The 141,290-nt window shown below is 58.3% G+C and overlaps 1 protein-coding gene across 1 annotated transcript; it reads right to left on the reverse strand.

Moving 5' to 3' along the window:
- Positions 1-43,409: 43,409 nt before the first annotated feature.
- On the reverse strand, positions 43,410-106,953 carry LOC122899050 (transcription elongation regulator 1-like protein). The gene is made up of 8 exons (XM_044236704.1): positions 106,883-106,953; positions 103,508-103,596; positions 90,183-90,337; positions 81,088-81,157; positions 61,509-61,644; positions 52,075-52,164; positions 48,045-48,163; positions 43,410-44,214 (listed from the first exon to the last, which is right to left on the reverse strand). The coding sequence occupies exons 1-8, from the start codon at positions 106,928-106,930 to the stop codon at positions 44,058-44,060; spliced, it is 864 nt and encodes a 287-aa protein (XP_044092639.1). The 5' UTR covers positions 106,931-106,953; the 3' UTR covers positions 43,410-44,057.
- Positions 106,954-141,290: the final 34,337 nt, after the last annotated feature.

Here is a 141,290-nt window from a genome sequence, read left to right on the forward strand (position 1 = left end):
CGGAGGGAAATGGCAAACGCGACGGGAGCTGGCAGGAAAGCACGGAGCAGGCTGCAGCCGGTGTCGAGAAGGCAGGGACATGGAGGACGGGGGGGTCTGGCCGCGCTGAAGGGGGTAGAGGAAGCAGGGTGTGGGCACAGCATGAATTGTGGCCTCAACGTGTGTGGGAGACAGAGGAGTCCTGTCTGGCCAGGGTCCTGCTTCCGTGTTGACCTCCAGTGGGACCCAGTCATTCACCCAACAAGTCCCAGGGGCTCCAAAGAGCGTGACTTGCCCGGCGGAGGAGTTGCTGGAGGAGATTTGGTGCCAAAGACCTGGGCCTAGAAGGAGGGAAGCGGACAGGGAGGTCGAGGCAAGCACGGTCGCCCCGCGTCTCTGCAGGTAGAGCCCCAGGGCCCAGAGCCCCAGGGACAGGAAGGCCATCTGGTCCAGCAGCCTCCCTGCCAGAAGAAGGCACTTACGACCCACCATAACCACGTGGCTGAGTGTAATCCTACGAATGCGCAATTTCTCCAATGAAAATCCGTGTTTACGTGATGAGTTCGTTCCCAAGGTTTCTTCCATTGTAAGTGAGTGACCGCTTCTCCTAAGAAAACAGAGATGGACATCCAGACTTTCTATTTGCCATCTGCTCGGATACGGTCCCCGCCCGCAGGGACCAGCCTGCCCACCCTTCTCAGGACCGTTCACTGCTCTTTTCCTTCCCCGGTGTTCTCAGGGGATGTTTTCCGCTGACTCCAGTTTTAAACAAAGGCCTGGGTGAACCTTGGCAGCCACACCACAGTGACTGTCTTTGTGGGGCCAGAGGCCCTGGGGATGTCCATAGCAGCCACGGGAAATCACCCTCCACGACCTAAAGCATCCATCCAGCTGCGGCCCAGCCCATCTAACAGCACACGTAGCTTCCCTCGCTGTGAGCCTGGACGCAGGCTGTCCTTTCACTGAAGCCCCGCTGTTTCCCACCCGGGAGTCAGCATCTGCTTCCACGGGACTGTGCGTCCCTAACCCTAGGGCGCTGTGGTTGGTGCGAAGAGCCCACGGCCCACGGCTCAGTGGCATGCACATCTCCATGCCCAGATGTTCTTAGGGACAAGTCGGATGTCCTGGATGGAGCTGAGCTCAGACCACTCTGAGCAGCAGGAGGATTCTGAGCCAGAAAAGGGGACGCCCACAGCATCCGCTGCAGACGGGGAGGGTAGGCTTAGACCCCCGGGACGGCCCCAAGGGCAGTCTGCAGGCGGGGTGGGAGGCAGCAATGCTCTCCTGGCAGGAGAGGGTGGGGAGCACCCCACGGCCGGTGAGGGTCTGCTCGTTCTCTCGGCCTCGTCAGGGCTTGGGTCCGTGCTCAGGGGTCCGGTGTCCAGCAGCCCGAGGGAGGTGAGAGGGAGGCACTGATGCTACGGCCCCGTCGGCGACCAGCTTCGCTGCTGGCAGAAACTGCCAAGCAGAGAAAGCGCCTTTCCAACAAGGCGGCTCTCTGTGGAAGGCATTCCAGAACACTGTGGGGGTGTTCTGGGAGAGGGACACCCCTCCTGGACAGTCAGGAAGGGACAGTGTCCCCTGCTTCAGTGACACAGTGCAGAGGAACTTCTCAAATCAGCACCATGAACGTGAGTGCCTTCGAGGCGTGTAGGGCTCACAGACACACCAGGTTCTGGACTCCCTCTCGAGCCGGTGTCCCCTTCCTGCAGGAGGTGGCATGGTGGGCAGACGCCAGCTTAGCCCCAGGACCTGCCTTCTGGTGCCTCCTCCTCGGTGATCCCTGCCCGGGGGTGTGGGCAGGGCCGGTCACCTGCTCCTAACCACGGAGTGCGTGTGGTATCATTGAGGTCCCCGGTCCCCTCCCCACAGCCTCCTTCCACTGTTCCCTTCCCAGGGGCACCCAGGGTCCTGGGTGCTTTCAGACAGGTGTCCTACCGGGTGTGGACGAGGGGGCCACCAGGGCTGAGCAGATGCCACACGGAGCCTGTGCCCAGGAGCCCTGCACGTCCCTTGGGGCCGGTGCCACCTGGGCAGCCGCCCCCTGTGCACAGCTGGCCGCTGAGGAGCCCTGCTCTGTTATCCGTGAGCGGGGCTTCCCTGGGAGCCGCGAGAGTCACACACAAATCCAGAAGCAACGTCCACATCCTGGAATTGCAGGCAGATACCACCCAGCACCTCGCAGCTCACTTTGTCCTGGAGACTCAGCCGGCTGACGCCTGCGGCTCGCCCATCGGAGCTGCTGGGGGCTGGGGCTGCCCGCGGACCCACTGTGGCTTATCGACGCTCTTTCTCACTCCAGGAAATTCAGTTATTCTGTTTTTCACATCACAACACATGTCCTGATCGGAGTCCCCATGTGCACATGGAAGGGTCTCTCTAACAGGTTTTTATTTACTCAGAAATACAATTTTGGGGCATCTTCAACTTTCCTAGTTTTTGCTAGGTTGCTCCAAGACGAGGCTGCGCGGTCACCTCCCCCTTTAGCGTGTGACAGCTCCTGTCACAGTGCTTTGCCGTTAAACGTTACTTGGGAGCAGCCCAGTCTGGAGGCTTGTTAACTGAGCGCGCCTCTCCCCGGACCCCGGGGGCTCAGGGACTCCGGCTCCTTGCCTGTGAGTACGTTTGTCCATCAGGCTTTGCCCTTCTTCCACACTGACTGTTGAGCCGTGTTTGCCTGGGGCTTCCACTGCCGCTGCCACGGCCTCGCTCCGGCTCCCCGCACGTGGTTGCTGACGGAACCGTCTGTGGTTGCGAACACTGCCGTGCCGCGGCCACCGTCCTGCCCGTCTCTGATTTTTGTCCCACACGTCGGACGTGAGAACCCGCCCCCACCCAGGGTCCAGGATGCTCCTTTGTTCTTTTCATGCCCTTATACATCCGTCTTCTCCGTTCTGTGTCCGTTCCATCTCCGACGCACAGAAGCGTCACTACCATCGTCTCTGAGCCTCCCTGCGCTTCTCCGGCGCCCCTTTTCCAGGATGTACTGACCAGTTAGTCCTGTGCCAGGATCACTGACGTGCGCTGGAGGTGGCGGAGGGCGGGAGCCCTCCAGCCCCTTCCCGCTCGGACGTCCGACGGAGCCCCCCGAGACCGCACAGGAGGTGGGGATAGGGGACCCCCAACTTCAGACGGGGAACTTAAGCTACAGGTAATGCTTCCCTGACCTCTCTTCTCAGTCTGAAGGTCAGCGGGAGCCCTGGGCAGCTGCCAAGTGGCCCCTTTCCTCCGCGTGTGGCAATGCAGTGCTGTGACCTTGCTCTCGCTGAGAAACCAGCCTCGGTCAGGACGTAGGAGCCACAGTGCCAACTTCTGCGCCCATTCTCGGCAGCCCCCCATATTTGAAGTGAAGCTCCTGGCCCCGAAGGCTGGCTGAAGGCCCGAAGCGGACGGCTTGTGCTCCCCAAGCCTCTCATGCCACTTCTGCCACGTGAGCCTCTCTGGGTTGAGCCCCGCCTCTCAAGGTCACCCGCAGCACAAGCTCCAAGTCCCGATCACATCGGGCAGACACACCACCTGTCTGTGCACGGAGCCACAAACATCACACCGGCCACGGCCCTGGGTCTCATGCGTGTCCCCAGGAGCGGCCCGCCTTCACCGTGAGCATCAGGCACAGCCATGCGGTGGGCACGGGGTCCTCCTGGGCAAGCATTGAGCCCAGTGCACTGCGGTTTCTCTGAACTCCTCTCCTCAAAGTGGACCGGCGGGATTTCCTGCTGGCAAGCCCTGACGCCATCACCCCGGAGCTCAGGAAGACGGGAAGGGGGCGGGACGGCTGAGGAAGACAGGGAGGGGGCGGGGCGGCTGGCCTCGCTCGGAGCTCACCGTGCCCCGTCTTCAAAGGCAATGGCAGATGAAGCCACGGTCCGGGCTGGGAACATTTCCGGGTCGCCCCACCCAGGGCCGGTCCATGTCCCTGCCTCCCACGTCAGTGCTGAGCGGACTGGGGGCTTCTGGTGGGGGGGGTGCTGCTTGGGTCGGATCCACTTCCCTTCCATCAGAGACCCCCCGCCCCCGTGATGTCCCCTCACATGTCCCTGCCCGGTGACGCCCCCACTCCCTCCCTCCTAAACGTCAGTCTCACGTCACGCTCACCCCCACCTTCCTGCTGTGGGCCCCTTGACAGCGGGCCGGTCCAGGTCAAGCCGTCATTTATCTTGTTGGTGGCCCCTGGCCGCACTAGCAGGTGGAGGTTGTAAGGTTTTATAGGCGAGATAAACACGACACCAGGCGAGGTGGGCGCAAGGCAAGATTTATTAAAGGCATCTCCGGCGAAGTTTCCGGGCCCAGGAGACGGGGAGCCAGGACAGTCACGCCGGAAGGAGGGGGGCACCCTCGGGCGAGGTTCTGCGACGCCGGAAAGGGGAGTCCGGGAAGTCGCGCTGGGAGGGAGTCGGCGGGGTCTTTTATCGGGCCAAGGCAGGGCAGGGCTCACATCCATACGTGGGAGGGTATTTGGTGATGGGAGGGTATGGGGGGTCCTGATGCTCCTGTTTTCTGCATAGGTATTGGGTTACCTATGGAGACGTGACCTGGGCATACATCCTTTTGGCGGGAGAGTCAAGGGTTAAGGAAGGGGGGGGCTGGAAGGTGGCGGCCCCCACGGTCATTTCTACTGATCCTCCTGCACTCCCGGAGCCGCCGACCCAACGGACGTCATGGAGTCATGCCCCTTGCTCACCACACAGTCGTCAGCACAAAGCTCGGGCTGCCGGTGGAGTCGACGCTCAGTCAATACTGAGTGACGTCAAGTGTACGGGTGGGTCCTCACAGGCCCAGCACGTGACTTCAGTCTGTCTGTGGACGCAAACCAGGCCCTTTGGAGCTCGTGCTGGGGAGGCCAGGGATGCCCCCTCTGCCCTGTGGGCCACAGTCCATAAGGATGCAGACTTGGGCTGCTGGCAACCTTCTGTCCCTCCCCACGGAGAAAGCCCGTTCATGGCAGAAATGCCCAGAGGAAGCTTGAGGAGAGAAGCAGAACTGCGGATGGAGAGTCGGGAGGAGGAAGGCAGAGACAGAGAGAGACATTGTGAGAAAGACAGAGACACCGAGAGAGAGAACACAGTTTGAGCCCCTGAATCCAGCCATGCCTGAAGCTGCCCCTAGAATTTGGAATTCTCTGCTTTTCCCTTTGGCTGGGGATTTGGAGGCCTGGCCCTGGACTGGCTCTTGGGAGCCAACAGAGCCCCACCCCAACGCTGGACAAACATGGAGCTGTGCACACGGACTGCATTTGTGCTAAAGGAACAAGGCCATTTCACTCAGCCTGCTGCTGCTCCAGAAGGACGGTTAGACAGGGGGGCTGAGAGCCTGGTCCCAACCTTCCCCTTCGATCCCCAAAGCCCAGTCTCAGGGGTTCTGCAGATAAGCCATGGGAAGCCCCTGGGCGCCTTTTCTTGTCACATGCCCTGATGGGGTTCAGAGAGCCGCTTGCCAGCTTGGAGATCAACGTGGGGTCCGCTCTGGCTGATCCTGTGGTCTGTGTCCCCCAGCCCTGACTTGGGTCTGAGACGGCGTATGACCCAGTTCCTGCAAACGAGACGCAGGCGTCTGTGGAATGCTCTTTTTAAATACCCAGAATCAAATTCTGAGGTGGCTTCAGACTGGCGTGAAGTTGCCACAGTCACACAATGACTCCTGAAACCTTCCCGAGCTCGTCCCAGGGGTGCGTCTTACACGGTCATGGTACCTTTGTCGAAACCGGGCCGTGGGCATCCGTTTAACACAGTTGACTCAAATAGAGCTCGTACGTGGGTTTACCGTTTTTACAGACTCTCCCTTTTTTGAAGTGTTGGGCATATCGTCGCCTGAAGACGTCCCACATACACAGATTCAAGTCCCCATCGGCGCGGCCGGGATCCGAGCTGTTTCCAGCACCCCTGGAAGCCGCCCTGAGCGGCCACGCCGAGCTGGGGCTGCCGCTGTCTGTTCTCCACTCCCGTCCCTCCTTGGTCCCTCCGGAGCATCGTAGAAACGGACCTGTTAGTGAGCAGCCCCTGCAGCGGCCGTGAGCCCCTCCGCGCGGCTGTGCCGTCCGCACAACGTCCTTCAACTCTGTGCCGCCGGCAGACGTCCCACTCGGCGCATCGGCCGCCCTGGTCACCCGCTCAGCTCTCGGAGAGCTCCTGGGTTGTTTCAGATTTGGGGAAGCTACGATAAAACTGCTACGAACATCTGGGAGCAGGTTTTTGCATGAACGTGAGCCTTCATTTTTCCAAGATAAAAGCCCAGGAGTGTGATTGCCGGGTCAGAAAGCAACGTTTGTCTACCTTCACGGGAAACCACCAAACAGTTTCCGTGACGGAGGCACCGTTTTGCTTTCCCACCAGCAGGATCCGGGATTCCAGTTTCCCATCCGGGTCAGCGCATGCTGTGCCCAGTAGTGGTTACCTTGGCCGTCCCAGCCGGCAGAGGAGCGCCTGCGCCCTAGGGGTAATTTGCATACAGCTCATGATTAATCATGTGAAACACCTTTCCCTCTGCCTCTTCCACATCCGGTCTCTGGAGAGGGGAATCCATTCGTCTTTGGTCAAGTGTGTTCTCAAGTCTTTGGCCCAATTTCTAATCGGATGGCTTGGTTTGTTTATGACTGTGTTCTGAGAATTCTTCACGTATTCTAGACACTGTCTTCTCAGACTGGCCACTTGGACGTTTTCTCCCCGTCTGTGGCTCCTGTTTCTCCACTCTTATCGATCTCTCACAGAGCAGCATTTCTGATAAAGCTCCACTTACCAGTTTTTCTATGGACTGTGCCTTCGGGATCATGCCTAGCACCGGGTCACGAAGAGCTTCTCTTGTATTTTCTTCTAAAAGTGTTATGGGTCTCCCTTCTCCATTTAGACCCATGATCCATTTTGAGTGTATTTTTATATAAAGGTGTGAGCTACTGGCGGCTTTTCCCTGATATATTCAAGAGCTAGCACTAGGTGGCTGGTTCCCACTTCCCTTTCTTTACCAGTTTTGGATATTGTGATGAAGATGTGATGGCAGGAGGTGTGGCAGCTATTGGGGGATCATGAGGTGACATGCTTCATGGAGCCGTACCATGGCAGGAATGGTAGAGTAAAAGAACAGGAGAAGCCACCAGGCTCAAGCTGGGACCTGGTACCTCCAGATTTCTTGTTAAATATCTTCATAATAATATCCTCATGATTTAAGACATTAATTGAGTTTTCTTCCACTTACGTTTTAGTGTTTTCGGACAGATGCTTCGTCCTGGCCAGCGAGGTGCTTAGTGTACACAGATTAGTCATCACTTTTCAGTCCTCAAGTTCACATTCTTCAAGCCCAGTAGAAAATGCCTGTCTTGGGGTGCCTGGATCAGTGGGTTAAAGCCTCTGCCTTCGGCTCGGGTCATGGTCCCAGAGTTCTGGGATCGAGCCCCACATTGGGCTCTCTGCTCGGTGGGGAGCCTGCTTCCTCCTCTCTCTCTGCCTGCCTCTCTGCCTACTTGTGATCTCTGTCTGTCAAATAAATAAATAAAATATTTAAAAAAAAAAAAAAAGAAAGAAAATGCCTGTCCTAACAATACCCAGCTGTCCCAGCTGTGTCTGTCCTCTTGAAGGTGAATGAAGGAAGGAAGGGCGCTGAAGGCCACAGCAATCAGTTGTGGACCTGACACAACCCAACGTTTCAGAATAAGAATGACAGATACGTCGATGGGCAGAGGCAGGTGCTGGGGCTGTGCTTCCAGGGGGACACACAGCGTCCCCTCTAAATGGCAAAGCAGATGCCTGGCACCGTCCCCGGGTCAGGGCTCCTTCTGCATTTGGCTGAGTTTGACTCTGCCCCACTGGGGACCGTAATAAAGTTTTGGTTCTGAATTCCTCACCAGCTCTTCTTGGGGCCAGGATCATAACCGGCCCTGGGTCACTTCGGCGTCCTCCCATCCCCTGGGAACAATGCCCGCGAGCTAAGGTGGGTTTTCCAGAGGGGCAGCTGCTGGAATCCCCACCCACATGTTTCAGGTATGCTTGTAATGGTTTGAAGGGGCCCCGTGTGAGCGCCGTCTTTGTAAACCCGGCTGCCGCTCAGAGACGCTGCCCTGAGCTGCTTGTGTGCTTGCTGTGGCCGCCAGGACAGCGGGGACACATGACAGGACACACGCCAGGACACGCGCAAGTGGCAAAGTTGCCCGGGCTGTGTGCCCTGGGGACGTCAGCTCAGCAGGGCCATCTTCCAAAGATGCACACCCTGCTTTCCCAGGAAAATTTAGATTACTTTGCAGCTTGGATGGAAATGCATTTTGAATATTAATGCTAATGGTGCAAAGGTCCATAATCAGGCTCCAGGGTCCTGATTTTAGATCCACGAGTGCATCTGTGTAGAGGAAGCTGGGAGTGTCTCTAGCCATTGGCATGCTGCCGGGCTAATAGCTCAGCTGTTCACCTTCCTGGCCCCGGGAGATGGAGCTGAGGCAGGAGAAGCGCAATCGCTCACGATGTAATCAAAGAAACCCCCTAAGTCCCCAGAGTGTGACATCTGCATCACTGCCGTGGGCCTGGCTCTGGCTCCCGACAGGCACTGGAGACGAGGTCTGGGGCCGACTGCTGAATCGCGCACGTCCCTCTTGAGACATGGGGGTGGGGACGGAGGACGGGGCAGGAGGGAGACTAAGCAAGGCAGGTCTTGGTTGGAGACGAGCTTCATCACCGTGAACCTGGCAGCAGTCAGGGGAGCGTGACCCGTCCGGCCAGGCTCCTGGAATGCGACCTGCGGTCCCTGCCTCGCCCTCCCCTCCTCTCCTGCCTCCCATCCACGCATTCCGAGCACCGGCCGGTCGTGTGTCGGGGAGGCTGATTCAGAAGCCTGAAGCCAGGCTGTCACGGGTCCTCCTCATCGCCCTCCTCCCCCCATCGGGCTCCTCTTCTTCTGGGCTGGCGTTCTTCCTGGGGGTTTGCTTGGTGGGGTCACTGGCGGTTGTCCCTGAGGGGTCTGAGCCCAGGGCTACCAGGCCTTTTTCGGGCCACAGTTGCCAGAGCGCCCATGTGGAACGTAAACGTATAAGACAGATACGATGCTCCAGGGGTCACCTGCGTGCCGGCGTTTCTCTCTGTTCCCATCATAGGCTCTGGGGTGTCCCCAGGACAGACGGGAAGCAGCTGTCTGTGCTGGCTGAAGCCTGCAGGGAGCGTCTCCTTATCTTAGTCGATTTGCTCCAGGTAGAGCCTGGGAGGGAAACAGGCTTCCAGAGTTTTGAGCAGCTGACAGCAGGTAAGAAAGACAAATGATCATGACTCACTTCTTCATGGCAGGATGGAAAGGGGATTTGGAGGAGCCGCACTGTTCAATGTCCTGGGAGAGCGCTGAAACCCTCACCACCCGCGGGCAGCCTCCCACAGCCCCCGTCTCCCTCCGGGCCCTGGAAGCCTCTCGCAGACCAAGAGAGAAATAGAGAAGCCGCGCACCGCGCCAGCCCAAGGTGCTGGGAGATTTGCGGCCCCGCAAGGTGCCTCCGCTCGTGCTCCTGAGGACGCTCCGGGACCGGGGGCTCTGCACGGGCAGACGCAGAGATGGGGAGCGGGCGCACGCGAGGTCAGAGTCGGAGGCCCGAGGGCAGCATGGGCGTCCCGGAGGGCGGCAGGAGTCCGCAGGCGGGGCAGCTGCCGGTGTAGGAAGAAAGCAGCGGCCGTGCGGCCGGTTCTGTGCACACGCACGTGACGGGAGGAGGCGTCCACATCCACGGGGACTTGGCCCTGTAGAGAGCCCGCCGCCCGAGTGAGCAGAGGACTTCCTCCGAGGGGCCGCTCAGTCCAGCCTCCTGGCTCACTCCACTTCTCTTTTCCCGATGGTTCTGTGCAGGGTGGGGGGGGGTGCACAGAGAGAGGAGAGGCTCTGGCGGGTTCTCCAGAATCCCCGCCCCACCTGCCGCGTGGCTACCAGCCATGGGCCGCAGGAGTGCAAGTGGTCCCGCCCGGGCTAAGGGAATCCCACACCGTGTGCTCGAGGGCAGGGACTGTCTCTTCTCCCCGGAGGACGGGCACGTGACGTTGAGAAGGACCGACACCGTGCGAAGCGTTGCTCCTCCTCAGGAGCTGCGGCCGCAAGGGCCAACGGAAGCTTCCTGACCCACTGCAGGTGCCGCCCTGGGAACTGGGGAGCCAGGCCAGTGTCTGCCGGCCGGCCCCCGCGGCTCCCAGCCCGCCGTCGCTGGTGAAGCTGACGCTGGCCTTAAACAGTGCTGCAAAGCTGGCCGTCAGGCCCTCGCAGTGCCCTTTCCCGGGGCTCACGCCCCTGCAGAAAGATGCGCTGGCGAAGGGATCCTGCGTTCCCCGGCACGTGACCTCAGCCTCCCCCTGTTCCTCCCGCACACACTGGCTGTGCGCCGTCCCGGCCTCGCCGCCGTCCCCAGGGAGCCGCTGCTGCAGGTGACAGGGACCCACAAGGCACCACAGGAAGCTCACGTCGTCCCCCCTTTCCTGCCGTCGCCATGGCAACAAGAGCAGATGTTTCCATCTCCCTTCTTCACCTGCCAGAGCCCTGGAGTGGGCGCAGCTGAGCTTCCCCGATCCCGACTCATCGTCGTCCCAGGAAGGCATCGCAGGCAGGAGGATGAAAGCCAACAGCTGTACGCAGCCCAGTGCACCAGGCCCCTGCCGGTGCTCGGAACCCACGATGTCCTCGGATGTGTGACAGGTGACCTGGCTCTAGGAACGGCCTTTTCCGGAGCTCCCAGGCCCAAGATGGGCAGGTCTGCCCTTCTCCTGTGCCCTGGGGGAGCCTGCCTGCGTCCAGAGCAGGCCAGGGCACCCGCATGGAGATGGTAGATGGGTCTCCTGCATCCCAGTGAAGTCCTGTTCCCACCCAGGTCATGCCACTGGCCTAAGGCAACGGCAACTTTGGGACTCTACGGTGTAGGGAAGGGTCACCATGTCCCCCCTTGGGCATCTCTTGGGATGGACATTGAGAGGGAGAGAGAGGGAGGCAGGGTGGGGGAGGGAGGGGAGCGGCAGGAGGAGGAGAGGGAAAAGGAGAGGTTTCTTGCTTGAGGTTGTCGGCTCTCAGCCTCTTGGCCGGGACTCCTGGAGGTACAGCTCATAAGCCAGAGCCGGAAAGATTCTACACAAACCCCCTCTCAGAAAAGGGAAAGCGTCAAGGTTCATACCTCAGAGGTGACTAGAAAACAGAACAGATTTTCCGTTTCTTTGAAACAAGTATGTGTTGGTGCCTCCTCTGTGCCTGGCACGTGGAGACCTTGGAGCTGAAGGGCGACCGGAGAAGACACGGTTCCGCTTCCAGCCTGCGTCTTGTCTACACTCTGGCGAGACGGATGGATTTTAGTTGTACAACACACGTTCAAGTAATTAGTAATCTGATAAGATTATGCAAATGGCCACAGTTTGGTTAGCGCATTTTGTTCTCTTTGCTTGTTCGGTTTTTCTCCCGTTAAACACCAAGATCAGTCCCAGATTAGTTCCAAGTTATTGCAAAGCCCAAGGAAGTCTGTATTTTTTCCTCCTTTGCTTTGAGGCCCATCCCAGTGTGATTACACATCTGAAAGACATAAATTTGACCCCAAACGCCTTCAAGTCTAGCATGAATATTCGTGGAAGGCTTTCTTCTGGGGACACGAGGACAAATTGCTTTGTGTGTCACAGAGTGAGATTTCCGCCACGTCCCTATGTCATGAGGCTCCCCACAGGCCCCTGTATTAGGGGCAGGTGCCCCCAGAGCCGAGCCCCTAGAAACACATCTCTCAATAACATGTCCCCAGACCGCTCCCCTCCCCGTCACCCGGGCCCTCCCGGCCGCAGAATCAGAGTGTGGTCTGTCATTGTCACAATGGTCTGCTCTCTGATTCCTGGGTTCCCTGGGGACACGGCATGTTGGGAGCCCAGTAGGACACGTTCCCGGGCTCCCACGGCCTCCCAGGGCGTCCCCTGGAGAGATGGACGCCTTGTGCGTGGAGCCTCTGCTGGGAAGTCCCGTCACCCTGGCCGGGGCATGTCGGGAAGGTTGGAAATGTACAGAGGTGGAAGCTGGTCTGGGGTCTTTCCCTCAACTGTCATGTGGGTCAAACTCTAGACAAGAATCAGCTCTTACAGGCACCTCGTGAAGAGGGGAGGTGAGCCTTGTCAGGTTATCCTCAGTGACGGAGCATTCACATGGGGCGTGCGTACGCGAGTGTGTCGCAGAGACATGTTCTCTATCGACAGACGGGTGGATGGGGGGGGCGGATGGACGGACGGTTAAGTGGACGGACAGATCGATAGACTACATTCACTCTCTGTACGGATTCGTCTTCATGTAATTGCAATAAAAATCACTATGTACCTAGTGGATAGATACAAACCTATGTGTGAACAGAAAGGTATCTACAGTTACTTTTGACTGAAATAACATGAAATATAATTTATCAAAACTCCTGTCCTATAGGACATGAATTAGTGGGACTACGGTCTACGTGTGTAAATAAAGCCTCATTATCGGCCCAATACATCGTATTCATGCACGCACGTGAAGCCACTGGGAAAATAGTCACATTCTCTGCTTATTTGACACACAACGATCACATCAGAGAAGGAAACACACGTTCCCAGCCACGGGAGTCAGTGACACGGCGGCCAGCAGTGGCCGTGGTACCCGAGATTGGTGAGCGTGGGGCGCGTGAGTGCCGGAGAGCACCACAGTCCGCGTGTAAAGAAGCCTTCGGAGACTCCCAAATTGAACAGCGTCCTACACACGTACGCGGCATCCCCAGAAGTTAGGAAGCTCGAAGTAATGTTTCTAAACTACCTGTTTAAAAAAAAACAAAACAAAGAAACAAAGAAAAACCCAAAACAAGTTTTGTTCCACTACGGTCGAGTAAGGACGGATTCATGTTCCTGTTCGCACGGGAGATGACTCGTAAAGCCCTGTCACATGAGGCCGGGCGAAACGACACACCAGGAACGCAGTAAACGGGAAGGACCATGCGGGTGTCCGGCAGCTGATGCGTCCCTGACGGACGGCGGGGGCAGCGCGGTGCTGCGTGTGTTATTAGTTTTAAATTTGTAGTTTGTTGCGATTTGTCATCGTACATATGCAACGTGTATGCACCTTATGTTTGTGATTTACAGCCTCTCCAAGAGTCCTCTCTCTTTCCTGCCCTCCAGAGGGCCTGGCAGGCTGCGTAGGAGCCAGGAAAGGACACAGCATTCCCGGGGCGGTGAACCGGCCGGACGCGCGGTGGGACGGAGTGGCGCGGTGCCCGTCCCGACTGGGTGGGAAGGACGGGAAGATAAGCAGGAGAAGGACGGGCACTTGCCGGCCCCGTGGCACCCGGAGGTCAGGGTGGGAGCCAGGACAAGAACATGGAGCCTGCTACGACGCAGGTGGCACGGGCTGGGCTCCGGTTCCCGACGTGCCAGTGCCCCAAGATGAAAGTGGGTAGAGGCGGCTCGCGGGTGACGGAGGGGACGAGGGACGCGAGCCCTGGGACGGGCGCTGGGGCTGTGCCCTCACAGGGACGTGGCCCTCCTGGGTAAAGGTCAGAATTATGGCCAAGAAGAACAATTATCGGCCAAATTCTAAGGTTTTCAAGGTGCCTGGGGGGAATGGGGAAGCTTCTCAGGAGAGAACCTGAGGTTCAGGGCGGGGCTGATTTCCGCTGTTGCCTGGAGGGGGAGAGTTGTCAGGAAGGAGGATGACATTCTCTTCCCTCCTCTGAACTTGGAGAAGCAGCGAAGGACTGTGGGAGACGCACCTGCTGGCGACTTAGGGCGTCGATGTCAGCCTTGCAGCGGGGACCAGCGGCGAGGACCAGCTCCCGCCCTGAAGCACCGGGCCACGGTGGCTGCGGCCCTGGGCACCAAGGGGAAACCTCGTCCTTTCCCCCAGGAGGGAAGCCGCCTCTGCTGGGGTCTTCCAACCCACGCAGGGGCCGCAGCCCACATCTCCCCACACCCCGCGGCGCCGGCACAGACCCCGGAGGCGGAGCCCGTGAGCCTCACGGAGGCTGCGGTGCATCTCGGGCCCCCGCCTGCGTTTCCTAAACGGGAAGGACACACGCTTTTCACTTCATGGAAAGGTAGAAACTTTAGATTAAAGCGTAAATTCTCTTCCCGAAGAGTTGGTGTCTTTTTTTTTTTCTTTTTGTGATCATATATTTTTTTAAATTTATTTTCAGCGTAACAGTATTCATTGTTTTTTGCACCACACCCAGTGCTCCATGCAATCCGTGCCCTCTCCAATACCCACCACCTGGTTCCCCCAACGTCCCACTCCCCACCCCTTCAAAACCCTCAGATTGTTTTTCAGGGTCCATAGTCTCTCATGATTCACCTCCCCTTCCAATTTCCCCCAACTCCCTTCTCCTCTCCATCCCCCATGACCTCCGTGCTATTTGTTATGCTCCACAAATAAGTGAAACCATATGATAATTGACTCTCTCTGCTTGACTTATTTCACTCAGCATCATCTCTTCCAGTCCCGTCCATGTTGCCACAAAAGTTGGGTGTTCGTCCTTTCTGATGGAGGCATCATACTCCATAGTGTATATGGACCACATCTTCCTTATCCATTTGTCAGTTGAAGGGCACCTTGGTTCTTTCCACAGTTTGGCGACCGTGGCCATTGCTGCTATAAACATTGGGGTACAGATGGCCCTTCTTTTCACTACATCTGTGTCTTTGGGGTAAATACCCAGTAGTGCAATTTTAGGGTCATAGGGAAGTTCTATTTTTAACTTCTTAAGGAATCTCCACATTGTTCTCCAAAGTGGCTGCACCAACTTGAATTCCCACCAACAGTGAAAGAGGCTTCCCCTTTCTCCACATCCCCTCCAACACATGTTGTTTCCTGACTTACTAATTTTGGCCATTCTAACTGGTGTAAGGTGGTATCTCAATGTGGTTTTAATTTGAATCTCCCTGATGGCTAGTGATGATGAACATTTTTTCATGTGTCTGATAGCCATTTGTGTGTCTTCATTGGAAAAGTGTCTGTTCATATCTTCTGCCCATTTTTTGATATGATTATCTGTTTTTTGCGTGTTGAGTTTGAGGAGTTCTTTATAGATCCTGGATATCAGCCTTTTGTCTGTACTGTCATTTGCAAATATCTTCTCCCATTCCATGAGTTACCTCTTTGTTTTCTTGACTGTTTCCTTTTCTGAGCAGAAGCTTTTGATCTTGGTGTCTTATGCTCTCTTGGAAAAGACTGTTTCTGCTCACATAACTGATGATGAATTTCCCTGCCCACCCCCAAGAGGGCCCTACAGTAATCCCTTTAGCATCACAAACACAATAATGAGGCAAGGCTCCCCCCACCCCTCCCCCACTCTCCCCCACTGCTCCCCCAACCCTGGGCTGGCAGCCCATGGGGTTAATCTTGTCTCCTGTCAGTAGAGGGACAGAGCCTGGCTGGCAGGCACTGGGGAAAGGATGGTGGGAAATAACCGTATTTCTCAATCACTTATCCCTTGTGTTTGGAAGACTCTGAACCAGAGACCCCCTGGGTGATGTCCTGAGCTGTGTGGGTGCCTGGTCTCCCCTTTCAGGACTTTCCTCTGGTTTTTCTCTTAGAGCCTCTCCTGGTCTGATTTTTCACAGGACTTCACAGAATCAAAATTGAACACAACGGAAACACAGCACAACACCTTGTATTTGGGAGGTACTGATATGTGGGGGTCCCGGGCAGGTGGCCCAGGACGGGCCACTTGGGCAGGAGGCCCGCCCGTAGCCTCAGGACCCGCTCTTCACCTCCCCCTCAACTACTGAGAGGAATTCCCACTGAGGACCTGCTCCGGGAGCAGCCGGCCGGCCTGGGTGCCCGCACCGTGACAGGGGCCAGGTCTGTGGACAGGCGGGAGCGGGCAGAGCCTGTAGGATCCCCGTCCTCCGCGTCCCCCTGCGCCCCCGCGGCCGCAGACATTTGTGAACCAAACACTGACTTTCTCACCCTCCTGGGCGTCGCGCTCCTTCCCTCTGACGTCCCAGACCCTAGCCCCTTCTCCTGAGCTCACGGAGACACGGGGACCTCATGGTGCCCGGGGGTCTCTGGAACCTGCACGTGTGTGGACTCCCCGCACGCACACCCTTCCCTTTGATTTCCTGCCCGGAATCAGTCTGTGTCCATGTGACTCGCAGTCCGGCCAGCAGGACCCAGACGGGGACGGGGGTTCCTGCTTTCCAACAGAAGCAAATAGGAAATAGCATGTTTTTAACACTTCAAGCAGTGACTATAGAAAACAAACAAAAAACAAAAACAGGAAAAGAAATAGGGGAAACCACTTTCAATAATATTTTATTTAAACCAGTTTATCTAGAATGTGCTCATTAGAATGTGTAATCAATATAAAAGTCACTGTGAAAAGATTTCCATGGTTTTCATACGGAGCCTTTGGATTCTAACATGCATTCGAGTCCCCGGCTGCGTCTCAGCCTCTCCCTCCCTATCTGGTCCCAGAGTCCTGCAGCCTCGGGTCTAAGGCGTCGCTCACCACAGCCCTATCTTCTGGAAACACTGATGCATCCCACCTCCTCAGGGTTCAGAGTGTGGCCCCTGGGGTCATCACACCCAGGGGGACACATTCCCCACACCTTCTTTGGTGGGTGACCTTGGGAAAGCTCCGAGTCTTGGTTTCCTCATCCATAAAGACCATGTTTCAGTCGCATTTCCTTCATGGGTACAACGGGATGTGGTGTTTGCTTCTTAGAAAGAGTGCTGAGTGCACACTCCCAGAGGTCACGGTTTGTGGACACATCTGGGGGTGGGGGGGCTTTAGGATAGAGTCTCGTTCATCCCCCACACCTCAACCATCAGCCCGACCTGCTGCTTCTCCCCCCAACCCCCATCCACACCACCTTTCCCATCTACTGGTCTCCTTCTCCCTCAACGTGACCTTCTGTCCCAAACCTCCCCTGAGCCACCTGTCTCACATTGAATCCCTACAATTTTCTTCACTACGTCCTTATTAAGGTGCTCATGAGAGCACCAAAAAATCTGCCTCTTTTTTGAATTGCTCTGAAACTTGTTGGTGGGATCCCGCCCCCATACACTGAATTATCGGTGCCACATTCTCTGTGTGTTTTAAACGTGCACATCTATTTCCAGTAAGACTGAAGGGTTTGCTGCCTGTCGCATGTTCCACAGACTCCAGTGGGCTCCGTGTTATCAGTTACTGAGCGTTGGAGGGACGATGTACACGGCTTGTCATTACGGAGCCCACAAACATTCGCCACTTCGGAGAGATCCGGACCCAGCATTCTCGTCATTTCTGAGCAGGTGACCCACGCAGCTGTGTCACTGGAGACAAAGACAGCTGCTGGCGGACCCCGCGCTGCGGTCCTCGTGCTAACGATCCAGGGCTAGTGTGAAGGGCACGGTCCCCGACAAGACTGCCCTTGCTTCAGATGCCCGTTGCGAGCCTGGGGCGCCCCCAGCCCACCAGCCCTTCCAACCAACTGGCTACAGAGCGGAGAGTTTCCTGGCCTTCTCTGTTTCGGGAATTCGCTAGAGCAGCTGACTCAAGGAACTCAAGCAGGCGCCGTGCTTGTGATTCGGGGTTGTTAAACATACGAGTCAAGACCAGCATCTTAAAGAGACACACAGATGAGGTCGGCAAGGCCCCGGTCATGGACCGCACCCCCTGGAATCCGTCCGTGCCAGCTTCCTGTCTGGTCATGAGGTCGCCAGCCAGGAAACGCGCCTGAGCATAGGTATCCAGAGTGTTTATGGGGATTTCGTCACACGGTCACGACTGGTTGAATCACTGGCCCCATGACTGAACCCACCTCCGGAGCCACACGTCGGGGCAGCTGTCACTGGCTAGGAGCCCCAACCCTGTCATCCCATACTCGGGTCCTCCAGTATGGCCAGCCCCACCTTGAGACATCCAGGTCCCACCAGGCGTCACCTGCTTAACCCAAGTTCAGGCACAGTCTCGGCGCCACCAGGAAACCAAAGATGTCCACTCTCGCTCCTTGGGAAGCCCGAAGTGCGTGAAGCCCCGTCCCCAACACAGACGCATCCTTTATCAGGAACAGTCTGTTACTCCAAATGCACTGGGAATTGATTTCTTGTTCACTGTCATTCCTCCTAAATCAAGAATTATTAAGTTCTCCGTTCCCGCTAGAATGATGAAATAAGTTTTCCACGGGCACCCACACTTCCCGCGTATTAATGGAGATCCCCCCAGAATCACTGGGGCCACAGTCCCCACAGGGCAACTGAAGGAGAGAACGTTGCCTCTCAGTGTAGATGAAAATGAGGAGATCCACACGCACGCTTGCGTAGAACAAGCACAACTCACCTGCTCCAGAAAATTCTCTTCGTGGACATATATTGTTCAGCCTGAACAAACCATCAGCCTGTGGGGAAGGAGCATCGCGACCACAGGCAAGGCTGTTCCCGTGAGCTAGCGGGTGAGGTGCTGAGTCCCCGTCTCTGTGCTGTTTTTCTCTGACCGAAGGTTGAAGCAAAAGTCTTCTGTAACCTGGCGGCTTCCGGGCGGGGTGGGGGATTCTGAGCTTTAGGAGCCTTGATGGTGACGATTAACGTGTGAAGCGTCTGAAAGGCTCCACCACCTCCCTCTTGCCGCCCCGGGCGTCTGTTAGACGTTCCCAGCACAAGGCTCTTCTGTGACGCGGCCTCTCTGCTCACTTCTGCTCTGGAGAGAAAGGGAGGAGGCAGCTTCCCGCAGGTCCCGCCTCCGTGAGCTCCTCTCCGAGCAAGTCCGTCTTGGTGTCTGACGTCACTCAAAAGGGGACATGGGGGGCCTGGGGGCGCAGTCGGTGAAGCCTCTGCCTTCGGCTCATGTCATGATCTCAGGGTCCTGGGATCAAGCCCCGCATCGGTGGTGGGGAGGGGGTCCCTGCTCAGCGGGGAGCCTGCTTCCTCCTCTCCCTCTGCCCCTCCCGTGCTCATGCACCCACTTTCTCGCTCTCAAATAAATAAATAAAACCTTAAAAAAAAAAACAAAACAAAAGGAAAGTGGGAGCCGTTCTGAACCCTCACGTCTCTGCACACACTCGAAGCCCGTAGGTAGCCCGGGAAACGCCTCGTCTGCCCCCGTGGGCTGTGTCCCCTTCGTAACACGTAGACTTGAATGAGCGCCTTTCAAAAGACGTTTGTGGCCACATGGAGGGAGGACATAAGATCTTCTCCACGGAAATCCCTGTTTCTTGGGAGACTCCGTGCTTCACAGGACACGCCACGTCAGCGAGAGCGAGGCGCAGGCTCCGGGACCAGCTGACGCGAAGGACGGCCCCGGGGCTCGGCCCCCCGGCTGGCTGGGGCTGGCCTGCAGGCGAGGGAGCCCTGGGACTAGAAGCCCCTCCCTCAGCGTCCCGGTGCCCGGCACCCCTGCGGTCAGTGGACGTCACGTGTGGGGCAGTTACTATGAATTCCTCCCACTCCCAGCCACGGAGGAAGCCCGGCAGGAGCCAGGATCCCACCGGGGACATGGATGGAGCCCAGCGGGAAACGGGTGAGCTGGTTTCTTCTCCGTCTCAGCTGCTGGAGCGACGCCGGGGAAACCAGCCAACACGGAAGATTTAAATAGTATCTTGAATCTCAAACATAATACCCCAGTGGCCAGGCTCCAGGAGAAAATCATTCATCATAGCAGACCCAGGGATCTCTCCAACTGAATAAAAACACAAAATCAATGGACGCTGAGAAACAGTGGGGTGAGCCGAGCGCGACCCGACGCTCTCCATCAGCCACAAACACGCCTCCGTGAGCAATCAGGAACGCACCCAGACAAATGGAGGAAGAGAACATTTCAGCCCAGAAATGGGTGATTTATGGAAGAAACAAAAGGAAATTCTAGGACGGAAAAACACAAGACAGAGTGAAAGCTGCAGCAGCAGCGCAGAGGGGCGGAGGGCCCCTCGGGTTCTGTCGGACCGAGAAGGTTCTGTGCAGCATGAGAGCAAAACAGTGGCGTCGCGTACCGGGGACAATGGAGAGCTTCGGGGCCCAGGGCAAGAGCATAGCTCACGTTCACCCCAGAAACGACCCGGGTCCGCCAAAAGGTGAAACTGGAGGCTTAACCCGAGCACATCTTGAATGGGGAGAAAAACGGAAGGAAACCCACGTGGAGACACGTCTTGGTCCAACTCAGCAAAACTCAAGGCCGTGTTTTGACCTCGGGGAGAGCAGGCAGACGTCTCGCCGTCGGGGAAACGCCGGGGATGAGCGGTTTCTCCCCGGCAAGCGTGGGGGCTCCGTTTCCCAAACCCAACCAGAAAGATCGGTCCACCCTGAGTCCACTACCGGTGAAAACGTCCTCTGGGAATGAAGAGAAATGAGGTCCTGTCCGTCCCGGATGGTGGACGCAGAGAGAACACCCAGTGGAAGGACTCAGGGACGTCCTCTACCAGAGAAGGAACGGCAGGGGAAGAGCGTGGGCCCGGGCGAGGCGTCGGAGCACGGCGGGAGCACATTACCCAGATGGGCCTGTTGGCAGCTTTGTTCTTGTAAAAGGAAAGAAAGAACGGAGTGTGTTGCTCACACGTGACCCAGCGATTTGGCCCAGGGACACTAATCCCAGAGGTCCCCATGGGAGCCTGAGCGCGCACATCCGTGGTTTCCCCGACACGAGCCCAGACCGGGGGCAGCCCAGCTGTCCTGGGGGGGAGACTGCAGACACTCCGTCCCCTCTGCGCCCCGGGCATGGTCACCAGGGAGCAGGGCACACTGGCTCCACACAGAGGCATGAATCCCAGAAAATCCTGCCGAGTGGGAAAAGAACGCTGACCCCAAGGGTGGGTGCTGTGTGATCCGATTCTGCGCTGGGGGCTGGTAGAGGCTAGGGAGGGGCGCGTGTGGTTTGAAGCATCCTGCGGGCTAGGTCTGAGGGGTGCTGGAACCGCCCTGGGTTTCCCCTCCCCCAATATCGGCTTCCATTCTAATTGTGCAGGATGGTGGCTTTGGGAGACACAGGCCCTCTCGCGTGGAGTCTGTGATGTAGAAAGTGTAGCCGGACACAGGAGAGTCTGCGGGATCCTGCGGGGCTTGCGCGAGGAGGGCGGCGGGCTCGCACACCCTCCCTCCGTGCACACTTTGAGACGTGGGTCCCGGGCAGCGTGGGCCAGGGGCCTGTCCTCACCGGCGGCCTCGCCGACCGGCCCCTCCCTAAACTCCAGGAACTCTGGCTCCTTGACAACAGCAGACTCTCCTGGGGAATTAAATTCTGGAAGTTCTGTGTGCTTTGCGAACGCAAGTTTTCCAGAAAAAGCACCGTCCGCATTTACCGCCCTAAGATGAGAGACCACGTCAGCCAGGCGGCCGGGACGACAGGTCACGGTGCCCACCCGCGGCTCCCCCGACCCACGGGAGCCCAGCAGGGTTGGGGGGAGCCTCATCCAGGCCTTCTGCTCAACGTTCACTTTCTTGTGTTATTGGCCTAAGATTCGTGTCGATTATTTTATGTGAATTGGAAAACCATCTCGGCATGAGAAAATGAGAGTGGGAGGGCGTTTCTTACACAATGCGGTCATCCGTCTTTATTATCACGTGTGTTTCCAGGTCCCAGCAAAAGTGAGCGGGGAGCCACGGAGTGCTGGGGCCTGTAGGACGTCTGCTCTCATATTTCCAAAATTTGTCGAGGAATTTTAGACTTGCCCGCGTGGTGTAGTTACGAAGGCAAAGAGGGCACAGGGCCGCTGCCCTCGGAAACAGAACTACACGTTGGGTTTGTGGCAGGTTTGTGCCCAGACACCCCTGCGTCTCCAGCACCCTTGCCGGCCCGCACGTTCCCCCCGAGACGCCCGCATTAGTCTCCACGGAAAGTGACGCAGCTGTAAATCGCTCAGAGCTGGACCAGGGCGTCTGCGCGTGGTTAAGCGTCTGCCTTTAGCTCAGGTCCTGATCCCGGGGTCCTGGGATGGAGCCCCGCGTCCTGCTCGCTGCTCATTGGGGCGTCTGCTTCTCCCTCTCCCTGCCACTCCCCCTGCTTGTGCTCTCTGGCACTCGGTCTCAAATAGATACACGAATAAATGTAAAAAAACTTTCCTAGATTTCCTCAGTGCCCCAGTGCCCTCCTCCCCCAGTCCAGGGCAGGCTTACACCGCGCCGGCCCCAAAGGGCATTCCAGCAGACGAATATCTGTGGGCAGCCTGACTCCGTGGGTTCCGAGCGGCCTTGGAGGAAGAGCCCCCAGCAGCTGGGGTCCGGCCCCTCCGCAGAGGGACGTGGGGTGCTCTACAAAGGAGCAGAATGTGCAGGAAGACACTGTCCACATCGCAGGGGCCAAACAGAGCAGCGCAGCCAGCACAGGCAGTCCTCCTGGGCCGGGGACAGCGCCCGCTGCTCCAGCAGCCGGGGGAGTCCATGCGGGAGAACTACAGCCTCGCACCCACTCCTTGGTTCCAGCGGCACCCACACCTCCCGCCTCTCAGAGCCACGGCGCCAGTCACAGCTGGGGGAGCTCCGGGCCTGCCCCTGGTGACGTGGAGCAGAGGGCCATGGGGCCCTGAGGTGCTGGGACAGGAGGGAATGGGGTGAGCTGACGGCGATACAGCGGAAGGGGTCCAGAAGCAGGGGTGGGCCCCTGGGGGTCAGTTGACCTTTCAGGGAGGTAGCTGGCCCCGTGCCCCACCTTGCTCTCCCGATGCCCCAGCCGCCGGCAGAGGGCCTGCTGCAGGGCTCGGCTGGCCTGATGACCACAGGGCTCTTTCATGAGCCGACACCCACAGTCCTTGTTCTGAGAGGCGTCTCTCTTTTGGGGTCACGCAGGGGCCTCCAGACCCAAAGACCCACGTCCTCCCTCTCTGGTCTCTGGTCTCTGGTCACTCGACCAGAGACGTGTGCTGCGTGGGGGAGTCAGCAGGCAGCTTCTGTTTTGTTCTCGAACACAAATGCCAGTGGCCTCGTTTTGGTCTCCACTGGAGCCACTGGGCCAGCACCTGGAAGCCGGCAGCCACATGTCAGAGGTTACAAACCACGTCCCATCCATGACCTGTTACTCTCCCTGGTCATTCTCTGCACATCACAGGCAGAGACCCAGACTCTCTGCCACGGTCCCAGCCCAGCCTCCTGTAAAGTTTCGCAGGCGAGATAAACACGACACCAGGCGAGGGAGGCATAAGGCAAGATTTATTAAAGGCATCTCCGGCGAAGTTTGGGGGCTCAGGAGACGGGGAGCCAGGAAAGTCGTGCCGGGAGCAGGTGGGCACCCTCGGGCGAGGTTCCTCAACTCCGGAAAGGGGAGTGGGGGAAGTCGCTCTGGGAGGGAGTCAGCGGGATCTTTTATTGGGCCAAGGCAGGGGAGGGCTCACATCCATACAAGGGAGGGTATTTGGTGATGGGAGGGTATGGGGGGTCCTGATGCTCCTCTTTCCTGCATAGGTATTGGGTTATGTATGGAGATGTGACCTGGGCATACATCCTTTTGGCAGGAGAGTCAAGGGTTAAGGAAGGGGGCGCTGGAAGGTGGCGGCCCAATGGTCGTTTCTATTGCTCCTCCTGCACTCCCGGAGCAGCGGACCCAACACCTTCCAACCAGCCATCCCTAATCTGGATCCCCACACCCTGGCAGGGGCGTGCAGCGGTGCGGAGCAAAGGACTCCCTTCATGGAAAGCGCCCAGGCCCTGGGTTCTCAGGAAAGCCCAGCACGAGCCCCCAGAGGGCCAGGGTGAAAGTCCCTTCGCAGGACAGGACCGAGTGTCTCCTTCCCTCCAGAACTGTCCCTTGCAAGGCTCCATGGCCACATCTGCCAAGTGGCCGAGAACACCTCATTTCTAAGGAGAAAAACTAAAAAAAAAAAAAACCACCCCAAATTGTGTTTTGAAGATAAACATAAAATAAACTGAATAACTATAAAGCAAGAAAGGGGAACAACAGCCTGGAAAATTAAAATCTATAAACGAGTAATGTTGTAGGACGAGCTCCTCTGGTCGACGGAGAGCGGAAGGGAAAGATATGATTTTTGCAGGAGACCGATGAAGGCTGCGACTTTGGGGAGCAGACCTACGGTTTGGGGGAGCCGACTTACCGGGTGACTTTGGGGTCTGAACCCAAGCACCCTCACTAGCTCAGCTGCAGGGCCCCGTTCTGCTCTTTAGGGGAGGTGCTCCCTGGCTTTCTCTGCCTTTCTATTATTTTTGGAAAGTGATACATACTTGTGAGAAAATGAAAAGAAGAAACATGCTTTAAAGACCTACGGGACCGTAACCCAGGGGTAAGCGCTGTTGAATTCATCCGCATTTCTTCTGGTCTTATGCACATATATTTACATAATTGAGCTTATACAGCAGACGCGTTTTATATCCAGATTTTTTTCCTCTTAATATTGTGTAGTAAAATTTTTTACGAGGCGTTGACAATTTTCAAGAATTATTTTAGTGGTTATGTAATTATCTATTGTATGATCTAGCCCACTTTAATTATTCCCCTGTGGTGGGACATACGATTTTTGCTCTGTTTCGCTGTTACAGATAATATTGTGATGAGCGTCTTGTGAACACGTGCTTGAGGGTCGCTCAGACCGCTTCCTGAGGACAGACGCGGAGACAGGAACCTCCCAGCCGCACGGCGCGAGTCCGAGAACACGGGCCGTTGGAACTCCCTGCGCTCTCCCCGAGGGGCCACGGCATTCTCGGTATTTGTGAACCTCACTAACTTAGTAAGGAGCAAATATCTCACTGTTGGGATGAGCTGCCTCTCCCCATCCACCAGCGAATTTAAGTCATTTTATGTCTGTTTATCAATAATCTTGCAAATAATCTACTCATTTCCTTGGGCTACTTTGCAGTCGAGGAAAACGGAAGACGTTTGATTAATTAATGGCTCACGAGGTTTTGACTCTCGGAAAGGTGACCCTTTGTCCGGCCTTTCTGTAGCTCTCCTTCCTGAGCCCTGCCCCTGGGCTTGCAAATCATTTAATATGCTTTTAAAATAATGCTTTAAATATTCATTTAGTCATACCCAGAAATAAATTATCCTCTTGTGATTTTTTTTATTGTTTACATACTTCAACCAAACACATCTACAACTTCCTGCCCATCCAGATCTCAAATAATCTCCTAAAATTCCTTCCTTTTCCCTTCCTCTGGGCCGTGCGTCTTTGTTTAAGCCCCATGTAGCTTTTATGTTATATAACCACATAGTGTAAAAACCGAAACGTCTTTTTTTTTTTTTTTCCTTTTCCTAGTCTTTTTCCTGCAAACCAAGAAATTGCTTGGTGGAGTACATGACAGATGCATCCCTTCCCGACTGACTGGGGGTCCCCACTACGTCCGGAGCCCTGGTGAAGCTGGGTCTCAGCCTGTTTCATTGACCTGCCTGTTCTTTCAAAACCATCACACTCTGCCCGTCCCCATAGGATTACGACATCTGAAGCTCTTTTCCCCAAAGGTCTCAGTTGTTCTCACTTTTGATTGTATTCAAAGTCACATTCTCTAGCAACCAGGTCTGGGTAACTCTTCGGGGCTGGGGGAGGGGAGAACAAGAAATGGGCCTCGCCCCTCCCTCCCCTGGACGGCACCTTGCAGTGGACTCCAGCACACGGGAGTGGGAGGTCGAGACAGGTGCCGTCCAGGTGCATCTGTCCAGCTCTTAGACCACATCCCACTTGAGGCTATAGACTCACCGTCTGCCCCTCTGCCCTCTGACCCAGAAGGGCCCCGTCTATGGCCACTCTCCCTGGGACCGGGGGCAGCTGTCTTCCCCTGGGGCTCCCTCCACACGCACCTGCCCATGAGCCTCAGACGACACAGGGGAAAAATGATGCCGCCTCCTTGAGGACGTCTGCAAACCTAGGGACCCGGGTCCGAGAAACCCAGTTCATAGGACGGAGGCCGTCCAGGTGTGTGATCTCTGCGGCCGGACAATCCTTTTGCTTCTTGAACTTTCAGCTATGGGTCCCCGCGGTGCCTTCCAAGGACCAGAATCATCCTTGGGGCGAGCTTCTTGATCCAGTCAGTGCCCTGCCAGCGTCCGGACAGTGAGGAACGTTACTCCTGACCCAGACAGCGGGAAGAGTGAGTGTACACTCGTGCAGAGGTCGTGCTAAGGATTGCTCAAGTGTGGCTTTCCTGCAGGAAACCGGACACTCTCTTCAGACACCAGCCCCCTTCACCTGTGTCCTGTCTTCCAGTCGTGAGGCCAACACGGTAATATCAGCGACTGGCAAACGTGCCGATGAAAGGTGGCCAGTTTGAAAAATGGGGAACAGATTGTGTATTGCACATGCGTCCTTAATCAAATTCATAAGAGGAACCTTCAAGGTTGACCAGTGATAGCTCGGTGAAGAAATCTTGTTGAGAATGTTAAATGCAAACTTTCCGAGAGGAACACAGAAGTCAGACGCGTTAACAGCTCCAAGTAACACGACACTCGACTCCTTCCACGCGGCCGACTGTGGCTCTGGTTCATCTTGGAGAAAGTGACGGTGAACTCTTTAACCTGAAAGTGAGAGAAACGTTCCTACTTGGGAACTCAAAATTTAGAGGCAACAAAATATGAGATGGATCAAGGCACTGGCAGGCTTTTTTATTGTGTAAAATCCCTACAAACGTACTCAAGATAAGTCGCGAAGTGTGAGAAAATATTCACTTTACTCGTAATGGAGAATAACACAGTAAAACCATACGCTGACCCCACAAGTCACGCCTCAGGGTGACCCTCCCGATGGCCAGACGGCAGCGGGGTCACAGGGAGCGGTCTCCCTAGGGTGGGGGCTGGGCCTTTGCAGAATTCCCTGAAAGACGGGGTCCTCCCCTGCGCTGCGCCTGCAGGAGGCTGGGACTAAGGGAGGCGTCCCGGAGCGGATGACCGCGGGGCCCGCGGACCGATGGCGAATGGCCGCGGGGACCCTCTGTTCACCCACAGCGGGGACAACGTGCTTTACTTTCAAGTGAGAAAAACGGTTCAAAGCAGTGTGCGGGTTCGCAGTCGCTCACTCTCCCAGACAGAGCCGCGGACGTGGGGCTTGCGTGGGAGCAGGATGGACGGACGGGTCGGAAGTGGGACTTCGCGGCTGGTCTGCGCTGCGGGCTCAATTTTGAACCGTGTAAATACTAGACATTTGCAGGAGACGGTGATTGAGACCGCATGGGCAGGGGCGCCTGGGTGGCTCAGTCTGACTTGATCTCAGCTCCCATCTTGGTCTCAGTGTGGCGGGTTCGAGCCCTGCTTGAGGCTCCACTTGAAAAAAAGAGAGAGAATGAGGGGGGAAAAGCCGTAAAACCGGATTCAAAGGGAATAAGGTGGGCCCCAACATACACAAATTCACGACAAAAGTCACCCAAAAACGGAACATGAACCTGTTAGATGACTCTGTTTGCCCATAGCAGGACACGGTCGGGGAGAGCGGCCGCAAAGGGTTGGGTTTTAATTAGGCTTATTGTTGAAGGGCCGGCGGTGTTACGTGGTGTGTGTGGCGTCGCGTGGTGACCCGGCAGTGGGGGCCCTCGCTGCGGGGAAGGGGACGGAATGCGGACGGTGGGGACGTGGGACGAGCCTGTCCCGGAGACGGAGGGGTCAGCATGAACCGTGACTTTAAAGATCCAGTTTCAAACGAAAACGATACACATAAAATCCCGTAATTGGCTGCTGCAGTCGCACGCAGGCCCGTATCGTCTCCTCTCTCTGCACATTGAAGGGAATCGGGTTCCTGAGTCCCAGCCCTGCAGGGCCCTGGGTGAAGCTGGGACATCTCGTTCTTCCCAAAAGGCCACGAGCAGATGGTGAGAGGACACGGACGCCCGCCCCGCCCGCCACCTGCTGGTCAACGCTGGGCGACCTGAGCATCACGAGGGACACAGGAGACAGCGGGTTGTCACACACTGAAACAGCTTCACAAACGACTAGAGAACGACTTTTCTCTTTTCTAGAGAAAAGGGGCAGAAGTTGGCTTCTGTCCACAAGGTGAGGTGTTGTCAGTGCCAGAGACAGGGTCTCGGGGCCCAGGGGCACGTGCCCCTCGCTGAGCTCCCGGCACGGGGAGGGCAGGGCACAGCCCGTGTCCAGGGGTGTGGTGACGGCAGGACCGGCAAAGGGCAGGGACCTCGTGCGTCTTGTGAGGAGCCCGGCCGAGAGCAGGGGCTCGGGCCTCAGGTGGCCTGGACCCGCCCTGGGCTCTGCAGGACCCGGAGACTCTCTGGGTGCATTGCCAAAAGCCGTGTCCTCTGCAGGTCATGGCAGTGCCTTGTGGCCCTGTCGCTCCTGCCCGCCGCCCTGCCGTCCGCTTGCCCCCCTGTCCCCGGCTGTGGTTAGTCTCCAGTGCCCCGCGGGAGGTTCTTCAGAAGCGCTTGTCTCCTAAGCCATGTCCCTTGGAAAAATATGCTCGTAATATTGTTCAGCAGCATCTACACGCACACGATCCCATTTCTACAACAGCCACACCACGTTCCATGTTTATGTGCTCATTACAAAAATTTTTATGGCAAACAAAATTAATATTTCAAAAGGACCTTATGCATTTAATAATTTCTGTGCCCCAAATGATGTCAAGCTTGCATTCTCCAGGGCGGGCAGGGGTGCAGAAGCCGGGGGGCTCTCGGAGCAGAAACGCACACCCAGGCCGTGCTGGGCGAGTGCCCGTGGTCGGGACCATCACCCAGTCCTGGCCGGATCGCCCAGATGGTCCCGACCTTGTAGCAGAGGCCTCACGGGGGATGTTCCGGGGAAATGCAGGCTCAGAGCTCCACGGAGCAGGTGCCCTGGCTGGGGCCTCAGTCTCCAGGGACTCTCTTGGGAGGGGAAGGGTGTCCCTGCGTCTGCCCCTGCAAGAAAAAATAAGGGTCCCCGGCAGTCCCCAAGGACTGGCACCCAGGCTGTCTGTGCCAAGGCGGGAGGGAGGCCAGAGGCAAGGATCCCACCTGGAACCAAGCTGGTCCCCTGCTTGCCCTGGGGGCGGGGCTGGGCTGAGAGGCCACGTCTCTCCGGCACCAGATCCCTGTCCCAGACCACTCCCTGTCCCGATGGGGAGACGACTCAGAGCACTTCCTAACAAGAGACCCTGGTCACAGGGAGCGAGTGCTGGCGTGGCGGCAGATGTCGAAGGCTCCTCCCGGCCAGGGCTGGGCACCCACCTCCGTAGCCCTCCCTGATGCCCGACGGTGGGCGGACACAGCCCCGACTGCCACGCTGGCACACGCGGGCCCCGGGTGACCTGGGCGACAGCCTCCGCTCACGTCCAGGTGCAGGAGGCGTAGCAGGCAGCCCTGTGGCTCTGAAGGGCGAGCTCCGCAGGGCTCGGCAGGCCGGGGTACAGGAGACTCCACCCCAGTTCCCGGGAAAGGCCAGCTCTTGGGCCAGGGGCTGCGGGCCACACTCTGCGCCGCGTCCCTGACTCCGGGCTGACCAGCGCTCACTGCATTCCTGTCGCAGAAGAAAAAAATCCTTCAATTAACATTTTGTACGATGAGGTTATCAATGTGCATGTCTGAAGACGCAAATTTTGTCCCAATTTCATTATTGGACTTTTATCGCAAGTTTATGTTTTGAGTAGCTGATTCTCAAATCAGGAAAACCGCAGGAAGGCCGGCAGAGCGTGAGCTGCGCGGGCCAGGTGCCGTCCTAGACCCTCAGGGGCTCACGTGGAGGGGCCGCGTCTGCCCGCTGAATCTCGTCTTCCCCGGGTCCCAGGCGGTGGCTCCACGCCCGACTCCTTCGGGACAACAAGTCTGTGCCACACGAGAGATGCGGTGAGGTCGCGGTGAGCCGGCCCGTGCGTGAGGACCTGGCCTGCGGAGCGTGGTGGGTTTCCCCTGGGCGGCGGAGGACACCGGCTTGGAGCGATGTGGGCTGGAGGCAGCACCCACGTGCATGGCTTTGCTGGAAGCCGGTGGGCACCGTGACTTCTCTGAGCGAGGGTGAGGTCTGGGCTCCGGCCCCCAGGGCGCGATGCTGGTCCCCAGAGCAGCTCCCGAGTCCCGTGGCTGTTCCCAGCCAGTGCAACCGGATGAGGCAGAGGGACGCGGCCACTTTATGCCCAGTCCCCTGGGGGGAGGCTTCTCCATGCTGAGGCTCCAGCAGGTACCAGGGCGCAGTCTGCAAGGCCCAGGTCATGCCCCAGAGTGTGGCCGTGGTGCCTCGCATGAGCTCGGCGGTGCCCCTCTGTTGGCGCTGACCCTAGAATCCAAGAGGTAGGGGTGTGAGGTCCAGGACTGCACGTGGAGGGGAGCACCCAAGGAACCCACTTCAAAGTCTGGTGGTTCCTGATGGAGGTGTGGGGTTTAGGGGTCATGATTCTTGGTCCACACTTCATGTGTTTGAAAAACCCCAACTGAGGGCCCCAATTCATCCTGGCCAGCATCCCACGTGCCCATCTGAGCGCACGGAAGCATTGTTCCGAGCACGAGAGGATAAAGGTCCTTGTGGGGTGTCCCTGCCCCCTGCGTCCCTCCATCCTTTCTGGCTCCTGCATGAAGCCCTCCAGGGATGGGCAGTGCTTGCAGGAAATGCATGGTCTCCGGGCGGCCCCAACATCACAGGGCTGGCCAGCAGTGTCCCCCGCCCCATTACTGCTCTGTTTGGTGCCAGGATGGCTGGGAAGGTGATTAGGTCATGAAATTCACACAGAAGCTTCATCAGGCCCCAGACTGTGAGGGGTGGGGACCCCATCCACTGCGCTAGGGCTGCTGGTCAGCTTGCCATGGACACACCACAGTGTAGCACCCACGAGGACCATGGGCTCTTAGCTGCCTGTAGAGCCCCGGGTACAGCCCCAGTCGTGCCTGTGACAGTCACCTTGCCTCTTTGGGCCTCCTCTGCAGACCAGGATAAGGACTAAAAACCAAACAAAACCAACTGGATAAGGACTAAAAACCAAACAAAACCAAATGAGGGGACAGTGAGGGAGAGGCAGGGCAGGCCCAGTGGGGGGCTCTTGCTTGGTTGTCATCCAGGGAACTAAGCCCGGTGTGGACAGGGGTGGTGCAGAGAGTGGGTCCACCTCTGGTCCCAGGCCTGGGGGACCTCAGGGGTGGGGGGCTTGCTGCGTGGCTGGGACTAATGGCCAATCCCCACTGAGGTTCCTGCTGAGTTCCTGGAGCAGAGGGGAGGCCAGTGCCGTGGACATGTGGGAGCCGGGCTCAGCCACACCTCTGTCACCTCTGGAAGTGACAGGTGGGGCATTTATCTCGGGAAGTTGAGCCCACAGCCATGGAGGCTGGGCAGGGGGAAGGAAAGCTGGTCCATGGGGCTAGCAGATGCCTGGCACAGGCCGTCTCTCTACCTCCAAGCCCCTGACCTGGACAACAAGCGAACGCAATGTGTGGCGAACCCCGAGGAAGGAGCCCGTGGGAGCTACCGCGGTATGCAAGGTAAGCCCGCAGGTGCGCGAGCCCGCAGGTGCGCGAGCCAGCAGGTGCCGGCGACCCCAGGAAAGATCTTCCAGCTCAGCCCATGGCACAGTCTCCCATATCACTGGGTTTGACCTTGGCGGAGAACTCTGAAATGTGGAGCAGGAGGCTTAAAAATGATGGGATCCAAACCCTCACCCACGGTTGGTTGTTGGCCAGGCTTGGCCAAGCGGAGCTCTCCCAGGAGAACGGGGTGCTGCTGGCCTGTGTGCTGGGGTGCGGGGGTCAACAGGCTGAGCCCACAGCCAATGAGCCCTCCCTGATTCATGACCTTCACGGAGCTCACTCTGCCAGCAGCCCGCTTTCTCAGCCTGTGGCCAAAAGGGACTTCCAAATCCTAAATATTTTCATGTAAATTTGTTTTTAGACTTAAGCTAAAAACAAGATGATGTTGGAAGGAACACATAGCTAAGAGGCTGATTTTTTTTCTTGAAGATATTTTCATTATTTGATAAGGATTTAAATGGATTTTAACTGCCTCCCCAGATAGTTCTTTTTAAATGTTTTAATTTTAAGACCTTCCTGGCTTAATACGTTATATGGCGCACCATCAGGTTACACATTCTCTGTCCTATCAGCCTGAATAATAGGAAAATGGGATTACAATAATACCTTTGCAGGGACAATTACGTGCAGCAGTCAAGGCGCAAAGCTGGTCTCCCAGCCGCAGCTGGCTGGGGCCGTCCGTCCCCCTGTACTTGCCATCTCCCTGCCTCCCCCATCCTTACCCTCTGCCTCCAGGGGTCCAGGGCACCAGCCACACCCGAGGCAGCCCAGACCCGAGAGTCCCTTCCCAGGGACCAGGGCGTCAGGAGTGAACGGACACTTTCTGGCCGTGCAGGTGGCTTGGCCCGAGCCCGTCCTGTCCGGCCGTCCACACCCGCGGCTCCTCTTCCCCGCAGGTTTTCGTTCAACGGGAGCTGGCACTGTGCAGCCGTGAGCTTCTGAGAATTTCAGCAGCTGGCCCAAGCTCGCCTGCTGAGCACCTGACTCTGACCCCACAGGCTCTATCGGAACAGCACTGACCACCCATCAGCCCTGGAGGGAACTGAGGTCAGGCATTTGCTGGGTCTGTGGCTCTGAGCAGGTGACTTCTCTTGCCTGAGCCTCAGAAGGCATCAGAGCAGGATACCGCGAGGGTCTGGTGGGGCTGGAGAAGACGCAGGCTTCGAGCCTCTATGAGGTCACCTGCCACCCTTACACGGGAGTCCCTCGAAGCAGTGGCTAGACACTGGGTGTTGGAGGCCGCCTGCTGTGCCCCTGTCCCAGGCCTAGCGCTCACCGCCTCGCATTGACTCAGTTTGTTCATCTGTGAAATGCGGGCAGTGGTCTTGCCTCTCCGGAGGGTCTGTGTAAGGATTTCGTGAGTTGGTGCCTCAACGCGGAACGGCTGGCGAGAGCGCGCGGGGCTGTGAAGACATCGGAGCCGCACCGTCGCTCCAGCGCCATCCGTGCCCGGGGCGTGACGCGCTGCGCCGGCCTGGTGGACGTGCCCGTGGCTGCCGAGCACCCCTGTGAGCTCCCGAGCCGGCGGGGGCTCTGTTGGTCCCATTCCTGCTCCCGGGACATAACGGGGTGAGTACTTGCGATTTGTCACTGCACATCCCAACGTGGGACTTGTTCTGCATCCACAGGTGAGACAGAGGGTGGTGGCCGGTCTTCAGGCCGCCCGGGAACCCCCCTGAACAAGGGAGTCCCAAGCCAGGAGCCCGGGGCTTGCTGTCTGGACCTCCTGGAGAGCCCCTCGGCCCCCGGACTTCAGGCCAGCTGAGGAACCAGCACAGGAAATGACTTGCCGCGCTTTCCCTGTGCGATGCTGCCCAGAAGGGGCAGAGTACACTGGTCCCGCTTCCCGGTGACTGGGCCACGCTGATGTAGCCAGAGCAGAATGGCTGGGGCCTTTATGGGCCGTTTCCATTTCTAAAATACGGCGTAAGTTGCAAAGTGATAATATGTGGCAAGAAATATTTATGGTGTGTAGCACTGTGATAAATATTTCTTTTATGTCCTAAATAAAACCCCCAGTCCTGAGTGTTTTGTGGCCTATTTTATATCTTCGCATTGTGGCCCTGGCCCTGTGATTCAGCCAAAATTTAGTGGCAACAGACATGAGCTATGGGACGCTCTCCGACCCCGACCGTTGTCAGCCCTGGGTGCCAAGAGCCGGCTCGGCCGCTTTGTCTGGAAGGAAGCCCGGCCAGATGGGAAAGGGTCAGACGCGACACAGAGGAGCGGCTTCCCCAGACCCAGGGCCTGGCCACGTCGAGAGACACGCTGGGCACTGCGCTTAGACCCGGCCCCGCGGGATGCCTCTTGTCCTGTCGTGGAAGGCGGTCTGTTACACGGGAGGGCGCGAAGCCGAAGACGGGTCACGGCCGTAGGCCTGCAGGTCCGTCTGGATCCAGAGAGAACTCGGAGTCCGTTAGTCGGTGCTACGGCGACGGGCCGTGGGCCGGACGCGGGTGTTAAATGCGGGTGTGCGGATGTCACGGCAGTCCCAGGGCAGTGGAAGGACACGTTCCTTGACTCATCTTGCCGGCAGGCGACCTACCGAGAGAAGCACGTGGGACGCCCGCTTTTGGAGACCCTCAGACGGAATCAGAGGACTGACGCGGAGAGACCCCTCCCGGATGGGCGTGCTGTTGGGTCGAGCGCCGTCCCTGCAGATGCCAGGCCACGCGTTCTCTGAACGAACGGGAAGGTCGCCTGTCCTCTCCTGGAAACGGCCACCCTGTGTTTCTGTCCACTCAAGGCAGAGGTCATCTCCCAAATGACAGTCTCCACAGGCCAAGACCGGGGCCTACACCCAATGAAGGGTACAAGGAAAATCCGAAATTCGGATGTTCCTAATGTTTTGTGGAGACACTCATGGTCTCACCGGCTCTGAGGGCAGGACGGTCCATGCGGGGATGGGCGGATGGAGCGGGGCCGTTTGGGGCCATGTTGTTCAAGCACACGTGTGTGCACACCCACGTGCATTCCCAGCACACACACGCGCGTACATACGCACGCCCGCCCATCAGCGCCGGCCTTGGTGGGGAGAAGTAGCCAGGCCCGGCCGGCTCGTCACTGGGCCACTGCGGCTGTCGTGTGCTCCGAGCTCCCCCATCGGGCACGGGCCCCGCAGGGCTCCACCCTGGCCCCGGTCTCAAAGTCCCTCGAATGACAAGGAGATACTGTCCTTGAGAACTCAGCCTGACTCCCCTGAAAGGAAACCGCTACAATGTCTTTGTGCTGTGACTGGCCAGCGGGTCCTCACTCCGCCTCCCCTTAGACTTGGGCCCTGCCCTCTGCCGTTCCAGGACAGAGGGACAGAACATGGAAGCAGGGGGTGAGTCCGTCTTTTCCCGGCACCGAGCTGTGTCCAGTGAGCTCCCCGCTAGAGGCAACCACGTCAAAGGCAAGGGCAGCAAAAGCAAAAAGGCCGTGATGATGAGACAAGGTCCCTCTGGGTGAACGCCGTGCTGGGCAATCGGCAGCAGCCGTGTGTGCAGAGTGTGTATGTGTATGTGGGGGGGGGGGGACGCGGGGGCTCTTTCCACTGATGGAAATGCACCCGCAGGTAGAAATCGTGCCTGGGACGCCCAGGCCTGCGATCGAGCTGCTGGGACGCATCGTCGGGGGCAGAGCCCTGGACGCGAAGACGATCCACGGCTCCTGAGCTGGGCTCAGGCAGGGCTGTCTGTTCCCGTCCCCCGCAGAGGGGAGCTTGGAGAGCTCGGTCTAGACGGCATTTAGATGAAGAGGAAGGAGATTCGGGAACGGGGGGAGCTAGGGAAGTGGGCCTCTGGCTGGCCCGCCGAGCCCTGGAGAACTGTGTCCCCCTTGTGAGCCCGCACGCACCCCAACCTGCACACCTGCTGCCCGTGCTGGCAGGACCTGGCATGGGGATGCCCTGCGGATGGGACCGGGAGCCCAGCATCCCTGCTGAGAGCAGCGAAGAGGCGCGCAGGCTTCCGGCCACTGTGGGGAAGGACGGTCACTTGGGTTGTCACCAACATTTCTGAAAAGAAGACTCAGACAATATGTTACCCTCTCCTTACTTTGCCTTCATCCCTACCCCAGCTTGACTAAAAATTTAAGAAACAGTGAATGGCAAAGTTCAGGGTCCCCTGAGCGCTCTGGCCACATTGTCCCCCGCAGGCCAGTTCACGCCAGCGTGGTTGGCAGAGCCTGCCATCCGGCCTCTTCACGCCACGACGGCAAGCAGGCCTCTCGCTGGGACGTGCCGTCCTGGGTGCATCTGCCGCTCCCGCAGGAGGATCGACGGTGTTACCAGCAGCCCCAGTGCTGGCCCAGAGGAGGGCTGGAGGCAGAAGGACTCAGGAGTGTGAGCGCAGACGCGGCGGGAATCCTGACCTGTGCGCAGACGGCTCCCGGGATGCGGCGTTGCCTGCTGGGGACCATGTTCCAGAAAGGGAGCAGGGGGCTCGGTGAAGGAGAGCCCTCGGGGAGGCCGGGGACAAGGATGGGGGCCCACAGAGATTCTCTGAGCGTGGAGGCTGCAGAATGACGCAGAGGCCAGCATGGGGTCCGGGCGCGGCGTCCTGTCCACGGAGGGCACTGCTGCAGGTCTAAACCCCATCGTCCTTTGGGCATCAGCCAGTCTGGGGCGGAATCTGGGATCGTCGGGACGGTGCCACGTGGGGAAGTATCACTGGTCTAGTTTAGCGCAGGAGCCCCCGGGGGCCCCCAGACCCGTCTCAGCTCCTCCCGCGCCAGCGGTAACTGGGCTGTTTCTAGAAGCGTGTGCTCAGGTGTCAGAGCAGCTGCCCGGAGAGCCCAGGCCAACGACGCGGCCCAGGGCCCCATCCCAGCTGTCCTGGGCGGGGAGAAGGGGGTGCTGTGCGGAGGTGGGGCTCCGTTCCTGGATTTCTGCACAGCTCCCGTCCGCTCACTCTCCAGCGCCCGAGGCCAAAGGCCTGCACCAGGCTTTGAAGAGAAGGAGCCGCATCCTCCGATCCCAGTCGTGCGTGTGGGGGAGACGCAGCCCCAGAGCCCAAGAGCCGCTGCTTACGCTTGTGGTTTGCAAATGACGGTGGCAGCCGGCTGCAGCGTTTGGGCGAGGTGACCGGGCCGGAAGGGATGTGTCCTTTCAGGCTGGGCTCCGCCGTGCAGCAAATCCCCCCATACCGCCCGACACGAGCTGCACCTGAGACGCCCAGGGCCCGTGCACGAGGTGGCGGGGAGACGGTCCGGAGAACGGGCTTCCCGCGTCTGCCTTGCCGGGCGCCGGGCTTGCTCAGACCGGGAGTGGGGTCAGAGCGGCGTCCAGTCCCAGGAAATCAGTCAGTTTGAAGTCGCCCGTTGGCTTTCTCGGCTCCGGGTGGCTGACAGCCACCCATGGGGACCCGGCCCTGAGCGGTGGAGGGCGGGGCAGGGATGACATGAGGACGCGCTCCCCAAACTCAACACGCTGTGAAGCTCAGCTCTCACCTGGTGAAGGCCCTTCCTGCTTCTCGGGAACAAGGGCAAAGTGAGGTTTGGCAGAACTAGGGAGAAACAGAGCCCGTGTGGACAATGCTACTGTATCTCTTGTCTAGGACGGAAACGGAGACGCAGGGCCCGTGAGAGAGGGCGCGCATCACAGACGGGGAGCCTGATGGCCCAGTGTCCCCCGGGGGACCATGCGATACAGAGGCCACACCTGCCAGAGAGTCCAGGGCTTGCTCTGTCCTCCCAAGACAGGCCCCATGGCAGGTGCACCTCTGTCCTGCCCCCACGGAGCCCAGGTCCCAGCTGTGCTCCTGTCCCTTCCTGCGCCTCACGGGGCCCCACAGCTGTGGACTCTCCTCAGGGTCCACACAGCACCGGACCCTCTGTTCCAGCCCCTGCTCCCTCGGTGACCCTCCCCAGAGTGACCGCGCCATCTGCCTGTTTCTGCTGGTCTGCCTTCCCCGCACCAGCGTCAAGCTCGCAGGGGCAAGGCCCCGTCTGTGTGGCTGCCTGTCCTGTCCTCTGTGCTGGTGACCGGCCATCGCCCAACCTGGGAGCTCGCGGATAGCCGTGGGGCAGATGACTGACCGTGGTGGTTTACAGATGTCACCGTCCCCTCCGCGCACGTCCTCCACACAGGCTTCCCAGAAGCCGGCCGGCTCTGCTCTTTCAGTCGCCCCCGAGGCAGAGTGGGGTGCTGGGTCTTCGGGGTAACATGACCCCAGAGGAGGTCACAGTCTGTCAGGCGGCCACTGGCTGTTCCCTGGGCACATCTTGCTCCCTGTCCTCTGAGCCTCCACACGTACTGTTCCCTCTGCCTGCACCCCCTAGGCCTCTGGACCCCCACTCCCGCTCAGCCTCTGGACCTCGTTCCCATCCCTTCTCTCCTCCACACACTCGGCAGAGCGCTCCAGGGGGGCCCCTCCACCCGCAGTAACGGCTTGATCCCGGGGTTGACCCCCACCCATCTGTGAACCGTGCACAAGGCTTCCTTCCAGCAGAGCCTGGGCGCAACGGAGAGTCCCACGCGTCCTGGGGGAGCCTTGGTGGTGGGGACAGGGCCGGGGTGTTCGGAGCACAGATTCCGGAGTCAGACAGACCCTTGCTCACTCCTGGCTGCCCCAGGACCCAGGCGACCTTGAGCAATTGCTTACACCTCCGGACCTCGGATCTTCTGTGAACCGAGGACGGTAACCAAGCTCCCCCGGGGACTGTGGGGACACTTGACGAGGCAAGGAACAGAAGCCCGGCCCAGAGCGAGCTCTCCCTGGATTATCTGCTGTGATTAATATTTCCGTTACTCAGAGATCCAGTAGCCCGGTCGCTCGGAAAGGGGACCGTGTTCCTGTTTCCCGAACGGCAGAGCAAACCCCCAACCTGCTGGCCTGGAACAGGCGCACATTTTGTTCTGCCCGCTGGCCTGCAGTTCGGGGGGACCCGGCTGGGGGGAGCCGGGGTCTGCTTTCCTTGGGGTCCGCGCTGCCTCTCAAAGGCCAGGAGCTCCGGGCCCGGCTGTCAGTGCGGCTTGTCCCCCGAGACCCAGCCAGGCCCGACGAGCACAGCTGTTCCGTCCACCCTTCCCGTGTGGCCCCCAGGGAGGCCGCCGCAAGCCGGGACAGCAGGGGAGCCTGGACCCCCTTTAGGGCCTGCCGGTCCCGCCTCTGCGCTTCCGCCACATCCTTGCTGGAGGCAACGCAGATCCGCCAGCCCCAGCCCTGTGACAGCCGTGGCCGCAGGGCACCGGTGACTGTGTCAGGGGGGGGCCTTTCGGGAGGTTCAGTCCACCGCAGACTCGTACCGGAGTGGAGCGGGCGCTGCTCCGGGCTGTGGCCGGGAGCCAAAGCCCACGGGCCCTGGTGCACGTGCCGTCGCTTTCCCGCATCGAGCATACGTTTCTCTGATGAGCATCAACGACCGCGTTTTTTAAGTGCAGTAGAATTTTTAAAGACTGTTTCTTGGAAAAAAAAGAAGTGGGGACAGAGAGGGGTTGTATCCGTGACAAACATCACCCGAATTCCCTCGAAACAATTCTGTTTGCCTCAAATTCCACTCCCCTGCCAGAGCAGCCCTCTAACCCCCGCCCGCCGGACGGCCGCTCTCCCCCGTTGCCTCCGCACGGCCCGCCCAGCACGCGGTGGTTCTGGACGCTTCCCCCTCGAGCATTTCCCCCACCGACCCCCACGAGGACATCACCCCAGTACCTCAACAGCCTTTCCCGAGGAACTAGGAGGCTTTGACTTGGGTCACATTTCAAATACCTTGTGGGGAAAATGAAAACAAAGTGTAAGTATTTGGGGAAAAGACAAATGAAGCACTTTCTCCCACTATCGTTTGTGGACAGTTTGAAGCAGTTCATTCAAATGAAGCCACAGGAAAATAGGCGGTAGGGACCACACACTTAGTAAGGGGAGAGACCTCGAGCAAATTCAGGAGGAGGAATCGTCACGGCCGTCGGGAAGGAAACCAGCTGGAATGAGTGCACTTGGGTTTCTCCTCTTCTCTGACTCACAAGTTCCAGCCGGATCACTGCTGCCTGGAGCCTGGCCCCTTCTGAGGAACCTCCCCAAAGCTGAGGAAGCCCCCCAGCGCTGAGCTCTCGGAGGGACCTCCGTCCTGGGCCAGAAGCGCTCCCCGGTGGAGGAGGTGACAGGCGTGGCGTCACCAAGAAGGCGTTGCACACGGTCAGGTGGGGAGGAAGGAAGGACGCCCAGTCCAGGGCCCCGGTGCCGCCCTGCTGGTGTGGGCGGGAGAGCTGGGCGAAAGCTCGGTCCCGAGGACGGGGATTGGCTGCCTGGTGCTTGGGGAGGCAGGGAAAGGGACAGGTTGGTCAGACGTGCCCTGGAGCCGGGGTGAGGACTCAGGTGGGACACAGACTGGGAGGCTGAGGCCTCTGGGACACGGAGGTCTGATACGGGGACAGAAGGACCTGTCACCCTGCGTTTGCCGTTTGGTCTGGATGCAGCTGATGGACAGGTTCCGAATTTCCTGCTGGATTGCAGCAGCTCAGAGGTCACGATGGCGTTAACCCAAGTTACCTGATGGCATTTCAGAGGAAAGGTAAATGTGAAAAAAGGAGGCAGAACTACCCTTTAAAAGACATCTTAGTCTGCTGTCCTTCTATAATGTTGCTAATTCACGGGGGAGACTTAAGAAATGAATGACTTCTGCAGCCTTCCGAGTGGGCAAGTGTTGAAACACAGACACGGAAATGCCAGCTGGTTCTGGGTCTTCTCCCTGAGGATGCCACAGCGGACCTGCCACCTCCAGCGGCCTGCTGGCGGATAGCCAGAGAGAGACGAACGTGACCGTGAGTGTCGACAGACCATCTGTCTACGACTTTAAATAATCTAATTTTCTTAGATTCAAAATCACAGTTCTATGAACTGAAATGGAAATTCCCTAACATTTGGGTGAGTGTCTAGAACTTTCCGTCGAGGCGGACGGGCGCCTGTGTGTCTGGGCACCAAGATTATGGGAGTTTTCCACCTTCCTCCAGCACCAAGGTGAGGACCGCACGATCCCCTCTGTCCTCCTGCTGATCCCGTTGCTGGGGTAATTCCGCGTCTGGATAACTACTCTTTGAGTCTGGGGACGGTAGCGGTGATGGTCGTGACCAAGTCACGCTGACAGCAAGCAGACAGACGGCCTGGGGTCGGAGTAACAGAGCAAAGTCCGCGTGGCCATTAGGATCGCAGGACCAGATCCCGGGTGGGCACGCGACGCCATGTGCCTGGGCAAAGCTGTGCGGGGGCCGCCTCCCACGGGCCTGAAGGAGCCGGACGGGAGCCTGGGCGGAAGCCGTGGCTTCACGAGGCCCCCTCAGCCCCTGAGCTAGGCTGCACCCGCCCAGGCTGAGCCCCAGGACGGAAGCTTGACGGCCGAGCTATGCACACGCTCCGGGGCCACCAGGCGGGGGAGGGTGTCGGGGAGAGAGTCCACCCTGGGGCCCTGCAGAGCGCTCGCCGTCATGGGTGGCGACCACACTGCGGCCCCAGCGTGGCCGACCGTCCAACCGGTTCCCATCTCCACGAGGCGAGGCTCATTAAGTCAGTCGCGAGTCTGAAACCCAGCGGCTACAACAGTCACGGACCACGTGACGTAAGGGGAGCAAGGAAGGGAGAGAAAAACCCGCGTGAGAACAGGGTGCTGCGACCTCTGCTTCCGGAGGGTCATGGAGCCCCAGCTGGGGATTGTGCCGTCGGCCGAGCACCCCGTGTCCCCAAACCCCTCCCGGCGCTGCGGACCTCGGCCTCCTCCGCACCGGCCCTCGTGTTTGGTAACCCCGACTGGGTGCGGAGTGGTTCCCCAGGTGCCTGGGAGCCGCCTCGGTCCTGACCCTGTCCCGCCATCCCCATGAGATACCAGAAGCTTAATTTCCCTTCAAGAATTGGGATGACGGCCCGGCACGCACAGCCATCGCCTTCTCTCCCCGGTGGCTCAGCGCCAGGAGGAGTCGGAAGGGCCAGGATCCCAGCTTCTGTGAACCGGACCAAGGTGGTGGGTTCTGCCCTGGGGCAACAGGGTTTCCAAGTTCACCAAGCCTGGGGTTGTAGGGATGAGGGTTATTGGGTACAATAATGAGGGGGCCACTCCCACATCCCCTTTTTGGTGACCAGAGTCAAGCACCATGATTCCAGGGAGAGGGCTGGTTTGAAGCCAGCCGGTGACTCCCCTGCAGGACACCGCCCCCCTCACAGGGCCTGGTCCCACCGAGGGCACTGTGCCTTCAGCTGGTGAGGGCCAGTGAATCTGGTGGCCATGAGCCTACGGTGGCAATGTCTGTCCCTTAGGCTGAAGGTCTTGGTCGAGAAGGAACTTCGTGGGAAGTTGTGCGGTACCTAAGCCATTCCGTGAGGCCATGGACTGTGGTCATGGGAGGGAAGGAGAACCGGCCTCTGAGAGATTCATTTTGTGAAGATGAATCACTCCCCATTAACAGTGAGAGGACGTCATGGGAGGAACCGGGGAACGGGGTCCATGTGGGACACTGAGCAAGAACCGGGTGGTGAGGGAGACACCGGCCCGGCCTCGTAGGAAGTGTCTGGGGCATGTGGATGCCCAGCTCTGGGCCCACCGTGCTCCCCTAACCTCTCTGTCGCCCACGGCCCGATCCTGTGCCTTCCAAAACCCCACCAGGGGACTGCCCGCCCGGCCCGCAGATCAGTGGGGATCCGTGCCACAGGCCCTCCGTCCTCTCCCAGGGAAGCTAACAGGACTGTCCTTGGAGACCTTGTGCTCCGCCCCAGAGAGACGTGCGTCCGCCTGCTCTCAGGGGACACACCTGACTCGCGGAGGGTGGGCTGCAGCCACACAGCAGGACGTGCGACCCCTCGGCCAGGCCGCGGCTCTGGCCCTCAGCTGACGGACGACGAGGAGTCTGCGGGCAGCAGGGACGGGCATCAGCGGGGGCGCGAGGTGCCAAGGGAGCACGGGGCCCCGGACGCCTTCGAGAACTACAGGAGCCGGTGTTGCCCGCGTCGTCCCCGTCTCCCGCTCATCGCCGCCGCGCGGGTCCACTTCACGCCGGGTGGGTCCAGTGAGCGCTCAGGGCTCGGGGGCAGGTGCCATCGTTCTGTGCTGGCTGCCAGGCAGCGAGTCTCCACCAGGGCCAGCGGCAAGTCAACCGGTTCTGGAGCGGACGGTCCAGCAGGCTGGAGGGGCGCGGACGTGCGAACCTCACGGTGGCCGGAAGCCCCCGCTCCGTCTCGTCCCCGGCTCCCCGCACCGAGCCCCGCGCAGCCAGCAGCGCCCCCCGCCTGAGATCTCTCCGGGTGCTGCTGGGCAGAGCGTGTCCAGCATGACGCCACCCCACGAGAGACTCCCCGGCACACTGTGGGGGCGGGTTCCAGCCCTCCCGGAGCCACGGCTGCACCCCAGTGAGTTCCCCAGCTCCGCACGGCTCGGGGGAGGCAGGGGCCCACACCTGCCCCACCTGCTCCCCTGCAGGCCCCGCTCTGAGCCCTGGGGGTGATGGCTGTTCCTCCTGGTCCTCCGGGGTACCGATGCTCACTAGCCGCATTACTCCAGGGCTGCACTCCAGCCCAATAATTCTCTCCATTAAATTGCTCTGTTCTGGGCGACCTCTCCAGCCCCCTCCCTCTCTGGGAGCTTTGTACGACCCCTCAGCGGGCTCTGCTTCACTGGCGCTCAGGAAGCCTGGCTTTGCTGCCCACCGAAGAAATAAAGACATGAAAATAAATAACATTAAAAACCCTCTGTTCAGTTTACAAGGCTGTCTCTACTTCCGGACCCTCAGGGAGCATCTGTCTCCCGGCGTCAGCCTCCTGCTCACGCCCTGGGTGCCCAAGCCACGGGGTCCCGGCTGGACTTGAGCAATGGCCCCAGAACCCAGATCCCGGAACCAACACAGGAGCTATGCTCACTGCACCGGTGCCGAGCCCAGGGACCCGCCGTGACCAGTTTGTGTGATGACTACGTGTGGTGGAACTGACCAAGCACCGGGCGGGCGAGGATGGTGTCCCCGTGCGTGGGGACACCTGCAGCCCCTCCAAAGAGAGGCTCTGTGAACCCCGTGATAAACACACAACGATTAAGAGAGCACCGTAGCTGGGCTGTCGCCGACATGGCCCCTCCCGGGCCCACGGCCTAAAAAGTAAGATTTTCGTTTGCGCCCTCCTCAGCCTTTGTATGGACACACCAACGTTTTCACGGATCTTTCAAGACACGGTGTCTTCCCTGAAACACATTCCTGCCGCCGAAGATCGTGTGAGAAGTCTTACCACAAAGCCACACTGGTTTAAAATATTTATTAATTAAAAAAAATTTAAAATTCTTTTTATACAAAGATGATGAGAAAAATCTCATGCAAACTCTGGGCATTACAATAAAAATAACTCAAATATTAATATGATGATTTTGTACAAAATAATTCCATTTTAAGTAGGACCTCCGGCAGCGCAGCCGCCCTCTCCGGGCCCGGCACCCCCTCAGGGACGAGGCGATGCCCGTCGACTCCTGCAGGGGTCCGGGGTCCACGTGCAGAGATGCTCACGGTCGTCACTATGATTGGTGATGAATGTCCTACGGCTACTACTCAGAACACGGGACCGAGACCTCGCACACTCGCGGAAGGAGCTCGGCATCGAGGACGCACGAAGGTTTTCAGAAAAGTTTCAGATAATCGGCTCAACTCATGAAAACGCCTGGAGACGGTTATAGATGTTTCTGCTGAGTTACAACCCGCAGCAGATTTATAATTTGTATATATTACAAGGAATTTGCATAATTAAAACAATTAAGGGAGCGACCTACCACGGCAATTAGAAATGCGTCAAACTCGGAACGTCGTACAAAAGAGCTTCAATATGAAACAGTAACCCTCGGAGAGCAGCCCGCGCCCCGCCCTGCGCCCGCCCTGCTCCTGGCTCCTCGTGCGGCTTACACACTCATCTCATTCTCCGCAGCCTGAGTCTGTTTTCCTTGTCCCGTTTCTTAAGGATAAGGATGAACTGGTTGAAAAAATGCTCCTGGTCCTTCTTCTTTTGAACAAGTCGAAACCTTTGATCCCGGCCGTACTTCTCCGCAAACTCCTTAAATGTGGTTCTGAAAAACAAGAGTTTTCCTGAGAAACCCCTGCCCCGGGGGTGGGTGTGACGTTTCTCGGCATCGCCTGGGGGTGGACAGCCCCTTCCACCAGATCTGGCTGTCATCTGGCTGCAGGGAAAGGGCATGAGGTAGACCGCGGGATGGGACAGGACGTGGGGCAGGCCATGGGACGGGGGGCCGTTTGGAAACAGGGCCGGGCTGTGGGGCAGGGATAGGACATGGGGCAGGTCATGGGACGAGGTGGGGGGACAGGGGGCCGTTTGGGGACAGGCCGGGATGTGGGGCAGGTCGGGGACGGGGCGGGACCTGCGGCATGCTGGGGGACACTGTAGGGCATGGGGCAGGTACAGGACTGAAGGCTGTAACTGGGGCCTCTCACCCCTGCCCCACCTGCTCCCGTGCTGGTTGTCACTTCCCCCGGAGGGACTGGCAGGGACCTGATCCCCTGAACCCTGCTATGGCTCCGTCTCACCAGCATCTGGCCTCTGTCCCTCAGAGCTGGCCACCGCCCACCTGTGCCCACCACTGCCGTGGCTGCCAGGGTCCCCTCCTGTCCGTGGCTCTCTCCATCTCCTGGCTGCCCCAGGCCACTCTTGCTGGCCCCGGGCCCGGCGTGCCCATCCTTGCTTCGGCACTGGTCACCACTGGAAGGCAGCGTGGCTTGTTTGGGGAGCCTCGCCCTACATGCAGGATCCTTCCTGGCCCTTGCCACGGTCATGACCACGGTAAGCCCTACCTTTGTCACGTACTCCGATCCCCGCCCCCACTCCACTGGCAGCATCGTTATCCGCTGTGTTTCCCACTGAAGGTCCCGAATGTCTGGCCCAGGGGCCACATGTGCATGTCCCCACGTATCAACCAGGCGGCCCCAGGGCTGCGGGGCCAGGGAGACCATACAGGGTCTGGGGAGGCTCAGAGGGCAAACGGGACATCCCTTGCAGGGGCAAAGGGCACCTTGCAGAGCACGGGGTCCTATGGCTCCCCTCCCCCCAGGCCTGAGCTCACAGTGGGAACAGGTGTTGGGGGCGGTGCTGAGCGGCAGGAGGAACCTGGGTAGCTCGTGCTTGGTCCAGGGCACCCTCTGGCTCCCCCATTTCTCCTTGCGGAGAACCCTATATTCTGCTGCGGACGTCAAACGGTACTGAGTGATTATAGTGCCATCGCTTTTCTGTACATGAACAACGGCATCACACACGTGGGGCTTTAGGACCCGGGTTTGTCCCCTGTGGTCGCCAGCCTCCCTCTTCTTCCTCAAGTGCCGTTGGGTCCCTGGTCGCGCCCGGGGGTCCTGCCTGCTCAGGGGCTTCTCAGAAAGAAACCCCTTCTCTCTGGTGCTCTCTTCCCTCCTTCCCTCTTTCCTCCTTGCTGTGGATGGTGGCTGGAAGCTGCGTGTCCCACAGAATCATATATTGACCTCTCCTAACCCCGGGTGCTGGTACCAGAAAGTACGGCCTTGGGATGACGGTGGAGCCCCATGATGGGCTCACTGCCGTTGTGAAAGGAGCCCAGGTTGCCCCTGCTCCTTCCCTATGTGGGGACACAGGCAAGACAGCTGTCTATGAGCCAGAATGGGTCTCACCTGACCCCACAGCCCTGGAGCCCTGATCTCGGACTCCCAGCCCCCAGAACTATGAGAAAGAATTCTGTGTTGCTTAAGGCCCCTGGTTTGTGGTAATGTGTTCAGCAGTCCAAATGAGCTAAGACCCTTTTTCCTTTCTTCCCTCCAAGATGAGAATCACAGGATTTGTTACTTTCTTCACTTGTGTGGGTAGCAGTCTAAGCAATTCCCAGTTAGGGGACAGGCAGAGATCCTGTCTGGGCACTTCCAAAAAGAAGTGTCCCTGGAAAGAAAAGGAAACTTGCAAATCTTTGGCCCCACAGCCATTCTGCTGGCCCTGGTGAACCATCCAGTGGGCCTGGAGAACACTCTGGGTCATGGGCATAGCATCCCCATTTTCCCTCTGGCAGCTGGGGACACAGCCCACATGTACAGAGACGGAGGGGGCCACTATGACCTCCCAGAAGGAGCACAGAATGCAAATCCCATAACTTCACTGGCAGCCCAAGGAGAGGCCCCCTGTGGCTCCCAGCCCCATCCCAAGACCCCAAGAGCTGGGCAGGGGGCTGGCTCTGGCTCTCCGTGTGGCTGTGGGGACAGGGTCAGAGCTAAGAAGCACTGAGAGGCTGCCTCCAGGGATGCTCAGATGGTCCATGTTGAGCTCACCTGGCCGTCCAGCGTGCAGCGACCCCAACTGCACATCTACCAGAATGCCCGGGGAGCGGCAGGGAGAAAAGGACATACGCACTGGATCACTCATTTTCCCGGTGTGTGTGTGTGTGTGTGTGTGTGTGTGTGTGTGATCATTCTCCTAATTGCTCAATGAATTCTGAATATTTTCTCCTTTGTTTTCATAAGAGGAGGGGAAACGTGTTGGCTTATTGTTAACGTTCCACCGGTGGACAGATCAAGAATATTATGTAAATGCTCCCGATGATGATGTTGGTGATGGTAATGATGGTGATTAACGTGGTGTTGGTGTTGGTGGTGTTGGTGGTGATGATGTGATGATGGACCTCCCTTTCACCAAGCTCCTTCCAGGTCCCAGGCAGTTTGCTTCCCTGCCTGCACCCCGCAGGGAGCCTGCTGGAGCTGTGCTGCCTGCAGATGAGACCTGAGACCAGAAGCTCAGAAACGTGTGACGCCTCACCCACTGCCGCACTGAGGAGGGGCTGAGCAGGCTGTGCCCCGAGGCAGGGGCCCCAGGTCATCTCCTCTCTCCTAGGGTCACCATGTGGGGGACACAGAAAAGCCGGTGTTCTCATCTCTAATGGTAGAAAAGCACAATTACAAATGTCTAGATGCACAGTTGCTTTTCTAGGTTAGCATTTTGTGATGGGGATCTTTCATGCTACATTTTCTCCCATTCAGAAAATATCTGCTCTTTAAACTCCCGCAGTTTTGTCAGAACCCAGCCCGACCCGGAGAACTGGACAATCTCCCACCGCATAGGTCTTCATAGAAAGCAACGTCACTTAACATCTATTTAAAAAACGATGCTGTACTAAGGGATTATTATAAAATACTAACACATACATGTCCACTTAGGCCTAATGTCCTAAACCCAAATGAAAATAAACCACACTTTTTGTTTATAAAAGTGATAGTTCTGTCATTTCAGAAGTAGTACACATTCATTAGTTTTTGAATATCAGTCAACGGGAGCTAATTTTTAAGAAGAGTGAAGTCCACGTACTTTCCTAATTTGTGACGTCAGACCCCTGTGGGCTTGTTCGATTTCGTGGGAGCGATGTCGGTTATTGTAGGTGCGTTTTGGCAACAATGTTACCAGGCCCATTTACTCCAGCCAGTGCACCTCCTGTGTGTAACCCAGACGACCGGGAAGGCATATGGAGCCAGCGGGGTGTGTGTGGGGGGGTTCGTGTTCCTGCTGCTGTCTGTGGCCTGTGTGTTCAGTCTCTGATCCCTAGATTTGAAGTAAGACCCCCCCCCAGTGCTGACCTGCTGATCATTTAGACCGTGGGGTCAGGGATGCCAGGCTGGAAAATCAGGCATCTGGGCAGCGGAACAGAGGGACCGAGGGGCAGGTGGGGGCGAGGGGCAGGGAGCACGGCGGCCACTGGAAGACTCACTCCCTCTCGGCAGGGAGGAGGCGGCTTCCCTCCCCGGGGGGTCGCCACCATCACACTCGTGGTGTCTAGGGCCCGCTGGGGTGTGCGGTTTAACAGACACAGACCATGAGAGCCATCTGCGGTCACGGGCAAACGTCCGGCCTTGGGGATGCCCGGCGTCTGTCTCATCTCCGTACCTGGGTGACACCTTAGACTCCTCCAGAAGCTTTTTGAATTCTTCTTTGGCGAGCAGCAGTTTGCTTTTCTTCTCCTTGTATTCTTCTTTTATCCTTGTCTTGACGAACTGCTCAAATATCTTAAAACACACACGCAAGAAAGGTATCACGAGGCTGCGCATCAGGAAGGAAACCTTGGGTTTCAAACACTGCACGAAAGGACGGCGAGAGGGCCTGTGGCTCGGCCCTTCTCCGCAGCGGCTGGGGCTGAGGCCGGAGCCTTTCGGGGGAGGCACTCCCAGCGTCACGAGACAAGTGTCTGCCTGATGAAGTCTGGGTCCCCACGAGGCGCCGTCTCGGGGTCAAACCCCGAATCGGCCCTGCCCAGGGAGGTGCGGGATGGGCGGCGCAGCCCTGTCCGGAGGCCACGGGAGCTACTGAGGGTCCCAGACGCCCAGCCCCGCTGCCCCCGTGGTTCTGGTCTGGGAAGGCTGTGAGTGGCTCGTCCGGTCACGCCCCGTCTGGCTGGCGGTCACGCCGCTGCTGGACGTCCCAGTAACACGAGAGGTCGTGTCGTCTGTTCTAGTCGCTTCCTCAGGAACATAATTGGCATTTGGGTCCCCAAACACGATTTTACCTTCGTGAAAAGAGAGTCAACCTGGCATCTCTGTTCCCCACCTGCCAGTCCCCAAGAACCGCCTGTGAGCGTGGGGTCTGGTCATCGGGGGCGCATGCGGACACGGAGGCCTCTCCTGGGCATGTCAAGGAGACTCTAGGTACCCCCCCCCCTGAGTGCAGGCCAGATGCTCCGCCGCCGCACTAGCCCTGTCTGACGAGAGGTGGGTTTTGCAAGCTAAGCCAAAGGGAAAACCACATTCCCTAGCCTAAAGGTACGAGTGTGGTCTGGCAGGCAGGTGCCCCAGCGGCCCTGGGACCGTAGCTCGTGCAGACTGCAAACCAGCCGCCAGCACAACCGCGCGATGCCGTGAGCCTGTCTGCAGCCGCCCCGGAGGATCTTCCCTCGCCAGGACCAGGGCGGCGCCTCGCTCTAACAACGGCAAGCTGTCATTTATGCATCGGAGCTTAGAGGAGGCCTTGTGCTGTGGGATCCCTGAGAGCTTAAGAGAGAAAACGCTGGAGATAATTCCAACGTGTGCAACCATAAATACAAAGATCGCGAAGATCGCACGTGTGATCACAGAAGGCCAATTCACAGCACTCCTGAGCCAGCCCGGTCCCTGGCCACGGCAGGCGGGAGTCTGACCCACGGGCTCTGGGGTGTCCTGCCCACTTGCCCCAGAGCAGGAGGGGGGACACGCCTCCATGGCCACAGCAGGGGCGTTCTCCAGTTCTCTTGGTAACCGCCCGCCTGACGGGGTTGGGAAAACGGAAGCCGCTCTCCTCCGGGCGAGTCAGCCTCAACGGGAGGTGCCAGGAGCGGGACGGAACTGAAAGGGCGGGCCTGCACATCGAAGTGAGAGCTGGATCCGCTCCTCGGCCGGCAAGGCCTGCGGTGTCCTAACCCTGCAGCGGTCTTACAATTTAGGTTCCTAGAAGAGGCGAAGGCAGGCTCATCCCCACACAGAAGCATGGGGCTCCGTCGCGAGTCAGAGTTTCGCTCTATTCGTTTTGAATCTGGACAGAAGAAACCCTGCCTGGCTGCGGGGTCGGAGGCCGCAGGGACCCCGCTTCTCCGGTGCCAGAACCACCCGCCCAGCGAACCCAATTTCACTCCTCCCTTTGGGGCTGCTGCTCCACGGAGGCTGCTCTAAGCCAACGCGTGGGTCTCCTTCCCTCTTCGACCCAGGATGCTACTTTCATTCAAGCGGGGCAGGACTTTTTAAAAGAGGCCCCCCTCACTCTTACCTCCTAATGGCACGATCTATGGTAATAAAAAGGGAACGTTCTCTGTCACCACGGAAATGGGTCTGAGAGGTGCCGTCCGACCCCTAATCTGGGCTCAGTCACTTCTCCCCCGTAGGCCCTGGTGGCGGCGAGGTGGCGATGGGCCAGCAGGAGCTTCAGCTCCCCCAGGAAAAAGCTACCCACGCCTTTGTAGGTAGGACTGGGTGTTCAGACGGCCCTAGTACTGCCTCCTTCCCCAGGGGCGCTCCAGCGCCAGGGCGCACAGCAACGGCCGCCTTTCCCCGGACCAGCTCTGGTTTGTCTTATGAACTCGGGCACTCAGTCACGGGCTCTTGGCGCTGCCGGCCTGGGCGGCTCAAGAGGCCGCTTCCTGCTCTTCCCCATCGGGCTTCCGCAGCCAAGCTATAGGCTATTGATACAGGCCTGCAGGGTCTGGGGGCTTCCCAGGGGTCCGAGGGAGTACTTGGTGTGAGCTGACATTCCAGTCTGACCGGTCTCCAGCGCATGTCCAGGCCTGGGCCCGGGGTCCCGGCCCCCCGGGAGTCTCAGCCCGCCTGCCCGGCACCTGCTGCTCTGGCCATGGCTAGGAGGACAGCTCCGTGGGCTCCCCGCGCCCCGGGTCGGGGGACCCGCTCAACGCCACAGCCACCTGTGCCCCGTATGCCCCACTCGCTCAGAGGCGGAAGAAAGCCTGAGGCCATAAATGGGCTGTTTCTCTGCGGGCGGGTAGCCTCACTTCCTCAGCTTCCCCCAAAGGGTTAATGCCTTCCAAACACCCCCGTGAACCAGAGAGGACTGTCCTGACTGCCTGCAGATGTGCGGACGTTGGCAGATGTGAGCCAGCGTGCTCCTCACTGCCGCAGAGAAACAAGCTTCTTTCCTGTTTTCAGAGTCGAGTACTCAGACTTTGGTCCTTAATACCACAACAAAAGGGTGAGACAGAGTCGGTGATTGCCGTCTGCAGCTTTCTTCGGATTCTATGTGTATAATCTAACCTTGTCTGGCTCTGTTGTGACTCTTTTCTTTCTTTCTTTCTTTCTTTGGAGCCACTGCTAGCACATTTTCTACATTTTTAAATGTTTCTTTCTGGAAAATACAGCTCACGGGGAATGCAGTGCAGGGACCATTAATTCTAAGGTCGTGAAAGGTCCAAGGTCTGTATTCTAAAGCGGCCAGTCTAGGGCCATCCCAAGCACAAGGCTGCACTGGGGGTGGGGGTCGCAGGGGGGCTCTGCCATCTCTGGGACCATCAGGGTTCACAGTCCTGAGGCTCTGCCTGGCTGTCCTGGCGCTTCCCTGGTCATCCCAGCACGGGCTTGAAGGAACTTCGCGCCACGACAGAAAGGAAGATAAAAGAGCCCTTTCTGACCCCTTGGCCCCGGGCCTTCCTGACCCCGTACAGACCGTGGTGACCCAGCCCCCCACTGAAATAATTCTCAGGCCCCTCTGTTTTCAGGGGCTGTTCTTGATGACCCGCTCTCCGTGTGTAGGAGGGAGAGACGGGATTGCCTCGGGAACTGGAGATAAGGACATCCAGATCTTCTGGAACTGATGCCAGGGCCCTTCCGGCCGGGCTCCAGGGAGACCCTCTCCCCCACCAGACCCTGGCTGAGCTGTGCAGGCCCACATGTCATGGCTTCAGCCCCTCCCCTGGCGGTCGACACAGCCGTCCCTCTGTCCCTCTGCCTCATCTGGGAAGCAGTACTGGCTCTGTGACCTGCTTTGTCAACAAGCCAGGGCAGACTTGTCAGGTGAAACTGTCCTCTGATGCACTCCTGAGCTTTCTGGGGACCCGCATTCTAGAACCTCCCTCTCCCTGCTCCTCCCTTCACTGGGCCGTCTTCTCCGCCCTTGTTATCAGATATGACCGTAGGTCTCCCTAACACACTCTTGTGGGGTGTGGTCCGTGTTCCCAGCACAGGCAGCCCCAGCCTCGAGTGGGAAGGTCTCCCCTGTGGGGTCACCCCCCGATGGTCTGCTAGGCACAGGGAGGGGTCACCTTCCCCGGCCCGGTCATCGTTCCCACGTACCAGCTCACAAGCGAGTATGCTCCGTCTGCAACCGTCCTTCCCCTCCGACCACACGACACCACATGACACACAGGCAAGCATCCCCCGGTGGGGACGGGGGCGCCGTGCAGGTGTGCGCGTCCGGAACCCCCCACCACGCCTCGTCCCCGCCTTACCTGCTTCCGCTCCTCTGAGTTTAGCAGGAGGTAGCGTGGATCAAACACGATTTTATGTAACTCTTTCTCCCAGGTAGAAAACGCTGACACCTGGAGAAAGATATTCAATAGAGTCGCTTTTAGCATCCGAGGCTGAGCCCGAAATGGGGCTGAAATCATCACTGGTGGGAACAGCATTAAGGGACCCCAGGCTCAGGGGCGCGCCCAGCTCTCTGGGAAATCGATGCTTGAGATTTGATTCCTGCACTCGCGACAGACACGACACCCGTGACACCCGCGACACTGTCTTCCTTGGGTGTCTTCCAGGGCCACCTGCCTCCCATCCGAAGCCCGGGTTACACCCGGGGAGCCGGGGCATTCTGGGATGTCATGTTTTGGCTGAAACGTTCGTGAGAACCGTCAGAACACCACGGCCATGACGGGGGCAACTTCTTGCAAATAGTCTGAGTTTAGCGTAGTTTTAGTTGATTTTCTAATCAATAACTAAACGTTTTCAGGAAGGTAATTTTTTTAAACAAACTATCTTATTTTACAGTGGTTTTAGATTTACGGAGAAGTTCTTACCCGGTTTCCCACGCTGTTAACACCTCACACGGGTATGGACCCCAGGTCTGTCTACACTACTGCTACCCAAGGTCCTCACGAGCAACTTCTTAAGTTTTCACGTGTCGCTTCTTCTCGCGAGGGTCCCACCCAGGGCATCCCGTGACAGGAAGCGTCGCATCTCCCAAGGGCCCTCTGGGCTGGGAGCGTTTCTAGACTTTCCCTGCCGTTTGGACCCTAATGGTCTGGATGGACGCCGGTCACGCCGTGGACGCCCCTCCGCCGACCGATCTCAGGTTTGCTCATGACGAGATGGGGTTCTGGGTCCCGGGGGAGGAGCCCAGAGCCAGGCACTGTGGTCAGCACGTGCCCTCGTGGTTCTCACTGTCGCCGCGACGTACAGCAGGTCGGTGTTGGCCCCGACCCCCTGGCTGGGGTTGCCGTCCCCGGATCTGTCCTCCGCACGTCCACTCTCGGTCCCCCTTCCGTGCTCGGCTGCTGGGGGACCCACTCTGTACAGCCCACGCTCAGGGCCACGCTCCACTCGGGGGGCGGGGGGATCCGAACACCGGTCACTTGGCATTCTGGATGGGACGGTCCCCCGTTTCCCACGTCGACTTCTTTATTCCCTCACTGACTTGCCCACAGACTCGTGGCTGTTTATTCCACAGTCTGGGCGATGACCCGATGTGACTTCCTGCTGGTGCTCCAGCGGCTCCAGCTTTGGCCGTGGAGGGCTTGGCCGGTGGGCCGCTGTGTGCCTTCGGCTAGGTTGCCGCTGTGGGGGGTGAGGCACCTCCTTATTTCCTGGAACTTCGAGGGATCTCTCCCGCCTCAGCCCCAGAATCCGACAGTTCTGCAGGAATCCCAGTCCCCCTGTTGAAGGACTGAGACGGCCAAGTGCGCCCGGGGCTGTGGGACGTGCAGCTGCCGGCTTCTCCCCACTGACAGAGCACGGGAGTGTTGAAGTCATTCACACGACAGCGCACTCGCTTAGAAACACTGACTAAACATTGGCTCTGCCGTAGGCCCCGTGCTGCGTGCTGAGGACCCAGAGGAAGTCAAGGTCCCTGACACCGAAAAGCGCGTGGTCTGGGCTCAGGCAGTTAAGGAAGCTCACGGCCACCTGTGGTGGAGACGGGACCAGGGACCAAGGGGCGCCTCCACCAGCTCCGGGATGAGTGTCCAGAGCACGGACTCTTCTGGAGCACGGACACTCGTCAGGCTCCTGAAGGGATGGGACGTGTCTGGGAAGGGCTGCCTGGGGTGCTCCGACCACGTACGTGAGCTGGAGGGACGTCGGGGCTGCAGGGGGCAGCGCGGTTGGGGGTGCAGGAGCCCAGGAGGAGCCGGAAGCGGTGGCAGCGTCCCAGGCGGACTGAGGAAGCTGAGCCTTTTCCCCCGGGGGCCACGGCCACAGGTCACGTGCGTTTCAGGGGCTGGGTGGGGCGTAGGGGAGATGGGGGCTAAGGGGCCGCTTACTGCTCTCTCTGCCTCTTGCCTTTGGACACGTCAAGGCATTCCTGGTAGAGACACTATCCTAATGTGCTTTACTTGTCCAGCCTAACAAGTGGGTTTTTTTTTTTTTAATGGACAGTTTCTATCTTTCCTAATACAAATAAGAGCCCCTTTTTAATATTCATGAACTGCATTCCTGGGCAGGATGACCCAGTCTCCCCACAGAGACTTTCTCCCAAGGACTGAGAACATGATGAAATGGGGACCAGCCGCAGGGACAGGGGGTTCCCTGGGGAAGTGTCCAGACCGCCCGACCCCGCGGTTCTCTGCCCCTGACCACAGCAGCGCGGGGGCTCTTGCCGAGAGACATCATGGGCAGCGCAACTCAGCCCACACAGACGGATCCCAACCACCCCGGAGGGCCCCGGCAGACACCCCATCTCCGCTCACTAGGGAAGGCAGAGCATGGCTGAGAGCAGGTGCCCAGAGGGTTTTGCAGTTCTGGATGTGTAATATGATCGCTCTTTAAAAATTAATAACATATGGTTGCCTCCAAAGGAAATCCCCACCTGCGTGGGAGGCAGGGGAAGCCGTCTCGGCAGGGACTGTCATTCACAATGACAGAACAGGTATTGTCCTACCCTCTGGGGGTAGGCCAGCAGGTGCATCAAGTTCGGGGAACAGTGGCTGCGGTGGACAGAGGGACAGCCAGGCGCGGGGCCCGGGGCCGGGGCGTCACAGCAGAAGGGGAGGGTGGACAGCCATGCGTGTGACAGGGCCCCCCTCGGGCCTCGTCCATGAGGCCCCGCTGTTCCCCAAGGACTCGCTCCTGACAACCGCAGGTGGGACGGACGGGGAGAATCGCTTCTGAGGAAAGCCTGACTCCCTGGGCCGGGGCCTCCTGTGTCCCCAGGGGCATGTCTTGGTTGGGAAGCTCATGCCATGGGGCAGGGCTGGAGGCCGCCTGTCTCCGCTGAGCCCTCCCCAGCCTCATGGCCACTGCTGCTCCCTGCCACAGCCCCTCCATGCCAGCGTGGCTGACTTCCCCACAGCTGGCAGGAGAGTCTGCATGGACGTCCGAGTCTTAGGGAAGGTCACGTCCCAAACCCCACCATCCTATTCACTGACCTACCCCTTCTCAAGGGAGGGGATGACCCCAGAGTGCACCCTGGGGGTGGGCACCTCGGGGCTGCCTGAGGACCTCGCCCCTTGCCAGGCCCCAGGACTAAGCACGTGGCTTCCTCTCTCTTCGTCTCTCCGGCTCGTCTGGGACTCCGGGGCTCCCACGTGCTCGTGTCCTGGAAAGGTGGAATTCCTCAGCCAATTTCACGCCGTTTCCTGCAGAGCGCTGCGGTTCCTCTGAGCCCGGCTGGGTCCCGTGCCCGGTCTGTCTCCCGCGGGGCTGGCTCCGTGAGCCCGAGATCAGCTCGGGTCACCCGCGATCCCGGACTCGTCTGTGCACCTCGGCGAGCTGGCCACCAGGAGACTCAGCAGCTCTGAGGGGCTGGCCGCCTAGAGTGCTCCCGGGGCGCTGTCCTGGGGCTGTGCCGCCAGCCTCTCCCCGGCACTCGGCACGTCCTTCATTTCGTCCAGCCTGGGGCATCCCCGCCCTCCTGGCAGCATCGAGGGCACTGACTGGACGCATCACCGCGCGGCTCCATGGCCCCGCCTTCCCAAGCCCGCAGGCTGGCCGGCCGGTCACGGCCCCCGTGGCCTCCCAGCCGCCCTCCCCGCTTCAGAGGGGGAGCCCTGACTGGCTGAGCTCTGAGCTCCCCTGAGCACTCATCCAGGGGGAAGGACCTCTCTGCGGTGCCCTGTGCTCGGCGGCTGTCCCCGCTCCCGGCTGGGCACAGGAGAGGCTGACCCTCCGCCGGAGCCCACTGAAGCTGACCGCGGCTTCGTGCAGAGAAGAAAAACCTCCAGATAAAACTGGTTCTGACCTCAGCCCAGCTTCCCCAAAGCCTCTCTGAAGACTGAGGAAAAGGGTCTCATATTGGGTTCTGGCTGGAACGTGAGAGGACAGCGGGTTCGGGGAGGTCGTCACAGCCCGAGGTCCCCATGGGCAGGGCGCCCCGAAGGAAAAGGTGGACCCTGCTTTCATCTTCAAAGCCAAAGGCCACTCTGAGCATTTGTCAATGCCCAGCTCACGGAAGAGCCGGGGGCCAAGGGGTAAGGGAAGGAAGGAAGGCGGCAGGGGATGGTCCTGCCTGCCCCAAGCACCAGGGAGCAGGGCACGGGGTCCTGGGGCACACTCGGGGAGCTCCGGGGCTGCCGGCGAGCCAGGCAGGGCTGCAGAGCTGCCCCAGACTGTCTGTCCACCCGTCCGTCCTCAGACTGTGCTCATTGCCTCCCGCTGGCTCTGCCGGGGTCCCACCCGCAGCGGCTGCAGTCCGGGCTCAGGAATGCCGCTGGGGGGCCCTGGGGTCTCCGGGAGGCTCATGTCCAGCTCAAATATGAATGCACGTACTTCAGAAGCTGAGGTTTTTGCCCAAACTTGACCCTCAGACGCACTGTGTTTATGCGCTCCTTGCTCTGTATTATCAGCAGTGCCACGGAATCCCGAGCGTGGACTGTCCAGCATCATGTGGCTTCTCAGCCCGGTCTCCACGGCCTCCCCGCCCCGCGGACAGCAACCGTCTCTCACAAGCTCACGGCTCTGTGACAGGAGCTCGGCCTCGGGGACGCGGGCACCGCAGCCACACGGTGTGGCCAGCACGCTCCTGCCTTCAGGCTGCGTCCACCCAGGGGCCACAGGACGGCTCTGCGGGCCATATCCGCGCACAGACATGAGTGCGTGCCCACATAACGCTCCCTTCCACAACGCTCCAAACGAGAGGAACGGATGAATGAGGCCTCTCACAGGGGTGGGCGGTGGCCTGTGCTTGCCGATGCCCGAGGAGGGGGCCAGGCTGGGCATCAGGGACCTGCCCTCAGGCCCTGGCCACTGACAGGGTCCCACACTTGGCCACCTCCAGGGCCCCGCCTCGGGGACATTGACTAATGTCTCTGTCCGGGGCCACAGCAGGCCTCCGTCCCCTGGAGAGAGGGAGGTGGGGAGCAGGTCCAAGGGCTCTGAGGGGCACCGAGGTCATGGGTACGGTGGACATGGTGCTTGATAACCATGCCTGAGACCCAGCGGCCACTGAAGGAAGGTTCAGGAACCTCCGTCGGCCTGAGGCACCCACCTCTGCTTCCAGGACCAGAGGCGGGAGACGTGGGCCCCTTGTTTCAGAGTCCGTTGGGCTCTGCCAGCCAGCTGGTCCGGTTCGCCCTCCCACACTGGCCTCAACAGCGCTCAGGACGGTCCAGCTCCCCAGTCCGTCCTCACCGAGGACCGTGAGGGGTGGTCCTCGTTCACCCTCCGTGGTGATGCTCGTGGGATTTTACCAGCTTCAGCCTCTCCTGCTGCAATAGACACGTGGGATTTGGTGCTGTCGCTCCGAGAGCATTCTCTGCTGATTTAATTTACGTCTGAGGGTTGTTTGGGCATCAACAGAATCCCATCCTGGCAATGAGAGTGGGTGGCCCACGGTCCTTCCCAAGGGCATCTCCGTGATTAGAACAGGATCTCACCACCACTGACCTCGTAGCCAAAGATCCGGATCGCCACGGGCCATGGCAGTCCACTCGGGAAAGAAGAACCACGGCTTCGGAGCCGAGACGAAGCAGAAGCCCCAGGAAAGGAGCAACGTGGTTCAAACATGATAAATATTTACAGTTCCTCCTCGTCAGGCGGGTGTGCGGGCAAAACAGTCTCGGGACGTCTCACACGTGGCCGCCGGACGAGCACACTGCATGAAAATGACTTTCCTCCAAGCAATTTGGTAAGAGCGACCCAGCGCCGATGCCCGCAGGGAACACCCTACGCGCACGGAGCTCAGGCGCCAACGTGCTCACTCGGGCTGTTGTTCAAAATAGCACATTTGGAGAACACAAGCTCTGAATGAAAACGCAGGATTTTTGGACAATGAATTGAATATCACGATCTCATCCAAAATGTTTTCCGAAGGTTGATACTAAGAGGAAACAGAGTCCAAACTTATAAGTCGGCTGAGCCTCATAGGCCTGTGTTAAACGAAGGATCTGGTCGAGCCACATTCAATTACATTCAGTCCTGCTTATACTATAAGACAAAAATATTTATCATTGGCATCTTGAAATCTATTATTAGAAAGACTGGAAAGAAATGGACCTTGCTGATGAAAATAATTCTCTCTTTGGATGGCATTTGGAGCGACTTTTTATTCCCACTGAGAGTTTTTTTTTTTGGCCAATTCTCTTCCACTGCACAGACGACGTGCCCAGGCCTTGCCTGTTATCCGTGGCTCCCACGTGCCTGAGAGGTCTGAAGAGTTGCCATAGAGCACGGGGCCGCTCAGCTCCCCGAGAAGCACGAGTCACTGCTTGGAGCGGACGGCAAGTGTGCTGGCCTCACCTCCAGGGCCGAGACGGGCCGCTGGCGCCGGGAGGACCACGGAACCCTTCAGCGCATGTCCGGGCCCAAGTACCTGCTCCGGCTCTGCAGAGGCAAAGCCACCTGCGTGTCTGTGGGCGGGGCCTCAGAAGTCAGGGAGGGGGTGGCCGTCTAGCTGCGGGGAGAAGCCCTCCCCCACTGCCCTGCTGGCAGGAAGACACCTGATACCGTTTCTTTCTACCAACGGCCTCACGACGGACACCACCTCTGCACAGAGAGGGACTGGACGGCCCGGTGGGCGTGCCTGTGCGGCCCCGCGAGTTCCTCTTTCTAATGGACTCAGGCCCAACCTCCCGGAGGCTCACCTGGGTAGATGGTTACAGGGTGAGCCAGCCTCCCCCAGGCCACCCACTCTGGGGAAGCTGGCCAAGGGTGCCCCATAGAAGGACCCCAGACAGATAGCAGGTGCAGGGCCCAGAGTCCCCGGAGCAAGATCCAGGGCTCTCCCACAGTCTTCCTCTCCCGTCCCTGGGAAAGCCACCCCCGCTCCTGAGGGACACGAGGCAGAGGAACAAGTTCTCAGTCACATGTTCCTAATGTTCCTAGTACATTTATCGAAATAGGCTGGATCTCATGAATCATCTTCTGTTCAATGAAGCCTGTTCCTTCGCAGGCTGACATTTTTGGTTTTTGTTTAAAAAAAAAAAAAAAAAAAGCTCTACTGTGGTTCGTAGAGTAAAACAAAATAAAAATAAAACCTCCCTTGAGCCATCAGATAGCTACTCCAAAGCCACGGACCTGAAAGCCCCTTCCCAGTCCGTCACCCCCACAGAACACCCGAACCACGGCCTTCCTCGGCGACCGGGAGCCCACGGGAGCAGGCTCCGTCGCTCTGTGGCCGCACGCATTTCTGGACGCGAGCGCCGAACAAATGCAATAAAAAACCTTATTAATCACTCAGTCCATGAAAAAAGTGACCTTTCTGTGCCTCATTTCTAAGCAACTAGAAATCTTATGGGCTTAGCTATCAAATGCTCTTGAGCATGAATCATTTAAAATCTGCTGGCATATTTTATAAAGTCAAAAAGTCATAAATGGCCACATTGCTTTAGGACATCAGCAGTAAATTCAAATTGATCTTTTCTATTCATGAACTGTGTGTGGGCTTCCTCTGAAATCCTGCAAAAATACGGGCTCAGCCGTCACCCCCAGACTCTGCTTCTCGGGGGGACTCTGAACCCCGGGCGGCGCTGCCTATTTCTGCGTTGTTTTTGCTGATTTTCTTTCACGTAGGAGTCGCACAGAGAAGACGTAAGAATCCAAGAGAACCACCCACTGCAATGAGGCAAGAACGCGCTGGAAATCTCATCATGGAAACTGCTCCACCGAGGCCACGGGGATAAATTCAAGCCGCCTCGTCGAGCTGGCTTGCCGGCAGCCTCGGGGAGGAAAGGTGGGCGTCCCAGGCAGCCCTGAGCTCCCGTGAGGTTAGTCTGAGGCTGTGCTGGCGAGCGGGCGCTGGCTGGTTTCCCCAGCGCAGAGACGGGCCGTGCTGGCGTCCCGGCGTCCCGAAGGTGAAGCGAAGGCCTGCTCTGCTTCTCAAAGGCTGCGAGAGCCATCACGTCTCCTGCGCCGGACCGCACTGGAACAGACCGGCCGGTTGATCCGGGCGCTCACAACTACATGTGTTTCCGCACACAAGGGCAGAGGACCGCCTGCGTGTCCGTCAACACCTACCGAGGGCCCAGGCGACGCCCTGGCGCGAACATGCCAGCGGCTCTCCAGGACAGAGGCGGCCTCCTCGGGCGATTCTGTGGAAGAAGAGACGCCGTATTGCTTCTCAAGGGCAAGGCCACAGACCCGCCCTGTGCTGCCGGGTCAACGTGAACGTGGCAACTGGAAGAGGCGGCGGCAGGTACTCCCCAGACCAGCCCCCACGGCGCGGGCTCCGTGGGCCCCCTCCAGGGTCAGCCCTGGCCCGGGGCCGTGAGCGTGTCGTCGGGCGTACAGACCGGCCCGCCTGGGTTCCCTCCGGACCTCCGCCTCACCTGGCCCCGCCGCTCATCTAGGTTCACACGCTGCCTCGCGGTTCTGAGTTCCTTCCCGTCCCTCATGGCCGAGGACTGGATTTCATTTTTGAGCCACAAGCTGGAGTGACGTGCATATTATCACTGGCGGGCACCGGAGGAGCGCTCCCCCGTGGCAGGACGGCCTCCGTCCTCCTGCTGATACCCCGGAGCTGAGGCCAGCCCGTCTCCGTGCACCCCAGGGCCTCCCGCCAGCCCGACTCCGGGGATCCCTGCTCAACCCCCGGCTCTGGGGGGCATGCGGCTGTCCTGACCTCTGGCCTCGGCGCCCATGGCGCCTGCTGCTGGGATCGGCCCGCCCAGAGGCAGTCTGTGGGGGGCTGCTCACCACAGAGGGGATTTGCTCGCGTTCCCAAGGCCACTGCCGTGTCCGCGATCATCACTGCCGCACACGGGCTCCCCGTACGGCCCCTGCGTTCAGCCTCATTTTGCAAAGAAATCCAGCCGGGTGGTTAGAGCAGACCCGTCTATACCCAAAAGCCAAAGCTGGAAAGAAACGTCACTGGAGGGGATTTGATCCTAAAATGTTCTTCCCCCAAATTTGAACTGAGATGCAGACTCTGATCATGACAGCCTGATTCCATTAACGAGTCACCCCGGTCCCCAGATGTGGAAGCTGTCCCAGATGAGGGCGAGGCCCAGGGACGCCCCTCTGCGAGGCGTGGACCTTGAGAGCTGCCGGGCTCCAGCAGGAAGCTCCTCGCCACAGAGCATTTCTGCACGCAGTCCGCTGACGTCCCCTCCCGCCTGCCCCTCCCATGTGTGCCCCTGGGGTGACCGCCTGGCAGGACAAGGAGCAGGGCCTCCTTTTTATGGGCTTTGGCCTCCAATGATGTGGCCCCTGAACGCCACTCAGCCCGACTCCATGAACCCGGGGAGTGTTACTGAGTGACTGGCTTCGGGGACAGCCGTCATCTGCACGCGGTCCTTACCCCTCGCTCCAGCAGCATGTCTCGGAAGTGGGTCACCCGCTCCTCCAGCGGCAGGAGGATCTGGGGCGGCGGCGTCCCGGCACCCTTGTCCTGTCCTTCTGCCTCCTCCGGCCCAGGACTCCCATGGCCTTCTGTCCTTTAGGGCACAAGACACAGAGAGGTAAGCGTGCCCTGGGGGCCTGTCTGCAGCTCCCAGGGACACCCGAGAACCACGGACAGCCAGGGGCCGGCAGCCGCAGAGGGGGCAGCTTTCTCTCTCAGACGCAGACGGCATCTTTGCACTTGGGGCGCAGCCGTAACCCCCTATACAGGCACCAGCAGGGAGCCAAGGTCATGGCAGGGGCGTGCGAGGGCCAAGCGGGGCCACCAGGAAGACAGCCCGGAGTCGCGTTTCACTGCCTGGACCTGGCGTCCAGGACAGGAAGGGGTGAGGCTCTCCGTGGGAGCAAGTCACTGGAGCTCATGTCCAGCTCTGCTCCTGCTGTTCTTTGCTTCGGGGAGGCCTTTGTTTTGGACAGACGCAGAAAGACAATCACAGACTATGCCGTCGACTCTCTGGGTACGAAACGCTATCCTGGAGCAGAACCCAGCCGGGGGAGGTCAGCGACAGCAGCAGGGACCAGGACCCCGCCCGGGCCGTCTGCCTAGGGAAAGGTGCAGAGCTGGACCCCTGGACTGTTCCTTCCCAGGCCCGGGGGCAGCCGTGGCCACGGCCCAGCCACAGCGGGGCAGGACCGAGAGCAGGTGGGAGCCGGGGCGGCAGGCAGCAGGCTGACCGCTGGCGGGGAAGGATGAGCGTGGCCTTGCCAAGCACGGGCTCTGCATCCTGCCTTCTGTCCTCTGCTGCCCGTCCCGTAGCGCTCTCTGTTCTGCACCTCATCCCTGTGGCACTGGGGACCTCCTCCCAAAACATCTCACTGTCTGCTGCTGGCGGACGCCCCGACCCTGCCGACACAGGTACTCCCGTGACGCCCTCCTCCTCCTGACCTGGCCCGCGTGGGAGCGGCCGGTCCCCCTGCTGCTCCGGTCCCCTTGTCACGGCCTGTGCTCAGCCTGAGCTGCAGAGTCTACCTACACTGGCCTGGTGAGCCTTTGCTCTGACCCCACGGACCCCTCTGCACGGTCTCCTCCCTGCCCAGCCCTGCCCCGCGTGTCCCCATTACCAGGTCCCACGACCAGTGACCCCAGCAACGGTGGCAGGGGGGCAAATCTAGTCTGTCCCTAGACTGACAGTCTTAGAGACCGTTCCCTCTCTGGCAGGACTGCGGTCAGGCGAGGCTGCTGAGACCCCTGGCAGGCACCAGGAGGTGTGGCCCCTGCACGCCCGACAGCGCCCCATGCTCTTGGAGTGTAGAAAGAGCAGAGGACATGCATCAAAGGGGATGGCACATCCCCACTTCTCTGCAAATCTTCACCCCGGGAATCAGGGGGCGGGAGGCACTCAGGCCACACACATCAGGCTTCCTAACCTAGGGACAGAACAGTGCCCTTGCCTAGGGTGACTGTAATCCCGGGGGACGTCTGGTGGCTACCAGGACATGGAGAGGCAGAGACCAGAGATGCGGCTGAATGCCCTGTGATGCCCCGCACAGACACCCACAATTATCCAGCCAGTCCACAAAATCCGTGCGTGGGGGGTGGAGGAGGCAGACCTGTCCAAGGTCAAGGCCCGTCCCAGGTAATACTGTCCCTTGACTACGCTGTTCCCTGCCTCTTGATGCCCACTCTCGCCATCACTGTCCATCCAGGACCCCGTGGGAATCTGCCCGTGGGCACTTCAGGGGGTGCTGAGGCCATGCAACATCCTCGAGCACTCACCAGGCGTGGAGTGTGGACGAACCACCCCCCCAGTGCAAAATGTGCAGAGAAAAAAACAACGGAAACATCGGAATCTTATTTACAGACCAACTATTTCAGGAAAACACGCATTCTTGGCTTCCTACGTGATTATGCGGATTTTCAAAAAAAAAGAAAATCACCAGTGGGTTTGCAATTGTGTCCTTTTCCAGAGGGTGTAATTAGGATTTCTTTGTAATAAATTTTCATTAGATAAAAATAGAAGTGTGGAAATAAGACCCGTATTGTTGAGACTTGAAATAGGATTCACAGGAGCTCCGAGCTCAGCGATGATCACGTATTAGAGCTCGTTCCACACGGCGTCTTGTTCAGAGCCGCTGGACGCCTTCCAGAATGGCAAGCTCACAGTCCAGTTAGAATCGGTCAGAAGTAAATGCAAACTTGCTAAATATACTTTTAATATTCTCATGGTTGAATGAGTTTGGTACATTTAACAAAAAGCAAATTCTAATGCTTGGAATAAAGCTAGCTCCATCCCCCAGTACCAAGGAGGAGAGGCCGTGTCCTCAAGGGCATGGCCGCAGTACCCACCTGCCTCGCCGGCTCGGTGGGGGGAAGGCCTCTCACCTGGAAACAGTTCGATGCCTCACCAGGCTGGCACCTGCTTGGGGAGATCTTTGGGGCCAAATGGGTACGTTGAAAAGGGCTTGGTCATGTCTAGCCTTTCCCCCAGAGCAGGGGTTCCCAAGTCTGGGCCACGGTGCTGGGTTCCCTTTATCCCGGGGACAGCATGCTCCCTGGCTCCCGTGTCCCATGCTCGGGAAACGCTATGGTGGCTGCTCCCCCACCTGGCGCGGAGGGCTGTTCTCCCCCACTCGGCCCCTCGCCTCCGCCCTGTGACTGCTGCTGAGCTCGTCCCGCCGAACCGCGGATGGCCCGTGGGCAGGCGCGCATGGCGTGCGAGGTCGAGCACGGGGTTTTCTCATTTTGCCCATGCGCACGGGGCAGCAGGTGCTCTGGGCAAAGTCACTAGATTCACACGCGGTGCGACTGGATTCTAGACACATCTGGCTGCTCGTTTCCATTTTCGGGCAACAAATGCTAATTAGTTTATCTAGAGGCGGAGGGAACGGGGTGCAGGACTTGGCACATCTGCCAGCCCCCACGGGTCACCTCGCAGACGCGCAGACACGCGTCTTCCCACCTCCTGAATCTTCCCGGGGAGAGGAGGGAGAGAGGTGGAGAGGAACCGCATAGTTCTCAGGACAGGTGCGCACCAGGCGGCTGTTTCTCAGGGCCTCTGGGGCCCCCTCCCCCTCCTTCCCTCCGTCCCTCCCTGCTGCCTCCCTCTTCCCCTCCCCCACACCGGTCATCCTGGCCTCCTCCCCACTCCTTCCCTCTCCACCTCTTCCCTTCCCTTTTCCCTCCTCCCCCCCTCCCCTCTGAACACCATCAGCTGAGAGTCTGCACAGAAATGGAAGCCGTTCTCGGTAACCACGGCTCCAAGGCGGAGCGCAAGAGGAGAAGAGATAAGGGCTGACTCAGGCTGTGACGAGTGATTCCATCTCGTGGGAAGAAACCCTGGGGTGTCCAGAGAAGAAACTGCACGTGGCCACGTGGCCCTCAGTGTCTGGATGAGCCCCCCGGGGACAGCGTGTTGCGAAATCTTGGGCAAACTATGGAAGCTGTGTGGACCTGGTTTTGGTGAAACACGTGGTTTGGATGAGACGACCTTGAAATGCCCCCAGGACCGCCGTCCTGGGATGCAGACGGGCTCCTGCTCATTCCGTCCTGCGGAAACATTTACAGTCTCCATTCCGCCACTGACTCAATGTTGGGGCCTCCCAACATTGCCGTTCCTAGAAATCGCTAAGCAGGCCTCCTGCATCTCCCTCCAACTTGCTCTTAAATCGTCCGGCAGGAATGGCCAAAAGCAGTGGCCTCTGGCCTCCCAGCCCCACTTGGCAGGGGACACTGCCCTCCCCTAGGCTGGCGACAGGCAGGGTGACCTCAGGGCTGGAGGCGGAGGTGTCCTGGCAGCCCTGGCCAGCCTCCCACAGGACCGGCTCTGCACATGCCGCGGCCACCACCAGGAGTCCCTGCCGATGGCCGGCCTGCAGTGCCCTTCTCAAGAGGGGTTTGCTTAGACCACCTCTCCGTCCTCCCTGCCCTCGCATCCCCCCCCCTGCATTTCTGCTGTACCACCATTGCCTGTAACCAGAGACCACTCAGGGTCACACTCTGCCGCCGCGAGGGCCGGCTAGCCAGGCGGTGTGCTGGCAAGGGTGGGCCGCAGGATAACAAACACCGTCTGGCCTCTGTCCCTGCTTCCGTGGGAATTTCCTGAGCCCTGGGCCAGGGAGCGCCTGGCCCACTGGAAAACCACCACAGCTCAGAGGGCTGAAGCCCGCAGGAAGGGAGGGGGCGCAGAGCTGGAGTCTGGTCACAGGGCCGATCATTTAGTCCTTCCTGCCTACGTCCTGGCACTGATAGAAACTCCAACAGTGGGGCTGGGGGGCTGCCTGATGCCCCAGGAGGGAGGGGCACCCAACTGTATGTGGACAGAGGCCCGGGCACTCGGGACCCTTCCAGAACTCACCCTCCCCTTCTCTTCTGTTTGGCTGTTCCTGAGTTGTGCCCTCTATGATAAAACCATAACCTTATGTACAGTGCTCTCCGGGGTTCTGGGAGTCATTGTCACAAATCACTAAGCCTCCAGGGAGGTTATGAGACTCTCATATTCGTAGCCAAGTCAGACAGAGGGGGGATGAGCTGGGGACCCCACTTTCTGCTGGTGTGTGATGTGGACACACTTGTTTAGTCACGCTACTTTCCCTGCAGGGTCTGCATTACCTGTTAGTGGGGTCTGCATGAACTCTGGGTGCTTATAGTCAGAGCCGAGCTGGGGGACGCCGGGGGACTGGCAGGGAACTGTCCTCAGAGGGCAGGCACTATTGGATTTCCTCCAGTTCCATCGGCAGCTGTGCTGTGGACCCGCTGTGTAACCCCGTGATCAGGGCAGGCCATGTGGCTCCTGAGCCCCCCAGTTCGATCCCAGCAGACGTCCCCCCTGCAACCTGCAGTGCTCGGCCAGGATCACCAGTGTGTGGCTGTCAGAGGTGGAAGAGGGAGGGTCTGTCCCCCGCCTGCCTGGCATGGTGGTCGACCGGGCATCTCTGGTGTCCCTCGGTCCGTGGAGGCGTCATCCAGGTCTCCGTCCTCAACTTCCCATGGCAACCAAGTGTGCGTCTGTGTCCAAACGTCTCCTGCCACAGGGCCACCAGTCACTGGCTTATGACCTAATGACCTCATCCTAACTCGGCACATCTGCGACATCCCAATTTCCAAATTAAGCGCCAGTCTGAGGTTCCGGGGCCGGGGCTCCAGCGTTGGAGTGGGGCGAAGCCACGCAAGCCCACAGCCAGGGCCATCGTCACCAGCGAGCAATTCCCACAGCCTCAGGGACCATCCTGGTCTCGTCACCGTGAGAAGCAATGGGCTGGAAGTGAGGAGCCTGAGGCTTCCTGGGTGTGCACTGTGGGGACGACACGTCCAGCCCAATCCAGGAAGCATTGCACCAGCCTCACGCTCCCCAGACTGACCGAACCCCTGGGTCACGGGCTTTATTCTAGAACATCCACACCGGTTTGTGCAGAGAATTCTGTCTCCAGGACATGTCTCCGGTTGCCCACAGCCGATGCCGGGGTCTCCCGAGAGCCTCTCAAAGGCATCACCACAGGGCAGCACGCCCCGCAGTCCAGGCCACATCCCTGTGCTGGTGGCCCCCGGCTGCCAACCTTCCCCAATTTCTTCTCGCCGCAGCCCCGCCAGACCATGCTGGAAGACGAGCCACACCCTTCCTCGGTCCTCATCCCACCAGCCTGGTCCGCCGGCCCCGTCTTCACGCTCCCTCACCTCTGCGCCTTCCCCGTGACGCTTCCTCTTCACACCTGCTCGTCCTGCCCCTTGTCCACTCGCAGCTGGCTTGGCTCCGCTGGTCACCCGGCCACTGCCCCGGCGGGACACGGCCCACCCTGTGTGACTGCGCTGCTTTCCCCTCTGTGCCCGGAGTGCGGGGTTCCTGCAGCCGGAGGGCCGGACACACGACGCTTTGGTCGCACTCACTTCTGGGTCGGCCTACACGACCGCCGGGGGCGTCCCCGCAGGCGGCCCCTGGCCTGTGCACCTGTTCTTCTCCGGCACGAGGTGCCGCGCTTGGCACTCAAAGGGCAGTGACTACGCTATTGACTTAGACTTTGGGGTTGAGTCTCTTCCTTGCAGCTTCCTCAGAGACACATTAGACGCAGTGGAGCACCAGGTCCCACCTTCTGAAGAGGCATCACGGTGCTTAGACGTCTTTCTTACAGCCACAGAGCCGCGCCCTTCCGAGCTGTTCCTCCGGAGTCTGGCTGTAATGAACACGTTCTCGTGATCCTGCCGAAGCCGTGGCTGTTCTTGCGAGAGCTATCGAAGGAACTCCTGGAACAAGGCTGTTTTGTGAAGGTGCGGTGGTTCGGTATCCACCGCTGTCGCGTCAAGTTGCTAAGAGCGACCCTTCGGGACCCAAGTGTGCCTGGAACCCCTTCAGAGCTCACGTAACTGTGTTCTGGATTTCCATTAGCCTCTTCTGGCTCCATAATCCCTATCCTCATAATCGGAAGAAGAAGGAAGAGGAGGAGGAGGGTGAGGAAGGAGAGAAGAAAGGGAGGGGCAGGGGGAGGGGAGAAGGGGGTGAGCTACGTCGTAGGGATGATGTAGGAGGCAGAGTGCTGGGCATGAATTATTTGATGTCAATAGACTTATCTTTGAACTTGGACTTTCACGCAAATGTACTGTATTTTCAGGAAAATCTCATTTCACTGATTTTTTCACTTGTAAAATTTAAATTTTAACACCTGCCACTTAAGATTTTTTGTAATAATTAAATGAAGTCATATGAGCACCTGCTATTTGCTGACATTCTGTGTATAAAACCCTGTCCTCCCACTTTGCCTACATGCCCTCGTGCGATCTTACCACAGCCCTGTAGGCAGCCGTGGTTATCATCCCCATTTCACAGATGGGGAAACTGAGACGATGCATGTGAAGTACTGAGCACAGTGGCTGGTCTGTAAATAGTACTGGGGGCGATAGTGCTGCTGCTCGTGGTGATGATGGTGATAGCGGTGGTGACGGTGATGACGATGGTGATGATGACGGTGATGATGATGGTGATGATGGTGATAATGGTGATGATGGTGATGATGATGATGATGGTGATAACGGTGGTGGTGATGGTGCTGGTGATGGTGTTGACGATGGTGATGACGATGGTGTTGATGATGATGGTGTTGACGATGGTGGTATTGATGATGGTGATGATGATGATGGTGATGATGATGGTGCTGGTGATGGTGATGGTGGTGATGGTGGTGATGGTGGTGGTGGTGGTGGTGGTGTTGACGATGGTGATGATGGTGTTGACGATGGTGGTATTGATGGTGCTGGTGATGATGATTACAATTTTGGTGATGATGTTGGTAATGTGATGAGGGTGATGATGATTCTTCACTCTCATTGTCTCTTGCAGCCTCTGACCATCCACACCAAACCTTCCAACACCGAGATGCAGCCCTTTGTTTGGCTGGGTGATGCCTCACCTTTTATTTGATTTAATGGATGGGAAGAACTTGCTCTTTCTCCTGGCAAAGAAAGCCGGGAATTTACCAACAAAATACTGCCATCCTGTAAGTCCGGTGTTACACACAGTATGAAATTCTGCAGGAATCAAAGTCTCTGTGAATGTCTGCCTTGTGGGGCCTCAGACATTCTGTCATGGGGTTGAGAAAAATGGCCTTCAGACGAGGAAACCTGTGGAAGATCTGTATTCTGTAGGTATTAGCCCTGACACTGCTCTGTTGGAGCTGCCTTTGGCCACTGTTGGAGACTGGCACATCACTCAGGGTGGGCTCTGGGTTCCTCGGTAGGGTTGGGGTGCAGGGGCTCCGGTTGGGATTCAATGTCAATGGTGGCATCGAACAGGATGCCTCCCTAGGAAGGAACACAGCCATGGGCAAGATCCTGGATCCGGGAAGGAGAGAGGAGCACGGGAGCATGGGCTGCAGCAGCCGCTGCCTGCGTGCAACGGGAAGACTAGGATGGCCAGGGACCCAGGACTGCCTGGAGAAGGAGGATTTGGGCTCCAGCCTGGGGTGCCCATCCCAGGACCTCACTTCTCTCCTATGGTCTCATGGACCACTGGCTGCCTGGCAAAGCTCTGCCTGCCTGCCCGCCCAGCTCTCACTTCTGGAGCTTGGCCTGGCCCCACCTTCTGGTCCTGATGACACCTTCCCAGAAAGGGCCTGGGGATCCCTGAAGGAACCCCACTGTGCAGAGCCCGGCAGACGTCTCCACGGTGCTGCGACCACAGTCGTCCATCCCTTTCTGTGCTCACAGTTGTAGCGTGTCGGTTACAGCCCAGGGCCCAGGGCCCTCCACCACCCCGATTGGCCGTGCCAGCGAGGGCCATCGGAAGGACTGAAGGCCGTTCTGGCTGCACCTTTATTTGTCAGCTCAAGGGCCGCCCTGCGTCCAAAGGCCATGGTTCCTTCCGTGCTGCTGTCCGTTCCACCAGTTGGCAGGCGTTTGTTGTTAGTGGCCGATGGCCTCCCCCTGGGTGGCCCTGAGCTCAGACCCTCTGGTCTCCAGCACAGGCCAGTTTCATTGTCCGAGGGCAGGGCTGACCCGTGGACCCTCCTTATGACACAGCTCGTAGGTACCAGGCTGTCCTGTCAGCAGGGCTCATCTTGGTGAAGTCGAAAGGATTTCCCAGCAGTTGGGGGCCCTCGAGCACGGTGGGGGACCCTGTGCCGTCTCCTCATGGGGAAACGCACGTGGTCTCAGAGTCCAGGACGCGTTCTCACATGACAGCAGCACAAGGGACCCAGGCCTGGTCCCACGGCATCGGGGACCCTGTTTGTCGAGGTGGGGGGCCTCCTTTTGCGCCCCCCCCATCCTGAGCACACGCAGGCTTGAGGAGACACCCAGGGCATATCCTCGGCTCGGGGGACGTGGGTGTGTCTCACAGAGGCTGCTGGGTCACTCGCGTTGCAACAGCATCAACAAAACATGGGGAAAGGCTGGAGGGCAAGTGTCAGTCCCGTGCACCTCAGGGCCCAGACCTCTCAGGCTTTCGAGGATTTGAAACAAAAACCAACCTCCTGACACAAAAAGCAAAGGCAGAGGGAAGTTCTTAGTCTCCCCCAATTTTCACCCTGAAGCAGAGCAGCTGGGCTATTAGGATAACAGAAGGGAAACCCACAGGCAACATCTTCACAAGCCAGGGGGTGACGCATCTCCAGGAATTCATATCATCAGTCACAGCCAGAGCCCAGGCACCAACGAGCCCTCAGGGGTTGCCCCCCCCCACCAGGAGGCACGTCCCAAGACCTTTGGGCCCAGCGAGTCTGAGATGCCCCAGGTTGAGAGGCAGCCTCAGGCCGTGGCCTTGGAGCAGGCTGATGGGGGGCGGGGGGGAGGGGCTGCTGCTGACGCTGGAGGGGTCTTCTGGCTCCAAACTCAGGGGAGCCAATGTGGCCCGGAGCGTGGAAGGGAGAGGTGGCCGGGCCTGGTAACTAAGGGTCCCTCCAGGACAAAACTCAGACAAAAGGAACTGGTGTGAGCCTATGGGATCACACAGACACACCCCAGAAAGGGAAGGACAGGCAGGGGTGAGAGTGAGGGGCAGCGCAGACAGGCACCAAACGCAGGGCACATTCCCACTTTGCGACAAAGAGAGGGAGTTCCAGAGCCTCGTGACCAGGAACGCCGTCTCCAGCCGCCTTCCGTCACCGGCTCGTCTCAGCCTGAGCTGCAGGAAAGGTCGTTGTTGGATCCCATACCAATGAGCCGGAGAACAGTGACGCGCGGAGCAAAGGACCCACAGCAGGGGAAGACCATGGGCAGCCACGATGTGGGCCAAGGGCAGCCGGGACTCGGGCCACGGGGCAGCCAGGACTCCGACGGAAACACCACCCCGCTGCTCGGGAGGACACAATGTTTCAAAAGACACAATAGAAGCTCTAAAACCACGGTGTGTATCAGGATAGACAACTCAGGGGGGAAAGGGGATGTTGGACCAAGTGAACATCTAAAAAGCACCTGAATGACGCAAGAAATTAGAAACGAAAGGGAGAAAAGTTTTAGAACTGAAGGATGCACCAGAAGGTGCACAGATGTGAGCAGAATAAACACCACCAATGACGCCTGGAGGGGAACCAGCTAAGAAGGAGAGGAGGAACCAAAAGAAACTGGGAAAGAGACAGAAAGGATGTGGAAGCCGAGGGGGGCAGAAAGACAGAGCCCTCCGTGGACCCGGAGAGGCCGGCGATGAGGCGCACGGCGTGGAAGGAAACAGGTGCTGCGGGGCTCAGGAGGCGTCTCCTCGTAGGAAACAGATGTTCAGCCACATTGTGAAGAGCTCGTCAGACCCAGGGCAGTCCGAGTCCCCACGACAGAGACACACACTCCGACTCCTACAGGACAGACGTGGTGACTGAAGCAGACCGCGCCACCAACCCTGCTTCCCTCTGGGAATTCACCGCGTGTCCAGCCCCCGTGGGAGCTGCCGGCAAACCCACACGATGTCGGGAAAGTGAGTTTTGAAGGGAGGGAGTCAAGCCTGCGCCCCGTGTTTTCCACCTGAGCTCCAAGTCCGGGGAACCAAAGAGTTGAGGAGAACGTTGTGCTCTGTAAAGTGCTCAAGCTCACGGGTGCAAATGACACGGGGGAACGCACCTGCTGGTATGTACCAGTCCTGCGGGAAATGCCGGTCCCACGCCAGGCACTGCGCACATCCCAGGAAGGCAGGTGACCCGAGCCGCGGGGCCGCCCGGCAGAAGGAACTCAGGGCGGCTGCGAGGGTCTCTCGTTCAGCGCCGACCAAACCCGGGTGGGCGTTGAGGGCACAGAAGCTGCAGGGCTAGGAGCTCGCGGGGGCCGGGGGCGCAGACACACGGACGGGGGAGGGAGGCTTCCGTGAGGGGGAAGATGCCGATTTCTTTCAAAGCAAATGAAGAAAACGAGGCTGGGCCAGGAAAGAAGTGCAGGTTAACAGACTCCGGAAGGAGACCAGGAGGGTGCGGAGCACAAAGCTGATGGGGATTCGGGTCTGGAAAACAGAGTCACAAGAGAAACTCAAAGAACGGAGGGAACCGGGGCGTCGGGGGCGATGAGCTCATGTCCGGGAACGACTGTTTGCTGCTTGTTCTCAGGCAGGATAACGATGATCTTTTAAAAATCTTCTGTGAGTCATGCACCCCGACACATGGACACGTGGGGTTTATAAGAGATCTGGGGTTTGTTCCAAAATAGGCAGAGTGGGGAGGCGGGACCAGGCATGTGCAGGGCCAGCGGGAGGCAGTGGCTGAGCCGAAGGTGCCCGAGGGGGTGGACACCCTGCCCATAGTCTGTTCTGGACGTTGTCACACTGAAAACCTGAAAACCGGTGTGCTGTGACATTGTGAGTTGAGTGGGGGACGTCAGTCATTCTCACGGTGTTGGGCCTTCTCCCGTGGCGGCCCGGGGGGACCCCCCACACTCTGACCTCTCGGCTTCAGCAGGAATCACCGCTCCAGGCCCTCTGAGTCGAGCCCCCTGCTCCTCCCCACACACAACCCTTGTCTTTGGCTTCGCCCTGTCCTGACACTCGCCCCGCGTCGCACGCCAGCGTCTTCAGGACGGGCCGTGCTGCAGGTCCCGGAGCGCCACCACCGCGGCCACGGCTCCCGCTGCCCCTCCCCGTGTCCCCAGCTGAGCGCTCCTGCGACAGTCATATCCCGCGTCGCCTCGCTAACTGGCTCATGATCCCAAGCCCGCGGCAAACACGTGCTTTCTCATGGCGGCAAGAGAAAAAGCTGCCTCGGTTTTCACACAGCTGTACTCCAAGGGCTGACCGAGGAGCGACGGCGCTCGCTAACCAGCTCACGCAGAGGGAGGCCGGTCACCGCAGAGGGCGCCCAGCACTTGGCCGCGTCTCTGCGTGCCCACAGTGACACCATGCGAACGTGGGCCGTCACCACGCTGCGGGTAAGGTGGACGTGACCAGAGGGGAGGCTGCACGAGGAGGGCCGCGTTCTGGAAAGGAAGCAGGTGGTGTTCGCCGTTGAGTGTCCTCGTGCGGGACACCCGGCGCTGGTCCCCTCACGCGCCCTCGGGCTCGCCCGCCCGGCATCTGGCAACTCCGAGAATGTGTCTCCCTCCAACCGCCGCAGGGATTTCCGAAATCTGGACTGCAGCTGCCCGTGAGCTGGTTTCAGACGATCCGTGGCTCAGTCCTGCGGGACCAACAGCAGCCGCCGTCCTTCTCAGCCACGGTCAGTGGGATGGAGATGGGTCTGGGCGAGGAAATGCCCCGGATTCCATTTAAAAGGGAGAACTCTTAAGTCAGACGCTTGAAGACGAGGTGGAACTTGAAACTGTCTTCTCGAGTCAAAGAGCATTTCTAGGGACAGTTCAGTACCGGGTCCCTGCCAGCGCAGGGGACCACGCCCCGGGGGCCTGGGTAGGACAGGCACCTACCTTCCCTTGGCCTGTCCTGGCCCGGGAGCCTGGGGTGCCGGAGGGAAGGAGGACACATGTCCAGCCCCTCTTGGTGGGTTCTTGTACTTCCTGGGGAAAACCCGCCCAACGTATCTTGTTTAAGGGGGTCCTGTGGGCTCCGTCAGCGAAGCATCTGACTTCGGCTCAGGTGATGATCTCAGGGTCCTGGAATCGAGCCCCACATCGGGCTCCCTGCTCAGTGGGGAGTCTGCTTCTCCCTCTCCCTCTGTCTGCTGCTCCCCTGCTTGTGCTCTCTCTCTGTCTCAAATAAATAAATAAGGTTTTTTTAAAAAAATGCTCTCATTTGAGACTCAACTGATGCATTGCCTCCCTGACCGCCAACGTCCACGCAGCCTCGCAGGGAATCCACAGGCCGTGTTCTCGTGGAAGGGCTACAGACGGGCCTCAGCTCTGGCGTGGCTAGGCCTGTGTGGCCGCTGGCACCGGGCCCTCCCCTGCAGGACAGGTACTCAGATCAAACGAGGCAGAGAGCAGGCACAGCCAGATGTCCACAGAGGGCCCGGACCCGGTCACTGTGCCTGGCCCGGTGCGGCAGCAGAGGGTCCCTGAGCGAGGGGAGGGGCTGCAGCTCTGTCACGTGCATCGTCCACTGGGGCGCTTCGGCAGAGACCACGACTGCAAGTTCTGGGGTCCAGCACTGGAGAGCAGTGATGACACAGGGACGTGTGACAGGGATGGAGACATCCCCCTCCGGGGATCTGCCCCAGGGCCCCCCAAGCCAAGGAGGAACAGACCTGCATGGCCCGTCTAGGATGCTAGCACTCCCTGCTGGCCAGAGCCGCCAGAGCAGGAGATGACATCCGCCTGGCCCTGGGTCCCCGGCGCCCCACGTGGCGGACGGCAGCTGATGTTCACTCCACATGTGCCCAGAAGAGAGGGTGGTCCATGGGGGAGAGCAGGGGACAGGTTATGATCTGGGGACATGGCCCTGTGTTTGTTCCTCTGTCTGCTCTGCCTTCCCAGGGCCCTGGCCTTTCAGGGAAGGCCCTTGTGTCTTGGCAGGGGATGTGGGGCTCACACTGTCCCCGAAAGCTTCCAGCCCATCAGAGAGATGGGATGGAGCCATGAGAAGCTCCCAGAAGTAGATGGCCTAGACCCCAAGGCAGGGCCTGGGCACACGACACTGCATACAGCAGGTGCTTAGCATTTGCTGGATTAGTGAGCTAGCTAACTTAGTTTCTCTTTCCACGTGGGAGTGTGCCCTCCTGGCCTACGTTTGGGCACCTGGTGGCAGTCCTGGGAGTCTGGGAAGGCCCCAGCCTCCCCTGCTCACGCCGTGTGTCGGCTCCTGGCAGCACAAAGGGGCCCCTCGTGGAAGAAGATTCCACAACAGGCTCCTCCCACACGAGGGAAGACACCACGGCTTCATCTCAGAGTTCACATGCCCGCTGCCAGCACGGTCCCGGGGATCCCCCGCCAGCTCTCCTGGGCCCCCGCTGTGTGACAGTTAGAGAGGACGCCCGGGTGCCGAGATCCTTGCAGGAGCAGAGATCCAGGAAGGCAAGGTCGGCCGAGAGGCCTGATGAAGGACCAGCGCGGGAACTCGGGGTGGGGCCTGGAGCCGACCCTGACTGGCCCCCCCCGGCTGGATTTCGGGTGCACCTGCAAGTGAGGGCAGGCTGTGTGGACGCTGCCTAGATAACTCTGCCTCCCCCTGAAAAGGCCAGGGGCAGCAGCCTCGCATCTGTGGGCAGGCCGGCGTGCTCCCGGGGCTCACTGCGAAGGCCGGCATCTGGTCCCCCCTTTCAGAAATGCGTGCGTTGATCATTCTTTCTGGACAGCAAATAAACGGCAGTTCGGGTTAAAACGGCAAACTGAAACCCCGTCGCAACCAAGGCTTGCACACGCCATCCCCAAGGCGGCTACAACCAGGTCAGCGGCGTAGGCAGCCCTGATGACCTGGGGCGCAGACCCAGTACCGTGCCCGGAGCCACAGGTCTCTTCACAGAACCACTGAGCAACGCGACTCAGGAGCTGCGCACGAAGAGCGACTCAGAAGGCAAGTCGGTGTCAGCGACTGGTTCCCACGCAGGCCCAGGGGCCACGCACGGCCCGTGCTAGGAAGTCCCCGGAGGGCCGAGGCTCCCACACTGCTCCCGGAATGCAGACCGTTCTCATTCCATACGGTCAACTAAAGACATACTCTGGCAGCAAGTGTATTTTAAAGTCTGCCTATTTCCCAGCCTTATTCTAGAGCATTTCAAAGAGGCAACACTCTTACTTTCTGAGCAGCTAATTTTTCTGGGATCCTAGAAACCCTGTGTGTGGACGTGAACACAGCTCGCTCCCCCGGTCTCCACGGCGTGTAGCCCTCTGCTGCCCACACTCACTGGCCGTCACTTGCCTTCGTGACCAGCAGCTTCCTGACCACAGTACGCGTGTTTCCCTCCACCCTCCGCAGCTGGCTCTCCTGGATGTGGCTCAACCTGGGGGCAGTCCCAGGGACAGTGCCTTCACAACCCCCAGACTTTAAATAAGGTTTGTTTTGTTTTGTTTTGTTTTGTTTTTTTGTCTTTTGGATGAAAAGACACAAGACAGAAAAGTGTTGCTTTTTGGTCTAGATGGATTCTCCCAACCGTAGGTGCCCCAAGGTGGGGTGTGGAACTGTTGGGGGCAGGTCTCAACCCCGTGACCCAGCCTTGTCCAGAGGACCTGCTTGGAGTGTGCGTTGGCCCCCATGGTTTGCCAGGAGAAGAATACTCAGGCCATATTTGGAGCAAGTAGACCAAGGACAAGGTCCTTCCTGCTGATTCTACGCTCTGGTCGCCTCCAGCTCAACTGCGTCCGACCCCAAGGAAACACTCCACGCAACATGACGGCTTCCTGGGGTAAGGTCAACTTTCACACTTGTATCCAAAGTGTCCCCCAAACTCACCAACTACAAAATCTACAAACAGAAACAAACACTATTCCAAGCCAAGGGATTATTTTGGTCGCCCACAGGACAAGGAATCTATGCCAAGGCCATGGGACCCGTCATCCCTGAAGGAGCCAGGCCCCCCTGCCGCGCTCCAGGGCGCTGTTCCGTAGAGGCATCTCCCAGTCTATCCACAGGTGAAGACGGGCGCCTCCTGGAAGGGCTGGAGGCCACACGCGTCGCGGACAATTTCTTCTCTGATGTGTTTTGCAGATCATTTCCTTGTGAATTTTCGACTAAATGCCTCCCTTTTGCTGACTCCCTATAATAGTTCAGTTCAGTTATTTGAAAGAAGATCTAACTTCTTAAAACAGGCGGCCCGTTCGGGAAGCAGGTCTGCACTAAGACCAGACCGCGCATCGGAAGGCGGCAGCTCCTGCGGGCACCGCAGAAGCACGGGGCGACGCCATCGGTTTTCCGCTCCCAGGGAGGACGGAGGCTGGTGTATCGGGAGCGCGGTCCATCGGTCCATCAGACAGACAACCACCAGCTACCTGAGAGGCACTCGCCGGCTCGTTTAAACGGTTTAGTAATCCGAAAGCTCGTCCTCGTGACGTATTGACGTATTGTCTTCCCACTCAGCCCTGAGCGACCGTTCGGCGGATGGAACCCCATCGCGGAAGGGCGTGCACAGCGGATGGGAGTCGGTGAGGGTTCGAGAGGGACGCAGGAGCAGGAGGCCACGTCCAGAGCGAGCGTGTGGCTTCTTCCCTTGCTTCCCCACGTGGCTGCCAGTGAGCGGCACAGCGTGGGAAGACATGGCAGCTTCTGGATGAGGAGGTGTTCTGTTTAGGCAGACACGGGTCCCTCAGGGACGGACTTCAGCCCATCCTCTGGAAGCCTGTTCTACTGTATACTACTGCATACTACTGTGTACCTACTGTATACGCCAGAACCCGCTACTCAGAAACACACAGAGGCCGTCAGGGGCTTGCAAGAGCCTGAACAGGTGGACAACAACCTTCTGGAAGACAGACAGACGCACGGAGCTGGCGCTGGCGGGGCGGCCACCTGGGGCAATCAGCTCTGAGCGAGGGACGCGCAGACCCGGCCGGGGGAGCCTGCGGGGCGAACACGACATGCGGTGGATGCGAACGGCTCCGAGACGAAGGAGCGGCCAGTGGAACATTCTAGGTCCCCGTCCAGCTGCGTCCCCACGCAGAGGGGACGTTTCCTCCCGGGATCCGGGGAGAGCAGAGCTGCCTGGATGGCGGAACCCGCAGCTCAGGACGGACGCGCGGGTGGAGAGCAGGGAGGCTCTGCCGGAGTCCTCGGGGTCGGGTCCAAGGCTGCTGCTCAATCCCGGACAGCCCTCGGATGGTTAACAGCAAAATTAATGTTCTGACGTTTCTTAAATGCCAACTGGTCAGAATTCAAGGCCAGTCCCTCGAGAGAGCGAGAGAAAGCAGACCGTGTAGACAGACGGCCCAGCCACTCCGGCTTCTGGCCAGCCTCTCCTCCCTCGTGAGCTCCACGTGGTCACCCAGCGGCTGGAGTTCCCGATGCCCGGTGCCTCGGGAAGGGCGTCTTGTTTCCAAGATTCTACGTGAATTTAACCAGAGGGTCAGAGACCGGCGTGGCCGATACCCGCGGTTGGACATAAAGACATGACGCTTCACTCCCTTTCCCAGAGCCCTTGGCCCAGCGAGGCACTCGACGTCCAAACTCTGGGCGCATGCAAGTGTCCTTTGATGCCCAGGGTGACTTTCTAAGAAGGTGGGACACGGCGGGGGGTGCTCAGCCCCGCACCACAGGGAACCTCGTGCCCAGGCAACTGCAGTGCGGGTCCCTGTCGCCCCAGGTAGGAGAGCCCCCCTCCCAGCACCCGGACCGCTCCCCTGTCTAGGGGACGACAGTGCTCACCCACCCTGGAATTGTTTCTGGAAAGTTCCGTGGTGTCTGTTTGTTATCTGTTAAAATTACAATATACCCAAGCAGTGGTAGAGGAATGATTTTTTGAGGGGTGCGTGGCAGGGAAAGGCCCAACGGCACCGAAATGAAGGGGCCTGAAGCTGGTCAGGGAGAACGCTGCAGGTTGGTGCCTCCTACCCTGTCCGTCCGCCACAGAGGAGAGTCCCGTCCTGACCGCGGTCAGGTGCCAGGGCCCACGGCCTGGTCCGGGCTCTCTCCCTCCCTCGCTCCCGCCGTCTGCTGCCAGGAGGCCCCCATGAGGGCTGAGGAGGCCAGGATGGATTTTCCTCCCTTCCTGTGAGCAGGTGTCACTTCTTCTAAGAAACAGTTTTTTGGTAGAAATAATACTGAAGCTGTATTTTTAAGACTTTACACAGCATAGACTTAAAAGAATCATCAGGGCCATGGGGTTCCGGGCTGGCGGGTCGGTGGGGCACGCCACTCCGGATCTCAGCCTGGTGAGCCGGAGCCCCGTTGGGCAGAGAGATGACTGAAAAATCAGACACTTAAAGATCTTAAAAAAAAAAAAAAAAGAATAATCAAGGGCATTAAAATGATGACCGCAGAATGGTTTTAACCAGAAATCGTCATAAATCAATGATGCGAGGTTCGTTTTCCTCACATACACAGGGCACGGTTTTTCTTTACAACCATTACATCTTCCATTCGTGATGCTGTTTAGACAAACACCAGTTTTTACAAGTTGCTGCTGGAATCCCGGCCGACGCCGACCCCACCCCCCCACCCCGCACAGCCGCCGACCCACCACCTGCCTGCGGCCCGTCTTGGCGGCCGCCCTTGCGCTGCGCCTGCGGGGGACGGCGCAGGTGCCTGGGGATCCCCTGACTTTCAGTGGGAGGCTCTGTTCCACCGAGCGGAGCGGGGGCTGGGCTCCGGCAGCTCCTGCCTCCTCAATGGGCTCGGGGTTCTAAGGCACTTTTTTTTTTAAAGATTTATTTATTTAATTGGGAGAGCGTGCATGTGTGTGAGCCAGCGGAGGGGCAGAGGCAGAAGGAGAGTCTCAAGCAAACTCCCCACTGAGCGTGGAGCCCAACCAGGACTCGATCTCACCAGGACCTTGAGATCATGACCTGAGTTCACAACCCTGAGATCGCGACCCTGAGATCATGACCCGAGATCATGACCCGAGATCATGACCCTGAGATCATGACCTGAGTTCACGACCCTGAGATCGCAACCCTGAGATCATGACCCGAGATCATGACCTGAGTTCACGACCCTGAGATCGCAACCCTGAGATCATGACCCGAGATCATGACCTGAGTTCACGACCCTGAGATCATGACCCGAGATCATGACCTGAGATCATGACCTGAGATCATGACCCTGTGATCATGACCTGAGCCAAAACCAAGTTGAACACTTAACCGACTGTGCCCCCCAGATGGCCACATACCCAGAGCACTGACTGCCCTGACATGGCCACGTGGCCCCTGCTACAGGCCGAGGCCACCTGTGAGAGGACCGATACATGGGCGGCAGGCCATGGCTGCGTGTGTCTGCTGGGCTATGGGGAGGGCCGGGCTCTGGCCGGACAGCGGGCACCCCCTGAACTCAGAAGTGGCCCATGACTCTCTTTCCACCGGTGGCCTTTTAGATCCCCCCGCTTCCCTGCCGGAGACGGTGGCCCCGCAGCCCTGCCGTGCCTTCTGCCGCCTTCCTGGGAACGTAGACACACAGACACTGAGTTTCACCCCTTTGTGTGGGACTCAGGAGGAAAGGAGCCACAGACCAGGGCCTGCGGGAGGGGCTGGCGGCGGGTCTCCGGGCCACGGGTGCTGCCACCCCAGCCAGAGGGGGGCACACGCGAGAGAGGAGCGTGCATGGAGCGTGCCTGCCGTCACCAGCACCCCTTCCCCCTTCCCCCGTCACCTCGGGCGGCCACTGGGAGCTCCTGCAACCTCGTGCAGACCGGAAACCTGAGGTCGCGGTGAATGACTTTGTCCAACATCACCACGTGCGCAGAAGGCATCGGAGTCCGACCCAATCTGCCGGACACGCCCTCACCCAACACATGGCACCCGAGGCACCCAGCGGGCTCCGTGTGTCTCCAGGGCTCAGAGGCCAGGCCAGACAGGGCACACGGGCCCTGGGGAGGGCTGGCGCAGGCTGGACGCGGTCCACTGTCCTTGGTGCCTAGAGCCACCATGACACCTGCCCACCAAGGCACGGGGCACCCAGAGCCGTCAGCGACTCAGAACCTGAAACCCCCCCACCTCTGCTTATTGGTTAAATCTGCTCTTTGCTCAGTCATGAAAGTCAAAACGATCCTTTTTTTTCTTTCCATGCTGCCTGCGGCAGAAAGACGTGGGAGCCAATAGCCTTGTCACCTACCGGTTCCTCTTGGTCCTCAGGTTCCGGTCTCCCCTGCCGTCCTCAGACTGAGACCCGTCGCTGTGGTCGGCTGGAAGAAAATCAGGTGAATGAGTTTGGAGTGTCTGTGCCCATCACTCTGGCAAACCACCAAGACACTCTCCCTTTCACACAGGGTCGTCTGGGAACGAGGGACACAGAGCGAGCCCTGGAACCAGCTTCTCTCGGCGCTCCTTCTATGTTCCGGCAGAAGAGCAAGCTGCTGCCCTTCTGAGCAGAGAAGGCCTTTAGAAGCCGGCCGATCGTCCAGCAAAGCCAGGGGACAGAGAATGGGCAGTGGGCATCTCCCAGCCCCTCTGCGGGCACCTGGGGACGCAGGCCCCGGCGGAGACCTTCTACGTCACGTGTGCCTTCATGTGCTCGCAAGCAGACCAAGACCCCTGTCCCTTCCTCTGTCTGCCGCCTTCCCCTCCCCTGCACATGGCACAGACTTCACTCCGGACCACGTGTCTACTTCCAGAATCCAAACTGATTTTGACGACAGGTCCCCTATTTACATCCTGAGGAGACTGGTCTGGTAAATATTTGATGAGATTTGAAATGGAAAATAAAAAGGGGCTTCAGCATTTCATATTTGTCTCCTAAAGGGAGGGGAAATACAAGGCTCAGCCTGGTTCTAGAACGTTATTACTGCAGTCCTGACACACGGATGGGTCCACACGCTCCCCGGCATCACACTGCTTTCGAGTCTGCTTCTCTTTCTGCATCCATCATGCCCGGAGACCACTGCCCCATGCTCCCGTCCCTGGCATGCAGAGGTGTGGGGGGCAGGACTCTGCAGGGCATTCCCAGGTCCCCACGTCCCCCCGGACCACCAGCTCCCTCGGCCCCGCCTTCCTGAAGAGGCCCCACCAGGACAACACTGCCCACCGCCTCAGAGAGCACCGTGTTTGGAACCCAGCGAAGCCTTCAGTCCCGTCCACTCTTAGTTTGCTTCCAGTGTTCAGCGTGGGGCTGGCCGCGGAGGAGGGAGTCGGGCTCTGGAAGCCTGCGTCGGTCCCAGCCCACCCCTCATCCCGGTTCTGGGCCCCCACCCGTGAGCAGCCATGCCACGCCGTGTGCACTCCAGCATCCTGGGATGCAGGGGACACGGACGGGACTGAGAACTGGCCCCAGGAGTGTCCCACCCCGGAAGATGCTGGCCCAGGAAGGGCCTCACGGACAGGGACCCTGCGCACATGAACTTGGAGCGGAGTGAGGCTCCCTGTGGGACAGGGGTGCATGCTTGGGGGAGGGGCGGGCTTTCGGGATGCCAGCTCCAGGACGGCTGGTGTCCACACCTTAGTGGCACCTTCAGGACGCCTCACGCAGCGACACCCGGGCCGTCCTGTGAGCTGGAGAGAGGATGCTCAGCAGTGCCAGGATCAGCGGGGACAGGTCCCGGGTGTGACCCCCAAACGGTCTCCCGACATTGCTAAACGCCCCTCCAGGGACAGAGCCCCCTCCTCACTGAGAACCACAGGAAAGAACCCCTGTGAGAAATGAGCTCGCTTGCGGCCAGGTTCACCTTCTTGACTCTCCACACGCTCTTCCCACGGGGCCCCTGTGGGACGCTGGCGTCCGTCCCTTCTCGGCCTCGGACCCTGAAGCCCAGGAGGCTCGCTCCCCTGCCTGCTCTGCCCGGCTCTCCCCTCCTGGCCTCTCGGCCTCACCCCAGCCCTGCCCGTTGAGCCTGGGGCCACCCTCACACCCACCGGTCCCTGCCCCGGCCTCCAGGCCCACCGCAGCCCTGCACTTACGACCCCAGGCCTGGATGCCGGTCCCTCTGGCCCGGCGCGCGCTGGCCTCCCACGCGGGCTCTGCCTCGGACGGGACGCCCCCACCCAGCGCCGGCAGACCGCGCTCTCCCCGCTTGCCGAAACCCGTGACCCTCGCAGCAGACGAGTCACTCGTGTGAGACTTGCCTGTCCCGTGACCTCCGACAGGGACGTTTCCGAGACTGTGGGAAGAAGACGCACCTTGGCTCCTCCCAAGGCGCAGAAGACAGAAAGACCCCCAAGACTCTGGCTGCCCTCGGCAGAAAGAGGGCCAAGGCAGGGGTGCTGTCCTAGCTGGGCGGGCGCCCCTAGGAACCTCTCCTCCCGTGGCTGGGTCAGAAGCGGCCCAAGGTGGGGGAGCTGGGGCAGCGGACCCGGGGGCACGGTCGTGGGCGCTGGGACGAGAAGCCGAGCAGCAGGGCTGCCTTGCTTTTCCGGTGCTCTCCTGTAGCAGCAGCCGTGCTCCCGGCTCTCGGGTCCCAGCCAGGACCGAAGTGCAACAATTGGACTGGACTCTGACACTCACAGCCTGGAGGCAGCGCTGGGCCCCCACGACCTGGGCACCCCGACTTCTGACCGACCGGCTGGAAACCGTGCGAGAACAGTCCACAGAACACAGAACACAGCACACGCTCCGTTTACTGGCTCGGAACTGTGACTGGGCAGCAGGTGTCCTGCTACGTGGACCTCCTCCCTCCTCCCTCCCCCGCTCGCTCCCTGCTTCCTCCCCCCTGCTTCCTGCTCCCTTTCCCCTCCTCCCTGCTCCCCCTGCACAGGCAGGCCCACAGCAGGTGGCAGAGACAGGAGGGGCGTCAGCCTGCACTGGGGGACGTGAGGGAATCGCACTGGGTAGGTCCAGGCCCCGCACTGTGGCTCCGCGGACCCCACTAGCGGGGAGCCTCCTGACACCAAATCGGCCTCTGCGTTCTCTGCTCGTGGCAGGTCATAGTCAACCTGTGAAAAAGTGCAGAATGAGAGTCAGGCCTGAGCAGAGCCGGGCAGAGTTCTACACGGCCCAGAGAGGGGGCAGAAGCCTTGGGAGAGGTCTCTAGGCCAGGGGGCCACCTGGGCCCCGGGGTCAGTCACCCTGAGGGACGAACTGGTCACCTAGAAACGCTGCATTGATGGCGATCCCTGCCCCCGAGGCTCACTGAGAACTTGCCCAGGCTCCTCCCCCTCCCCGAGCCCCACAAGACACGGGGCTCCCAGGTAGGTCCCCCTCCCTGCTGCCCGGGGTACAGCGTGAGCGGCCCTGCATCAGCAAGTCCCCTGGCCACTGGTCTGGGGACTCCCATTGCTCTGTCCACCCGCGGCCTCTCCTCCTGCCCCACGACACGGCTGTCATTTCCTGTCACTGCCCGAGGGCCTTCTGCTCATGGTTGGGGCTGGGGTCCCGCCCAGGGCTGATCAGTCCAGCCTCCAAGTGCACAGTGACTGGTCTGGACAGGAACTGCTGTCCTCCTCTCTCCCCATCCTCCCTCATGCCTGGATCGCAGCGGAGCAGACAGCTCGAAGCATTAGGTTCTGGGAGAAAACACTTGGAAACGCTCTCCCAGCCTCTCCTGTCCCACAGCTGCATGTGGCCCAAAGGCACAGAAGGGACACAGCCCCGGGATCGGCGCTCACTCGGTGGCACATCTGAAACCCAGTGGGGCCTGCCATCTGGCCACTGGGCTGCAGCAGAGGAGGGCTGAGTGTCACAGGGCATCATGGAGACCCCACGGAGCCCAGGCACTTGGCCTGCCCCTTCCAACCTGGCTGCCTGGCAGCTTCTGCTGGAGCACATCAGCTCCCTGCAGGCGCCTTCCAGGGCGGATGGCCTTTGTGTCTCCATTGTCTGCTGGCTCCAGGGTCCTGCACCAGTCACTGTGCAAAGAGGCGGCACAGGCCAGGGGCCCATGGGTGTTGTGGAGCGTGGAATGTGGGTCCCTTGGAAAGGTCAGGTCCCTCCCAAACAGCTGGGATAGGGGAACTCTGCATGGGGGGGTGCTCTCCTCAACCCAATTTTGGGGGCAGGTGATGCCAACCTTGGGCTACGGATAGTCAGCAGGGACATTGTCAGCTGAGCCTGGACACCTGGTCCCACTGTGGCTCTGAGACTCCTGTGCTCCCCTTGGGCAAATACAGCTTGGGAGAGCCAGCCTCTCTGCAGTCACAGCTGTGTTTACTCACAGGGACGGTTTTATGTCCTACTTGCAAAATGAACATTATTACCAAAGCACACTCTTCTTGAATATAAATGACTAAAATGTTTACAGAGGAACTGAGGCCAAGTGACATCTGTGCCACCTCTGCAGCACGTTGGGGACAAAGTGGCTGAGAGGACAAGGCTGCCCGCCCCTGGTCATGGGTATGTCAGGCACAGGGAGCAAAACACTTTCCAGAAGAGCGTTCTTATCACAGGCTCCTGGCTCAGGAGAAGCCCGGTAAGGCTGTCCCTCCTCAGATGCGGGGTCTGACCCGCCCCCACACACTGGAGAGAAATGGGACCTGGGGCAAGTTAATTAATCCATCTCCTTTAACTCCCTCTTCTATAAATGGGTATCAAGCCGGTGGGTTGCAGAATGATGGCCCCCAGGATGGCCGTGGCCGTCACTGCGCCTGTGAACATATCAGGTTCTACGGCAAAGGGGGATCGAGACGGCAAGCGGCGACCTGGGGTCGGAGAGCGTCCTGCGCCGCCCAGGTGAGCCCGGTGTAATCATAAGGACCCTTCTTCCCAGGGGAGGAGGAAGGCAGGAGAGTTGCCAGAAAGATCTGAGGTCACCGTCCTGCTGTCCCTGAAGGGGGGGGCAAGGAGCCCGGAGCTGCAGGAACCAGGCGGCCAGGAAACACGGCTTTGCCATCTCCACCGGGACTCGCGTGGCCTAACCAACGGGCGTGGGGCGAAGCCACGGAGTCCGTGATCACGCAGGTGACACGGGGCCCCGCCTCGTGAGGCCGAGCTGAGCGGACGTGACCAGGCTGCGCGCGCACCTTCCCGGCGGAGCTGCCTCCCCTCCCCCGTCCGCTGCACCGAACGCCGGTCGGCCCGGCTTCCCGGTGCCCTTCAGTTCAGCGGGCATTTACTCCGGACCCACAGCAGAGCTTCTAGACCCAGAAAAAAATCTGGATGCACGCAAGATAATTAGGAAATAATTCAGGTCTTTGTCTGAGTCCCTCAGCAACACTAGCAGAATGAAGAGGGGACTTTTCCCTTCTCTGTTGAGTGATGAGTGGCTTAGCACGTCTGGCAGTTCTGAACCCTGTTCCACGAGGCTGTCACAGCATCAGCACCCCCAACACTGTGCCGTGTGTCCCCTGCATACAGACACACGTTGAGAGCCCGGAGCCCCGGCATGCGGCTGCTCTTGGGTAAAATTCAATTACTTCATTTGCCTCTTGAAAAAAAACCGGTATCAACCGGAATGCTTAATTGTCCTATTTCAGACTAGAAACAGGTATTAATATATTCAAATCCGTAATGTCTTGGAGTTGAGCAAAATGTGAAAAACAAAATTCTCCACCAAGAACAATTTCCCCTAGAGCCGGTTCTCGAAATAATCAGGGTCAAATCATTTGATGAGTCACGATGGATGAACAGACAGGGAGAAGTGTCACTTGCCGAAGGCTGGAGGTCATCAACTCTGCCCGCTAGTCGCTAATTAATCCTCCAGAAATACCTCCTGCCCTAATTGTCCGGCAGCAAACGAAACAGTTTGGGTGGGTGGATCTTAGAAAATTAGAAATTATTCCCGGAAATGTCAATTCTACCCCGCAACAAGAAGTTGGGAGTTGCAGTCATTTGCATATCTTTAAGATTCTGGTTAAAAAACCACAACACTCCTTTAAGAAAGTCTTGTCCTCTTTTTACAAGAAGCAGCAAGGTTAAAACTTGTTTTGTAACTACACGTAACGATATCAGTCTGTCTCAGTAGAGTAGTTAGGGGCGTTGTGGTAAGTTAATGGAAGACGAGTGTTTGCTGTAGCAAATCTCAATTAATCTGATATTTCGGTTGTGGTTGTGTTGTTGGACTTCAGCTTCAATTCTACTTTTCCTGAGTACAGTGAGTGAGATGGAGCGCTGATCTGTGAACTGGGTAATTTAGATCCTGCTGTTAAATTAATTAAACAAGAGGCCATTAGGCTGCCAGGGCTCTGAGACCTGGGAGGTCCACTTAAGCAAACCAAAACCAAGGCCCGTGAATGTCTCAGGGCTGCAGCATCACTCACGATGCCGAGGATGGCCAGTCGCAGACCGCCAAGGGGGCTCGGAGCCATGGCCAATCCCACCTTCTCTGCCCGCCTCTCCCCGGTTCCCGTCAGCACCAGGTGCATGTCTGATGTGGCCCTGCTCCACGGGAACCCAGTTTCTGCACAAACAAACTCTTGCAGCATTTCATACACCTCGGTTTATCCTCCACCTGCCCTCCACCCCAGTCCTCCCCCACCCTGATACGGCGGGAGGCTCAGTGCCGAGTTCTGCCAACACCCCTCTGTCTCTCCTAGACCTGGTGTCACTGGATCCAAAGGACAGAAGCCACAGGGCAGCCGTGCACCGCCTTAATGAGTTCCTTTCTCGTGCCTGCCAGTGCTTTGGGGAAAAAAAGAGGGAAGGAGGGAAGGAGGGAGGGAGGAAGGGAGGGAGGGGAGAACAGCACCCAGTTATCTACGGTGCGAGCTAAGGAAACTCTGCATTATTTGTCTTTGACCAACCAAACCCACTCGCAGCTGTGGCGACTGCCCTTCGGCCGGTCTCATGGGACTGGAGGGTCTCGTGAGGCCGAGGGGGGCCATGCTCGGCTGCCCTGTGAGTTGGGCCTTGGAAGATTGTTTTCTATGAGGATTTGTTTTCAAACCTTTCGGTGACACGTCCCTTTAAAAATGGACGCCGCCCTCGACCATTCTCTTACACCGTACACAAAGATAAACTCAAAATGGATAAAAGACCTCAACGTGAGACAGGAATCCATCAGAATCCTAGAGGAGAACATAGGCAGTAATCTCTTCGATATCAGCCACAGCAACTTCTTTCAAGATATGTCTCCAAAGGCAAAGGAAACAAAAGCAAAAATGAACTTTTGGGACTTCATCAAAATCAAAACCTTCTGCACAGCAAAGGAAACAGTCAACAAAACAAAGAGGCAACCCACGGAATGGGAGAAGATATTTGCAAATGACAGTACAGACAAAAGGCTGATATCCAGGATCTGTAAAGAACTCCTCAAACTCAACACACACAAAACAGACAATCATATCAAAAAATGGGCAGAAGATATGAACAGACACTTTTCCAATGAAGACATACAAATGGCTATCAGACACATGAAAAAATGTTCATCATCACTAGCCCTCAGGGAGATTCAAATTAAAACCACATTGAGATATCACCTTACACCAGTTAGAATGGCCAAAATTAACAAGACAGGAAACAACATGTGTTGGAGGGGATGTGGAGAAAGGGGAACCCTCTTACACTATTGGTGGGAATGCAAGTTGGTGCAGCCTCCTTGGAGAACAGTGTGGAGATTTCTCAAGAAATTAAAATAGAGCTTCCCTATGACCCTGCAATTGCACTCCTGGGTATTTACCCCAAAGATACAGATGTCGTGAAAAGAAGGGCCATCTGTGCCCCAATGTTTATAGCAGCAATGGCCATGGTCGCCAAACTATGGAAAGAACCAAGATGCCGTTCAACGGACGAATGGATAAGGAAGATGTGGTCCATATACACTATGGAGTATGATGCCTCCATCAGAAAGGACGAATACCCAACTTTTGTAGCAACATGGACGGGACTGGAAGAGATTATGCTGAGTGAAATAAGTCAAGCAGAGAGAGTCAATTATCATATGGTTTCACTTATTTGTGGAGCATAAGGAATAGCATGGAGGACATTAGGAGAAGGAGAGGAGAAGTGAATTGGGGGAACTAGGAGACGAACCATGCGGGACTGTGGACTCTGAAAAACAATCTGAGGGTTTTGAAGGGGCAGGGAGTGGGAGGTTGGGGGAGCCAGGTGGTGGGTATTAAGGAGGGCACGTATTGCATGGAGCATTGGGTGTGGTGCAAAAACAATGAATTCTGTTACGCTGAAAAGAAATTTAAAAAACAACAACAACAACAACAAAAATAAATACATAAAAATGGACGCTGCCCAATCAGAGGAGGAGACAAAACCACAATCCAACGCTTCCTGTCCCTGCGTGCAGCTGCGTTTCCACAGATGCAATTACATATGCACCTAAGACACCTCCTGTCCCAGCGGGGCCTGCCCCAGGCTCACTGGAGAATGTTCTCATCAACTTAGGTGAAACAAGCCGATGAAACCTGCCTCCCCCAATCCCAACACACCACGCCCGCGTTGAAGAGCACCGTTTTCCAGGCTCCTGGCGTGGTTAAAAATGTTTAGAAAACTTTCCAAACACTGTTTCCTAAGTTCCAGTTAAATGCCTTCACCTTTGACTGAAACCGTGGGTAGATACTGCCGTGCATCGGCTCTCTATCATGAGAATAAGAAACATCATTGCAAACTCAATAAAACATCCCGTAAAAATAAAACAAAACCCTCTTTCAAGGGGTCAAGATCCAGTTTCCTGGCCTCTCAGGCACGTGTGCGCCTCTCGGGCGGGAGGCCGCTCCTGACTCTGAGTTTCCAGGCGAAGCCAACGCTTGTTCAACCCCCGTGCCTGGCGAACGGGCTTTTCCAACACCGCAGCTAATAAAAAACACATCACATCTGACCGGAAAGGACCCTTGCTGGAAACGCTAACGGTTCTCCGAGTCCGGGGAAGCGGGATTTCCACGGTTGTTTGCAGACACGGCGCCTCTCCGCCGGGCGCTCGTCCCCTCGGGCGGGACGCACCCTCCCCGCCAACACCTGCCTTCCCGGGAAGCCGAGCGCCCTTGGAATAAACAAGGGACGGGTCCGTTCGCAGCTCGGACGGGGGCTGTGAGGGAGAAGGAAACGCGCTCCTGTCTGCACATTGGTCTCCCAAGCGGAGTTCACGAACCATTTGGAATAAAAAGTAAACGCTGGCTAATGACCGGGGCGGGGGCCTTCAGGAAGCCGAGGACCGAGAAAGCCTCCTCTGAGTTAACCGCTTCACCAAACGCGGACAGAAAGCCCCAACCACCCTGGAAGAAAATGTCTCCGGCAGAAAGTGCCACAAAACCTCAGTGACTACATTCTCAAAGAGCGAACACAGCGCTTTAGAAATTGGCTTCCAGCCCAGCCAGGCGACCCCCCGCCCCACGTCCCTGCCCGAGGGTGAGGGATCCGCGCGGGGGACGGTCGCCCGCGGCCCCGCTGCTCATTACGTGTGGGCGCCTCCAGCTTGCGCTTGTGGGGCGGGTCCTCGATGATCCTGTTCAGGTCCCCGCGGTTCTTCAGGTCCAGGGGCTTCTCCCACACGGACAGCTGCATCGTCGGGTTGAAGAAGAAAACCCGGTCGTCGCCCGTCCAGACCACACACCTGTTTGAGTGGAAAACGCGCCTCAGTTCCCCTCGAAGACATGGAGTTCAGAAATCAGCGGCGTGCGACCTGACCCAGAAACCCCTGGGGCCCGAAATCCTCACCTTGGCAAAGGTACTTCTGTCCCATCTAAGTCACAATGGCCGTGTCTGGTTTTCTGGGCGGCTTCACAGAGCTTCTCCTATTTTCCCATTCAGCTAACGGGTAAATATTCCCCTGACTGTCCTGCTATGGGGTAGGGACAGCAGAGCTGAGCAAAGCGGCCAGCTCAAGGCGGCCCTGGGGGTCCAAGCTCGTCCTGGACACCAGCTGCCTCCATGTGACCCTGCGCTCTGGGGACCTCTGGCCGCCCACAGGGGACCACATGATTTGGAGGGGCTTCCCGGTACACATTGCTGATTCCCAGGACTTGGAGACATCGGCACATCCTACTCTCCTACATCCGAGACATTAAACGGGCCACTGTATTTAGCAGCTCTGCCCACATTCTCCAGTTTGTTTCTAGAAGAACAAAGAATTAAGCTTTGTCTTTTCATATTAGGAATCTGAAATTTCCAAACGGGGTAAGAGGCCATTTGAAGACTCCATCTCTGAGGAGGGCATCAGAGAGGGGGAAAGATTAAGAAGTGAAGAAAAACAAAACAAAGGAAGGCTGGGACCTGTCCCTAACATGTGTGAGTAGGTCTGCAAGGCTCCATGCACAGGAAGCTGGGTCCAGCAGTGGCCAAAAGAACGCGGCCACGCAAGGCCCCCGGCCCAGCCTCTGGCTCTGTTCCAGGGGTGGGCCGGGGTGGGGCAGCAAGGCCCGCTTCTGATCTGGGCTCCTGGACGTTTCTCCTTGGTCAAGTTCTCCCCCTCCCTGGGCCCCAGCTTCCCACAGCGGCCTCCCAGAGCCCTGCAGGCCAGGGTTCCCGGATTCCAGAAGCAGTGGGACTGTGCAGGAAAGCCCACATGTACTGAGCACCTGTGGCTATTGGTTTTCCTCTAACAGGGGACCTCTGACCGATAAGGAGCTGCCTCTAGGCCCTGCCTTCATCCCTGGTGACCCACTGCTCCCTTGCCCAGCCGGCTGTCCGAGCTGCGCGCTGTCAGGACAGAGCGAGCCAGCACCAGACACAGCTCTGCACAGAGGACACCCTCTAACCGACCTCTGCCTCCTTGCCCAGCCAGACACTTCCCATGGGCCGTGCAGAGGGCTTGGGGGCCGAACCCTGCGTTCTGGGATTCTGAACAGACCAGGATCCTTCCCAAAGGGGTGCGGAGATGGTCTGACGGATCTGCATGCCGGCTGGGCCAGGGCTGTGGGTGTGGTAGGCAGAATGAGGCTCCCTAAAATGTCCACGTCTTAATCCCTGGGATGGGAATGTGTGACCTCCCACCGCAAGGGCAGCTTTGCAGCTGTGGGAAGCACTGTCTTGAGACCAGAAATGATCCTGGATTGTCTGCGTGGAAAAGGGAGGCAGGAGGGCCCGAGTTAGAGGAGGAGAGGTCACGGAAGCCGAGGTCAGACACACACGTGGCGGGGACGGGGGAGGGAGGACCGCACATGTGGGCCTCCGGGACGGAGGACAGGCGAAGGAAGACAAGAGGCCCCAGGAGCTGGAAAAGGAGCAGGGTCTTGCCCGGACCTCCAGGAGCAAACGGCCCCACCCACCCCTGGATTTGAGTCCAGTGAGATGCAGTGGGACTTCTGACCTCCAGAATTATGAGATGCTGAGTTTGTGGAGTTGCACCTTCTGGGTTTGTGGCAGACTGTGGCCCCTCTCTGTCCTGGGGACCTGCACGAGAACCCTCCTCTAGCCAGAAGTCCCCCAAACCCCAAGCATCGGGCCCACATGCACTGCCCACCATTGGCCTAGACACGAAGGTAGAAGACGGTGACCCGCCCTCTGGCTGACATCTCCTTCAGCTCTAGGCCTATCCTTGACCTTCAGGTGACCTTGGGAGCTTCCCCTCATCCAGGTGGCCTCAGTTCCATCCTGTGTGTAGGACGGGCTAGAATGGAAATGTGCATTATTCTACCCCACCCCACCCCACCCCTGTTACGGGGACTTGGAGGCAAGTTGCCGGGTCCCTGTGTTTCTGAGAGGCAGGGGGCTCCTGGGCCCACAGAGGTTTTGCCCAAGTCCGTGCAGGGGCTGGAAGTTGAGGGAAGGGTTGGCAACCTGCCGCCGGACTTCGGATCCCGTCCCTGCCCTCGCGTGCCTGGGTGGGCCCTGCTCCGCCTCTGCACGCCAGAAGGAGCTACGAGTTTTGTCATGAGCTACTCGTCGGCACCGGAAGTTAGTATAGAGTTTAAGCCGAAGGTAACTACGTTGCACCGAGTTCTCGGGATGGGATTCTGGGCTGGTGGGGACCACAAGCCCTGTCCGAGCAACACGGCTCCTCCCCACTCAGACGCAGCTCCAGGGAGGGAGGGCGCCTGGCTTGTCTGGGGGCTGTGCTCCCGGCAGCCGCAGCCCTTGTCGGGGCACCCCATGGCCCAGCCCGTGCGCTCAGGGGGCTGGAGGGGATGGTTTTCCTGTGCTCATCAGCACCCGGTTTCTCAGTGGTTCCTGCCGGGTCAGGGGCAAGCAGCTTGGGGGGACAGCAGGTGCCGAGCCCCTCCTGTCACTGCCCTGTGCCCACTCACGCTCCCGGTGCCCACGACAGCCCACGCGGCCCCACACGCGGCTGCGGAAGCTTATCCGACTGCGGGTCCAAAGCTGCCAGCGGCAGGCTCGTCCGTGGTGGCTGACGGCCCTTGGCCTGAGCGGAATATTCCAGAGCAGCTCTGGCTCCTTGCGTTCCTGTCAGGCCCTCACCACAGCGTCTGCCCAGGAGCCCCGACCTCACCTGATGGGGCAGAGAATGACTTCCGCCAAACCTGCTGCAGCGAACAGACCTCACGGGCACCACGGCTCCTGGCGGCCGGGCACCATGTCCCCCCCACCGGACCCCAGCAGCCCCAGAGCCCCACCCCCGGCACTGACTGACCTGCTCCCTCCTCTAGAGCCCTGGAGGGAGAGAGCACTCAGCTGGGAGTCCAGGGGCACAGAGACCTGCCCTCCAGTGCGGCTTGGCCTCTGTGCCTGTACCACGGCAGCCTGCAGAGCCGTGGTCTTGCCATCCTCATCTTTAAAAGGCTGATGGACAAGGGTCTAGTCCCAGATGGTTTCCTAAATTCCTCCTAGCCTTTATTCCACTTTCTGTTCTTTTCTCTTCATTTCCCAGTTTGCGGCCAGGCCCCAGTTATAGTCCTGCTGCCGCCCCTCCCCTCACAGGCAGGTGAACCCAAGCCGGGCTCCCGACTCAGTGGCCCTGGACTCACGGCCGCGCATTCTTAGTCCTTAGATAATGTGCTCAGCCTGTCCCGACCCCTCCCTGAGGCTGCGCCTCTGCTGGGGCTGTCTGCAGCTCCTAACTGCCTGACTTGGGGTGAAGGGGTGGGTGCGATCCATGGTCCAGGGCCCGTGGTCTTGGCCGCAGCTGTCCTGTCCGCTTTCCTGCTCCCCCTGCCTAGACATCCCTCTTTCCTAACACACAGGCATCCAGATCGCTCTTGCTGCTCCCTCTGGGACACAGAGCAGGACAAACCCCAAAGGGGAGGAAGAACTAAGTGTTCCAGGAGGCTTTCCAACAGGTGAGACAGCAGCTGTGCCCGTAGCAGGGACACCTGCCTCCACGAGCCCCCACCCCCTCCCTCTTCCCTGGAAGACCTGCTCTCTGGGCTTTCAAAACCGAGACCTGATGCCACCAAACACAGCACGGCCATCCCTATGGCCACTCAAGGACGCAGCCAACAATGTGAGATATTTACCAGGAAGGGAGTGGTTAACTGGGCTCTGCGGACGGGACACGGTCCTGGGACACACCCGTTCCTCCCACAAGCAGCTGGGCCGTGGAAATGCAGGTTTCCAGTGGCTTGGAGCACTGTCCATCTGGCTGTGGGCATGGGGGGAGAGCAGAGCTGGCTCTGGACCAAGGTCTGTGAAGGGGCCCAGCGTCAGATCAGCCCCGCGCCCTCCCACCTGGCTCTGGGAGGCCGTCCTACTGCGGAGCAGCCGGCCTCCTAGGTGGTCGACTCTAAGACCTCGTCTCCCTAAGACCAGGCAGGGTGCTGGGTCCTGAGAAAGTTCTGGTCAGCAGCGCAGAGGGGACTTGAGAATAAGAAGCTGAAGACGAGGAGAGATACCCACTGCTCCCTGGTTGGGCAGTCCACGGCCTGTCATGCAGTGTCCGAGGGCTCAAGAGCGTTCCCACTCTGGGTCCTCGGCAGCCACGAAGCAATCTCGTGTTGACCTGACGCTGTGCTCAAGGGAGGCCAGTGGGTCTGGGCAGGCGGGCCTGGGTGGGTAAGGCTCACGGGTGAATTGGGGCAGTAAGTCTGGACAGGTGGCTTATAGCCCAGTGGGTCTGGGCGGACAAGCCTGGGCACCCGAATCTGGACTAGAAGGCCCAGCTGCTGGATGCAAGAGGGGCTCTGGGCAGGAGGCCTCGACGGAAGGGTCTGGCAGGTGGGACCGGCCAGCAGGGAACTAGGGTCTGTGCTGAAACAGCGCCCAGGGCCAGGCTGACTAGTGTGAGATGGGCCCTAGGTTCCTGGCCTCCTCTAGTGGCGAGACGGAGGCAGGGGAGGCCCCTGTGGGACCGACGTCCGGCAGGGCCTGGGGGACCCACTTGAATTCCTGTCAGGGTCTTGGTTCTCAAACAAAACCAGGCGTCCCATCAGCCCAGACCGGAGCAGCCAGGGGACGTCCGCTCTCTCCAGCACCAGGCGCCGCCGCTGGGGGCCGCCAGCCTGCTGAGCCCGGTCCCCGTCCTGCCGCCTGCCCTGGCCCCAGTGAAACCTGCGGCCCCCACCCTCGGAGACACGCCGCCCCACGGCAAGGCCCAGGTCTTCCCCCGCGGGTGCACGCGGTTCATTCTACCACTGACTTCCCGAGGGACCCTGCCTCCGGCCCCACGCGCTGCTGTGAACTCTAGGAAGAGACTCACACCGGGGACATATTTGGCACAATTCTCCGCAGATTCTGGGTCAGTCGGCTGTTTCGGGGACACGCAGGCTCTGTAAGCTCCCGGAGCTGAGTCCAGGGACACCCCTCCCACACCCGAATCACCGGAAGGGCCAGCACCCAAACCTAACAGTGTAGGCAGGAGTCCCCACCCAGCTCCGAAGAGGGGAAGCGAGGACCTAATTAGGCACTGAGGAGGGGAGTATTACCAGGGAGAAAGTCGAGCAAGGACAATTAACATGGCACGTTTCCATTCAGGCTACAAAAAACCCGGTTCCGGTGCCATGGGGACACAGGTGGACTGGAGGCACAGAGCTGGGCCGGGTAAATAGCGTGGTCCCCCGGGAGAAGTCTGCCCGTCCACTGGTTACGGTTGGTTTCAACTAGACGGAGCCAGCTGTAACATGCAAAATTAATTTTATGTATCATTTTATGCACATTTTAAGTAATATGTATACGTTTGCCTTCTTTAATCACGCTACACAGTATCTGGAGAGCTGCCATATTCCCTCTTCTCTTTAACTGTCCCCGAGTCCCAGAGGATGTCATTAGCACATCACAATTATTCAAGGCTGGGACAGAACATCCCCCCCCTCAGCAGCCCTCACAGATGAGAACCTGGATCCTGTCTAGTGAGGCTGCCCTGGCCGCTATGGGACGCACCAGGGGTCCCTGGGGCACCTGAGGACAGCAGACCCCCAGGGCCACATTGTAGCTCTAGGAGTATCCAAAGATTCCCACTGGGTCCTTCCCTCTCTCCACCTGATTTGTTCCCCCCACCTGCCTGACCCAGGAGGACTGCCCGGAGGGGACAGAGCCTGACGTTCCCTGGGTCTCCCCCTAGGGCTTATGGCCCTGGACCAAAAAGCAGGGTCTGGGTACCCTTTGCTCTTCCCTCCCTGTCCTCACCCCTCCTCTGCTCAGGAAAGGGTGGCCCAGCAGCACGCAGGAGCTCTGGCTGATGCATGGGCGGGCTGGGTAAGGGGCACAGAGTTATGGAGGAGAAGGTAAAAACCTTCCTCCCACCTTCCGTCCTCTGATAGTGTGATCTGCAGTAAGAAATGCATATTTGGTCTTGTCACTGTTTCTGGCACAGCACTCCCCAAATCCTGGGGATCGCCTAAGACATGAGAGCAGAGAGATGGTCTCTTCCTAGTCGCATCACAAGCCCTTTATGACAAAGAGATGACTTGGGGACAGTCCACAGGGATGGGGGCAGGTGGCCAGGAGAACCTGCCCTGTGATTAGAGGGTTGGAACATTCGACCCCCCCCTCGCAGCTCCTAGGATGGAAGGGGGGTTACCAATGGCCAATGACTTAGTCAATCGTGCCTACACAGTGAAGCCTCCACGAAAACCCAAAAGGAGGGGAACCAGAGGCCTTCTTTGTGGGTGACGCCATGGAGCTGGCAGGGGGGGCCCCGGGAGAGAACGTGGAAGCTCCTCGCCCCCCCACACACACACCTCGCCCCTGCACTTCCTCCGCCGGCCGTTCCCGGGCTGTTCCCTTCTACAACGAACCGGAAATCTAGTACATACAGAGTTTCCCGGTTCCACGAGCCGCTCTAGCGAATTAATCCAGCCGGAGGAGGGGTCGTGGGGATCTCTGATGCGCAGCCGGTCAACACGAGCAGAGGGGACAGCCTGGACTGGACACTGGGGCCCGCAGTGGGGAGGGGGCAGTCTCGGGGACCAAGCCCCTGACCTGCGTGCGGGGTCTGAGCCGTCTCCAGGCAGACAGGGTCCGACCGAGTTAAGCTGGAGGACAGCCAGTTGGTGCCGCAGACGGCTCGGTGCGGGAGGACCCTCAGCGGGGGTGGCGGACGTGAGGTCGTGCGTGGAGTCCTGAGAGCCCAGGAGACCCAGGAGGTGCTGCCATCTGCCCTCCTCAGCCCGCTCTCTGCCCCGGCCACCCCGGGCGCAGCGCCCACCCCGACGGCGCTGATTCAGGGAAGAGCGTGTGGACGTCCAGGTGACGTCTGCTCCTGCGGACGAGGCCACAACTGCCATGACTTGTCATTGAGGGGACACACTCATATCCAATCAGCACCTGGACGTGGTGGCTTTGCCATCCCCCGGGGAGACCCTCAGGCTGTGACCTCGCAGTGTCATTCCAGACAAAAGACGGTCCAGACACTGGACTTTTGGGTGCCACCCGGGGAGAGGTCAGGATGCTGAGGGCGCGCGGCCCGGGCCACTGACGGGGGCAGCTCGGCACCGGACATCTGGTGTCGCTGGCAGAAGGGGCGCCGCTCCTCCCCCGGAGGGAAGAGGGGATGAGAGGCAGAGCGGTGGGGAAGGCCGGCGGCGGCTTCTGGGCTGTGTCTTCCCTGCAGCACCCGGGAAGGGTGTTTTGGCTGATGAGGGTCCATGGGCCATGTGCGCCTGTCCCCGCTCTGAACGGTCACCGGAACCCTCCGTCCGAGCTCCGGACAGCGTCTCTCCCTCGGCCTTCGGGTCCTGCGCATCCATCTCTTTCCCGTATTCAAACGAGCAGCAGGAAGGCGCCCTGCAGCCGCGCGCAGAGCTGGGCTCCCGTCCGGAGTCCCGGCTGCCGTCTGTCCAGCCTCTCGGAGAGGAGACGTGGACCTCAGGAGGCCTGTTCCCAACACTGGAACGAGGCCCAGGACTGCCACGCGTTGTCTTCACAGAACAAAGGTCCCGACGGCTCCATCTTGACCGTGGCTCTGGGCTTTGGGAGACTCTGCCTTTCTGGGCAGTCACGGTGTCGGCGACACAGGGCCTGCTCCCTGCACCAGGTCCTGGCCGTCGTGTCCCTTCCCGGTCGCAGGACACAGGCCAGAGGCCTGTAGCGGCTCCTCACACCCCATCACCGCCTCGGCATGAAAGCGAGGCCCAGGGATTCCTGCAAGCGAGCGGGGGCAGCGCGGGGACGACACTTCACCGCGTCCCGGGGGCTGCTCGCCCGGGAGCTCGCTGCGGGCGGAAATGGCCTCCTCCTCACGCACCCCTCCCCGGCCTTCCCCAAGCTGGGCTGACATTTCACTGAACATCGGAATCCCCTCCCCAACATCACGTGTCGCCCGTCCCTTCCTCGACAGAACGAGAGACTCGACGGTGCTAAGGGACACGGCGACATTTGGCTTCACTTCAGCGGCGAGTGCGCGAGGCAGGGATGGCTGCGGGTTCTGGCCACCATGACCCCCGCGAGGAGAGCGCATGTCCCGCGGGGGGACAGCCCGGCATCCTCGTCACGGCGCTTTCTGATAACCTTGTTCTCGTCAAACGTCACCCACACCGACGACGCTCTGGGGAATTTCCTTTCTGGGAAAGTTCTACCAACTTCACCCAAGAACAAGCCAAACGTGTCCACTACCAAGATTTAGAAAAACCCAGAGAACCTGCTATTAAAACATCACACTCGGCGGATGGGTAGTTACGACTGAATAAAAAAATGCCGTCAGTCGCGGCTAAGACAGCGAATAAAATCAGAATGAGAAGCGTGCCGTGGTCACACAGTCGGGGTGAGCAGGGCGTGCACCGGGCGTCGTGCCTCTAGGCTCCTGTCCAGAGGAGGCCCTCCCGCTCCCAGGCAGAAGGCTACACGCGCCGCCAGCTTCTCCGTGGCCACACTGGGACTCCCACGCCAACCACAGCCACTTGGGCAGCGTCCCACGCACTGCCGCCAAACTGTGTCCTTCCTCACGGCAGCTGGGAGGTGGCACCCGCTGGCTGGCCGAGTCAGCTTCCTGCCGGTGCCTCCAGCTCTGGTCGTCCCGAGCACATCCTCATCTCCTTCTGAGCTGCTGGGAAAAGGAGTCGGGGTTTGCTCTGAAGGCATCACAGACACAAAACTTGCTACATTAATCTTGACTTCTTGGAAAATGGTCTTATTTCACAACAATGTTCATTTTTTTAAAATTTTACAAAAATAGAGAATTACTTGTAAATCCATAGTCTTGTAAAGAATTCTACAATGTTATTGATTGACACCAGCACTGATTGTCAATTGAGCCAAAGCTCATGAACTTTACACTTTAAGAGTTTTCCGTTTTTTTCATGTCTTCAACGGTTCCAAGGAGAACATTTTCATGACCCTCCAATTAGAGAGTGGCTGAGTTGTCCCCGAATGGCCTGTGGGTCAAAACCCAAATTATAAAGGAGGAAGGTGACCCGAGAAGTGGATACGCAGAGATCCGGAAGAGAGCGACAGTGCCACTCCGGAATGGCCCCCCGGAGGACAGGAGCCGACCCAGAAGACGGGCCCGGATGCCAGCACGTCTCTCCCTCCGGCTGCTTCTTCCATGTTGAGGCGGATAGGACGCCACTTTCTATGAAAGTTCATGCATAGTCTTCTTTTTCTTTTTCTCCTGAAAATTCCATGTGTCAGGTGATGGCACCCTGAGGCCCTCCTGGCGGCACGCGTCTCCGTGAGCTTCTGAGTCGCAGACGGCTGAAGACACCGTTTCGGGCTCCGAAGCTGTGCCCGTGGCTCGGCTGGCACAGGCGGGAAGGATGAGGGTCGGCTCCTCCCCCGTGTTCACCGGGCGTCCCGGCACTGGCCTGACATCTCTAAAGGTCTTCGTGCGATGCTGGTACTTTGAAGAAGGCTGTACGTCGGGCCGTGTGTCTGGGCCGCCCGGTCGGGAATGATCACGGAAGCCACTCGTTTGCGGCGCTCCACTCACTCGCCGGCCTCCCCCGGAACCACGAGCAGGACTGCCTTCCCCGGGCTCGCCTGCAAAGCTTTCGCCGGGGTCCCCAGGGAGCAGAGCTTCCAACCTTTCACAGCAAGTTTCTCCTGTCCCGCTACGTTAGAGTGATTCTGGGTCTTAGCTGACCCTGCCGCCCTCCCACACATTCAACGGCTCAGCTCCAATCTGGTAAAAATGTGAGCACAGTGAAAACGTTAGCAGAGGAAGAATATTTTGATTTCCATTTTAGGGGCGGCTGACTGGCTCAGCCCATGAAGCATCGGGGTCCTGGGACCGAGCCCCACATCGGGTTCCCAGCGCAGTGAGGAGCTTCTCCCTCTGCCTCCCCCCGGCTCTTGCCCTCTTTCTCCCTCTCTCTGTCTCAAATGAATAAATAAATCTTTTTTTTTTTAAAAAAGAATGTTTTGATTTCCATTTTTTTTCCATTTTACATATTCTGAATAGATTCCAAAACCTCTTACTTCCTTATGTGATGCCAGCTGCCCCCACGGAGCTCTGTGGTGGTCAAGAGTAGTCCTTTCCCAGCCTATGTGGCCTGCCCCACCTATCCTGAAACCTCTAGAATCTTCTAGAAATCCCAAGTTTTCTCTGGAGAATGTTGGTCTGAGGTCAAGGCTCAGGTTCACAGGTGATGTCTCGCTCCTGGCTCTTGGCCTGAGCCCTCACACTTCCCTCTGGAGGAGGGTCTGCTCCTGGGGACAGGAGTGGGGCCTGCCTGGCCACCGGGGCCACCGTGGAGAAGAGCAAGGTCCAGATTCCCCCGGACTGGAGTGGGGAGCCCTGGTGCTGGACGGTGACATGTGAAGAGACTCGGTGAAAACACGGAGTTCCTGGGGGGTGGCGTCCACCCCACGGTCACCCGGTCACACCCGCGGACATGCCTGTATTCCCTGCTCACCTCCAAGGGACCCCGTCACGTCCCTCCGTCCCCCACCCCGCCTCCGCATGAACACCTCACCATCAAGCCGTCTGAACGAGAGGCACAGTGTTCCCGGAAGAGTCGCCGTCTGGATGACGAAGGCGTCAACATGCCACGGGCCGATTCCGACGCCCTGATGTACAAGTGGCTGGTGAGGGTGACAGAGCCAGGGCCCTGCACCTGCCGCGGGTCCCTCTGTCCTCCGACTTCCTGAGAACCAATGGCCCGGAAGAAAGGCCGCCCAGAGCAAACACGCAGAACAAGGGTGTCGGGACTGGTTTACGCCCGGGAAGCAGGTGCGGCGCCCCAGGCAGGGCCCCTTCCCGGCGGCAGACTGAGGTGTCCGTGCGGAGCGCTGGAGCCAGGCTCCCACGTGTGTGACACCAATGCCGATGAGGATGTCAGAGCCGCCCGTGAAGCTGCCTCCCAGCTGCCGAACAAGGGAGTGGGGGCCGCTCCCCCGCGAGGTCGAAGGTCCGTGCTCAGGGGACCTGCAAACCCAGGCTCGAAGGTGTCAGGGGAGCTCATCTGTCAACACTCCGGCCCTTAACCGAACAGCCTCTCAACAAGGCCAGAAGGCTCTCCTTCAGGGGCACGGGGTCGGAAAAGCACGGACAGAGGAACAGAGGGTGGGCTGGGGCAGCCTCTCAGCAGCCTCGGGGAAGGGACGGGCAGGTTCCAGCCAGCGCACCTGACTCCCACCCAGAAAGCACCTCCTCGGGTCGTGGAAGCTGTCTGCGCACCTGCGGGCCTGTGACGTCCTGCAGAACGGTGACCCTGCCTGCGCCCAGCCGGCCTGCCCGGGGCCGTGTCCCCATCCTGCTGGCGCGTCAGCGAGAGGACACCAGACTTAGGCTCCACGGCTGGCTGCAGCCAGCCCAGGAGGCCCAGGAAGGGCACAGGCTGGTTCACAGTTTACACACAAAGGCCGCCCCGCCGCAGAGAGTGACAGGAGGGACCGCAGGGCTGCTCTGGTCTGATTAGCCTTCTGCGCTCTCACGCGGTATTAGAGGAAGGAGCGCCGTGGCTTCACAGTTAGAGACCTCCACTGCTCAAGGTCACGTTTTCGAGGGAATCATAATCCTCCAAGCCCCACTCCCCTGCGCTGAACTTGCCCCGCCCCCTCAACAGGAAAGTGCGCCTTCCCTGGACACACACCGGGGAGTCTGGTGACGGAAGCCCCGGGCAGCCCTCGTGGCGTCACAGAGAATGCGTTTGTGGTCTTCACTCCATTTGCCCAGTGACCCAAGGAGCCGTGCCTTTGTGATGCCACGTCCATAAACACCGCGGCTCGTGAGCACCCGCGTCTGGGTGCTGCTCTCGGGGGCACAGGAGGTCGCGGACCTCCGCACACAGCTCAAGCGCTGGTCTCCTCCACTGAGCTGTAACCTTCCTAGTAAAACCACAACCACGAGGAAACCCTTCCCCTGAGCTCTGTGAGTCGTCCTAGCAAATCCTCACACCCAAGGGGAGCTGTAGGAAGCCCCACGTTGGTGGTCCGCGAGGCCTGCGTGCAGGTCGCCCCGCACTCCATTTGCATTTGGGTCTGAAGCAAGGGCACCATTGAGGGACAGAGCCCTTAGCTCCTGGGTCCGGACCACTCTGCGTCGGTGTCACACTGATGCTCCCTACGTGTAGGCACAACCTAAGTCGTAGTCGTAGGACACTCCCTAAGTGTTGGGACGACTGGAGAGCTGGGTGTGAACTGTTAGCCAAAGAAGGGCCTGCGCCAACTGCGGGTTCAGCTGAAGACGGGGTGTGTCTGGGGGGTGTACGCCAGGGCTGGCTGCGCAGGGAAGGAGCACATGCCCCGTCTCGCCCGTGAAGAACATGACTTAGCACAAGAAGCAGGTGCTCAGGGCCGAGCCACGGGGCCCAGCAGACGCCCAGCGTGTTCTTCCCACATCGCCAGTTACCAGGGACACCGTGTGAGGCTGATGTCCCACCAGGTTCCTACGCAGATGCACCTGACACAGATGCCAAGGCGCGGTCCCTGTTGTCCGAATAAGCCGTCCCTTCCAGCTCTGTCCAACCCTTTCGTCTTCAGGTTTCAGAACTAATTTTTATGATAATAACCTTCTTATTCTTCTTCCAAATTATTCCACTACAAAAGGACATTTTTAAAAACCAAAGACAGTGGCTCCCTCGTGGAGGGTCTTTCGAGCACGGCGTACTCAAAGATCAGGAATCCTCCCAGGGCAGCTGGAGAGAGCCAGACACATCTTTAATTAACAGCTATTCAGTTACTATGTTCTTAGAGGAGAGGGAAGAAAAGCCCTTTGAAGCCTAATGCGTGCTGTGTTTTCTTCAGACACTGTCTTTCACTGATATACATGCAACAGCTTATTATCTGGATGCAGATTCGCAAGGGTATGGAGCAGGGTAACGTATCCCTTAAATGCTACTTTCTTTCTGCAGAACGTCACGACGGTGGAGCTGGAGCTGCCATGAGCTGCAAACTAGTATTTTGAAGCACTGCACTAACACAGGAGGAACCTACATTCTCTCGTTGGTGCCAGCAAGCGGGCGCCGGGTGTAGACGAGGCTACCTGCCCTTGCTCTCAGGTCTCGGAGCATCTTACCAGGGGGAGCCGGGCACTGGCGTGGAGGCCACAGGTCTGTTTCCTTCGGCTGCACTGTCCTCTCTGGTGACTAGTATGGATGGCGGTTCCTTTCAACAGAAAGAGAAAGACAACACTGGTTTTTTTTTGTTTTTTTTTAATTTAAACACTCATCTTCAATTAGGCAACCAAGGGAAGAGTAACAAGTCTCCTGCAGACAGACCTGCCTACGTACCCACTCGATAATGACCTGCTCGGTACAGCAAAGCAAATGGGACTGGGCAATTATGCTGAGAATACGAAATTTATGGCACAACAGACCGTGCTGAGGAACTCAGACAAAGGCATCTCCCTAATTACCCCAAATTGGCTAAACTATCTGCTTTTGCAGACACAGAGATGGGCAGCGGCGGCCAAGAAAATGCTTCTGGATGCCTTCACATCTCGTGGGTAAAAAAAAAAAAAAAAAAAAAAATCATGTGGAATTCAGCTCTAGAAATGGGCTGACTCAGAAGCTGGGGTCCAGGAGATCCGAAACCGCACACTGCGGTAGGGACCCTGACGCAGCGAGGGGTCCCGGGTGCCACTGGGGCTGGCTCCTCCCGGGCCCGTGAAGGCAGGAGGACACAAGCCCGCTTCCTCGCTCCATCGCGTGAGGCTGACCGCCCTTCTGTGCATCTAGCTGGGGACAGCGTTCGGGGGCAGGACACGGTACGCGGAGGCAGAGCTGGTTTGGAAATCACTCTATCTCTGTTTAGAAAATAAGGAATGTTTGAACACAACACCACCTAGAAGAAAATGAAGATTTATTCTCTACTATTAAAAAGGTAAACAAAACAAAACATGGCCAGGACCCTGGCTCATCATTCATTATGGACACAGTTTGCAGAGAAATGAAAGCTGCTTGAGGATAGAAACTAGGATAGACATAAATGCAGACCGAAGGTTTGGATGAACTGATTTAGCTGCCTTCCCGCGTTGGAGCGCTGGCTCTCTGCCAGACGGAGGGAAAACCAATCCGAGTTCCTGCAGGTGGACCGGAAGGCCCTGAGAAGGAATCGTCGGAAAAGTGTCCCCTCGACTCTGGAGTGGTTAAGGAGAGGAGGGGGTCTCAGCGAGCTTAGCAAATGCTCGCAGTATGGGGGGGGGCGTGTTTTCCTTTCCCAGCTGTTTCTATAGTTTCGATCTCAGAATAATACAGTACGGGGTTCTCCTTCTCTTAAACAATCGGGTGAGATGTAAAAACACTAAGGATGTTATTCAAAGCAACGAAAGGGCTCTTGGCTGAGAATGTTAGGTGCCATTAAAGCTCTTGATTCCTTGAATAAAAGAAAGAAGGAAAAAGGATGGCATCTTGCTTTCCAGCACGGCTCAAGCCGGGACTTTAAGGGACACTGTGGGTGAGGAGGTGATCAACCATGTGTTTGGATGGTCTCGACCAGGAGTCTGAACGGGGCCACCGTGCGAGCACCTGCCGTGGCCCACCAGTGAGGAGGCCACGTGCACAGAAGCCCGTGTGTGCCCTCACGCACCCCCGCCAGCACGCACCACATCAGCCTCGGCTCAGACACACGAGCTGGAAAGGCAAATGCTCAACTACGGAACACTGACAACATGAGAGTCAGACAAAACGCTCCAAGAACACCGAGGGTCTGAGACCCCGGGCGAACACAGCCCCACGCCGGGAACATGGCACTCGGCGGGGCCATCACCTCCCACCCCCGCCCAGCCATAAGACAAGAACTCAGAAGGGCCCCGTGGTCAGGCAGGAGTGGCCAGTGGAGCAGAGCCGGCCAAGAAGGACAAGAGTCCTGAGCTGACAACATGCCTCCGGAATAGACCCCGCGGGGTGTCGGCGGAGGACGGAGCGGACAGGGCACTGCTCCCCCGCCGGACAGGCGACACCGGGCAAGTGAGGGGCCTTCACTCACCCCGGGCCTTTCACTGGCTCCGCCTGTGGTTCTCCATTCACTGCCACAGATAATGATACAGGACAAACGATTTTTAATTTATATAATTATCCCTAAGTTTAAGAATAATTTCTTCTAGAATTTTTGGGTCCTAGAAGGTGTCTTTCCTTCCTGTGAGAGAAAAAAGTCAGGATAAATAATGAACATAACAGGGAAGACTCAGATAGTTGTGTTAAAAAAAATATATGGAGAACGGAGTTTATACTACTAATCCAATTAGAAAAGCAAAGGGCGGTTTTCATTATGAAGCTAATTGAACGCTGGAAACCCAACGAGGGCCTCTGAGCCATGGGTTACCCCCGCTAATCACTCACGCAGATCTGGGGGGGCATGATTTGTGGTGGGGACGAACATTTACATTTGGCAAGGCTGGGATTCTCTCCTGCTAATTACCAAGGTCTTCTTCATGTGGCACTTGCCGCTCATGATTTCCTGTTGGTGATAAAAATGGCATAAAACTCCCTTTCTGCACTAAAGTGATAAAAGTGAATTAGAGACGCAGAGCCCAGGGATAAAGAAAGTAGTTAAGGCACCAGGAAGGATATTTGTTTAATAAATATGGAATTCTGGCACGGGCGTTCATCTCTCACAGAGAAATCCTACGTCCGGGAGCAGAAGTTCAGTGTGCGCTAACACCGTGTGACCCCTTTACGGCCGGACACTGGCGCTAAGGACGGGGAGGGCGGGAAGGCCAGGGATGGAGCCGGGGAGGTCCCCGCAGGGGCACGGTGGGAGGCCGGCGGGAACCGGACATTCACACCCGCAGCAGAGACAGACCCGCTGGAAGGAGTTTCGAGTGAACGTGAACAAGGCTCGGAGGCAGACTGCAGGCCTCCAGGATGCTCGAGATCAGAGCAAATTAAGTGCCATTTGTGATTTTCAAGCGTAGCAATAAAAGCTAATCCCTTGGGTTGTACTTGGAAGGTAAACGCGCCGGACGCACTCACGGTCCATCCTAAAATGCTGTTTGGCAGCGAGGCCAAGAGAAGCCTCTGACTAGAGTGAGAAGAGAAAACACAAAGGTGTGGGGCTGGGGGAGGTCCACGCACAGCGAAACAATCCAAACACGGGCTCTGGCCTTGCCTGGGTGGCGTCTGTGTCCCCGCAGCCTGGTGCCCCGCCCTGTCTGTAGTGCGGGGACAGCCCCCGCGGGAAACCAGGTCAGCACAAGCTCCTCCCGCCTGGCGAGCCCTGGAACGGGACCCACCCGGAAGGCCGACGGCTGTTCCCAAAGCCCGCGGACCCCCGCCCCTCCGCCATGCTCTGGACTGTCCTGCCCGGTTCGGCTCCGTGTCAGAGAGCATCCCCCACCCCCACCCCCCTCCCGGAGCCAGATGGGAAAGCACGCGCAGGGCGGGGAGTCCCGGCCCCGAGCGCCCCGTCCCGGCGGCCCGTCCGTGAACCGCCCGTGGAGCCGCACACCCACCTTCTCTTCCCCGGGCCCGGCTGGGCTCTTCCTCTCCGCACGCAGCATGAGGGCGGGGGGGCCGGGCGCTCGGCCGCGCTCTCTGCTTCTGTCTGTTGGACCAAACAACTGTCGTTAGCTTCCCATTTGTCACGTCCCTTTGGAAAACTAAACAAGGACAGAAAGTGGCCTTGAAAATTCCATGTGGCAGCCCACGCCGTACGTCCCACAGCGAGGCTGTGTGGTCCCCGGCCTCGACCGTGGTCTCGTGACTGAGCCCCTCCCAGGACACTGAGCTCCTCTGGCTACACCTTCTGAGCCGGGCACCAGCCAGTGCTGCCGGCCGGCCACAGCCAGGGGATGGACAGCCCCAAGTTCCCACACGGAAAGGCTCCTTGACAAGGGCCAAGGGCCAATGTGGGACAGAAGAGCCAGGCTTTCTTGGCCTTGGTGGCTGGTGGCCACAACCGGCCACCTTTGGTCCCCATCCTGATAGGGGGATGGGTGGGGTCCACACCGGGCAGACCCCCAGTTACCACTGTGCATCTATCAGTAATGTGGGTGCTGGCTTGGCCATGGCCTTTGCAAAGCAGTTGTTTGGGAAAGGAAGGGGGAAATGGCAAAAATGTAGCTTCTGCCTACAGAAAAAGATCAGGCTTCCTCTTATTCCAAACTGTCCACACAGCCCCCAGACGTTTGCAAGCCATAAACAGGTGCCGTGAGACACAGCACAACGAAGCAGCATTTTAATACGAAGAGTTAAAGCAAAAAATCCCAAACCATCGAACCACACCCCAACCTAACAAACACATGCCGTCTGGACGAGACTGGAAGGTCAGGGCCCTTGGAAAGAGGGCGGCCTGACCGGGAGCTGCTGTCTGTCCAGCACGGATCCTTCCCTGGGGAAGACAGGAAGGGGCAGAAGACACTGCTTCTCACACACACACACACACACACACACACACACACACGGCAAGCACACACACGCACACACGCATGCACGCACACATGCACACACGCACAAGGCAGGCACAGGGAAGGTGCCTTGAAGTCTGTGCTCACCAGGCGGAGCCGGGGAAGGGCAGACTTGGCGCCCCAAGGAGCCCCCTGCCCCTCCCTCCCACCTTCCTTAGCCCGCCGCAAACATGGATTCCCCTACCACCTCTCCTGGCAAGGAGGATCGGGAAGGGGCCACGCATGCTGGGAGCCCACATCGCACCCCCCATCATCTGTCCACAGTGGGCGTCTGCACCCAGCACCCTCACGGCTGCAGAGCTGGGTCCAGCCGACAGGCAGCCAGTCCCAGAGCGTGTAGGCCCCAGGGCAGCCATGACCCCCTCCAGGAGACATGGGTCAGGGCCTGGCAAATCCAGGTCAATGTCCAGATCAGCCCTGGGGAGGGAACAGTCAACTTTCAATGAACTGTCGAACCAAACCCGAGCCATCAAAATTCTAACTTCAGGGCAGTGGTGACACTTATTACCATTCATGGGGACAAGCAAAGCCCCAGGATGGGGCTAACCTCTCCAGAACCTGTGGGGATTTCTCCCCAAAGCCCACTTTCCGTCCAGGTGCGGGCAGCAGGCAGGAGTCTGGGGGCACGGCCCTCCGTGGGCTCCACATGGGGCTGTGGCGCCAACCCGCAGCCCCAGCCCCATAGCACGGACCGCGCGTCCGTGTGCAGGGAGGAGCTCAAGGTACAAACAGCGCAGAAAGTGCGGCACGGCTGGGAGAGCTGAGGGGAAGAAAATCCTGACTCAGTGTACGCGGTGTCCGAGGAGAGCGCATGTTTCGGTTTGAAATCCCGGGACGACTCTGTCAGCATCTTATGCTGCATGTGGGGATGCCTTGTCCTCAAGACGCCTGATCCACCAGCGTCAACGTCCAAGTCGCGGGTGTCCACGCTTCCTCCAGGGCTGCCCACTCCCCTTCTTTACTCTGTGGAGACCCTTTGTGTCGTGAAGACTCAGGACCCAACCATCCAGCAACCTCGACAATAACACCTTCTGCTTCTCATGGAACCGGCCATAGGACGAGTGTCGGGAATTTCACTGGATCACGGGCAGACTTCTAGAATGCTCTGTCCCACTTGACCCATCCGAGGGGCTCGGGCCGGTGACGAGACGCCAGACCCCAGGGATCCCTGTCTTGGCTTCATCCCATGGCTCCTAGATCCCACCACCCACCACTGTGTTCTACGGTGCCAGGAGACACTGGAGAAGCGGTTCTGGAGGCCCTGGCCCTGCCAGGCCCACAGAGGGCAGAGTCAAAGGAGCTCCGAGGTCACCAGGCAGGACCTCAGATGCGCATTCCCTGCTGCCTGGGAACAGAGACTCACTGAGTCCACTGGCTTAGACCCGGCCCAAGGAAGGCCCAAGGGATGGAAACAGGTGGACTTGGGCCAGAGTCCCACTCTTCGGGGATGGCCCTGGTCTCCGCTGACGTGGTTCCTGCCCTGGGACCTGTTTGTCACTAGAAATGAGCAGGTGGCAGTTGACTGCCCGCCCTAAACCCAAGCTGGAGCCGTTGGTCGGCATTTCCCACGAACCTCAAGGGGTTGTGCACGCAGGGAGCCTGGGAGGGTGAGCTGTCCTCTGCAACGGACCCTGTGTCTGTCCGCAGCTCTCCGTGGAAGGTCACAGCCCCCGTAAGGGACGCACTCCACAAAGTCCGTGTTCGGAGACCTGGCGGCAAGGCCACGAACTCGCCAGCCTCGTCTCAAGTGAGAGTTGCCTCCCTCAAGTTTAGTCCGCAGGGAGGTCTGGAAGGAGGTAAGGCTTCTCTACTGACAATCACCACATCCGTCCCCTGACAGGCCCTGATCTGTGGCTCGTGCACAAGCCAGCCCAGCCCTGGGGCTGCGGGGGACACACAGGAAGGTGATGCATGCAGTTAGCTGGCTCTTCCCCCGAGGCTGTTGGGGCGACCTGAGGCCAGGACACAGCAACAGCCCTGGGAAGGCACACACGGGGCTATAACTCAGGTCCTTGAAGAAATCGGGCATCGGGCCACCAGCGGGACGGCTCCCGGGCAGCAGGTCTGGCGGGACCTGGACCCTCCTCTCAGCCACGGTTGCTTCAGGGGGACAAACGCCAGGATTTTTTAAAAAAAAAATTCAAACATTGTTTTTATAATTATTAACATGAACTGCAGACAAAAATATGTGACATGTCAAGAAAAGGAGAAATAGAACAGTATCTCCTAATGCGAAGAAAATTTCTAGGTTCCTTCTAGTCCTAACTCGGTAAAAATTGGCGTCCTCTGGTCCCAGTCTCCCCGTCCATAAAATGAAATGATCTAGAAGACCTCTCGCCCTGGGAACTACATGGGGTACATCCCAAAGTAAGAGAAGTGACCTTGGGAGGTGGTGAGGCAGTCTTCAGACTTCCTACGGGGAGAAGGGCCGACTCTGGGACACGGATGAAGCTCAGGGAAGGCGGCAGGAGAGAGAGAATTCACTGTTTCTACCCTGAAGGCAGCAGTGACCTCGGATGGACAGCTCCTCTGGAATGGACGTCCTCTGGTGGATCTGGAATTAAGTGGGGAGTCTGCTCTGGGGCTAAGGGACCCCCGATCCACCGTGTCTCCCCTGTGACCCTGACGGTGATGTCCCAGAGTGGCAGGAGGTTAAAGAAGACACTGGGGCAACAGGGTCCGCTGGCCGGGGCAGACCAGGCCCGCACAGGAGGGGCTTACAAAAAAATCCCCACCGCTGAACCCGGTGTCCACACTCGCCTCAGCCCGCAGTGTGCCGAAGGCTAACAGCGAGACGGGCTCCATGGACAGCCCACCGCAGGGACGCCGTGCCCGGAAACACGTGTCTGTCCGCAGGGACCTCCACTCACGACAGGCCTGTGTGGACAGGCGAGTGCTAGCAGACAATCCTCGGGTCATGGAGGCTCTGTGTTCTGGGTTTGCCAGTCTGGCGACCCCATTTCCATATTTGGACATTCTCACCAGGGAACAGGGATCGATCATGTTTGCACAGACGTGTCTTAAGAGGAACAATGAATGGTCTTTCCGCCTGGCACACGGCCCCCCTCTGAACAAGCCCCGCCTGGACATAATCTCCCCAATGCTTGATCCAAGCAGGAACCATCATCTCATTTTATACTCGGAGAAACAGGCCAGGTGAGTCATTTTCCAGGTTACAAAATAAGCCATTAGGGAGGGCAGAAATTGTTTGTCAATTTAAGCGGCACTGAGCTCCCCTGAAAATTTGACAATAAAATAAGGAGAAAAATGCAATTTATGTCTCGGGTAATAAAAATGACACAGTCAGGCCCGTCGTACTCGGTTCTAAATGAGAAACACGTGGGTTTTCAGACGGGGCCTCCGGGACTAAAGCATCGAAGGGAGACGCTGTCCCTGGGAAAGCTGGGGCTGCCCAGTGCTGAATCCACAGCAGCTGCCGATCCAGGGCCCTGACGGACAGACAGACGGAAGCAGGAGGCAGAGACCTGAAGGCTGAGAGCCGGTGAATCTGAGAACTGGGGTGCCAGGGAGCCACAGCCCCTCCGATCGCTTTTCCATCTGAGTCTGTCACCCTGAGGAGACCTGTGTGTCCTGTCCCTGCTGTCACTGCCCCTGATGTCACTGCAGCCAGCCAAGGCCTGCAGGTGAGGAGCTTCGCAAGGGCAGGACCGAGCAGACGGCCTCCTGTTCTCCCCGCCAGCCCAGCCGCTGGAAGGAGGAGTGAGTTCCTAGGTAGGGCCCCACCCTAGAGCCGGCTCAGGGGCGGGCGACATGGCCAGGGGCAGAGGTGGCAAAGGCGGGTGGTCGCGGGGCTCTTGGGCTCCCGTCCCCTCCTCCCACCAGGGGCCGCACAGGCTGGGTCTCGCGCCTTCCCGAGCCAACGCAGCCAGGACGGTGAGCCACGAGTCGAAGTAGCCAGACACGCGGAGCGAGGCTCCCCGTGGTGAAGGAGCGTCCACAGGTTCCGAGCGTCCACAGGGACACGCAGAAGAGACTGTCGTCATGGCACCGAGAAGCCCGGCTCGGGAGCCAGCAGTCCGCGCGTCAGCAGCAAAGGCCGAAGCGCTGATGTTGCCGTGCTCCGGCTGCCTTCTCAGCAAGCCTCCCAGGAGAGGAAGACAGACGGCCGCTGGCAAGGGAGTCTCCAAGACGGCGATCTCGGGCTGCTCCGTGGGGGAAGCAAGGGCGGCCAGGACAGCAGGTGCCGGAGGGGGCCTGGGGTCCAAGGGGTCACATGAATAGATCGGGATGTCAGGACCTGCTTTGTCCTGGCCCACCTCTCTGCTCCCCTGAAGAGGTTGGCTGACGAGGTCCCAGGGCACCTTCTGGAGCTCCCCTGTAACTGAGGATTATTTTCGCGTCAACGGCAAACCAGTTCTGAGCCCTTCCACGTCTTTCATGCACAGTGATTCCCAGAGTGACGCACTGCAGAGAGAACTCGCTTTCTGCCGGTCTGCAGCATCATGGATATCGCTCTGCTAGAACAAAGGGCTTTAAAACACAGACACTGGAGGGCACGAGCTTGGTGTGTGCCCCCCCCCCAGAGAGCGTCAGGGTTCTGCAACGCAGTTCTACCCAGATCAGGGTTCTGTCGCTCCATCCCCAGCCAGGATCCCACGCCAGGCCTTCCAGAGCCTGCTCTGGTCCGTGTGCCTCAATGAGGAGCTGATGCACCGCTGGGCAGAGTGTCCTGTGGAGATGACGGGTCAACCTCCCCAGACTGTTCTAGAACCTGAGCCGCTCCAGTTCTCTGAGGAAGGCAGCTTCCGACGGGGAGCGCAGTGTCTGCGTGGAGCGCGGCAGGACGAGGGAGGCTCCCTGGTTTCCAGCAGGAGGCAGAGCGCAGTGGGCGGCGTCCCCCCACCCGGACGCAGCACGCTGGCCCGGGGGCTGCCAGGGAAACGGGCCCCAGTGCTGGGCTGTGTCCGAGAGCTGGTCCATGGGGCCGTGAGCAGAGGAGGTGGGCGGCCGGGCAGAGCGTCTGTGGCCAGCAGGCCCAGCGCCCCAGCGCAGCCCACGGGCCCCGTTCACGTGTGTTCTCTGAGTGAGCGAACTACAGGTGCGTCCCGTGCGATTTCCAAAGACGCGTTCAACGTTAAGCTTGTCGACCACAGGTAGAGAGCTAAAGGCGACAGAGGCATCGTCGTGCAGGAGAATTTCCATAAGAAAGTTCTGATCCCCGTCAGCTGTACGGTGGGCCTTGCCACAAACTTGGACCAGGAAGAGGGGAAGGGGGACAGGGGAGGCCGGCGTGTAAGCAGAGGTGAGGCGTGGACGGGAAGGCCGGGACGGAGGGAGACAGGTCCGCATCTGCTCGCAAACATCACTAACGCGTTTCCTTCGGCTCCCGCAGAACGTGTTGCAAAAGCACAGCCTCCGAGCTTTTCCAGAAGCAGAAACCCGTGTTGAGGCGCTGGGCTGAGTGACCTAAGCCACGGCTGTCCTCAAGGAGGCGTGGGAGTGAGCGGCGGAAAGCAGGCGTCACTTCCTCTCCCCCTCGACCTGGGGCCTGTTCCGCCGGCCTGGCCCTTGTGAAGTCACAGCCGGTAGGTCACTGGGCTTCCTCTGGGGACGTGAGTGGGCACCGGGGGCTCAGGTACCCACCCGGAGGCGGACATGTGCCCCCTCCGCACACGCATACACACACGTGTGCACACACAGATGCACACAGAAGACCGGTAACAGCACTGTGATGGGCTGTTGGCCACCACAGGAGACCGGCTCACTGGCCGGGATCTGCGGCTCGGCTCCGTGAGCCTCAGGTCTGCACACACCGGGGAGGAAAGGAAGAAAACTTGACGGAGATCTGCTGCAAACGCGCGAACAAAATGTCAGCGCAGACCGCTTCTGGACGGGACATCAAAAGGAAGTTCTCTGTCGTAAAAACCATACACGCTTCGCACCACTTTCAAAACACAGACATCTTTGGAAATTACCCAGAAGTGTTCTCATTCCCCCTCCCACAGCGGAAGGCCCAGGGGAAGGGCAGTGTATCTAATATCCTCTGGCCAGGGGAGGGGAAGAGGTGTGTGGGCCCTGGGAGCCGCACGCCCTCCGCGGCCTGAGCAAGCAAAACACCTGCTCCCGGGGCACCGAACAGGGGAAGAGGGAAGACCTCGGGGCCGGGCTCGGGGACACACCCCCGTGAGGGTGCCGGCCTGCTACCGCCCCTCCTGCAGAGAACGCTGACCACTCAAGACCCACACCTGTTCCTTTCCATCTCTGGTGACACTCGCACCCCAAATAGTAGCCCCCCAACCCCTAAGGCCGCTACGGTCAAGCCACTGCCACTCGTTTCCTCTGGGACCAGACCTGGGCCTGTGGCCACCTCTCCTCTGACCAGCATGTCCATCACGGACGGCCACACTCCCCTTCATCCTGAGTCATTTCCACGCATCCTTGTGTCCCCCTGGGACCCTAACAAAACAGCTGCTTCCAGACCCTGAGGTCACAGGGCGCCGGTTCTTCCGAGGTGCTGGCACGGTTCTAGGACCCGCGGCCCATGGTCCCATGTGGGCAGGGACGCATTGGTCCCCCAGAGCTGATCTCTCTCAGGGCAGCCCCCTTAGGATGCTGCTTGAAGACCTTGCACCCCTGAGCTCACCGTGTCCCTTTAACAGGATGATGCATATAAAACAGGTCAATGGCACAAGTGACATCCTAGGAGCTCAGTGCAGGTTTTCGGGGCCCCCGTAGGAAGGGGAAAGCTCACTGGTGGGACGGCCTCCAAGTAGTTTTGGAAAGGGATGGTCTGGGTCTGGAGTCTGCACATCTCTCTCTGTCATCAGCTGGGCCTTGATGAATGTGACAGGGAGCCTCTTGGGGCTCTGGGGCTCTGAAAGGTCGGCAAGAGCCACGGGTGGCTGAGCATGCTTTGCAGGCTCAGAGATGTGGGGGTCCTTAACCTCGGGGCAGGACACCCTGCCCTCCAGACTTCTCATCCTGATTTGGAACCCGGCCTGGAGACCCCCAGTCACTCCGTCCTAAAGCCCTTTGGGGGAGCATCCCCCCCACGGCCCAGGTCCGGCCCCCCAGGGTCCCCACACCGCAGCCAGGCACCTGCCTCAGCGTAAATGCTCCCAGGGTGACTGGTCTTCCCCACTCGACGGCTCTTTCATCAAGTTAAACAACAGAATCAACAGCTGGGACCCCTCCGCACACTCCAAGGAAACACAGATTGATTTGTTTAATGAGAAAACAGCAATTCTGATGGAGCCACACCAGCAGCACACTGGACTCCTGTACCATGGAGCTCGGATGTGCTCCCGAGCGCGTCCACACCCCAGGGACACGCTCCCGCTCGTGCGGCCGCAGCTTCCCCGCAGGCGGGTGGACGTCACGCACATGGGGTGGCTGGGCTCTGAGCACGGCAGGGACCAGGTCCTTGCGGGGCCAGATGCGAGCGGGGGGCCTGGCACCACGGCCCCACGGCCACACCCCCGCGGCCACCTGGTCCCAGAGCAGCACCGGGGTGAGGACACTCTGTCCCCTCCTCCGGGCCACGGCGAGGGACGAGCTGCACACGCAGGCAGGACTGGCTTGAGTGATAAACATGGAAACATCAAAATGCATGTTATTTACGTTGGTTTTTAAACTTTTAATTCGAGAACGTTCTAAACAGAGGCACGAGGACGGCCCCTCCCAGCGCCGTGTGTCCTGAAGAGGAGGGCCCCTCCTGCCCTCAGAGGTCCCGGCAGCCTGGGGCCCGGCCTATGGATGCCCCCCAGCCTCTTGACCCCGGGAAGTTCAGACAAAGCCCCACCAACGGGACCCCCGGGGCAGCCGGGGACGGGGGTTCTCAGTGATGTCATCCAACCCTGGTTACTGAGCATGGACCACAGACTGTATCGATTCTGCTTTGGAGGTTGGTGGCAGCTGCACGAATCTAGCATCTCCAGGAAGTGGGCAGAACCTTAAACGGCACCGGTGGTCGGTGGTTGTTTCGTCACATGGCTGACCGTGCGTCGGCCTTTCCCTGGGCTCACAGCCCACGCACCCCTTTTGGTCCTGCCACCGACAGGTGACCACTTCCATTCCCATGCCCCGGGACAGCAGTGCTCCCTGAGGATAAAGGGTTTACAGCCATTTCTCCCTTTCTTGCTCAGAAGTACGCCCCGAGCTGTCCTGCTGTGAGCTCAGCATGAAACGTGAGGGGTTTGAGACAGAGAAAGGCGAAGTCGACGGCCGGTGTGAGCACCGGCAGCCGCCAGCAAGCAAGGGGCCATCCAACACGGCAGCGGGGGCCCCTGCACCAGGCCAGGCCAGGCCCCTCTGTAGGGGGGCGGGACACCTGCACACACGAGGAGTAAGGAGAGTCTCCAGGACAGGCACTGAGACCCCAAAGACAGGATGGGATGGGGACAAGGGGCCACGGGGCATCACAGGGAGAGAATGAGCAGGTGCAAAGTCCCGGAGCTGAGAGAGCCTGGACCCACCTCCAACCCCGGGGGCCAGGGAGGGAAGCTGGGCCAGCGGGGAGCCGAGCAGCCAAGCGGCAGCCCCTGCCCTGCATTTCGACATTCAGGGAGCAGCCAAGATGGGGAACGTGCGTACAGTGACATGGAGCCTTGCCGACGGAAACAATGCCATTTATGAGGCGTTACAGTCTCTTAAGGTTTTATACACATGGTAGAAAGAACTGAACTTTATTTTCACACTGAAAATTTTTTTCAAGGCCCCCAATTACTGTTACTAGGATTTCACAGAGAAAGGAATCTCGAGAGAGGCCTGTACCGCCCTTGGGAGCGCTCTGACGACGCGGAAACCACGTCTCACTGCCCCAGAGTTCAAGCACTGCCAAAGCACTTTAGTTACGTGAGCGGGAGTATTCACGGCCTCAGACTTTAAAACATCTCCAAAGCACCTTTTCATAAGCCCTCATGACATATGGAAGAGAAATGCATGATTAAATATATTCACGTTTTAAATTACATCATTAAATTTTATCAAATAGGAGCATTTTTATAAAAGAACGGGATTCAGAATTAAAGCAATTGTAACATGACAAGGAGGCTGTGAAACCGTATTTCCAGGGCAGGAATTACAACTTCTGAGTCGGTTGGCTTCCAGGGGAGCCCGGCAGCTGGGTCTCTGGGTTCATGAGCACCCCACGGACCTCCTTCCTGTGAGCGGAATTTCAGGACACAGCGTCCCACTGCCCCATGGAACTGAGCCAGCCCGGGGGCTCCATGCTGCTGCTCTGGGTCTTTGCAGGGGAGACACACCCTCTAGTCCTCCAGCTGCCACCACAGAACCCCGGCCTGGGGGGTAGGGAGGGGCAGGGTGGCTCAGGGAGGGACCTCCACTGCCTGCACCAGGTCTGGGAGGACCAGGCATCAGGGACGATGGGGCAGCAGCGTGGGGACCAGACTGGAGAAGGGCTCAGCACTGGGGGGAGGTAGGAATCCAACCAAGGCTGGGCCGCTTCCCACCCCACAGTATGGGGGTGGTGGGTGCAGGGCAGGCCACCACAGAACGTGGATTATTTCCGACTAAAGACCATCAGAGCCCCGCCGATAGGAAAAACATTCTACCTCCCCCTTACCGCCTTTGCCTTCTGTAGAGTTGAAATAAGAGGCCTGTACGAGGAAGTGAGCTCTTTCCAAAGATGACTTTTTTTTTTTTTTTTTTTTAACAGAAAAAGGACTTCTGGAGCTTCTGCTGTTCCCACCTCCTGTGAATTGCCTCCCCCTTGGGAGTCGGACCCCTACCCCTTTCTCCTTAGCTCAGGAGGGCAGGTAAGCCTCACTGCCGGACAGGCCAGGAGCCCCCTTCTTTATTTATGGGGCTCCAAGACAAACATAATTAAGTTTGTTTTCCTCCTGTTAATCTCTTATGCGAGTCAAACTATCATTTTAGCGAAAGAACACAGAAGGGAAGAAGGGCGAGTGTTTGCCCCCTACAGGGATACTCGCTTCCTCCTCTGCGTTACAGTTGACCCAATGGCACAAACAACACCTGTGTCTCCCACCACGGGGTGGCGGGCGCGAACATCAGGAACGTCTTCCTCGCAGGTCCAGAGGCCAGGAGTCCCGGCCCAGGGTGCCGGCCTCACGCGACTCCGCTGAGAGCTTCCGCCCGGCCTGCCGCTGCCGCCGGCTCACTGCGTCCTCACCAGGAGAGGAGGAGCAAGCTTGGTTCTCTTCTCACAAGGGCACTGACCCATCGCCAAGGCCCCTCTCACCACCACATCTAAACCTCCTGACCGCCCCACGGCTCCAAATACCTTCACCGTGGTGACTAGGGCTTCAACACCTGCCTTTGAGAGCAAGGGCATTCTGTCCATAACAAAACCACGTGGAAGATTCTGGCAATGGGCAGTGCTTTGCGCAGTGTCTATCCAGCAGGTGCGCATGCAATGGGGATTCGAGCGGTTTGGGGGCAAAATCATCCCAAACCAGCTTTATCCACTGGGCAGACTTTGCCTGTGGGTCAGCAAGTGCTGAGGACCCCTGGGGTCAGGAGTACAGGGTCCACTGGCTCCCTACTCCCTCCAAGTGCCAACTCAGGCCCCCAGGGCCAGCCACTTTCTGTGACAAGTGCATCCTGGTCAACTAGATGGGCCTTCCAGAACATCGTGCTGGCAATGATTCTAGCAGGAGGAGTTTATAGGAAACATTGACTGCTTCCCAATATATCGGGAAAGACGATTCATTCCTCCCAAAGCATCCTCATACACGAACGTGTAGCTGTGAGTCGGGACACATGCATCGGCTTGGCTTGGCTGCGGGCAGAGGGTCCAAGTGCATGTTGTGCAGGTGCCTACCTTTCTAGGCTTTGACTCAAGATACCTGCTGAACATGCTAGACCCTTCCAATGGCTCTGGGTCCCCTGTGAGCAGATAAGAGACAAAATCCTGAAGAATTTCCTCCTATGTCCTAAGAAGTGCACCTGGCGCTGTCATCGTGTGGTGGAGATGAAACATTGTATCAAGGGCCTGCTACATTGTAAAGACTTTGTTAGTCTGCCTGACTGCCCCTGTCTTTCTGGCCCCTGCACCTGCCTCAGAGCTTGGCACCAGCTGGACTTCATTACACACCTACGTTGAAAGGAATAGCGTCTATTTTAAAAATTCTCTAAGCTGTAAATCAAGATTTGTGATAAATTCATCCTAACCCAACTCATTCGCATTATTGAAATTATCAGATACCTACAAGGGTATACGCCCAGTGCGCAAAGCCGTACTTGTGTTTCCTGTAACTCTACATGATTAAAGGAAAAGGTGATGCCAATGGAATCATCGTCTGCGGCTGCCCCAATGGACTGTGGCGGCCTTTTGATTCCCACACCTGCCATCCTGGCATGTGCCATCTACTTGCTCTCCGAAGAGCCCATCTTGAGTTGGCTCCGACTTTCTGCAGACTAATCTATATGAAACTGCCGTCCTCACCTAGCTGATTTATTTTCACATTTAGATGTAATAAAATTAATAGTGCAGTTCTCATTTCAGTTGATGAAATTAACTCAGACTTTAAAAAAAATCCAAGTTCCTTCAGTTATTTTCCTTATTTTCAAAAGGGACGTTCTTCCAGTCATTTGATACAAATGGCTTTAATTAGTTTAAGGCAAACATGACCTTTAATGAATACAGGCTTGGGATCGCTAGGCTGTGTGCTAAGAGATGTCAAACAGTGCTGTTTTCACATGCTGATTTGTGACGTCAGCCTGCACGATCTGGTCTGGTGTGGCTGCAGAGTAAACCACCCATCACGGGAAAGAACAATCCTCCCGCTGAGGCCGTCAAGAAGCCAGCCCAGCCCCACGTGCACGATGCATGTTCGTGACAAGGGCACGTGCATTCTGTGGAACGTCAGGGAACAGGAGACCCAAAGAGTCCAAGGGCTGTGTATGGTGTTCGGCACTGCCCGGGATGGAGGCTTGTGCTGGCTTGGACGATGGTAGACATGTTCTAAGGAACGTGCGTTTTTAATGACTACTTCTTGTAAAGGTATTAAAAATTAAAAACAGTTAATCCTACGTATATGAAACACTAGTAAAAAGAAACCCTTTGTTTCAGAAATTTCCCAATGAAGGTTCTTGTCTTGAGTGTACCTTCTGTCAAGTCTACTGGGCTGGTTACCACCTGCGTCAGCTCCGTGTCATCTACAGAGTCTCTGTCCACAACCACACGACTACTGAGATCTGACACAATGTCCTTCAGTGGCACCCCAAATCCCATTCCTTGTGCATTGGTATCTTGTTCCCCAGGAGCCCTCCACTGCCTTAACCTCCCTCCCCAGAACAATGTGGCTTTAGACACCTGCTCAGGCTGGAACACCTTGTCCACCCCTCCCACCCCCAGCTCGAGGCTCATCCCCTCCAGGACCGTCCACAGCTCTCCATGGCGAGCACATCTTTGCTCTGCCCTCTACTCTGTTTCTCATGTCTTTACAGATCATACTAAAACTGTCGGCTGATGAATCTCTCCTTCTTGCAAGATAAACTCCTTCAAGGTGGAAACCATGTCTCCAGCATTTCTGTCTGCTGTGCACCTGCACAGGCCCAGAGTTCAAAGGTGTCCCCAGCCTCCTTCGCCAAAGTTGCTTTTCCACCTCGGTGACTGTTCCTCCTCTCTACCTTTGGCAGGCTGAGCCGTGGGCTTTTCCAGCTCAGCGCACTGGGTCTGTCCTGGATGCTACTGTTTCCGAGAATTTGTCTACTTTCCTGCCCGACAGTCCTTCCTCTCTGTGCAAAAGACAAAGCCATCCTCCGCACAGCCTTCATGTAGGCTGCTGCCTGGGGTAAAGACCTCACTGTCCTGTGTTTTCAAATATATATATTTCTATTCCAGCATAGCACATCCAAAGGGCTCGTTTCATGTCTGTGAGCTCCTGGAAAACAGAAGCCATGCCTTTTGATCTTTAAATCTATTTTAAATCAACTGTGTGGTCGACACAAAGTAGATGCTTAATGAATGTTGGATGGCTGATTAGACGTATACGCGCTCAGATGGAGGAGTGACCGTCCTCTGGAATTATGAGTGGGCTCCTCCATCCGTCCCCTCCCCGTGCAGAGCAATCAGACAAAAGAGAAATAAATCAGTGAGTGAACAAGAAGCTGGACACGGGATCTGGCAGAAGCCAGGCCAGCGAGGAGGTCCTCCACTGTGGAGCAGACCCTCTACGCAGTCTCAAAAGGGTCCCACCACCAAACAGCCGGCTCCCGGCATGCCTGGCCTCGAGGAACATGTGTACCTGGGCACAGAAGCCACAGGTTTCTACTGGTGGATCCCGCAGTCAGGGCTGCCGGACACCTGAGCACGTCTACAGCAGGAAAGAAAAGGTCCACTGTGGGACATGGGCAGGGGATCGGCAGTGAATTCACGTAACAGAGAGGAATGTGGAAAACAATCAGAAAGCATGGTTGCTTTCTAGGAAAAAGTGCATGAAATATGTAACACACTAAATTATATTCACACACACTCCTCAGTAAATGTTTACATACTCCTATTGCCAGGGCTGTCTTATTCTCTAGCTCATACATACGCACATGAATTTCTATTAATATACGTATATATGCATTTGAAAGACGACATCGGAGCTCCCGGGTGGCTCAGCCAGTTAAGGGTCCGACTCTTGGTTTTGGCTCAGGTCAGGGTGGTGGGATCGAGTCCAGCGTTGGAGTCCCTGCTGGGTGTGGGCTGTGCTGGAGACTCTCCCTCTCCCTCTGCCCGCCCCACCCCACTCACACTGTCTCTCTCTCTCTCTCTCCCTAAGAGAAAGAAAGAAAAGAAAAGAAAAGAAAAGAAAAGAAAGACAACATCAAATATCTCAAAATAGAGAAGAATGTGATAAAGATTTTCAAAAGAGAGAGATGTGACCTTGGACCTGGCAGTTCATTCTTGGCTATGACACCAAAAGCAAAAGCAGCAAAAGAAAAAAATAGAGAAACTGCACCTTCTCCAAAATGAAAAACTCTTATGCATCAAAGGACAACATTAAGAAAGTGAAAAAAAAAACCACAAAATGGCAGAAAATATTTCCAAATCATTTATCTGGAAAGGGTTTTGCACTCAGAATACACAAAGAACTGTAACCACTTAATAAGAAGACAAACAACCCAATTAAAACATGATTTTCTCAGAAGGCTCTAGACCCTCCTGCCAGTCTGCACTGAGTGCCCCCACGGGCCCTTCCTTGGCAGCCCACCCCCTCCCTCCACGCCAGTGCATGACCCGGGAAGGCCACCAGAGACACACTCTGTGGCTCTAAGAGTCCTCGGGGAGCCCAGGCCGCCGTGCCTCGGACGGATGACACAGGACTCTGATCCAGTGGCCACAGCGACAGGGCCAGCTGGTCTCCAGTGACCACAGCGACAGGGCCGGCTGGTCTCCAGTGACCACAGCAACAGGGCCGGCTGGTCAAGGAGGCCATCAGCCCCACTCCTGCTGCCTGTGCACAAGGATCTGAGGCATGGGCAGGGGTGAGGGGGAGGAAGGGGATCATGTGACTTCAGAGTCCAGGGCCGAGGTCATCTAGAGCCGTCCCAGTCGCTCCCATTGTCTGGGACACACGACAATGTCCAGGTGGCCCAGTGGGGAGGACTCAGTCTGGTCTTCTGCTCTGCTGACGCTCCACCCCACGGTCTTGGTATGGACCTACCCATCCCCCACACTACTCCTGTCCTGTAAGTATGCTTGCGACGGGCCATCACTCCTGCCCTTCGTCCACTCTACTATGAGAAAACCAAGGCCAAGGTCATCTGCCCTGTGTGGGCAGCAGAGACTCCTTGGTTCTCCGCTTGAACTTCTCAACTTCCCGCCACCAACCCCCCCGCCCCAACCCACTACCTGCCAGCAAGCAAACAGCTCTGACTGGGATGTCTGGGCCACTGAGTTCAGCCGAGGAGCTCCCCTGCGGCCCACACAGAACCCCTCCCGAGCGTCTGGGCCCACCGCTTTGGGGCATGGAGGGTGAGCAGTCAGAGGCAGGAGGGAGCCCACAAGGTCTCCGGCAGAGGGGAGCCCCCACGTCCCGCACAATCACTGCTCCTGCCCTGGCTGGTCTCCCGCCTGGCAGAAGGGGATCCATCTGGAAGTGAGTAAATGTATCGTCTGTATCCTGAGGGGCTCCCGTCCTCCCAAAGGGCAGCCTCGCCCCCGCTCTGTCGCCAGCACTCGCCACCGCCACCCACCCCGGGTGCAATTAGAGCCAGGAGCGCCCGGCTTTTGACAAGAAGATGGAGGCTTCCCCGTCCCGGCGGTTAATTGGCGGTGTTATTTATGTGCGCCGAATGCTCGTGAAGTTCCCTGGCTGTTCCTGACGCAATTAGTTTCATTGATGGCGAGGTTTCTGAGTTGAAATCGTGGGAATCAAAGGACCGCCTGATACAACAGAACACAATAAAAATGAGCACGCTCAGCTAGTTTCCATGCAGAACACCTAGAAAATGGGTTTCAGAGTTTTACAGGGAGATAAAAGACCCCTCTGGCTGCTCCATTACTCTACCCACACTGGAAATACAGAGGCCACAGTGAGAGAGCAATGAGCTTCTGAGAGAAAAGGCACATTTTACTTGGGGGCTGCCCCAGCATCTAAGTATTGCAAAAACAAATCTGAATTTTGATATTTCAATGACTCCTACGCTCAGTAAGGGGCACGTAATTAACATTAATTCAGGATAATTATTACAGAACATTCAAAAGATGCTTCACACCAGTGCTTCAATAGATCTGACTTTGGGTGTTTTGCCTGTGACAGTTATCCATGTACGTGGGACCCGGCTCCCTCCGTTTCTTTCTAAATCAACTTAAATGTTAATAAGAGAATATGCCCAAAGAATCATTATTCAAACTCCCCCAAAATACAGAAGATTATAATGTGAAATACCTCCCTGCACTCCTAAACCCACATGCGGAACCCGCTTTGGAATTCACGCCCGCGAGCCCCCTCCTGCGAGCCTCCTGGGACATTCTGCACGCTTACACAAATACAAGGGTGCACGCTTTGTTCTGCATACAGAGGTACCAGAATATAGATCTGCACTGTGCCCTTCCTCTTAAATCTAATCCTGTGTTTTTGAGAGCGAGGTGAACAAAGCCTGCACAGTCCTTTTCAACAGCTCTGAATACCCATTGTACAGACGACCAGAGCTTGCATAAGCTCCCCTTCCCTGTTTCTGGAAGTTCTGCAGGGGGACAGGCAGAGCACGCTCATTTTCACTGTGTGCTACTGTACAGACATGAAGATTTTTCTAGTCTCTGGCTCTCACAGCTGTTACTGCCATGGCAGCCCTGCTTCCTTGTCACCGGCCGCCAGCGGTTCAGACCAAGGCAAGCCCCATAAGAGAGCAGCTGGGTGCAGCTGGGCAGGAGGCTACAAGTCTCTGCAATTTTGATTTTGATGCAGCCAAACTAGCCATCCCATTTCTAATTTAAATTAGTGACCCTCCCCCATCGCCACGCCCCCGACCACCAGGGGAGCTCCCAGCCTCTGGCGTCCTGGCAACGCGATGGGCATCGAGCACTGCCTGGGGCCAATATGAGAGGCGATGCTTGTCTTACGAGAGGTCGCCTTACTCTGGGCTCCTCCACTGGACACATGCTGACTGAGAACCTACTGTGCATCACGCACCGTTCTTGGCCCAGGGGAGCATATGGGGAACGAAACATGACATTTCCTGCACCCGCGAACGTCCACTCTGATGAACACAGACCCGGAATCGCCGCGCCTGTGAGGAGCGCACCTTCCCGCAGCTGCAGACGGTCTCTGAGCTGTGTCCGCTCTTCCCTGAACTCCAGGCCCGTGGCTTCTGCTTCTGCTTCCTTTGGATGGAGGATCTTTGTCTTAGCGGTTCACAGAGCTTGGGCTGGGGAAGGGACGGCAAAATGCTGTCTTCCTTTTACTTCCATTATGATCATGCTTTCTATGGCCCGCGGTTTTATTCCTAAGGGGTGCGATTTGCGAGTCTTTTCGTTTACAGCTTCCGGGTTTGTGCCGTACCAGGGCGAGCCTCCTCACCCCAACAGCGCGTAAGGAACCCCTGCCTGCCCTCGTCAGTTCTGCCTGAACTTCATCAGACAGAGGGGTGAGGTACGGATGCGTCTTCCTAACAAAACTGCTGGCTTCTGTCTGCTTGGCGGCGGCGTCCTGACGGTCCACGGCACCCTCCGATCGGAGCGGAGCTGAGTCCATTCCCAGGCATGCGTGCACCTGTGTACGTACTGATCAAACTTTTTGCACGCACACACACACATACACATGCTATTCTAAGATCAAAGAGCAAAGGAAGATGCTCCCGTTGGGCCGACGACGCTTGCATGTAATGAAATCCGACCCCTCCCCCGATCATCGTTGCAGCACCTCTTTCTGGGGTCCCCGAGAGCAGCAGAGACCCAGGATCAGGCCCTTCCGCTGCCGCAGATCCCGCTTTTATCCCACTGGTCCAGGCCATGTTTTGGGTTTCAGCACATTTGGGACGGACTCCGACAAGCACGGGGACGGTGGTGAAAGGGCAAACAGGTGCATTCTCTTGTCACATGAGCAGGCCTCCCAGGCGCCTGGAGCCGTGGACAGAAAGCCTGAATCTCAGCCCGACCGCCGTCCTCACCTGGCCGGCAGCTGTGGCTGTGAGGCCACATCCCCGCTCGGAAACCACAGAGCGGGGCGCTGACGGAAACACCGACCATCCTGACCGCTCAGAACCCTGTGAGGATAGCCAGAACCCGGCTCAGGACCTCAAAACCCAACCTGATTTTCAAGGCTGAGTAAGGTCGTGAATCCCTGCCTGAAACGGGCCACGGGAATGCTTATTCCTAGTGACGTTCTCCTGGACAGTCTTCCCAGCTCCGCTCTTCCAACAGCGTCCATGCCCCGGGGGTGCGGCGGGAGGATGCCCACCAAGATGGAAACATGGCCACGTGTGGCACGTGGGTCACGTATATGCTGCCTTATGGTGTGTACTCAGACGGGACGAGCTGGTAATAGAAATGGTTCCTCATCGTACGGCTGGACACGTCGACACCTGAAAGAAGTTTTCACTCACTTGCTTCCAACCTGGTCCCATGAGCCTGGGCACCCACACGCTCCCCGGCCAGCTGCGGCAGGACGGAGGGAAGAGCAGAGGAGGCGGCTGCTCCTGCCCGGGGAGCTGAGTCCACCTGGCATGGCCGGCCTGGCCCTGCTGGACGGGAGCATCGGGCCACGGAACGGTAGCCCCCTGTGCCGGCCCAGGGAAAGGAACTTGCCCTTCCCTTCCCCATGCTGCCTCCCGAATGCCCATGAGCACTGCACCCCAACCCCACAGAAGCAGCCGTGACCAGGTGGCAGGGAGACAGCACCAGCGGCAGTGAAGGGGCACAGTCCAGCATCTCGGAAGACTGGGTGCGAACACGGTCACACAGACACAAGGGTCAGCAGCTCAGGCTCAGGGCGCCGGCCTCACTGGTGTGTCCGCAAGCCCATCGCTGAGGCCCTGGGGTGGCTGGCCTCACTCGGTATCTCAGCACACCATCTCCAAGCCTCCGGAACTCGTCACGGGCATGATGTTAACAGCTGCCTCGTCTCTCAACTTAAGTACAGATTCCAGTGTGCTCTGGGCCTGCTGCTGGGCACTTGGGATTTTATTATTTCGGATCGCCCTATTTTAGACTATATTCTCTGGCATGTCCTTATGCCCGCCCCTCCCCCATGTGGGCCTGTGATCACGCTCTAAGCTTTCAGCTGCTATTTCAAGCCCGGGATCGACCGGTCACTTGGCTACGGAGCCCGACCCCAACCTCCCCCACATCCAGGCGTGCCCTGTGCTGGGAGGACCCCTGTCAGCCCCTCGGGTGAGGGGAGGAAAGAACGTGTCACGTAAGTTAAGAAGATGCCCCCCAGGAGCCATGTGGGGGTGGCCGTCTCTGCTGGTCCCGTGGGCTGCAGCCCCACATGGGATTTCTGATGAGCAGGTTTCTTAGGATGGAGTCCCGTGAATGGAACCGCTGGACTCAGTAATAGATATACAAAGGTAAGCATTTTGATTTCTATTCATTCATTTCTTTCTAGAAATATTGTGTCAAGTTACATGATCACCAGCTACATGTGATACGTTTGCACCTGCTCGAGGAAGCGCGTAGTAGAGCAAACCGTCCGAGGGCCGTCTGTGATGGCCCCACGTGAGCAACGTGACGTCAACCGCAGACAAGTCTGTTCGTGCCCACACCGCAGAACATTCCCGGAGCAGTTAGGACTGGACATTGTCTCGGTGTCACTGGGCTTCAAGTTGTGCCGCTGAACACTGCCCTTCACAGCCCCCACGTGCGTAAAACAAATAGGAATACACGTGCGTGCACCGTCCCGCTCGGGAGATAGTCTGATTCTCACGTGACCCTACCAAGAGACGTTTCCTTCATGAGAAGAACGGGATTGAGAGGAGGCAGATTCTATAAACTTCTAAATTGTTCCCATTTCTTAAATAGAATATGCTCACATTTTACAGCTTCATTCGGAGCAAGCACACATTTAGCTCATTAAACTCTGGTGACGGAGACAGGCCCCTCCGTTGGAGACTGCGGGACGGAGCCCGTGAATCAGCTGGCTTTCCACGCGGAGGTTTGGGGTAAGAGGTTCCTGTGGGCTCCAGACGGCGGGTGAGGGCCAGAGGCCACCCGGACGTGCATCTGCCTGACTCATGGCACACCTGCCCGGAACGTCGCTTAGGAACTCAAGACCCGTCGCGACGCCAGCCCCAGGAGAGTCTGGAAGGGGACTCCTCAAGGAGCTGTGGCAGCTGCGGACGGCGCTCGGGCCGAGAGAGCAGCCCCCAGACTCGGCGCCTCCCGACCGTGTCCCTGCAGGAGGGGGTCCTCTTCACGGCTTCCCTCTGTCCCCACAGCGCACAGCGGCCCTCGAGACCCACTCACTAGGTGGAGGACGGGTGTTAAATGAGGCTGATGGCGGAGCCGTGCCCGATGGCTCTTCGGTCATCAGACAAGCCGCGTCGGGCAGGAAACCTGCATCGGGTCCACAGGCGTGCTCGTGTCTGCCCCGGGGGGAGGCAGGAGGCGGCCGCCCACTCTCCCTGACGCGCAAAACCGCTCGGGTTTGGAGAAGAGTCATCACGAGTGTCGGAGCCCGTGAGTGTCAGTGACCGTGACGCAGAAAGTGGTCCTTCCTCTCCCGGGCCTGCACCCCAGAACCTCGGCACGGCCGGCATCCCAGGGCAGGCAGGGGACGCACGGTGGAGTACACCATCCTGTCCCCAGCCACCGTGCCAGCGAGCAGACGCTCGCCACTTCTGCTTCCGTCAGCAGTTGGCCTGGCCGAGTGGACGGCCTGGGCTCGGGGTGTCCGGGGCAGGGCAGCCCAGTTCCAGCTCAAAAGCAGTGGCCAGTCTTGAGCGGGCAGCTGGGATCTCCAGAGCCACACAGCGGAGATGGGGGGACCAGAAGCGGCAAACCGAGAAGGGGGCTAGTGTGACCATGTGACCTGCCAGGTGGCCACAGCTCCTCCAACGGCCCTTGGGACCCCTCTTCTGGGTCCTGGTGTGGGTCTCCCAGAGTCCACGAGGTGAGTCCTGGGCACCCACCTGGAGCCCTTTCTACTTACACCGTTGCTTGAAGAGGGAGAGCCTCACTGCCCTGGGGAGCAGGCTCGCCCACGGATAGAGTGAATGTTTTTACAGGACAGAATTAACTATAATGTTTGCTCTTAATTACAGTCATTTTCATTGGGTCATCTGGCCGTGGGTGTGCTGCCACTGCCACAAGTAGGCTCCAAGACATCACAGAGGCAAGTGGAAAAGGGAAATGTTTGGATGAAGTCTGCCCTTGGCACCTGGCTGAGGATGTTTAGCCCAACTGGGCTTCCCCACTGGCTTTCATCCCTCCCGGCCATCCCCACGCCACCCCCCTCTGCAGACACCACTGTCCAGCCTCCGGCGGCAAAAGGCCCCCGGGCTGCGGCGGAGCCCTGGCCGGAGGTGCACCGTCAGCCTGCCTGGAGGGCTGTGTTCCCTTGGGTTCCGTGACAACCTCCTTCTCTCCTGTCGCCAGGGCAAACTGAGTGTGGTCCCTGTGGAAGGAAGTAAGGGCTGCGGGGGCCGGGGATGTTCGAGGAGAAGGCACGGATCTTGACCCAGACCCACCACTGATAGGCTCCAAAAACTAGCAAGTTACTTGTCCTCATAACCTCCATATGCATGGCTGAGAAATGGGGGTGACACAGTTAGATGCCCCCAGGTGCCAGGAAGCAACCGCTAAGCTCGTTCCCAAGGGAGGCCATCTCTCAGGGCCAGCCCACCCCCACTTCCGGCGAGGCAAGCAGCTCGCCAGCCATCAGCTCCCATGCTGTGCGGGGCAAGGGGACACCAAATGCACGTGTCCTTGGATGAAAGGCACTATCTGCCCTTCCTCCTCTGTTGGCCGACATGAGTCAACGAAGCAACATGACAAGGGGATATTTGTCCTCAGAGCAGACTTCCCTTAAGGGAGAAGCCCACTTGGTAGGCGACTTTTTCCACTGGTGCCTTCACTGCCCAGCCCCCGGGTCAGTGGGTTGGCTGCGGATCAGACCTGTGACAGCCTAGACGGTGAAGAGCACCATCAGGAGGGGACAGGAAAGCCCTGCTGAGGAAGGAGACAGCCGGACAGAGGGGGATGCAGAGGTCTGGGGGGCCAGGATGTCCTGGGCAGTGTTGTAGGCACCATACGTCGCCCCAGCATTCCCACAAATTTTCACTGTGTTCATTGTACTAGTGTCCTGGGGCTGCCCAGCTCAGTGACCACGTCCTGGCTCCGGCTGGCAGGAGTGTAGTCCCTCGTGGCTCCAGAACCCAGATAGCCTGAGTCCAGAGGTCAGCAGGCTGTGCCCCTGCAGAGGTTCCAGGTTGGAGGGGTGGTTGCTCTTGCCTCTTCCTGCTCCTGCGGGGGCTCAAGATGTCCCTGGGCTGGTAGCCGTGTCCACCCACCACTCTAGTCCTCTGCCTCTGTTGTCATGGGGCTTTGTTCCCTGTCTGTTCCTTCTTCTCTCTTGTAAGGACACCAGGCCTTGGATTCCGGGCCAGTGTAAATCCAACCCAGTGTACTTCTGAAATAGAGTTTTTTCTAGAAGATGCTACAAAGTGTGCTTCCTGCTTCCAAGCTGTTACACACTGAAACCACCAAGGGGTCTGCGTAAGGAGTCACAGACGGACACCCTGAGACGCTCACAGGCTTCAACATCACTTCGTCCTTTATACCAAGAAGAAACAGGGAACAACGTCCCCCGCCTCCCAGCTTCACCGGTGAATGGGGGGAGCGGTTTGCGGGCCGGCGGGGGACGTCCGGCCCCCCGAGCTCAGCCTTACGCCCGTGGGTCGTGGGCTCGGCGGGTCCCTGTCCGGGGACTGGGCCGGGGCCAGTCCTGCCTCTGCGCCGGCCTGTTGAGGGCTCAGACGCCGCCGCGGGAAGCCGGCCACGTCGCCGCCAATGGTGCGTTTCATAAGCTGACCCGGACCCCCTGCAATCCAGCCTCTCGGACCGATCTCACCGCCTTTTAGGCTGGATAAGTGGTTCCCTTTACAAGGGAAAGAGAATGTTCATCGTAGCCCTTGATGCTCCCATCCCCGCAGACCTCTGTGGTGGGGAGGCATGAAAAATTAAGGTGGGCGCCAGGCCTCCCCGAGCCTCAGGAGCTCACGCCCCCCCCAGCTGCCGGCCAGGACACGCACTGTGAGTTGTGAGACTATAAACCCTAAACAGGCCTCCAGTTCCTCCTGATGCCCGAGGACTACGAGAACCTCAAACAGCGAGAGAAGGAAAGGGAGCTGGGCTCTGGGAGCGGCCCCCTCAGGAAGCCACACGAGAAGTGAATTGCTCCCACGATGACTTCTCCGCGGAGCGGCCCCGTGCCGGCCCGTCTCTCACACGGACACTCTGCAACGGCCTGAACTTCAATTTGGGAAAAAAATAAAACAGAAACTTCCCCTACGTCGCTCCGGCTGCAGTGGCACCGCTTTCCGCGGCCTTCCCGGGTGGACTGAGGGGCGCATGCTAGAGGGCAGCGCAGCCCCCAGGGCCACCTCGCTGAGACCCCGGCCCCGCAGGCCCAGCGCTGCAGACACTTGTCCCCTACAAACTGTGTTCAAGTCCCCAGAGGCAGGGGAGCCCAAGATGCAGAGCCCAGGAGGTGGCTGTGTCCTGGGGCCGCGATGATCAGGCTCCCACCCCACCCGCCCCACCCCCAGGGTCCCCAGACCTGGTCCTCCCGATTCCCCGGTCTGGAGAACCGGCAGGGGCTCTGCATTCCAGAATAACACGTAGAGCCGACACTGAAAGGACAATCGGGCACCCGTGACCCGCCCTGCTGGGGGTCCAGCCAAGGTCAGCGGAGAGAATCCGCACAAGGAAGGGGGGAGGGGGTCCCACCAGAATGACCAGGTCCGGTGACAGGGATGCCGGTCCCACAGTCGCCAACCTGGGAGTGGACTGGGACACAGCCGAGCTCCCCCGGGTGGACACTAAGGCAGCTTAAGCACAGGGCACAGGGTGCAGGGATGTGCTGGGGACATGCCACTTCCTCCACGGCACACAGACGTCCAGCGAAGACAGAACTCAGGGCAGGACACCCGGGGAGCGACAAGCCAACAGATAAGGGCAGCTCCAGGCCCAGGAGGCCACCAGTGCACGGCGAGTGCGTGCCGCCGGCCTCTGTAAAGGCTGATTGCGAGCCCAGGCGGGGGTGCGGAGTCTGTGCAGGGGGGACTCCCGCTGCCGAGCCTACTGCCTGTACATAGCAGCTGCGGGGAGGGGGCGGAGGCAAGCCGTCCCATGTCCAGAACGCTGACAGAGAGCCCGACTGTCACACCGTGAGCCCATGTGGCTTTCAGAGCTGGAGGCGACCGGGGAGCACGGCCAGCACTGGAGGGAGGCCTGGCACACGCCGCGTGTCTGCCTAGGGGGACCCCCGGGTTCATGCGGCAGAGGCTTCGGAACACGGGGTGCGGGAAGGTGCAGGTGCACAGCCTCTGCTTGTGCTCATGCAGTCATGTCCATAAATGAAAACCTGGTAGAATTTGACACACGAACGGTGGGGGTTAGCCCCACCCAGGGGTTAGCTAACCCGCAGGGGTTCCGGGGACAGGACCCTGATGTTGAGAGAAAACAGACTGACCTTCATAAGCCACCTCGGATCTCCTTGGGGGCTCAGTCCCGCACCCCTCCCCGAGGGACCCCCAGACTACTCCAACGGGGAAAGCGGTGACCGCTCTGGGGTTTAAGTCACCCTGACCGCCAGGCCCCGGAGGGGCTATGAGCCTGGCCCTCCTCAGCGTCCCCGGTGACAGCAGGGACACGACCAGGCCCAGAAGCTCGAGCTCCATGGGGACATGCTCCGGCCCAGGCTGCAGGGTGGCGTGGACCCCAGGACTCCCGAGACGCCCCGTCTCCCACACGGCCTCCGTTCCCGAGCACCTCTTCTCGCTGGTGTCCGAGCAGACAGGCAGGCGCAGTGAAAACGCGCCCAGACCCGACACACACGCCCTGCGGACCGTCCCCTGCCCGACCGCACCCGGCGACCGCGCCGTGGGAGGAGAAGCCGCTGAGGCCGCTGTCCCCCCTCCGGAAGACTGTCAGCCGTCACACAGCTGGAAACCACGAAGCGCTTCGACGCAGTGAGAACGAAACAGGACGGGGACGCTGGACCCTTGCGCACTGTCATTAGGATAGAAGCAGGACGCTGGTTTCCAAAGCTTTAGGACATTGTTCTGAGAACTATGAGAACAGACCTTTTTAGACGCACTTGGCATGACTTGTACAATGATTCCATTATCACAAATGGGAACGTTCTGGAAAAACGGGCTCATAAATACACAATGTATCCTCCTCCTCGCCTGCACCGCCGCCGGCCTTCTCCGCGAAATCGCTCCAGCTCCGCGGGCCCTGGCGGCTCAACGCCCATCCGTCTTCCCGCCCTCCCGCCCCCACCGCGGGCAGGGCCCTGGCGACGACTATTTGATAATCATTTACACACGTACCACAATCAATTATTACGTAAGCCCTTCGATAACTATCTAAATAAAGAGAAGTAAACACCTTTAAGCCGGAAGAAGACTTTCTGGTGTTAACATTAATTTTCACAGATAAATGCTTTGTGGATGTTCTTGTTGGGTAAGTCTGAACGCGGACCCTGCCGCGCGGAGGTCGCGGGATCGCAAACAGCTTCCGGCTTCCGAAGGCAGCAACTGCGGAGGCAGCACACGGGGAAGCCGCCGTCACTCGCTGGGCGCTCAGACCAACACGAGTGAGAGCTCAACGCTACAGGGGGGTTCCCTTGTCTTACTTTCCAAACAGGTAGCTTCGGCTCAGCAAGGACCGTCTGTGAGATTCGAGCGGCCAGACGAAGAACGAGGACTGACCTACATTTTGTGTGAGGCTCAGTTTTCAAGCATCCTGGCATCCTCTCCTTGCTGTCCCTGCCGTAGATCCTGGAACGCGGGGAGCTGCGGGAGCCCATCCTGCAGATGGGGACGCCGACAGCTGGAGGCACGGGCTCTCCCTGCCTCCGGCTCAGGAGCAGGTGTCGGCTCACAGACCGCCCCCTCCAGGTCCCTTGTCACTCTCAGCCCATCACCCGTGGCAGAGCTGAGCACCTGTCCAGCTTCTCGCCTTCGTCCCGACGGACCAGGGCCCCTCACGGCTCCCTCTAGCAGGGAGATTCCCACACAGCTGGGACACCCTGGGCAACTCCAAGGGGGAGACGAGGAATCTGATCATCTGGGGACAGCACAGTGCCGGTTGGGGCCAAGCTCTGACACTCGGGAGCCGCGCGGCCTCGCCCAGTGGGCGGCAGGAAAGGAACTCAGAACCTCGCAGCATGAGATCCCGTGTCAGGAGGATCCCAGCAGGTCAGTCCTGGGGCCACACCCTCCTCTTCCTCACCCTCCGGAGGGCTCCCCCACCCCCCTTCTTATTATTCCTTCTTCCAGCTCTGCTAACTAACCCATCAGGCCCAGGTTGCAAACATATTTTGCTTATTAATAATAAATTACATCTGCAGTCAATAACTCATTTTCCAAAAATTAATTTGGGAGCTGCAGTACACGGTTTCCCATGGAAAATCAAGTCGGCACCGCAAACCTCTGAAACCCTAAGTCATCATTTCATGTTCTTCCCATTTGCTCATTTTCCTCCAAGGAAGATTTACAATTTCCACGAGGAGCTGCCATGCACTTTAATGTTTTAATCAAAACAACACATCTAGAGACGTTCCGTTCAGTCTGCTCTTCTGACTCAGACCCACCCGGGGACATGCTACAGGCTTGTTTTGCAGAGCTGCCTGCGGCACCTGCACCTGGGCCCTGGGGATGGCTGCCGAGGATTGTGCGTGGACGGGGAGATGGGCGGATGCCGTCTGGGCAGTGGCGCAGGCAGGTCCGTCCCACTGCAGGCCCCACAGCCCCCTTTCCCACTAAGGCAGTAACCGAGCCAGCCTGGAGGGGCAGAGGCCACCCTGGGACCTCAGGCCCCACATAACTAGGACTCTAATTCGACTAGAATCCCCAAATCAAGACAGTGTCTGGTGAGCGCAGACTATGACTGAGTCTTGAACATGCAGCCAACCGCAGCTCTGTCTCACCGACCCGTGTACCTGGTGGCGGTGGGCTTCGGCTGTAATTGCCTCCCTGGTGTGCTGGGTCCATGCCGTGCTGGGGACCCTGCTCTTCACAATGCTCCTACCCCCACTGACACATGTCACCTACCAATGCACCGTCACCTCCGTCACCACCAACACTGACGTCCCCACAACCATCCCCTCCACCACCGTCCCCATCCCCACCATCTCCACCATCTCCACCATCACATCCCCGTCATCCCCATCCCCATCCCCATCCTCACCGTCTCCAGCATCCCCACCATCTTTATTACAGACACCAAGGCTTTTAGAGCCTTCCTCTGTACAAGGCCCTACACTAAGCATCCTTAGATACAGTGTTTCACTGAATTCTTCCATCGACCTTCACAATCCATATTTTATAATGAAGAAAGTGAAACACTGAGAAGCGGCTTCCCTAAGACTAGACAGGTCTTACATGATAAAGCTAGATCTTGAACCCCAGATATGGGACTTTAAGACCATGGCCTCCAAACCCTAAACCAGGTGTTAGGGACCTATGCTGAGCAGCCCCATCCTCTTCATGTCTGGGCCACACATCTCTTCTCTAGCACCAGCCCTGACCGTGGGAAGGTGAGGCTTCCATCTCCAGCCCCTTTGGCCTGCAGCCTGGACTCCCGCCCAGGTCCCACACCTGCTCCCCCCAACTCTTTCTCTATTTGCTGCACTGTAACCAAGCTGGGAGCGTGACGGTCTGCTGGATGGTCGCTGGCTTTCCTAGAGAGAGTAAGCCCGACGGGCAGCCAGTTCTAGATGCCTGCCTCCCTCATGCGGCTTCTCCTCTGAGCCTCCCCAAGGCTCCCAGAGCTGAGCCACAACTGACTGTCACATTCAAACGCGGTTCCCAGGGGCAACCCCAGACCAGGGGCTGAGTGCAGAGCCTCAGGGTCACGGAGGGCTCCAGAGCCAGGGAAGGGAATGGCACTGGAAGCAGACACAGGCAGGATCCCAGTCTAGGAGTCAAGGCCATCTGAGGCCCAGAGCCCACACCCCGCCCTCAAGGCTCTGCAGGGACGGCCCTCTAGGAAGGACAGTAAAGGTGGGGATCACAAAGGACAGGTTCCCACAGAGTGTCCCCTGTGCTCAGCTTGACTTCTCCCCCGAGTCTCTGTGTCTCTCTCCTTATTGCTGTCTGTGTCTCTGTCTCTCATTCTTTATCTCTCTCCCCGCGGTGTCTCTGTCCCTCTCTCTGTATATCTCTCTCAGAGTCTGTGTGTGTGTGTTTCTCTCCTGTGTCTCTGTCCCTCTGCGTGTTTCTCTCTCTCTCTGAGCTTCTTTCTCTGTGTCTCTCCCTGTGTCTCTCTGTCTGTCTCTTTGCACCATGTCTGTGTGTGTCCCGCTGTCCCTGCCCCTCTCTCCACGGTGTCTGTTCCCACCTCCCCAGCTCACAGCCTACACAGGGGAGAGGAGCAAAAGGATGGGAGGTAGGTTCCCACCCTAACCTACCACGGCCTATCGTCAAAAGGAGACATTTTCAGAATAAAAGTAACTCACGTGCAAGGTCACAGCCACTTTGTGATCGTTTGTCTTTGCACGAGTTACAATCCGTCTCTGGGGGAAAGCTGGCCGGCTTCTGAACTGCCAATGGCCCCGATTCAGCGTCACCCGTGTGGTGGGAGCGTCCCTTTGCCTTCCTGCTCCACGCCTCAGCGAAACCCTCCAGCACTGGGAAGTCAGACACACACAAAGCGCAGAGTCACTCAAACGGAGGAGGCAGAGCCCCCAGGCCTCGGGGCGGGGAGAGGTTCATGGACGGCGACCGTGTTCCAGAGCCCGGCCCTCACCCACAAGGATGCCAGGGGCCACCTCTCCATTCCCATCGAAGAGCTCGGTGCCATGGTAGTGATGCTCCCGGTCACCTCAGACCAGCAGGTGCCGCTTCAGACTGGGGACAAGGACATGGACGCCGCTGATGCTGATGCTGCCACGGAATCTTCAGAAGAAGGACCCACGGCGGGGACGCCCTGGTGCGAGCGGCGTTTCCAGTCATCTCCCAGACAGTGAGCGCAGAACTGGGCCCTGCGCTCAGGAGGCCGTCCGCCAGAAGGGCCCGCAACGGCTTCTCTCACATATGTGATGGGTGCTGCCAGCATTTATAGCTTTGGAGCGCACAGGTAGAGAAGGGGTGTTGCCAGGATGTGGCCTCAGCCTTTGCCCAAGAAGCGCCAGAGACCTGCACCCCACTAGCGGCCGGCGACATCCGTGACTCTGGTTGGAAGGGATTGTACAAGGACCATCAAGTAGCAAAGTAATCAAATTAGCAGAAATTTCCACATCATTAGTCCTACGTGAGATGGTCTTTTTGCCTTTGCTGGGAATGTCCTCAGCCCTTTACGGGTCTTCTTTTCTTCCCAGGTCGGGAAGCAATGGCAGGAGATGAAACACGGCGGCTGCATGGATCTTGGGCCGGCGAGCAGCCACCTGTGTTCACGGAGCGGCATTCTCTCCAAGAGAGCTGGTGCCCTCTGCGGAAGCACGGGCAGGGGCCGCCAGACACAACCACTCTGCCCCTCTGGCTGTGTGGCCGCAGGAAAAAGGCACAACGTCTCTGTGCTTCAATGCCCTCACCTGGGGAGGGCATCGTAATAACACCTCGGAGCACCTTCTCCGTGAGATTGCAAGAACAAGACGAGTGAGTCTTTAGAACCTGCTGCCCCAAAGCAGGCGTTAGCTATTATTCTGGGATGGGATTATTGACAAGTCTAGGGGACAACAGGGCACTGACCTGGCTTGGAGAGAAGAATCCTATTCCTAGACCAGAAACGTAATGCTGCTCCCACCCCTAAAATCTCCCAACTGAATTTAAGTCTGAGTGTTGCCCTCGGTCCAGCAAGGCTCCTAGACACACAGCACCCACAGGCTGTGACTCGAGTGTGCGCCAGACCACGGCACCCTAACTTCTCAGCTGGATGGGAGACGGACTCATCCCTTGAGAGACCGTGAGCCTGCAGCCAGGTCTGCTAACTGTGGGTCTGCCTCCACTTGCTGAACCATCTCAACGCAGACGCAGGGCCTGGTCGGGGGCCGCCCCTTCCCCCCATTGCCCTCAGGCTCACGGCTCTGTTTATTTGACAAGGTCTTTTTTTTTTGTAAAGATTTTATATATTTATTTGACAGAGAGAGATGACAGTAGGAGAGAGGAAGGGAAGAGATCACAGAGAGAGGAAGGGAAGCAGGCCCCCTGCTGAGCAGAGAGCCCGATGCGGGACTCGATCCCAGGACCCTGAGATCATGACCTGAGCCGAAGGCCGAGGCTTAACCCACTGAGCCACCCAGGCGCCCTATTTGGCAAGGTCTTAACGAAAAGATCTTGAAGGTCTTCTCAGTGTTGTAGGGCCCAGGGCAGATTGTCCACCAATGTCCACTTTGACATATTGACTGTTTCATTTTAAGATTTTATTTATTTATTGAGAGAGTGAGAGAACAAGTTAGTGGGGAGGGGTAGAGAGAGAGAGAGAGAGAGACTCGTGCTGAGCAGAGAGCCTGATGCGGGGCTCGATCCCAGAACCCTGAGATCATGATCTGAGCTGAACGCAGACACCTAACGGACTGAGCCATCCAGGCGCCTCGCATATTGATTATTTTAAGTGAAAGTTTACTAAGAAGACAGCATACGGAAGACGGATGCTCAGATGCCCTCTGCCCTCTGAAGGCAGGGGCTCAACCTCCCACAGGGAAGGGGCCCTCCCCTATCAGGAGGCGAAGGGACTTCCTTGTCTCCACAGGTGGGGAATTCAGGGCTGGGAGGGCCGTGGAAACACTCCTTGTGATGTCTTCCTCATTTCCTAGCCCGGCCCAGACTCTGTTCAGCACTTTTCACTCCTGAAGCTCAGGAGTGGATGAAAGTGCTCTTGGTCTTGCCGATTCCCCACAGATCTGTTACCTCTTTGGCTAAAACAGTATAAAACCCCCCTGCCCTGGTATTTCTCTGAGTCTCAGTTTCATTATTGGGCCTCTGTGTGCACAGGATAAAACTTTGGTTTTTTACCCCTGTTGATCTCTCTCATGTAAATTTAATTCTTCATCCAGCCGGAAGGCCTGGAAGGGTAGAGGAAGAAATTCTCCTTCACCACCGCGCCCACACTGGTGGCCCCGAAGCTAAGGGTACATCAAATGCGTGATGGAACCTGCTCATCTCGGCTTCTGCAAGCCCAGATTAGGAGACCTCACCTAATGCGTGATAGTCACTTCATGAAGCCACCAACGGGGAGCGGCAAATGAGAGAGGTGACGTTCCAGGTGATGCATCAAACATGACAATCCTTTGGAGGGTCTCAGTACCCGGCAGTCTACACGTACACACGTCTGTTACTGCGGGATTCTTACCACACCCGGAGCTCCCAAATTAGGTCTAGGAACCAGCGGCTAATAAAATAACTAACCCGTGGATGTGTTAAGCAGCCACAGATGCAAATAAAAGCTCCTTTTACAAGAAGAGGAAGGAAGTGAAGGCATGGGTCGTTGGACGGTCGGTGACAGGGGCTCGGGCAGGTGACGAAAGTACCCCGTGCAGGGCCGCACGCCTAAGCTCTCAGCACAGAAGCCCTCCAATCCCTCTCAGCAATGCGACCCTCAGCTGCATGCCGGGGCTGAAGACTTCAGTTACCGATCAGCCTGAAAATGCCCCTTTCTGACCCCGTGAGGCAGGCAGCCCAGAAAGCCGTTCCCTCATCAGCCCCAGTCAGAGGCTGCACAGGCACAGAGGGGTGTGCCCTGCACTGAGGACAGGCCACACCCAGGACACTAGGAGGGGCCCCCTCCCAGGGTCAGCATGGCCCTGGCCCCCAGGAAGAGGACACATTTCAGAGTCAACGCCTGCACATTGACCCCCATGACCTCGGGAGGGCCTGGTGTCCAGGCGGCACACTCGTTCAACAATTGCACACACGCGCAAACACACGAAACACATCTAGTTGGAGCAATGGTTCCTATCATAAAATTCTCCACTGGAAACACCCACAGGTGTTTAAATATGATTCTGTTCTTCAAACGCCTAGTGACGATCAGACGGAGAGTCCAGCTCTGCCTGGCTGGCCGGGACTTGCGTCCCCATCTGTGAAACAGGGACAGGCACAGAACTGTCCCCAAAGCCGCTGGCCAAGAAGGTTCAATGAGCTCATTTATGCCAAGCACCTCACGCTGCACCTGGCTCCAGGTGAGCCCTGAGCAAATGGGATTCTGTGTGTCTTGCTTTCTGCTCAGTTTACTGAACAAAAGCCTAATTGAAATGACAATTTACACACGACCCTGAGAATTCAATCCCACATGCCCTCGGGGCTACGGATGCGCAGAGCTCTGCTCCCGCCCTGGGCACGATCCCGAGGAAAGCAGCGCACCCACCGCGGGGGGACCATGGTGTCCCCAGCAGCGCCCCAGCCCCAGTGTGCCCTGCAGTGAGGGCGGCCCGCAGTGCTCAGAGTGGACGGAGATAACCCAAAGAGGTCCTCTGCCTATCAGGTTGAGGACACACTTTCAAAGTAAAACAAACAAAACGGAACACAGTGACCCTGTCGGCTGCAGATCTGGGCACTCGCTGGTGAACCCCGGTTCCTTGAGAAACCCATGGGCTTCCTGATGCCCTAGCAGGGGCGGCTGGTCCTGGAGACAGCTTGACCTTCCCCACCCCTGGCCTCTGTCCTGGGTTGAGCAGTGTCTCCCCGCTCCTTCTAGAAAGTCTTTTTATTTGCAATTTAATAAAGGACTTACTGTCCTTGACACTTGTATTTCCACTAAAGAGTGTGCAGCAGGAGTGAAAGAAGCCGTCCCCATCACTTACGTGTTTCCTGCAAAGCCCATCAGTGCCCGGCTCTTGGGCCCAATCTGAGGGGCGGCAGCCAGGCTTCCGTTCAGCGTAAGGAGGACTTCGAACCCTCGAGATGGTCAGAGGAGGGTGTGGGTGCCCGCGCTGCTCTGCGCGGCTCTAGCCACAGACGCGTGCCTCCTGGATTCTCAGTCCAGCCCTCGTGGTGGGCACCGGGGGCGTCCTGGCTCACAGACGGGTAACCCGGAGCTCAGGGCCGGGCTGGGTATCCTACCAGGGATGAGGGGTCCCCAGGAGCAAGTGCCAGGCAGGCTTGTCCAGGCCGGCTCCCTCCAGGGCCACCCCCGAAGCAGCACTCGGCTCAGGCCTGTGATGCTTCCCCACGCGGGCACTTCCCTGTCACCCCACCAGACATACAGTATCGTGGTCCTGACCCTGTGGCCATCTCTGATCCCGGGGAAGCCTCCAGGCCACGTGTCCCTGCGCCGCACTCGGCCCTGCATGGCCATGATCTCTGGCGAATCGACAGCACCCCGCTGGGAGCCAAAACTCACGCCAGTCACGGGAGACTGTCTCCAAGTCATGGTAGCGTTTTCAGTGCAGAACTCGCCATCAGACAAACGTATCAACTACTGGGAGAAAATGACCTTAAATGTATATTTAAACACAGATGGAAATTGTAGCTCCGATCTACTGTGATTAAAATGGGACACACGTAATTGGTGAAAGAGGTCCCCGTGTGTGGACGAGGTCACGGGGCTCTAGACAGGGGGACACAGGGCTGAATGTCACCCAGCGGGGTAAAGGGGGTCCCAGCAGAGGTGAGAGCTGCCAGAAGGAACACGGTGGGAGGTGCGGCCTCTGGGGGCATGGGTCCCTCGCAGGAGAGTGGGGGACACTCAAGAGAGGGCTGCAGTGACACCAGATCAGGAAAGTGAGGCCCCAAGTTAGAGAAAATGGCTACAAAGCAGGGAAGAACATGGTCCCAGGCCACGGGTTCCCAGAAACCAAGCACAGAAAAGGACAAAGTTAAGTATGTATAGAAACACAAAAATATCTTCACAAAAAGTGACCACACCAGAAAAAGGGCGGGGCCCGTCACCCCTGCAGGAGCTCGGTCCAAG

The sequence above is a fragment of the Neovison vison genome, chromosome 2 (assembly GCF_020171115.1).
Source record: "Neovison vison isolate M4711 chromosome 2, ASM_NN_V1, whole genome shotgun sequence".
Taxonomy (NCBI): domain Eukaryota; kingdom Metazoa; phylum Chordata; class Mammalia; order Carnivora; family Mustelidae; genus Neogale; species Neogale vison.

What these genes read in the sequence shown, in the direction of transcription:
- LOC122899050 (XM_044236704.1), bottom strand. Translation starts at nt 106,930, where the DNA reads ATGCTGCGTGCGGAGAGGAAGAGCCCAGCCGGGCCCGGGGAAGAGAAG. An exon ending in CCAGTGCCCGGCTCCCCCTG is followed by an intron (nt 90,338 to 103,507) that starts GTAAGATGCTCC and finishes CCACTCAAACAG; the next exon opens with GTGTGTGGTCTGGACGGGCG. An exon ending in ACATGCTGCTGGAGCGAGGG is followed by an intron (nt 52,165 to 61,508) that starts GTAAGGACCGCG and finishes ATCTTTCTCCAG; the next exon opens with GTGTCAGCGTTTTCTACCTG.